This window comes from Lepus europaeus, unplaced genomic scaffold (genome assembly GCF_033115175.1).
Source record: "Lepus europaeus isolate LE1 unplaced genomic scaffold, mLepTim1.pri SCAFFOLD_37, whole genome shotgun sequence".
Taxonomy (NCBI): Eukaryota; Metazoa; Chordata; class Mammalia; order Lagomorpha; family Leporidae; genus Lepus; species Lepus europaeus.
In genome coordinates, this window is record NW_026909243.1 from 191,796 (window position 1) to 335,974 (window position 144,179).

General features: G+C 38.4%; 2 protein-coding genes across 2 annotated transcripts; both read left to right on the forward strand.

Annotated features, from left to right (window-relative positions):
• Positions 1 to 13,552: 13,552 nt before the first annotated feature.
• On the forward strand, positions 13,553 to 90,465 carry LOC133754984 (uncharacterized; the record flags this gene model as incomplete). Its single annotated transcript, XM_062185311.1, is given in 6 exon segments — positions 13,553 to 13,774; positions 13,776 to 14,258; positions 84,734 to 84,817; positions 88,643 to 88,773; positions 89,311 to 89,483; positions 90,329 to 90,465. Coding segments are annotated over 6 exon segments (1,230 nt in total), but the record flags the coding sequence as incomplete, so codon positions are not given.
• Positions 90,466 to 90,559: 94 nt separating this feature from the next.
• Positions 90,560 to 92,508, forward strand: LOC133754985 (MLV-related proviral Env polyprotein-like). Its single transcript, XM_062185312.1, has 2 exons — positions 90,560 to 91,180; positions 91,292 to 92,508. Exons 1-2 carry the CDS (start codon positions 90,560 to 90,562, stop codon positions 92,477 to 92,479), a joined length of 1,809 nt encoding a protein of 602 aa, XP_062041296.1. The 3' UTR covers positions 92,480 to 92,508.
• Positions 92,509 to 144,179: the final 51,671 nt, after the last annotated feature.

The window sequence follows — 144,179 nt, forward strand, 5'->3', positions numbered from 1 at the left end:
AAACTATTTGATTCCACATGGAGACACCAGTTCTACACATTTTATGCACTTGCCTAACGAAAAGACTTTCCTTTTCTCCAAAACCATTTTTACTCTGATTTTCTCGGTCCATTGCATACGCAATCCACACCACTTTGTCCAGATCTGACTGGATGAAACCAGAAATATCTGGTTGTGTTTAGGTTACCTAAATCCGAAATATTGTGAAAGCCTCTGTGTTTGTGTTTTCTGGATATTACCAATGAACTTAATGGTTTTGAATGTTTTTATCAGGGAAATTTAATTTTTTGCTGGGAAACACTAATTGGTTCCACATGGAGACACCAGCTCTACACATTTGTATTTTCTAGGGAGAAATCTAGAGGAACTGCGGTAAACAAACATGATATATTTGTTTGTCCAGATGATATTTTATGCACTTGCCTGAAGAAAAGACATTGCTTTTCTCCAAATTAGTTTTTAATGTGATTTTCTCAGTTCATTCCATAAGAATTCCACACCACTTTTAGAAGATATGACTTGAGAAAATCAGAAATATCCGGTTTTGTTTTGGCTAACTGAATCCCAGATATTGCCGCAGGCTCTGTGTTTCTGTTTTCTGGATATTATCAATGGACCTAATAGTTTTGAATGTTTTTTTATCAGGGAACATTTATTTTTTGCTGGGAAACACTAAATGGTTCCACAAAGAGACATCACTGCTACATATTCATATTCTCTAGGAAGAAAGCCAGAGGAACTGCGGCAAACAAACATAATATTTCTGTCTGTTTAGATGATATTTTATGCACTTGCCTAAGAAAAATACTTTGCTTTTCTCCAAAACAATTTTACTGTGATTGTCTGTGTCCATTGTATACGAATTCCACACCACATTGTCCAGATATGCCTGGATGAAACCAGAAATATCTGGTTGTTTTGGCTAACTCAGTCCCAGATATTGCTACAGGCTCTGTGCTAATGTTTCCAGATATTATCGACAGACTTTATTATTTTGAATGTTTCTTATGAGAGAACATTTAATTTTGGGCTGGGAAACACTAATTGACTCCACATGGAGACACCAGCTCTACACATTCGTATTTTCTAGGGAGAAAGCCACAAGAACTGCGGCAAACAAAAATGATATTTCTGTTTGTATAGATGACATTTTATGCACTTTCCTAAAGAAAAGAATTTGCTTTTTCCCAAAAGCATTTTTACTGTGATTTTCTCGGTCCATTGCATATGAATTCCACACCACATGATATTTCTCTTTGCATAGATGACATTATATGCACTTGCTTAAAGAGAAGAATTTGCTTTTCTCCAAAACCATTTTTTTACTGTGATTTTCTCAGTCCAATGCGTACGAATTCCACACCACTTTGTCCGCATATGACTGGATGAAACTAGAAATATCCGGTTGTGATTTGGCTAACTCAATCCCAGATATTGCTACAGGCTCTGTGTTTCTGTTTTCAGGATCTTTTCGATAGACTTTATTGTTTTCAATGTTTTTATTAGGGAACATTTAATTTTGTACCATAGAAACACTAGTTACTCCACATGGTGACACCAGCTCTACACATTCGTATTTTCTAGAGGAACTGCGGCAAACAAACATGATATTTCTGTTTGTATAGATGACATTTTATGCACTTGCCTTACTAAAAGACTTTGCTTTTCTCCAAAACCATTTTTACGGTGATTTTCCCAGTGCATTGCATGCGAATTCCATCCCACTTTGTCTGGATATGACTGGATGAAACTAGGATTATCCGGTTGTGTTTTAGCTAACTCAATCCAAGATATTGCTACATGCTCTGTGTTTCTGTTTCCCGGAATTTATCCACAGATTTATTGTTTTGAATTTTTTTCATCAGGGAACATTTAATTTTGTGCTGGGAAACACTAATTAGTTCCACATGGAGACACCAGCTCTACACTTTCGTATTTTCTTGGGAGAAAGCTAGAGGAACTTTGGCAAACAAACATGATATTTCTGTTTGTATAGATGGCATTTAATGCACTTGCCTAAATAAAGACTTTGCTTTCTCCAAATCCATTTTTATTGTGATTTTCTCGGTCCATTGCATACGAATTACACACGACTTTTTCCTGATATGACTTGATGAAACCAGAAATATCCGGTTGTGTTTTGGCTAACTCCGTCTCAGATATTTCCACAGGCTCTGTGTTTGTGTTTTCTGGATATTATCAACGGACCTAATTGTTTTGAATGTTTTTTATCAGGGAACATTTAATTTTGTGCTGGGAAACACTAATTGGTTCCACATGGAGACACCACCTCTACATATTCGTATTTTCTAGGAAGAAAGCTAGAGGAACTTTGGCAAACAAAGGTGATATTTCTGTCTGTATAGATGACATTTTATGCACTTGCCTAACGAAAAGAGTTTGCTTTTCTCCAAAACCATTTTTACTGTGATTTTTTCGGTCCATTGCATATGAATTCCACACCACATGATATTTCTGTTTGTATAGATGACTTTTATGCACTTGCCTAAAGAAAAGAATTTGATTTTCTCAAAAACCATTTTTACTGTGATTTTCTCAGTCCAATGAATACGAACTCCACACCACTTTGTCCGCATATGACAGGATGAAAGTAGAAATATCCCGTTGTGTTTTGGCTAACTCTATCCCAGATATTGCTACAGCCTCTGTGTTTGTGTGTTCTGGATATTATCAACGGACTTTATTGTTTTGAATGTTTTTTATCAGGCAACATTTAATTTTGTGCTGGGAAACACTAGTTGACTCCACATGGAGTCACCAGCTCTACACATTCGTATTTTCTAGGGAGAAAGCTAGAGGAACTGCGGCAAACAAACATGATATTTCTGTTTGTGTAGATGACATTTTATGCACTGGCAGAAGGAAAAGACTTTGCATTTCTCCAAAACCATTTTTACTGTGATTTTCTGTGTCCATTGCATACGAATTCCACACCAGTTTTTCCGGATCTGACTGAATGAAACCAGAAATGTCCTTTTGAGTTTTGGCTAACTCAATCCCAGATATTGCTAAAGACTCTGTGTTTGTGTTTTCTGGATATTATCGAAGGACTTTATTGTTTTGAATGTTTTTTATGAGGGAACATTTATTTTTGTGCTGGGATACACTAGTTGACTCCACATGCAGACATAAGCTCTACACATTCGTATTTTCAAGGGAGAAAGCCAGAGGAACTGTGGCAAACAAACCTGATATTTCTGTTTGTATACATGACATTTTATGCACTGGCCGAAGGAAAAGACTTTGGTTTTCTCCAAAACCATTTTTACTGTGATTTTCTCGGTTAATTGCATACGAATTCCACACTAGTTTGCTCAGATTTGACAGGATGAAACGAAAAATATCCTGTTGTGTTTGGTTAACTCAATCCCATTTACTGCTATAGCGTCTGTGTTTGTGTTTTCTGGATATTATCAACGAACTTTATGGTTTTGAATGTTTTTTTATCATGGAACATTTAATTTTGTACCGTAGAAACACGAGTTGGTTCCACATGGAGACACCAGCTTTACATATTCGTATTTTCAAGGCAGAATGCTAGAGGTACTGCGGCAAACAAACATATTTCTGTTTGTATAGATGACATTTTATGCACTTGCCTAACGAAAAGATTTTGCTTTTCTCCAAAAGCATTTTTACTGTGATTTTCTCAGTCAATTGCATACGAATTCCACACCACTTTCTACGGATATGATTGGATGACAGCAGAAATATCCGGTTGTGTTTTGGCTAACCCAATCCCAGATATTGCTACTGCCTCTGTGTTTGTGATTTCCGGATATTATCAACGGACTTCATTATTTTGAATGTTTTTTATTAGGGAACATTTAATTTTGTGCTGGTAAACACTAGTTGACTCCACGTGGAGACACCAGCTCTACACATTCGTATTTTCTAGGGAGAAAGCTAGAGGAAGTGCGGCAAACAAACATTTCTGTTTGTATACATGACATTTTATGCACTCGCTGAAGGAAAAGACTTTGGTTTTCTCCAAAACCATTTGTACTGTGATTTTCTCGGTCCATTGCATACGAATTCCACACCAATTTTTCCGCATATGACTGGATGGCACCAGAAATATCCAGTTGTGTTTTGCCTAACTCAATCCGAAATATTGTGAAAGCCTCTGTGTTTGTGTTTTTAGGATATTATCCAAAGACTTTATATTTTGAATGTTTTTTATCAGGGAACATTTAATTTTGTGCTGGGAAACACTAGGTGATTCCACATGGAGACACCAGCTCTACACATTCGTATATTCTAGGGAGAAAGCTAGAGGAAGTGCAGCAAACAAACGTGATATTTCTGTCTGTATACATGATATTTTATGCACTTCCCTAACTAAAAGACTTTGCTTTCTCCAAAACAATTTTTACCTTGATTTTCTCGGTCCATTGCAAACGAATTCCACACTACTTTGTCCAGAAATGACTGGATGAAACCAGAAATATCCGGTTGTGTTTTGGCTAACTATATCCCAGATATTGCTACAGCCTCTGTGTTTGTGTTTTCTGGATATTATCGACAGACTTTTTTGATTTGAATGTTTTTATCAAGGTACATTTAATTTTGTACCATATAAACACTAATTGACTCCACATGGAGACACCAACTCTACCCATTCGTATTTTCTAGGGAGGAAGCTAGAGGAACTGCGGCAAAAAATCATGATATTTCTGTTTGTTTAGATGACGTTTTATGCACTTTCCTAAAGAAAAGACTTTGCTTTTCTCCAAAACCATTTTTACTGTGATTTTCTCGGTTCATTGCATGCGAATTCCACACCACTTTCTCTGGATATGAGTGAATGAAACCAGAAATATCCGGTTGTGTATCGGCTAACTCAAACCGGAATATTGTGAAAGAATCTCTGTTAGTGTTTTCCAGATATTATCGATGTACTTTATTGTTTTGAATTTTTTTTATCAGTTAACATTTAATTTTGTACCATAGAAACACTAATTGTTTCCACATGGAGACACCAGCTCTGAAATTCTATTTTCTAGGGAGAAACTAAAGGAACTGAAGTAAACAAACATGATATTTCTGTTTGAATAGATAGATGACATTTTATACACTTGCCTAATGAAAATACTTTGCTTTTTTCAAAACCATTTTTTTACTGTGATTGTCTCGGTCCATTGTACATGAATTCCACACCATTTTGTCCGGCTCTGCCTGGATGAAACCAGAATTATCCGGTTCTGTTTCGGCTAACTCAATCCCAGATATTGCTACAGGCTCTGTGATAATGTTTTCTGGATATTATTGACAGGCTTTATTGTTTTGAATGTTTTTTATCAGGGAACATTTAATTTTTTGCTGGGAAACAGTCGTTGACTCCACATGGAGACACCAGCTCTACACATTCATATTTTCTAGGGAGAAATCTACAGGAACTGCGGCAAACAAACATGATATTTCTGTTTCAATAGATGACATTTTATACACTTGCCTAATGAAAAGATTTGCTTTTCTCCAAAACCATTTTTTCTGTGATTTACTCGATCCATTGCATACGAATTCCACACCACTTTCTCCGGATATGACTGGATGAAACCAGAAATATCCGGTTGTGTTTTGCCTAACTCAATCCGAAATATTGTGAAAGACTCTGTGTTTGTGTTTTCAGGATATTATCGAAAGACTATATTTTGAATGCACTTGCCTAAGAAAATATTTTGCTATTCTCCAAAAACAGTTTGACTGTGATTATCTGATTCCACTGCATACCAGTTCCACAGCACTTTGTCCGGATATGCCTGGATGAAACCAGAAAACTCCTCTTGTGTTATGGCTAACTCAATCCCAGATCTTGCTACAACCTGTGTGTTTGTGTTTCCTGTATATTATCAACAGACTTTACGTTTTAGAATGAATTTCAGTAGAGGAAATTTTGTTTTGTGCTGGAAATGCTAAGTGCTTCCATATGCAGGCAAAACGTGTTCACATTTGTGTATTTTATGCAGAAAGCTAGAGCAATCGTTGCAAACAAACAGGACATTGATATTTGCAAACAAGAATTTTTATCCACTTGGCCAAGAAAAAGAGTTTGCTTTTCTCCACAACCAGTTTGAGGGTGATTTTCTGAGTCCATTGTATACCAGTTCCACAACACTTTGTCCGGATATGACTGGATGAAACCAGAAATATCATCTGTGTTATGGCTAACTCAATCCTAGATCTTGCTACAGGCTCTGTGTTTGTGTTTTCTTGATATTATCAATGGAATTTATGGTTTTGAATGAATTTAAGCAGGGAATATTTTCTTTGGTGCTGGGAAACACTAATGAGTTCCACAGGGAGACACAAACTCAACACATTCGTGCTGTCAAGCATTATACTACAGCAATTGCTGCAAACAAACATGAAATTTGTACTTGTGTAGATGACATTTTATGCACTTGCCTAAGAAAATACTTTGCTAGTCTCCAAAACCAGTTTGACTGTGATTATCTGAGTCCATTGCATACCAGTTCCACAACACTTTGTCTTGATATGACTGCATGAAACCTGAAATCTCCTCTTGTGTTATGGCTAACTCAATCCCAGAACTTGCTACAGGCTCTGCTTTGTGTTTTTTGATATTATGAAAGGACTTTATGGTTTTTAGTGAATTTAAGCAGGGAATATTTTCTTTGGTGCTGGGAAACAATAATTAGTTCCGCATGGAGACACAAACTCATTCATTTGTGTTTTCTAGGCAGAAAACTACAACAATTGCTGCAAACAAACATGAAATTTGTGTTTGTGTAGATGACATTTTATGCACTTGCCTAAGAAAATACTTTGCTATTCTCCAAAACCAGTTTGACTGTGATTATCTGAGTCCATTACATACCAGTTCCACAGCACTTTGTCCGGAATGCCTGGATGAAACCAGAAATTTCCTCTTGTGTTATGGCTAACTCAATCCCAGATCTTGCTACAACATCTGTGTTTGTATTTTCTGGATATTATCAATTGACTTTACGTTTTAGAATGAATTTCAGTAGAAGAAATTCTGTTTTGTGCTGGAAATGCTAAGTGCTTCCATATGCAGGCCAAACATGTTCACATTCCTGTTTTCTATGCAGTAAGCTAAAGCTATCATTGCAAACAACCAGGTTATTTATATTTGCACACATGTGTTTTTATCCACTTGGCCTAGAAAAAGAGTTTGCTTTTCTCCAAAACCAGTTTGAGGGTGATTTTCTGAGTACACTGCATACCAGTTCCACAACCCTTTGTCCGGATATGACTGGATGAAACCAGAAATATCCACTGTGTTATGGCTAACTCAATCCTAGATCTTGCTACAGGCTCTGCTTTGTGTTTTTTGATATTACCAATGGACTTTATGGTTTTGAATGAATTTAAGCAGGGAATATTTTCTTTGGTGCTTGGAAGCACTAATTAGTTCCACATGGAGACACAAAATCATTCATTTGTGATTTCTAGGCAGAAGACTACAGCAATTGCTGTAAACAAACATGATATTTGTGTTGGTGTAGATGACATTTTATGCACTTGCCTAAGAAAATACTTTACTATTCTCCAAAACCAGTTTGACTGTGATTATCTGAGTCCATTTCATACCAGTTCCACAGCACTTTGTCTGGATTTGACTGGATGAGACCAGAAATCTCCTCTTGTGTTATGGCTAACTCAATCCCAGATCTTGCTACCAACACTTTGTTTGTGTATTCTGGATATTATCAATGAACTTTACGTTTTAGAATGAATTTAGGCAGGGAATATTTTCTTTGGTGCTGGGAAGCACTAATTATTTCCACATGAAGACACAAACTCAACACATTCGTGCAGTTTAGGCAGTAAACTACAGCAATTGCTGCAAAAAAACATGATGTTTGTGTTTGTGTAGATGACATTTTATGCACTTGCCTAAGAAAATACTTTGCTGTTCTACAAAACAAGTTTGAGGGTGATTTTCTGAGTCCATTGCATACCAGTTCCACATGCACTTTGTCCGGATATGACTGGATGAAACCAGAAGTATACTCTTGTGTTATGGCTAACTCAATCCCAGATCTTGCTACAACCTCTGTGTTTGTGTTTTCTGGATATTATCAATGGACTTTACATTTTAGAATGAATTTCAGTAGAGGAAATTTTGTTTTGAGCTGGAAGTGCTAAGTGCTTCCATATGCAGGCCAAACATGTTCTCATTTGTGTTTTCTGTGCAGAAAGCTATAGCAAATGTTGCAAACAAACAGGATATTGATATTTGCACACATGAGTTTTTATCCACTTGGCCAAGAAAAAGAGTTTGCTTTTCTCCAAAACCAGTTTGAGGGTGATTTTCTGAGTCCATTGTATACCAGTTCCACAACACTTTGTCCGGATATGACTGGATGAAACCAGAAATATCCTCTTTGTTATGGCTAACTCAATCCCAGATCTTGCTACAGGCTCTGCATTGTGTTTTTTGATATTAACAATGGACTTTATGGTTTTGAATGAATTTAAGCAGGGGATGTTTTCTTTGGTGTTGAGAAACACTAATTAGTTCCACATGGAGACACAAACTCAACACATTCGTGCTGTCTAGGCAGAAAACTACAGCAATTGCTGCAAAGAAACATGATATTTGTGTTGGTGTAGATGACATTTTATGCACTTGCCTAAGAAAATATTTTGGTATTTTCCAAAACCAGTTTGACTGTGATTATCTGAGTCCATTGCATACCAGTTCCACAGCACTTTGTCCGGATATGCCTGGATGAAACCAGAAATTACCTCTAGAGTTATGGCTAACTCAATCCCAGATCTTGCTACAACCTCTGAGTTTGTGTTTTTTGATATTATCTTTGGACTTTAAGGTTTAGAATGAATTTCAGTAGAGGAAATTTTGTTCTGTGCTGGAAATACTAAGTGCTTCCATATGCAGGCAAAACGTGTTCACATTTGTGTTTTTTATGCAGAAAGCTAGAGCAATCGTTGCAAACAAAAAGGACATTGATATTTGCAAACAAGAATTTTTATCCACTTGGCCAAGAAAAAGAGTTTGCTTTTCTCCGAAACCAGTTTGAGGGTGATTTTCTGGGCCCATTGCAAACAAGTTCCACAACACTTTGTCCGGATATGACTGGATGAAACCAGAAATATCCTCTGTGTTATGGCTAACTCAATCCTAGATCTTGCTACAGGCTCTGTGTTTGTGTTTTCTTGATATATTCAATGGAATTTATGGTTTTGAATGAATTTAAGCAGGGAATATTTTCTTTGGTGCTGGGAAACACTAATGAGTTCCACAGGGAGACACAAACTCAACACATTCGTGCTGTCAAGCATTATACTACAGCAATTGCTGCAAACAAACATGAAATTTGTATTTGTGTAGATGACATTTTATGCACTTCCTAAGAAAATACTTTGCTAGTCTCCAAAACCAGTTTGACTGTGATTATCTGAGTCCATTGCATACCAGTTCCACAGCACTTTGTCTGGATATGAATGGATGAGAGCAGAAATCTCCTCTTGTGTTATGGCTAACTCAATCCCAGATCTTACTACAACCTCTGTGTTTGTGTTTTCTGGATATTATCAATGGACTTTACATTTTAGAATGAATTTCAGTAGAAGAAATTCTGTTTTGTGCTGGAAATGCTAAGTGCTTCCAAATGCAGGCCAAACATGTTCACATTTGTGTTTTATACGCAGAAAGCTAGAGGAATCGTTGCAAACAAACAGGATATTGATATTTGCAAACATGACTTTTTATCCACTTGGCGAACAAAAAGAGTTTGCTTTTCTCCAAAACCAGTTTGAGGGTGATTTCTGAGTCCATTGCATACCAGTTCCACAACCCTTTGTCCGGATATGACTGGATGAAACCAGAAATCTCCTCTTGTGTTATGGCTAACTCAATCCCAGATCTTGCTACAACCTCTGTGTTTGTGTTTTCTGGATATTATCAATGGACTTTAAGTTTTAGAATGAATTTCAGTAGAGGAAATTTTCTTTTGAGCTTGAAATTCTTAATGCTTCCATATGCAGGCCAAATGTGTTCACATTCGTGTTTTCTGTGCAGAAAGCTATAGCAATGGTTGCAAACAAACAGAATATTTATATTTGCAAACATGATTTTTATCCACGTGCCTTGAAATAGAGTTTGATTTTCCCAAAGCCAGTTTGAGGGTGATTTTCTGAGTCCATTGCATACCACTTCCACAACACTTTGTCTGGATATGACTGGATGAAACCAGAAATATCCTCTTTGTTATGGCTAACTGAATCCCAGATCTTGCTACAGGCTCCGCTTTTTTTTTTGATATTATCAATGGACTTTATGGTTTTGAATGAATTTAAGAAGAGAATACTTTCTTTACTTCTGGGTATTTTAATTAGTTCCAAATGGAGACACAAACTCAACACATTAGTGCTGTCTAGGCAGAATACTACAGCAATTGCTGCATACAAGCATGATATTTGTGTTTGTGTAGATGACATTTTATGCACTTGCCTAAGAAAATATTTTGCTACTCTCCAAAACCAGTTTGACTGTGATTATCTGAGTCCATTGCATACCAGTTCCACATGCACTTTGTCCAGCTATGACTGGATGAAACCAGAAATATCCTCTTGTGTTATGGCTAACGCAATCCCAGATCTTACTACAACCTCTGTGTTTGTGTTTTCTGGATATTATCAATGGACTTTCCGTTTTAGAATGAATTTCAGTAGAGGAAATTTTGTTTTCTGCTGGAAATGCTAAGTGCTTCCATATGCAGGCCAAATGTGTTCACATTCGTGTTTTCTACGCAGAAAGCTTGAGCAATCGTTGCAAACAAACAGGACATTGATATTTGTAAACATGAGATTTTTTCCACTTGGCCAAGAAAATGAGTTTGCTTTTCTCCAAAACCAGTTTGACTTTGATTATGAGTCCGTTGCATACCAGTTCCACAACACTTTGTCTTGATATGACTGGATGAAACCAGAAATATCCTCTGTGTTATGGCTAACTCAATCCTAGATCTTGCTACAGGCTCTGCTTTGTGTTTTTTGATATTATCAATGGAATTTATGGTTTTGAATGAATTTAAGCAGGGAATATTTTCTTTGGTGCTTAGAAGCACTAATTAGTTCCACATGGAGACTCAAAATCATTCATTTGTGATTTCTAGGCAGAAGACTACAGCAATTGCTGCAAACAAACATGATATTTGTGTTGGTGTAGATGACATTTTATGCACTTGCCTAAGAAAATGCTTTGCTATTCTCCAAAACAAGTTTGACTGTGATTATCTGAGTCCATTTCATACCATTTCCACAGCACTTTGTCTGGATTTGACTGGATGAGACCAGAAATCCCCTCTTGTGTTATGTCTAACTCAATCCCAGATCTTGCTACCAACACTTTGTGTTTTCTGGATATTATCAATGAACTTTACGTTTTAGAATGAATTTAGGCAGGGAATATTTTCTTTGGTGCTGGGAAGCACTAATTATTTCCACATGAAGACACAAACTCAACACATTCGTGCAGTTTAGGCAGTAAACTACAGCAATTGCTGCAAAAAAACATGATATTTGTGTTTGTGTAGATGACATTTTATGCACTTGCCTAAGAAAATACTTTGCTGTTCTACAAAACAAGTTTGAGGGTGATTTTCTGAGTCCATTGCATACCAGTTCCACATGCACTTTGTCCGGATATGACTGGATGAAACCAGAAGTATACTCTTGTGTTATGGCTAACTCAATCCCAGATCTTGCTACAACCTCTGTGTTTGTGTTTTCTGGATATTATCAATGGACTTTACATTTTAGAATGAATTTCAGTAGAGGAAATTTTGTTTTGAGCTGGAAGTGCTAAGTGCTTCTGAAGGACCCTTATGGGGGAGAGGGACAAGAAACTAGGCCTGGGCAGATATCAGGGGCTTCTTAAGAGGTTAGATGTTCCCCAGAGTCCAGCGGGCAGGACGTTCTCTGGGAAGGAAAAGTCAATCCCCTTCAGAGAACCTCTAGGCATGCCCAGAGCAGAGCTGCCACTCCCCTTCGGAGAATCTCAGCACTCTCCTTAGCACTCTCCTCAGCTGGTTCCCTCAGCACTCTCCTCAGCACTCTCCTCAGCTGGTTCCCTCAGCACTCTCCTCAGCACTCTCCTCAGCTGGTTCCCTCAGCACTCTCCTCAGCACTCTCCCTCAGCACTCTCCTCAGCACTCTCCTCAGCATTCTCCTCAGCATTCTCCTCAGCACTCTCCTCAGCATTCTCCGGTATGCTAATTGTCCCTCCGAACCAGCCAATCCCGTGTTGCCACTGCATTCCATATGCTAATGGTCCCTCTGAACTGACCAATCCTATGCATGCGCATTAGGAATATGCTAATTCGTTGCCTATATAACCTGTGTGAAACTGCCGCTCGGGGCTCCTCACCGCCTTAGGTGGGGGCCCGTTTGCGCAAACGTACAATAAATACCTCATGCTTTTTGCATCAACTGGTCTGGAGTCTGGATTTTTGGGCGTCCTCTCGAGCAAGTGGGCATCTCTACAACTGAGAGGTCCAACATTTTGGCGCCCAACGTGGGGCTCGAGGTCGCCCTCAGACCCATTCTCTGCAGGACCAGTTGGAGGTATAATTAAGTGTTTTCTGTTTGTTGTTCTTCGTCTTGAGTATTCTGACTGGATTCTGACTGGAGTATTCTGACTGGCCAGTATCTGACCTGACTCTGTGGGACCAGTGGGGGAGGCAGGCGTGCCCAGCAACCCCTGGTCCGTTCCCCGGAGGACGCTCCGGGTTATGAGGGGAAACCCTCGGTCCGTTCCCCCGGAAGACGCTCCCGGGGTGGTCTGGAGGTGGGTCGGAGACCAAGTCTCCCTCCTTCCCGGGGAGGGCTGGTCAGGCAGCCGCTCCCAAAACTAGCGCAAGCCATGTGGTTTGTCTTGCTTATTGTATATGTTTGTGCATTGGCTGTTCTTTTTGTTTGGGTTGAAATCCTTGCACACATGGGTCAACAAATAACCACCCCTTTAAGTCTCACTCTAGATCACTGGAAGGACGTTCGAGAACGCGCGCGCCACCTCTCAGTGGAGGTTAAAAGGAAACAATGGGCAAAATTCTGTTCCTCAGAGTGGCCGGCCTTCGAGGTCGGCTGGCCAAGGAACAGCACTTTTAACCTCGATATTATTTTACAGATTAAGGCGCGAGTCTTTCAGCCAGGATCCAATGGACACCCTGATCAGGTGCCCTACATTACCACGTGGGAGGATCTTACACGTAACCCCCCTCCCTGGATAGAACCCTTCTCCTTCCCGACGGAGCCCATACGGACCCCGTTACCCCCTCCTCCTATCCCGGTTGTGCCAACCTCCTCCCTATACCCTCTGAAGGAGATTCGAGATCCAAAACCTGACAAGCCACCGGTTCTTCCGGCTGATCAGGACTTTCTGCTCTTTGACTCTCCCCCACCCTATCTTCCCGGCCAGCCTGCTCCCCCACAGGAATCCCCACAACAACCAGAGCGGGATGTGCAACCTTCTGCACCATCCCCTGATTCCACGAGGGCAGGGGAAGAAGTCTCAGCGCCTTCCCCACCCTCCAGCCGCCTGCGCCTCCGTCGGGTGCAGGCAGGGGGCCCGGGAAGCGTCTGGACTTCACAGACCTTTCCTCTTCGTTCGGTGGCTGGCCAGATGCAGTACTGGCCATTTTCTGCTTCCGATCTTTACAATTGGAAAACCCATAACCCCTCTTTCTCTCAGGACCCCCAGGCTCTGACTGGGCTGATCGAGTCAATTTTATTGACTCGATCAGCCCACCTGGGATGATTGTCAGCAGCTTCTGCAGACCCTCCTCACTACTGAGGAAAAGCAGCGTGTCTACCTTGAGGCACGGAAAAACGTCCCTGGAGCAGATGGCCGACCGACCCTACTGCCAAACGAAATCGAGGAGGCGTTTCCCTTAACCCGTCCTGATTGGGACTACACCACCGTTGCTGGTAGGGAGCGACTTCGTCTTTATCGCCAGATTCTCCTTGCGGGTCTCAGAGGGGCTGGAAAGCGCCCCACCAATTTGGCCAAGGTACGTGCAGTAGTACAGGGGGCTGAGGAAACGCCGGCAGGCTTCCTAGAAAGATTAATGGAAGCCTACCGTATGTATACCCCGTTTGACCCCCTGGCAGAGGACCGGCAGGGAGATGTAATCATGTCCTTTATAGGACAGTCAGCGCCGGACATCCGCAATAAATTGCAGCGGCTAGAGGGGCTTCAGGGGTATACTATACAAGATTTAATGAAGGAGGCAGAAAAGATTTACAACAAAAGGGAGACCCGAGAGGAGAAGGAGGAAAGGATCCGCAAGGAGCAGGAGGAAAGGGAAGACAAAAGAGACAAAAGACGTAATCGAGAGCTTAGTAGAATTTTGGCCACCGTAGTGCAGGATACAGAAAGGAGTAGACCAGGACAGAATAGGGACTTGGGAGACAAACGAAAGCCTCGGGTGGAAAGAGATCAATGTGCCTATTGTAAAGAAAGAGGACACTGGGTCAAAGACTGCCCGAAGAAAACACAGGGACCAAAGAGGAGACCAGTTCCAATCCTGTCCCTGGAAGAAGACGACTAGGTGAGTCAGGGCCAGGAGCCCCCCCCCTGAGCCCAGGATAACCCTTGAAGTGGGGGGCAGACCGGTAACCTTCCTGATTGACACGGGAGCCCAGCACTCGGTACTGACTTCAGAAAAAGGGCCTTTAAGCTCCAAGACTTCCTGGGTTCAGGGGGCAACTGGAGGGAAGTTATATCGCTGGACAACCAATCGAGAGGTCCAGTTAAGTACAGGACTTGTGACACACTCGTTCTTACTAGTGCCAGACTGCCCCTACCCCCTCCTGGGCAGGGACCTACTCTCGAAGGTAGGAGCCCAAATTCACTTCCATGAGAAAGGAGCTACCATCACAGACTCAGGAGGGCGGCCCCTCCAGGTATTAACACTACGCTTGGAGGACGAACACTGATTATTCGAGAGGCCCTCGTCCACCATGGCTCCCCTGGACCCCAAGTGGCTCACAGATTTTCCTCAGGCCTGGGCAGAGACTGCGGGAATAGGGCTGGCCGTCAACCGGCCTCCCTTGATCATAGATCTGAAGCCCACGGCCATTCCCGTGTCAGTTCGTCAATATCCGATGGGCAAGGAAGCTAAGGAAGGTATCCGGCCACATATCCAGAGACTGTTACACCTAGGCATTTTAAAACCTTGTCGTTCACCTTGGAACACCCCCCTACTACCAGTAAAGAAGCCTGGTACGGGTGACTACCGCCCGGTACAGGACTTGCGGGAGGTTAATAGGAGAATGGAGGATATGCATCCCACAGTGCCCAACCCCTACAATCTGCTAAGTACCTTGCCTCCGACCCACGTATGGTACACTGTGTTAGATCTAAAAGATGCATTCTTTTGTTTAAGACTGAGCCCTCAGAGCCAATCCATCTTTGCTTTTGAGTGGAAAGACCCAGAGACCGGGTTTTCAGGACAACTCACCTGGACAAGATTGCCCCAAGGATTTAAAAACTCGCCTACCTTGTTTGACGAAGCTCTGCACCTAGATTTGGCCGACTTCCGAGCCAACCATCCGGACCTGGTCCTCCTGCAATATGTGGACGACCTCCTCCTTGCCGTTGAAACTGAGCAGGACTGCCTAAAAGGTACCGGGGCCCTGCTACAGAGACTGGGGGAATTGGGCTATCGAGCCTCCACGAAAAAGGCCCAAATATGTCAGAAACAGGTGGCCTACCTAGGCTACCTCCTAGAAGGAGGGCAACGGTGGCAGACAGAGAGCCGAAAAAGGGTGGTTGCTCTAATTCCACCCCCCACCGATGCCAGAAAGATGCGGGAATTCCTCGGGAGTGCGGGATTCTGCCGCCTTTGGATTCCTGGGTTTGCGGAGCTGGCAGCCCCATTGTACCCCCTCACGAAGTCCAATGCTCCCTTTCAATGGAGAGAAGAGCAACAGCGGGCGTTTGACAACATGAAAAAGGCCCTATTGTCAGCCCCAGCCCTGAGCCTCCCTGATATGACCAAGCCCTTCACATTATACGTGGATGAGAATAAGGGAGTGGCGAAGGGAGTGCTAACACAAATGCTTGGACCCTGGAAAAAGCCGGTGGCATACTTTTCAAAAAAGCTAGACAATGTAGCGGCCGGCTGGCCTCCGTGCCTCCGCATGATAGCGGCCGTGGCAGTTCTGGTGAAAGACTCGGATAAATTGACTCTAGGCCAACCTCTCACCATAGTGGCACCTCATGCTGTGGAGACAGTTATCCGCCAGCCACCAGACCGGTGGCTCTCAAATGCTCGGATAACTCATTACCAGACTATGTTATTAAACTCAGAGCGGGTCCGGTTTGGGACTGCCACCTCTTTAAACCCGGCCACCCTGCTCCCGGAACTGGGGCCCCAGGCCCAGGTAATCCATAACTGTCACCAAATCCTGGCTGAGGCCCACGGCACCCGAAAAGACCTAACCGACCAGCCTCTGCCGGATGCCGAAATGACCTGGTTCACGGATGGGAGCAGCTTTCTACAGAACGGTGAGCGGAGGGCTGGGGCAGCGGTGATGGATGGAAAAACTGTTATCTGGTCAAGTGCCTTAAAGCCTGGAACTTCTGCTCAAAAAGCCGAGCTCATAGCCTTAACTCAAGCTTTAAAACTGGCACAAGACAAAAAGGTCAACATTTACACAGACAGTCGGTATGCTTTCGCCACTGCCCATGTACATGGGGAGATATACCGGCTAAGGGGCCTCTTAACCTCAGCAGGCAAGGACATTAAAAATAAGCAGGAAATCCTAGATCTTCTACAGGCCCTGTTCCTGCCCAAAATGTTGAGTATAATTCATTGCCCCGGGCACCAACGAGGAGACGACCCTGTAGCAAGGGGAAACAGGATGGCAGACGAGGCCGCTAGGGCGGCAGCCCTGAGCCAACAGGTGCTCCCGTTAAAGACAATTGAGCCCACCCAAGTATCGAGGGAACCACCTTTCCTCTATTCGGACCAAGACTTAGATACGATCCAGCGGCTCGGTGCAGAGTATGATGAACAAATAAGGGTTTGGAGGCTCGGAGAGAAAATAGTCCTGCCACACCAATTGGCTAAAGAAATAATTACCAGCCTCCATCAATGGACTCATTTGGGACACAAAAAGCTAAAAGCAGCCTTACAGGAAGATAGGCAGTCTTATTACATCCCCGGACTTGACTCTTTAGTCCAGCAGGTGACTGAATCCTGTGTTCCGTGTGCCAAGGTAAATGCCAGACACCTCAAGCTCCCGGAGGGAGCTAGGGTAAGAGGAGACCGACCAGGAATCAACTGGGAGGTCGATTTCACTGAGATAAGGCCGGGCAGTTATGGGAATAAGTATCTTCTAGTTTTTGTAGACACCTTCTCCGGATGGACTGAGGCATTCCCCACAAAACGGGAAACCGCCCAGGTGGTCGTCAAGAAGATCATAGAGGAGATCTTCCCCCGGTTCGGCTTGCCTAAGGTAATCGGGTCCGACAATGGCCCAGCGTTTGTCTCCCAGGTAAGTCAGTTGGTGGCCAAAGCATTAGGCATAAATTGGAAATTGCACTGTGCCTATAGACCCCAAAGTTCAGGACAGGTAGAAAGAATGAACAGAACAATTAAAGAGACCTTGACCAAATTAGCGTTGGAGACTGGTGTTAAAGACTGGGTCCAACTCCTCCCTATGGTGTTGTTCCGGGTCCGAAACACGCCCTCTCATTGCGGGCTGACACCATACGAAATCCTTTATGGAGGGCCCCCACCAGTAGCAGGCTTGCTTGACCTTGCCAGTGACTCCGTTGCCGATGCCCCTAAGTTACAGGCCCGGTTGAGAGCACTCCAGATCATCCAGAACCAGGTCTGGAAACCTCTTGCAGCAGCCTACCAACCCAAGACGACAACCATTCCACATCCTTTCCAAATCGGTGATGCTGTGTATGTCCGAAGGCACCAATCTAAGACTCTAGAGCCCCGGTGGAAAGGCCCCTTCACTGTGCTGTTGACAACTCCCACCGCTCTCAAGGTCGACGGAATCGCTGCTTGGGTCCACGCCTCACACGTGAAGCGAGCACCACCTCCCCAGGGCCCCGAGGATCCGGATAGACCAGCCAAATGGAAGCTCCAGCGCACTCAGAACCCACTCAAGCTAAGACTTTCAAAAACTGTTTAATATTTATGATGTTCCTGGCCTTTCCCCATAGTTTTTCCAATCCCCATGCTCCGCAATTGTTAACGTGGAACCTAACCCAGTCCAGCAAGAACAGAGTTTCCTCCCTCCAGTGAGGCAGGTTCTCCTCAGGCCGGTCCAATAGATTTTAGGATTAAAATCTTTGCAAAAAGAAAAGGAGGGAATGAAGGACCCTTATGGGGGAGAGGGACAAGAAACTAGGCCTGGGCAGATATCAGGGGCTTCTTAAGAGGTTAGATGTTCCCCAGAGTCCAGCGGGCAGGACGTTCTCTGGGAAGGAAAAGTCAATCCCCTTCAGAGAACCTCTAGGCATGCCCAGAGCAGAGCTTCCACTCCCCTTCGGAGAATCTCAGCACTCTCCTTAGCACTCTCCTCAGCTGGTTCCCTCAGCACTCTCCTCAGCACTCTCCTCAGCTGGTTCCCTCAGCACTCTCCTCAGCACTCTCCTCAGCTGGTTCCCTCAGCACTCTCCTCAGCACTCTCCCTCAGCACTCTCCTCAGCACTCTCCTCAGCATTCTCCTCAGCATTCTCCTCAGCACTCTCCTCAGCATTCTCCGGTATGCTAATTGTCCCTCCGAACCAGCCAATCCCGTGTTGCCACTGCATTCCATATGCTAATGGTCCCTCTGAACTGACCAATCCTATGCATGCGCATTAGGAATATGCTAATTCGTTGCCTATATAACCTGTGTGAAACTGCCGCTCGGGGCTCCTCACCGCCTTAGGTGGGGGCCCGTTTGCGCAAACGTACAATAAATACCTCATGCTTTTTGCATCAACTGGTCTGGAGTCTGGATTTTTGGGCGTCCTCTCGAGCAAGTGGGCATCTCTACAACTGAGAGGTCCAACACTTCCATATGCAGGCAAAACATGTTCTCATTTGTGTTTTCTGTGCAGAAAGCTATAGCAAATGTTGCAAACAAACAGGATATTGAAATTTGCACACATGAGTTTTTATCCACTTGGCCAAGAAAAAGAGTTTGCTTTTCTCCAAAACCAGTTTGAGGGTGATTTTCTGAGTCCATTGTATACCAGTTCCACAACACTTTGTCCGGATATGACTGGATGAAACCAGAAATAGCCTCTTTGTTATGGCTAACTGAATCCCAGATCTTGCTACAGGCTCTGCTTTGTGTTTTTTGATATTATCAATGGACTTTATGGTTTTGAATGAATTTAAGCAGGGGATGTTTTCTTTGGTGCTGAGAAACACTAATTACTTCCACATGGAGACACAAACTCAACACATTCGTGCTGTCTAGGCAGAAAACTACAGCAATTGCTGCAAACAAACATGAAATTTGTGTTTGTGTAGATGACATTTTATGCACTTGCCTAAGAAAATACTTTGCTATTCTCCAAAACCAGTTTGACTGTGATTATCTGAGTCCATTGCATAGCAGTTCCACAGCACTTTCTCTTGCTATGCCTGGATGAACCCTGAAATATCCTTTTATGTTATGGCTAACTCAATCCCAGATCTTGCTACAACTTCTGTGTTTGTGTTTTCTGGATATTATCAATGGAATTTATGTTTTAGAATAAATTTCAGTAGAGGAAATTTTGTTTTGTGCTGGAAAAGCTAAGTGCTTCCATATGCAGACCAAACATGTTCACATTTGCGTTTTCTACACAGAAAGCTAGAGGAATCGTTGCAAACAAACAGGATATTGACATTTGCAAACATGACTTTTGATTTGTCCACTTGGCCAAGACAAATTGTTTGCTTTTCTCCAAAACCAGTTTGACTCTGATTATGATTCCGTTGCATACCAGTTCCACAACACTTTTCGGATATGACTGGATGAAACCAGAAATATCCTCTTGTGTTGTGGCTAACTCAATCCCAGATCTTGCTACAGGCTCTGCTTTGTGTTTTTTGGTATCAGCATTGGACTTTATGGTATTGAATGTATTTAAGAAGGGAATATTTTCTTTGGTGCTGGGAAACACTAATTAGTTCCACATGGAGACACAAACTCAACACATTCGTGCTGTCTAGGCAGAAAACTACAGCAATTGCTGCAAACAAACATGATATTTGTGTTTGTGTAGATGAAATTTTATGCACTTGCCTAAGAAAATACTTTACTATTCTCCAAAACCAGTTTGACTGTGATTATCTGAGTCCATTGCATACCAGTTGCACAGAACTCTGTCCGGATATGCCTGGATGGAACCTCAAATCTCCTCTTGTGTTATGGCTAACTCAATCCCAGATCTTGCTACAACCTCTGTGTTTTTGTTTTCTGGATATTATCAATGAAATTTACGTTTTAGAATGAATTTCAGTATAGGAAATTTTGTTTGGTCCTGGAAAAGCTAAATGCTTCCATATGCAGGACAAACGTCTTCACATGCCTGTTTTCTACGCAGAAAGCTAGAGGAATCGATGCAAGCAAACAGGATATTGATATTTGCAAACATGACTTTTGATTTATCCACTTGGCCAAGACAAATTGTTTGCTTTTCTCCAAAACCAGTTTGACTCTGATTATGATTCCGTTGCATACCAGTTCCACAACACTTTTCAGATATGACTGGATCAAACCAGAAATATCCTCCTGTGTTGTGGCTAACTCAATCCCAGATCTTGCTACAGGCTCTGCTTTGTGTTTTTTGGTATCAGCAATGGACTTTATGGTATTGAATGTATTTAAGAAGGGAATATTTTCTTTGGTGCTGGGAAACACTAATTAGTTCCACATGGAGACACAAACTCAACACATTCATTCTGTCTAGGCAGAAAACTACAGCAATTGCTGCAAACAAACATGATATTTGTGTTGGTGTAGATGACATTTTATGCACTTGCCTAAGAAAATATTTTGCTATTCTCCAAAACCAGTTTGACTGTGATTATCTGAGTCCATTGCATACCAGTTCCACAGCACTTTGTCCGGATATGCCTGGATGAAACCAGAAATTACCTCTTGAGTTATGGCTAACTCAATCCCAGATCTTGCTACAACCTCTGAGTTTGTGTTTTTTGATATTATCTTTGGACTTTACGTTTTAGAATGAATTTCAGTAGAGGAAATTTTGTTTTGTGCTGGAAATGCTAAGTGCTTCCATATGCAGGCAAAACGTGTTCACATTTGTGTTTTTTATGCAGAAAGCTAGAGCAATCGTTGCAAACAAACAGGACATTGATATTTGCAAACAAGAATTTTTATCCACTTGGCCAAGAAAAAGAGTTTGCTTTTCTCCAAAACCAGTTTGGGGGTGATTTTCTGGGTCCATTGCAAACAAGTTCCACAACACTTTGTCCGGATATGACTGGATGAAACCAGAAATATCCTCTGTGTTATGGCTAACTCAATCCTAGATCTTGCTACAGGCTCTGTGTTTGTGTTTTCATGATATTATCAATGGAATTTATGGTTTTGAATGAATTTAAGCAGGGAATGTTTTCTTTGGTGCTGGGAAACACTAATGAGTTTATTATTTATTTTATGCACTTGCCTAAGAAAATACTTTGCTATTCTCCAAAACCAGTTTGACTGTGATTATCTGAGTCCATTGCACACCAGTTCCACAGCACTTTGTCTGGATATGAATGGATGAGAGCAGAAATCTCCTCTTGTGTTATGGCTAACTCAATCCCAGATCTTGCTACAGGCTCTGCTTTGTGTTTTTTGATATTATCAATGGACTTTATGGTTTTGAATGAATTTAAGCAGGGGATATTTTCTTTGGTGCTGGGAAACACTAATGAGTTCCACAGGGGGACACAAACTCAACACATTCGTGCTTTCTAAAAGAAAACTATAGCAATTGCTGCAAACAAACATGAAATTTGTATTTGTGTAGATGACATTTTATGCACTTGCCTAAGAAAATACTTTGCTATTCTCCAAAACCAGTTTGACTGTGATTATCTGAGTCCATTGCATAGCAGTTCCACAGCACTTTCTCTTGCTATGCCTGGATGAACCCTGAAATATCCTTTTATGTTATGGCTAACTCAATCCCAGATCTTGCTACAACTTCTGTGTTTGTGTTTTCTGGATATTAGCAATGGAATTTACCTTTTAGAATGAATTTCAGTAGAGGAAATTTTGTTTTGTGCTGGAAAAGCTAAGTGCTTCCATATGCAGACCAAACATGTTCACCTTTGCGTTTTCTACACAGAAAGCTAGAGGAATCGTTGCAAACAAACAGGATATTGATATTTGCAAACATGACTTTTTATCCACTTGGCCAAGAAAAAGAGTTTGCTTTTCTCCTAAATCAGTATGAGGGTGATTTTCTGAGTCTATTGCAAACCAGTTCCACAGCACTTTGTCCGCATATGCCTGGATAAAACCAGAAATATCCTCTTGTGATATGGCTAACTCAATCCCAGATCTTGCTACAACCTTTGTGTTTGTATTTTCTGGATATTATCAATGGACTTTACGTTTTAGAATGAATTTCAGTAGAGGAAATTTTGTTTTGAGTTGGAAGTGCTAAGTGCTTCCATATGCAGGCAAAACGTGTTCACATTTGTGTTTTCTGTGCAGAAAGCTATAGCAATCGTTGAAAAACAAAAAGGATATTTATATTTACAAACATGATTTTTATCCACTTGGTCAAGAAAAAGAGTTTGCTTTTCTCCAAAACCAGTTTGAGGGTGATTTTCTGAGTACACTGCATACCAGTTCCACAACACTTTGTCCAGATATGACTGGATGAAACCAGAAATATCACCTTGTGTTATGGCAAACTCAATCCCAGATCTTGCTACAGGCTCTGCTTTGTGTTTTTGATATTATCAATGGACTTTATGGTTTTGAATGAATTTAAGCAGGGAATGTTTTCTTTGGTGCTGGGAAACACTAATTAGTTCCGCATGGAGACACAAACTCAACACATTCGTGCTGTCTAGGCAGAAAACTACAGCAATTGCTGCAAACAAACATGATATTTGTGTTTGTGTAGATGACATTTTATGCACTTGCCTAAGAAAATACTTTGCTATTCTCCAAAACCAGTTTGACTGTGATTATCTGAGTCCATTGCATAGCAGTTCCACAGCACTTTGTCTTGCTATGCCTGGATGAACCCTGAAATATCCTTTTATGTTATGGCTAACTCAATCCCAGATCTTGCTACAACTTCTGTGTTTGTGTTTTCTGGATATTATCAATGGAATTTATGTTTTAGAATAAATTTCAGTAGAGGAAATTTTGTTTTGTGCTGGAAAAGCTAAGTGCTTCCATATGCAGACCAAACATGTTCACATTTGCGTTTTCTACACAGAAAGCTAGAGGAATCGTTGCAAACAAACAGGATATTTTTATTTGCAAACATGACTTTTGATTTATCCACTTGGCCAAGACAAATTGTTTGCTTTTCTCCAAAACCAGTTTGACTCTGATTATGATTCCGTTGCATACCAGTTCCACAACACTTTTCGGATATGACTGGATGAAACCAGAAATATCCTCTTGTGTTGTGGCTAACTCAATCCCAGATCTTGCTACAGGCTCTGCTTTGTGTTTTTTGGTATCAGCATTGGACTTTATGGTTTTGAATGAATTTAAGCAGGGGATATTTTCTTTGGTGCTGGGAAACACTAATGAGTTCCACAGGGGGACACAAACTCAACACATTCGTGCTTTCTAAAAGAAAACTATAGCAATTGCTGCAAACAAACATGAAATTTGTATTTGTGTAGATGACATTTTATGCACTTGCCTAAGAAAATACTTTGCTATTCTCCAAAACCAGTTTGACTGTGATTATCTGAGTCCATTGCATAGCAGTTCCACAGCACTTTCTCTTGCTATGCCTGGATGAACCCTGAAATATCCTTTTATGTTATGGCTAACTCAATCCCAGATCTTGCTACAACTTCTGTGTTTGTGTTTTCTGGATATTAGCAATGGAATTTACCTTTTAGAATGAATTTCAGTAGAGGAAATTTTGTTTTGTGCTGGAAAAGCTAAGTGCTTCCATATGCAGACCAAACATGTTCACCTTTGCGTTTTCTACACAGAAAGCTAGAGGAATCGTTGCAAACAAACAGGATATTGATATTTGCAAACATGACTTTTTATCCACTTGGCCAAGAAAAAGAGTTTGCTTTTCTCCTAAATCAGTATGAGGGTGATTTTCTGAGTCTATTGCAAACCAGTTCCACAGCACTTTGTCCGCATATGCCTGGATAAAACCAGAAATATCCTCTTGTGATATGGCTAACTCAATCCCAGATCTTGCTACAACCTTTGTGTTTGTATTTTCTGGATATTATCAATGGACTTTACGTTTTAGAATGAATTTCAGTAGAGGAAATTTTGTTTTGAGTTGGAAGTGCTAAGTGCTTCCATATGCAGGCAAAACGTGTTCACATTTGTGTTTTCTGTGCAGAAAGCTATAGCAATCGTTGAAAAACAAAAAGGATATTTATATTTACAAACATGATTTTTATCCACTTGGTCAAGAAAAAGAGTTTGCTTTTCTCCAAAACCAGTTTGAGGGTGATTTTCTGAGTACACTGCATACCAGTTCCACAACACTTTGTCCAGATATGACTGGATGAAACCAGAAATATCACCTTGTGTTATGGCAAACTCAATCCCAGATCTTGCTACAGGCTCTGCTTTGTGTTTTTGATATTATCAATGGACTTTATGGTTTTGAATGAATTTAAGCAGGGAATGTTTTCTTTGGTGCTGGGAAACACTAATTAGTTCCGCATGGAGACACAAACTCAACACATTCGTGCTGTCTAGGCAGAAAACTACAGCAATTGCTGCAAACAAACATGATATTTGTGTTTGTGTAGATGACATTTTATGCACTTGCCTAAGAAAATACTTTGCTATTCTCCAAAACCAGTTTGACTGTGATTATCTGAGTCCATTGCATAGCAGTTCCACAGCACTTTGTCTTGCTATGCCTGGATGAACCCTGAAATATCCTTTTATGTTATGGCTAACTCAATCCCAGATCTTGCTACAACTTCTGTGTTTGTGTTTTCTGGATATTATCAATGGAATTTATGTTTTAGAATAAATTTCAGTAGAGGAAATTTTGTTTTGTGCTGGAAAAGCTAAGTGCTTCCATATGCAGACCAAACATGTTCACATTTGCGTTTTCTACACAGAAAGCTAGAGGAATCGTTGCAAACAAACAGGATATTTTTATTTGCAAACATGACTTTTGATTTATCCACTTGGCCAAGACAAATTGTTTGCTTTTCTCCAAAACCAGTTTGACTCTGATTATGATTCCGTTGCATACCAGTTCCACAACACTTTTCGGATATGACTGGATGAAACCAGAAATATCCTCTTGTGTTGTGGCTAACTCAATCCCAGATCTTGCTACAGGCTCTGCTTTGTGTTTTTTGGTATCAGCATTGGACTTTATGGTTTTGAATGAATTTAAGCAGGGGATATTTTCTTTGGTGCTGGGAAACACTAATGAGTTCCACAGGGGGACACAAACTCAACACATTCGTGCTTTCTAAAAGAAAACTATAGCAATTGCTGCAAACAAACATGAAATTTGTATTTGTGTAGATGACATTTTATGCACTTGCCTAAGAAAATACTTTGCTATTCTCCAAAACCAGTTTGACTGTGATTATCTGAGTCCATTGCATAGCAGTTCCACAGCACTTTGTCTTGCTATGCCTGGATGAACCCTGAAATATCCTTTTATGTTATGGCTAACTCAATCCCAGATCTTGCTACAACTTCTGTGTTTGTGTTTTCTGGATATTATCAATGGAATTTATGTTTTAGAATAAATTTCAGTAGAGGAAATTTTGTTTTGTGCTGGAAAAGCTAAGTGCTTCCATATGCAGACCAAACATGTTCACATTTGCGTTTTCTACACAGAAAGCTAGAGGAATCGTTGCAAACAAACAGGATATTTTTATTTGCAAACATGACTTTTGATTTATCCACTTGGCCAAGACAAATTGTTTGCTTTTCTCCAAAACCAGTTTGACTCTGATTATGATTCCGTTGCATACCAGTTCCACAACACTTTTCGGATATGACTGGATGAAACCAGAAATATCCTCTTGTGTTGTGGCTAACTCAATCCCAGATCTTGCTACAGGCTCTGCTTTGTGTTTTTTGGTATCAGCATTGGACTTTATGGTTTTGAATGAATTTAAGCAGGGGATATTTTCTTTGGTGCTGGGAAACACTAATGAGTTCCACAGGGGGACACAAACTCAACACATTCGTGCTTTCTAAAAGAAAACTATAGCAATTGCTGCAAACAAACATGAAATTTGTATTTGTGTAGATGACATTTTATGCACTTGCCTAAGAAAATACTTTGCTATTCTCCAAAACCAGTTTGACTGTGATTATCTGAGTCCATTGCATAGCAGTTCCACAGCACTTTCTCTTGCTATGCCTGGATGAACCCTGAAATATCCTTTTATGTTATGGCTAACTCAATCCCAGATCTTGCTACAACTTCTGTGTTTGTGTTTTCTGGATATTAGCAATGGAATTTACCTTTTAGAATGAATTTCAGTAGAGGAAATTTTGTTTTGTGCTGGAAAAGCTAAGTGCTTCCATATGCAGACCAAACATGTTCACCTTTGCGTTTTCTACACAGAAAGCTAGAGGAATCGTTGCAAACAAACAGGATATTGATATTTGCAAACATGACTTTTTATCCACTTGGCCAAGAAAAAGAGTTTGCTTTTCTCCTAAATCAGTATGAGGGTGATTTTCTGAGTCTATTGCAAACCAGTTCCACAGCACTTTGTCCGCATATGCCTGGATAAAACCAGAAATATCCTCTTGTGATATGGCTAACTCAATCCCAGATCTTGCTACAACCTTTGTGTTTGTATTTTCTGGATATTATCAATGGACTTTACGTTTTAGAATGAATTTCAGTAGAGGAAATTTTGTTTTGAGTTGGAAGTGCTAAGTGCTTCCATATGCAGGCAAAACGTGTTCACATTTGTGTTTTCTGTGCAGAAAGCTATAGCAATCGTTGAAAAACAAAAAGGATATTTATATTTACAAACATGATTTTTATCCACTTGGTCAAGAAAAAGAGTTTGCTTTTCTCCAAAACCAGTTTGAGGGTGATTTTCTGAGTACACTGCATACCAGTTCCACAACACTTTGTCCAGATATGACTGGATGAAACCAGAAATATCACCTTGTGTTATGGCAAACTCAATCCCAGATCTTGCTACAGGCTCTGCTTTGTGTTTTTGATATTATCAATGGACTTTATGGTTTTGAATGAATTTAAGCAGGGAATGTTTTCTTTGGTGCTGGGAAACACTAATTAGTTCCGCATGGAGACACAAACTCAACACATTCGTGCTGTCTAGGCAGAAAACTACAGCAATTGCTGCAAACAAACATGATATTTGTGTTTGTGTAGATGACATTTTATGCACTTGCCTAAGAAAATACTTTGCTATTCTCCAAAACCAGTTTGACTGTGATTATCTGAGTCCATTGCATAGCAGTTCCACAGCACTTTGTCTTGCTATGCCTGGATGAACCCTGAAATATCCTTTTATGTTATGGCTAACTCAATCCCAGATCTTGCTACAACTTCTGTGTTTGTGTTTTCTGGATATTATCAATGGAATTTATGTTTTAGAATAAATTTCAGTAGAGGAAATTTTGTTTTGTGCTGGAAAAGCTAAGTGCTTCCATATGCAGACCAAACATGTTCACATTTGCGTTTTCTACACAGAAAGCTAGAGGAATCGTTGCAAACAAACAGGATATTTTTATTTGCAAACATGACTTTTGATTTATCCACTTGGCCAAGACAAATTGTTTGCTTTTCTCCAAAACCAGTTTGACTCTGATTATGATTCCGTTGCATACCAGTTCCACAACACTTTTCGGATATGACTGGATGAAACCAGAAATATCCTCTTGTGTTGTGGCTAACTCAATCCCAGATCTTGCTACAGGCTCTGCTTTGTGTTTTTTGGTATCAGCATTGGACTTTATGGTATTGAATGTATTTAAGAAGGGAATATTATCTTTGGTGCTGGGAAACACTAATTAGTTCCACATGGAGACACAAACTCAACACATTCGTGCTGTCTAGGCAGAAAACTACAGCAATTGCTGCAAACAAACATGATATTTGTGTTTGTGTAGATGAAATTTTATGCACTTGCCTAAGAAAATACTTTACTATTCTCCAAAACCAGTTTGACTGTGATTATCTGAGTCCATTGCATACCAGTTGCACAGAACTCTGTCCGGATATGCCTGGATGAAACCTCAAATCTCCTCTTGTGTTATGGCTAACTCAATCCCAGATCTTGCTACAACCTCTGTGTTTTTGTTTTCTGGATATTATCAATGGAATTTACGTTTTAGAATGAATTTCAGTATAGGAAATTTTGTTTGGTCCTGGAAAAGCTAAATGCTTCCATATGCAGGACAAACGTCTTCACATGCCTGTTTTCTACGCAGAAAGCTAGAGGAATCGATGCAAGCAAACAGGATATTGATATTTGCAAACATGACTTTTGATTTATCCACTTGGCCAAGACAAATTGTTTGCTTTTCTCCAAAACCAGTTTGACTCTGATTATGATTCCGTTGCATACCAGTTCCACAACACTTTTCGGATATGACTGGATCAAACCAGAAATATCCTCCTGTGTTGTGGCTAACTCAATCCCAGATCTTGCTACAGGCTCTGCTTTGTGTTTTTTGGTATCAGCAATGGACTTTATGGTATTGAATGTATTTAAGAAGGGAATATTTTCTTTGGTGCTGGGAAACACTAATTAGTTCCACATGGAGACACAAACTCAACACATTCATTCTGTCTAGGCAGAAAACTACAGCAATTGCTGCAAACAAACATGATATTTGTGTTGGTGTAGATGACATTTTATGCACTTGCCTAAGAAAATATTTTGCTATTCTCCAAAACCAGTTTGACTGTGATTATCTGAGTCCATTGCATACCAGTTCCACAGCACTTTGTCCGGATATGCCTGGATGAAACCAGAAATTACCTCTTGAGTTATGGCTAACTCAATCCCAGATCTTGCTACAACCTCTGAGTTTGTGTTTTTTGATATTATCTTTGGACTTTACGTTTTAGAATGAATTTCAGTAGAGGAAATTTTGTTTTGTGCTGGAAATGCTAAGTGCTTCCATATGCAGGCAAAACGTGTTCACATTTGTGTATTTTATGCAGAAAGCTAGAGGAATCGTTGCAAACAAACAGGACATTGATATTTGCAAACAAGAATTTTTATCCACTTGGCCAAGAAAAAGAGTTTGCTTTTCTCCGAAACCAGTTTGAGGGTGATTTTCTGGGTCCATTGCAAACAAGTTCCACAACACTTTGTCCGGATATGACTGGATGAAACCAGAAATATCCTCTGTGTTATGGCTAACTCAATCCTAGATCTTGCTACAGGCTCTGCGTTTGTGTTTTCTTGATATATTCAATGGACTTTATGGTTTTGAATGAATTTAAGCAGGGAATATTTTCTTTGGTGCTGGGAAACACTAATGAGTTCCACAGGGAGATACAAACTCAACACATTCGTGCTGTCAAGCATTATACTACAGCAATTGCTGCAAACAAACATGAAATTTGTACTTGTGTAGATGACATTTTATGCACTTGCCAAAGAAAATACTTTGCTATTCTCCAAAACCAGTTTGACTGTGATTATCTGAGTCCATTGCACACCAGTGCCACAGCACTTTGTCTGGATATGAATGGATGAGAGCAGAAATCTCCTCTTGTGTTATGGCTAACTCAATCCCAGATCTTGCTACAGGCTCTGCTTTGTGTTTTTTGATATTATCAATGGACTTTATGGTTTTGAATGAATTTAAGCAGGGAATGTTTTCTTTGGTGCTGGGAAACACTAATTAGTTCCGCATGGAGACACAAACTCAACACATTCGTGCTGTCTAGGCAGAAAACTACAGCAATTGCTGCAAACAAACATGATATTTGTGTTTGTGTAGATGACATTTTATGCACTTGCCTAAGAAAATACTTTGCTATTCTCCAAAACCAGTTTGACTGTGATTATCTGAGTCCATTGCATAGCAGTTCCACAGCACTTTGTCTTGCTATGCCTGGATGAACCCTGAAATATCCTTTTATGTTATGGCTAACTCAATCCCAGATCTTGCTACAACTTCTGTGTTTGTGTTTTCTGGATATTATCAATGGAATTTATGTTTTAGAATAAATTTCAGTAGAGGAAATTTTGTTTTGTGCTGGAAAAGCTAAGTGCTTCCATATGCAGACCAAACATGTTCACATTTGCGTTTTCTACACAGAAAGCTAGAGGAATCGTTGCAAACAAACAGGATATTTTTATTTGCAAACATGACTTTTGATTTATCCACTTGGCCAAGACAAATTGTTTGCTTTTCTCCAAAACCAGTTTGACTCTGATTATGATTCCGTTGCATACCAGTTCCACAACACTTTTCGGATATGACTGGATGAAACCAGAAATATCCTCTTGTGTTGTGGCTAACTCAATCCCAGATCTTGCTACAGGCTCTGCTTTGTGTTTTTTGGTATCAGCATTGGACTTTATGGTTTTGAATGAATTTAAGCAGGGGATATTTTCTTTGGTGCTGGGAAACACTAATGAGTTCCACAGGGGGACACAAACTCAACACATTCGTGCTTTCTAAAAGAAAACTATAGCAATTGCTGCAAACAAACATGAAATTTGTATTTGTGTAGATGACATTTTATGCACTTGCCTAAGAAAATACTTTGCTATTCTCCAAAACCAGTTTGACTGTGATTATCTGAGTCCATTGCATAGCAGTTCCACAGCACTTTCTCTTGCTATGCCTGGATGAACCCTGAAATATCCTTTTATGTTATGGCTAACTCAATCCCAGATCTTGCTACAACTTCTGTGTTTGTGTTTTCTGGATATTAGCAATGGAATTTACCTTTTAGAATGAATTTCAGTAGAGGAAATTTTGTTTTGTGCTGGAAAAGCTAAGTGCTTCCATATGCAGACCAAACATGTTCACCTTTGCGTTTTCTACACAGAAAGCTAGAGGAATCGTTGCAAACAAACAGGATATTGATATTTGCAAACATGACTTTTTATCCACTTGGCCAAGAAAAAGAGTTTGCTTTTCTCCTAAATCAGTATGAGGGTGATTTTCTGAGTCTATTGCAAACCAGTTCCACAGCACTTTGTCCGCATATGCCTGGATAAAACCAGAAATATCCTCTTGTGATATGGCTAACTCAATCCCAGATCTTGCTACAACCTTTGTGTTTGTATTTTCTGGATATTATCAATGGACTTTACGTTTTAGAATGAATTTCAGTAGAGGAAATTTTGTTTTGAGTTGGAAGTGCTAAGTGCTTCCATATGCAGGCAAAACGTGTTCACATTTGTGTTTTCTGTGCAGAAAGCTATAGCAATCGTTGAAAAACAAAAAGGATATTTATATTTACAAACATGATTTTTATCCACTTGGTCAAGAAAAAGAGTTTGCTTTTCTCCAAAACCAGTTTGAGGGTGATTTTCTGAGTACACTGCATACCAGTTCCACAACACTTTGTCCAGATATGACTGGATGAAACCAGAAATATCACCTTGTGTTATGGCAAACTCAATCCCAGATCTTGCTACAGGCTCTGCTTTGTGTTTTTGATATTATCAATGGACTTTATGGTTTTGAATGAATTTAAGCAGGGAATGTTTTCTTTGGTGCTGGGAAACACTAATTAGTTCCGCATGGAGACACAAACTCAACACATTCGTGCTGTCTAGGCAGAAAACTACAGCAATTGCTGCAAACAAACATGATATTTGTGTTTGTGTAGATGACATTTTATGCACTTGCCTAAGAAAATACTTTGCTATTCTCCAAAACCAGTTTGACTGTGATTATCTGAGTCCATTGCATAGCAGTTCCACAGCACTTTGTCTTGCTATGCCTGGATGAACCCTGAAATATCCTTTTATGTTATGGCTAACTCAATCCCAGATCTTGCTACAACTTCTGTGTTTGTGTTTTCTGGATATTATCAATGGAATTTATGTTTTAGAATAAATTTCAGTAGAGGAAATTTTGTTTTGTGCTGGAAAAGCTAAGTGCTTCCATATGCAGACCAAACATGTTCACATTTGCGTTTTCTACACAGAAAGCTAGAGGAATCGTTGCAAACAAACAGGATATTGACATTTGCAAACATGACTTTTGATTTATCCACTTGGCCAAGACAAATTGTTTGCTTTTCTCCAAAACCAGTTTGACTCTGATTATGATTCCGTTGCATACCAGTTCCACAACACTTTTCGGATATGACTGGATGAAACCAGAAATATCCTCTTGTGTTGTGGCTAACTCAATCCCAGATCTTGCTACAGGCTCTGCTTTGTGTTTTTTGGTATCAGCATTGGACTTTATGGTTTTGAATGAATTTAAGCAGGGGATATTTTCTTTGGTGCTGGGAAACACTAATGAGTTCCACAGGGGGACACAAACTCAACACATTCGTGCTTTCTAAAAGAAAACTATAGCAATTGCTGCAAACAAACATGAAATTTGTATTTGTGTAGATGACATTTTATGCACTTGCCTAAGAAAATACTTTGCTATTCTCCAAAACCAGTTTGACTGTGATTATCTGAGTCCATTGCATAGCAGTTCCACAGCACTTTCTCTTGCTATGCCTGGATGAACCCTGAAATATCCTTTTATGTTATGGCTAACTCAATCCCAGATCTTGCTACAACTTCTGTGTTTGTGTTTTCTGGATATTAGCAATGGAATTTACCTTTTAGAATGAATTTCAGTAGAGGAAATTTTGTTTTGTGCTGGAAAAGCTAAGTGCTTCCATATGCAGACCAAACATGTTCACCTTTGCGTTTTCTACACAGAAAGCTAGAGGAATCGTTGCAAACAAACAGGATATTGATATTTGCAAACATGACTTTTTATCCACTTGGCCAAGAAAAAGAGTTTGCTTTTCTCCTAAATCAGTATGAGGGTGATTTTCTGAGTCTATTGCAAACCAGTTCCACAGCACTTTGTCCGCATATGCCTGGATAAAACCAGAAATATCCTCTTGTGATATGGCTAACTCAATCCCAGATCTTGCTACAACCTTTGTGTTTGTATTTTCTGGATATTATCAATGGACTTTACGTTTTAGAATGAATTTCAGTAGAGGAAATTTTGTTTTGAGTTGGAAGTGCTAAGTGCTTCCATATGCAGGCAAAACGTGTTCACATTTGTGTTTTCTGTGCAGAAAGCTATAGCAATCGTTGAAAAACAAAAAGGATATTTATATTTACAAACATGATTTTTATCCACTTGGTCAAGAAAAAGAGTTTGCTTTTCTCCAAAACCAGTTTGAGGGTGATTTTCTGAGTACACTGCATACCAGTTCCACAACACTTTGTCCAGATATGACTGGATGAAACCAGAAATATCACCTTGTGTTATGGCAAACTCAATCCCAGATCTTGCTACAGGCTCTGCTTTGTGTTTTTGATATTATCAATGGACTTTATGGTTTTGAATGAATTTAAGCAGGGAATGTTTTCTTTGGTGCTGGGAAACACTAATTAGTTCCGCATGGAGACACAAACTCAACACATTCGTGCTGTCTAGGCAGAAAACTACAGCAATTGCTGCAAACAAACATGATATTTGTGTTTGTGTAGATGACATTTTATGCACTTGCCTAAGAAAATACTTTGCTATTCTCCAAAACCAGTTTGACTGTGATTATCTGAGTCCATTGCATAGCAGTTCCACAGCACTTTGTCTTGCTATGCCTGGATGAACCCTGAAATATCCTTTTATGTTATGGCTAACTCAATCCCAGATCTTGCTACAACTTCTGTGTTTGTGTTTTCTGGATATTATCAATGGAATTTATGTTTTAGAATAAATTTCAGTAGAGGAAATTTTGTTTTGTGCTGGAAAAGCTAAGTGCTTCCATATGCAGACCAAACATGTTCACATTTGCGTTTTCTACACAGAAAGCTAGAGGAATCGTTGCAAACAAACAGGATATTTTTATTTGCAAACATGACTTTTGATTTATCCACTTGGCCAAGACAAATTGTTTGCTTTTCTCCAAAACCAGTTTGACTCTGATTATGATTCCGTTGCATACCAGTTCCACAACACTTTTCGGATATGACTGGATGAAACCAGAAATATCCTCTTGTGTTGTGGCTAACTCAATCCCAGATCTTGCTACAGGCTCTGCTTTGTGTTTTTTGGTATCAGCATTGGACTTTATGGTATTGAATGTATTTAAGAAGGGAATATTATCTTTGGTGCTGGGAAACACTAATTAGTTCCACATGGAGACACAAACTCAACACATTCGTGCTGTCTAGGCAGAAAACTACAGCAATTGCTGCAAACAAACATGATATTTGTGTTTGTGTAGATGAAATTTTATGCACTTGCCTAAGAAAATACTTTACTATTCTCCAAAACCAGTTTGACTGTGATTATCTGAGTCCATTGCATACCAGTTGCACAGAACTCTGTCCGGATATGCCTGGATGAAACCTCAAATCTCCTCTTGTGTTATGGCTAACTCAATCCCAGATCTTGCTACAACCTCTGTGTTTTTGTTTTCTGGATATTATCAATGGAATTTACGTTTTAGAATGAATTTCAGTATAGGAAATTTTGTTTGGTCCTGGAAAAGCTAAATGCTTCCATATGCAGGACAAACGTCTTCACATGCCTGTTTTCTACGCAGAAAGCTAGAGGAATCGATGCAAGCAAACAGGATATTGATATTTGCAAACATGACTTTTGATTTATCCACTTGGCCAAGACAAATTGTTTGCTTTTCTCCAAAACCAGTTTGACTCTGATTATGATTCCGTTGCATACCAGTTCCACAACACTTTTCGGATATGACTGGATCAAACCAGAAATATCCTCCTGTGTTGTGGCTAACTCAATCCCAGATCTTGCTACAGGCTCTGCTTTGTGTTTTTTGGTATCAGCAATGGACTTTATGGTATTGAATGTATTTAAGAAGGGAATATTTTCTTTGGTGCTGGGAAACACTAATTAGTTCCACATGGAGACACAAACTCAACACATTCATTCTGTCTAGGCAGAAAACTACAGCAATTGCTGCAAACAAACATGATATTTGTGTTGGTGTAGATGACATTTTATGCACTTGCCTAAGAAAATATTTTGCTATTCTCCAAAACCAGTTTGACTGTGATTATCTGAGTCCATTGCATACCAGTTCCACAGCACTTTGTCCGGATATGCCTGGATGAAACCAGAAATTACCTCTTGAGTTATGGCTAACTCAATCCCAGATCTTGCTACAACCTCTGAGTTTGTGTTTTTTGATATTATCTTTGGACTTTACGTTTTAGAATGAATTTCAGTAGAGGAAATTTTGTTTTGTGCTGGAAATGCTAAGTGCTTCCATATGCAGGCAAAACGTGTTCACATTTGTGTATTTTATGCAGAAAGCTAGAGGAATCGTTGCAAACAAACAGGACATTGATATTTGCAAACAAGAATTTTTATCCACTTGGCCAACAAAAAGAGTTTGCTTTTCTCCGAAACCAGTTTGAGGGTGATTTTCTGGGTCCATTGCAAACAAGTTCCACAACACTTTGTCCGGATATGACTGGATGAAACCAGAAATATCCTCTGTGTTATGGCTAACTCAATCCTAGATCTTGCTACAGGCTCTGCGTTTGTGTTTTCTTGATATATTCAATGGACTTTATGGTTTTGAATGAATTTAAGCAGGGAATATTTTCTTTGGTGCTGGGAAACACTAATGAGTTCCACAGGGAGATACAAACTCAACACATTCGTGCTGTCAAGCATTATACTACAGCAATTGCTGCAAACAAACATGAAATTTGTACTTGTGTAGATGACATTTTATGCACTTGCCAAAGAAAATACTTTGCTATTCTCCAAAACCAGTTTGACTGTGATTATCTGAGTCCATTGCACACCAGTGCCACAGCACTTTGTCTGGATATGAATGGATGAGAGCAGAAATCTCCTCTTGTGTTATGGCTAACTCAATCCCAGATCTTGCTACAGGCTCTGCTTTGTGTTTTTTGATATTATCAATGGACTTTATGGTTTTGAATGAATTTAAGCAGGGGATATTTTCTTTGGTGCTGGGAAACACTAATGAGTTCCACAGGGGGACACAAACTCAACACATTCGTGCTTTCTAAAAGAAAACTATAGCAATTGCTGCAAACAAACATGAAATTTGTATTTGTGTAGATGACATTTTATGCACTTGCCTAAGAAAATACTTTGCTATTCTCCAAAACCAGTTTGACTGTGATTATCTGAGTCCATTGCATAGCAGTTCCACAGCACTTTCTCTTGCTATGCCTGGATGAACCCTGAAATATCCTTTTATGTTATGGCTAACTCAATCCCAGATCTTGCTACAACTTCTGTGTTTGTGTTTTCTGGATATTAGCAATGGAATTTACCTTTTAGAATGAATTTCAGTAGAGGAAATTTTGTTTTGTGCTGGAAAAGCTAAGTGCTTCCATATGCAGGCCAAACATGTTCACCTTTGCGTTTTCTACACAGAAAGCTAGAGGAATCGTTGCAAACAAACAGGATATTGATATTTGCAAACATGACTTTTTATCCACTTGGCCAAGAAAAAGAGTTTGCTTTTCTCCTAAATCAGTATGAGGGTGATTTTCTGAGTCTATTGCAAACCAGTTCCACAGCACTTTGTCCGCATATGCCTGGATAAAACCAGAAATATCCTCTTGTGATATGGCTAACTCAATCCCAGATCTTGCTACAACCTTTGTGTTTGTATTTTCTGGATATTATCAATGGACTTTACGTTTTAGAATGAATTTCAGTAGAGGAAATTTTGTTTTGAGTTGGAAGTGCTAAGTGCTTCCATATGCAGGCAAAACGTGTTCACATTTGTGTTTTCTGTGCAGAAAGCTATAGCAATCGTTGAAAAACAAAAAGGATATTTATATTTACAAACATGATTTTTATCCACTTGGTCAAGAAAAAGAGTTTGCTTTTCTCCAAAACCAGTTTGAGGATGATTTTCTGAGTACACTGCATACCAGTTCCACAACACTTTGTCTGGAAATGACTGGATGAAACCAGAAATACCACCTTGTGTTATGGCAAACTCAATCCTAGATCTTGCTACAGGCTCTGCTTTGTGTTTTTTGATATTACCAATGGACTTTATGGTTTTGAATGAATTTAAGCAGGGAATATTTTCTTTGGTGCTTGGAAGCACTAATTAGTTCCACGTGGAGACTCAAAATCATTCATTTGTGATTTCTAGGCAGAAGACTACAGCAAGTGCTGCAAACAAACATGATATTTGTGTTGGTGTAGATGACATTTTATGCACTTGCCTAAGAAAATGCTTTGCTATTCTCCAAAACAAGTTTGACTGTGATTATCTGAGTCCATTTCATACCATTTCCACAGCACTTTGTCTGGATTTGACTGGATGAGACCAGAAATCTCCTCTTGTGTTATGGCTAACTCAATCCCAGATGTTGCTACCAACACTTTGTTTGTGTTTTCTGGATATTATCAATGAACTTTACGTTTTAGAATGAATTTAGGCAGGGAATATTTTCTTTGGTGCTGGGAAGCACTAATTATTTCCACATGAAGACACAAACTCAACACATTCGTGCAGTTTAGGCAGTAAACTACAGCAATTGCTGCAAAAAAACATGATATTTGTGTTTGTGTAGATGACATTTTATGCACTTGCCTAAGAAAATAGTTTGCTGTTCTACAAAACAAGTTTGAGGGTGATTTTCTGAGTCCATTGCATACCAGTTCCACATGCACTTTGTCCGGATATGACTGGATGAAACCAGAAGTATACTCTTGTGTTATGGCTAACTCAATCCCAGATCTTGCTACAACCTCTGTGTTTGTGTTTTCTGGATATTATCAATGGACTTTACATTTTAGAATGAATTTCAGTAGAGGAAATTTTGTTTTGAGCTGGAAGTGCTAAGTGCTTCCATATGCAGGCCAAACATGTTCACCTTTGCGTTTTCTACACAGAAAGCTCTAGCAAATGTTGCAAACAAACAGGATATTGAAATTTGCACACATGAGTTTTTATCCACTTGGCCAAGAAAAATAATTTGCTTTTCTCCAAAACCAGTTTGACGGTGATTTTCTGAGTCCATTGTGTACCAGTTCCACAACACTTTGTCCGGATATAACTGGATGAAACCAGAAATATCCTCTTTGTTATGGCTAACTGAATCCCAGATCTTGCTACAGGCTCTGCTTTGTGTTTTTTGATATTATCAATGGACTTTATGGTTTTGAATGAATTTAAGAAGGGGATGTTTTCTTTGGTGCTGAGAAACACTAATTAGTTCCACATGGAGACACAAACTCAACACATTCGTGCTGTCTAAGCAGAAAACAACAGCAATTGCTGCAAAGAAACATGATATTTGTGTTGGTGTAGATGACATTTTATGCACTTACCTAAGAAAATATTTTGGTATTCTCCAAAACCAGTTTGACTGTGATTATCTGAGTCCATTGCACACCAGTTCCACAGCACTTTGTCCGGATATGCCTGGATGAAACCAGAAATTACCTCTTGAGTTATGGCTAGCTCAATCCCAGATCTTGCTACAACCTCTGAGTTTGTGTTTTTTGATATTATCTTTGGACTTTAAGGTTTAGAATGAATTTCAGTAGAGGAAATTTTGTTTTGTGCTGGAAATGCTAAGTGCTTCCATATGCAGGCAAAACGTGTTCACATTTGTGTAATTTATGCAGAAAGCTAGAGGAATCATTGCAAACAAACAGGACATTGATATTTGCAAACAAGAATTTTTATCCACTTGGCCAAGAAAAAGAGTTTGCTTTTCTCCGAAACCAGTTTGAGGGTGATTTTCTGGGTCCATTGCAAACAAGTTCCACAACACTTTGTCCGGATATGACTGGATGAAACCAGAAATATCCTCTGTGTTATGGCTAACTCAATCCTAGATCTTGCTACAGGCTCTGCGTTTGTGTTTTCTTGATATATTCAATGGACTTTATGGTTTTGAATGAATTTAAGCAGGGAATATTTTCTTTGGTGCTGGGAAACACTAATGAGTTCCACAGGGAGATACAAACTCAACACATTCGTGCTGTCAAGCATTATACTACAGCAATTGCTGCAAACAAACATGAAATTTGTACTTGTGTAGATGACATTTTATGCACTTGCCAAAGAAAATACTTTGCTATTCTCCAAAACCAGTTTGACTGTGATTATCTGAGTCCATTGCACACCAGTGCCACAGCACTTTGTCTGGATATGAATGGATGAGAGCAGAAATCTCCTCTTGTGTTATGGCTAACTCAATCCCAGATCTTGCTACAGGCTCTGCTTTGTGTTTTTTGATATTATCAATGGACTTTATGGTTTTGAATGAATTTAAGCAGGGGATATTTTCTTTGGTGCTGGGAAACACTAATGAGTTCCACAGGGGGACACAAACTCAACACATTCGTGCTTTCTAAAAGAAAACTATAGCAATTGCTGCAAACAAACATGAAATTTGTATTTGTGTAGATGACATTTTATGCACTTGCCTAAGAAAATACTTTGCTATTCTCCAAAACCAGTTTGACTGTGATTATCTGAGTCCATTGCATAGCAGTTCCACAGCACTTTCTCTTGCTATGCCTGGATGAACCCTGAAATATCCTTTTATGTTATGGCTAACTCAATCCCAGATCTTGCTACAACTTCTGTGTTTGTGTTTTCTGGATATTAGCAATGGAATTTACCTTTTAGAATGAATTTCAGTAGAGGAAATTTTGTTTTGTGCTGGAAAAGCTAAGTGCTTCCATATGCAGGCCAAACATGTTCACCTTTGCGTTTTCTACACAGAAAGCTAGAGGAATCGTTGCAAACAAACAGGATATTGATATTTGCAAACATGACTTTTTATCCACTTGGCCAAGAAAAAGAGTTTGCTTTTCTCCTAAATCAGTATGAGGGTGATTTTCTGAGTCTATTGCAAACCAGTTCCACAGCACTTTGTCCGCATATGCCTGGATAAAACCAGAAATATCCTCTTGTGATATGGCTAACTCAATCCCAGATCTTGCTACAACCTTTGTGTTTGTATTTTCTGGATATTATCAATGGACTTTACGTTTTAGAATGAATTTCAGTAGAGGAAATTTTGTTTTGAGTTGGAAGTGCTAAGTGCTTCCATATGCAGGCAAAACGTGTTCACATTTGTGTTTTCTGTGCAGAAAGCTATAGCAATCGTTGAAAAACAAAAAGGATATTTATATTTACAAACATGATTTTTATCCACTTGGTCAAGAAAAAGAGTTTGCTTTTCTCCAAAACCAGTTTGAGGGTGATTTTCTGAGTACACTGCATACCAGTTCCACAACACTTTGTCCAGATATGACTGGATGAAACCAGAAATATCACCTTGTGTTATGGCAAACTCAATCCCAGATCTTGCTACAGGCTCTGCTTTGTGTTTTTGATATTATCAATGGACTTTATGGTTTTGAATGAATTTAAGCAGGGAATGTTTTCTTTGGTGCTGGGAAACACTAATTAGTTCCGCATGGAGACACAAACTCAACACATTCGTGCTGTCTAGGCAGAAAACTACAGCAATTGCTGCAAACAAACATGATATTTGTGTTTGTGTAGATGACATTTTATGCACTTGCCTAAGAAAATACTTTGCTATTCTCCAAAACCAGTTTGACTGTGATTATCTGAGTCCATTGCATAGCAGTTCCACAGCACTTTGTCTTGCTATGCCTGGATGAACCCTGAAATATCCTTTTATGTTATGGCTAACTCAATCCCAGATCTTGCTACAACTTCTGTGTTTGTGTTTTCTGGATATTATCAATGGAATTTATGTTTTAGAATAAATTTCAGTAGAGGAAATTTTGTTTTGTGCTGGAAAAGCTAAGTGCTTCCATATGCAGACCAAACATGTTCACATTTGCGTTTTCTACACAGAAAGCTAGAGGAATCGTTGCAAGCAAACGGGATATTGATATTTGCAAACATGACTTTTGATTTATCCACTTGGCCAAGACAAATTGTTTGCTTTTCTCCAAAACCAGTTTGACTCTGATTATGATTCCGTTGCATACCAGTTCCACAACACTTTTCGGATATGACTGGATCAAACCAGAAATATCCTCCTGTGTTGTGGCTAACTCAATCCCAGATCTTGCTACAGGCTCTGCTTTGTGTTTTTTGGTATCAGCAATGGACTTTATGGTATTGAATGTATTTAAGAAGGGAATATTTTCTTTGGTGCTGGGAAACACTAATTAGTTCCACATGGAGACACAAACTCAACACATTCATTCTGTCTAGGCAGAAAACTACAGCAATTGCTGCAAACAAACATGATATTTGTGCTTGTGTAGATGACATTTTATGCACTTGCCTAAGAAAATACTTTGCTATTCTCCAAAACCAGTTTGACTGTGATTATCTGAGTCCATTGCACACCAGTTACACAGCACTTTGTCCAGATATGCATGGATGAGAGCAGAAATTTCCTCTTGTGTTGTGGCTAACTCAATCCCAGATCTGGCTACAGGCTCTGCTTTGTGTTTTTTGATATTATGAAAAGACTTTATGGTTTTGAATGAATTTAAGCAGGGAATATTTTCTTTGGTGCTGGGAAGCACTAATTAGTTCCACGTGGAGACTCAAAATCATTCATTTGTGATTTCTAGGCAGAAGACTACAGCAATTGCTGCAAACAAACATGATATTTGTGTTGGTGTAGATGACATTTTATGCACTTGCCTAAGAAAATGCTTTGCTATTCTCCAAAACCAGTTTGACTGTGATTATCTGAGTCCATTGCATAGCAGTTCCACAGCACTTTGTCTTGCTATGCCTGGATGAACCCTGAAATATCCTTTTATGTTATGGCTAACTCAATCCCAGATCTTGCTACAAAATGTGTGTTTGTGTTTTCTTGATATTATCAATGGACTTTACGTTTTAGAATGGATTTCAGTAGAGGAAATTATGTTTTGTGCTGGAAATGCTAAGTGCTTCCATATGCAGGCAAAACGTGTTCACATTTGTGTTTTTTATGCAGAAAGCTAGAGCAATCGTTGCAAACAAACAGGACATTGATATTTGCAAACAAGAATTTTTATCCACTTGGCCAAGAAAAAGAGTTTGCTTTTCTCCAAAACCAGTTTGAGGGTGATTTTCTGGGTCCATTGCAAACAAGTTCCACAACACTTTGTCCGGATATGACTGGATGAAACCAGAAATATCCTCTGTGTTATGGCTAACTCAATCCTAGATCTTGCTACAGGCTCTGTGTTTGTGTTTTCTTGATATTATCAATGGAATTTATGGTTTTGAATGAATTTAAGCGGGGAATATTTTCTTTGGTGCTGGGAAACACTAATGAGTTCCACAGGGAGACACAAACTCAACACATTCGTGCTGTCAAGCATTATACTACAGCAATTGCTGCAAACAAACATGAAATTTGTACTTGTGTAGATGACATTTTATGCACTTGCCTAAGAAAATACTTTGCTATTCTCCAAAACCAGTTTGACTGTGATTATCTGAGTCCATTGCATAGCAGTTCCACAGCACTTTGTCTTGCTATGCCTGGATGAACCCTGAAATATCCTTTTATGTTATGGCTAACTCAATCTCAGATCTTGCTACAACCTCTGTGTTTGTGTTTTCTGGATATTATCAATGGAATTTATGTTTTAGAATGAATTTCAGTAGAGGAAATTTTGTTTTGTGCTGGAAAAGCTAAGTGCTTCCATATGCAGACCAAACATGTTCACATTTGCGTTTTCTACACAGAAAGCTAGAGGAATCGTTGCAAACAAACATGATATTTTTATTTGCAAACATGACTTTTGATTTATCCACTTGGCCAAGACAAATTGTTTGCTTTTCTCCAAAACCAGTTTGACTCTGATTATGATTCCGTTGCATACCAGTTCCACAACACTTTTCGGATATGACTGGATGAAACCAGAAATATCCTCTTGTGTTGTGGCTAACTCAATCCCAGATCTTGCTACAGGCTCTGCTTTGTGTTTTTTGGTATCAGCATTGGACTTTATGGTATTGAATGTATTTAAGAAGGGAATATTTTCTTTGGTGCTGGGAAACACTAATTAGTTCCACATGGAGACACAAACTCAACACATTCGTGCTGTCTAGGCAGAAAACTACAGCAATTGCTGCAAACAAACATGATATTTGTGCTTGTGTAGATGACATTTTATGCACTTGCCTAAGAAAATACTTTGCTATTCTCCAAAACCAGTTTGACTGTGATTGTCTGAGTCCATTGCATACCAGTTACACAGCACTTTGTCCAGATATGCATGGATGAGAGCAGAAATCTCCTCTTGTGTTGTGGCTAACTCAATCCCAGATCTGGCTACAGGCTCTGCTTTGTGTTTTTTGATATTATCAACGGACTTTATGGTTTTGAATGAATTTAAGCAGGGAATATTTTCTTTGGTGCTGGGAAACACTAATTAGTTCACAGGGAGACACAAAATCAACACATTCGTGCTGTCTAGGCAGAAGACTACAGCAATTGCTGCAAACAAACATGATATTTGTGTTTGTGTAGATGACATTTTATGCACTTGCCTAAGAAAATACTTTGCTATTCTCCAAAACCAGTTTGACTGTGATTATCTGAGTCCATTGCATAGCAGTTCCACAGCACATTGTCTTGCTATGCCTGGATGAACCCTGAAATATCCTTTTATGTTATGGCTAACTCAATCCCAGATCTTGCTACAACCTGTGTGTTTGTGTTTTCTTGATATTATCAATGGACTTTACGTTTTAGAATGGATTTCAGTAGAGGAAATTTTGTTTTGTGCTGGAAATGCTAAGTGCTTCCATATGCAGGCCAAACATGTTCACATTTGTGTTTTCTACGCAGCAAGCTTTAGCAATCGTTGCAAACAAACATGATATTTATATTTGTAAACATGAGTTTTTATCCACTTGGCCAAGAAAAAGAGTTTGCTTTTCTCCAAAACCAGTTTGAGGGTGATTTTCTGAGTCCATTGCATACTAGTTCCACAAAACTTTGTCCGGATATGACTGGATGAAACCAGAAGTATCCTCTTGTGTTATGGCTAACTCAATCCCAGATCATGCTAAAGGCTCTGTGTTTGTGTTTTCTGCATATTATAAATGGACTTTATGGTTTTGAATGAATTTAAGCAGGGAATATTTTCTTTGGTGCTTGGAAACACTAATTAGCTCCACAAGGAGACACAATCTCAACACATTCTTGCTGTCTAGGCAGAAAACTACAGCAATTGCTGCAAAGAAACATGATATTTGTGTTTGTGTAGATGACATTTTATGCACTTGCCTAAGAAAATACTTTGCTATTCTCCAAAACCAGTTTGACTGTGATTATCTGAGTTCACTGCATACCAGTTCCACAGCACTTTCTCCGGATATGCCTGGATGAAACCAGAAATATCCTGTTGTGTTATGGCTCACTCAATCCCAGATCTTGCTGCCACATCTGTGTTTGTGTTTTCTGGATATTATCAATCCACTTAATTGTTTTGCATGTTTTTTATCAGGGAATATTTTATTTTATACTGGGAAACTCTAATTGGTTCCACATGGAAACACCAGCTCTACACATTCGTATTTTCTAGGAGAATGCTAGATGAACTGTGGGAAACAAACATGATATTTCTGATTGTATACATGATATTTTATGCACTTGGCTAACGAAAAGACTTTGCTTTCTTCCAAAACCATTTTCACTCTGATTTTCTCAGTCTATTGCACAAAAATTCCACACAACTTTGTCCGGATATGACTGGATGAAATCGGAAATATCCGGTTTTGCTTTGGCTAACCCAATCCCAGATATTGCGACAGCCTCTGTGTTTGTTTTTCCAGATATTATCGATGGACTTTATTGTTTTGAAGTTTTTTTTATTATCAGGGAACATTTAATTTTGTGCTATGAAACACTAACTGGTTCTACATGGGGACACCAGCTCTACACATTCGTATTTTCTAGGGAGAAAGCAAGAGGAACTTTGGCAAACAAACATGATATTTCTGTTTCTATAGATGACATTTTATGCACTTGCCTAACGAAAAGACTTTGCTTTTCTCCAAAACCATTTTTACTGTGATTTTCTCGGTCCATTGCATACGAATTCTACACCACTTTGTCCGGATATGAGTGGATGAAACCAGAAATATCCGGTTGTGTTTTGGCTAACTGAATCCCAGATATTGCGACAGCATCTGTGTTTGTGTTTTCCTGATATTATCGATGGACTTTATAGTTTTGAATATTTTTATCAGGGAACATTAAATTTTGTACTGGGAAACTCTAATTGGTTCCACATGGAGACACAAGCTCTACACATTCGTATTTTCTAGGAGAAAGCTAGAGGAACTGTGGCAAACAAACATGATATTTCTGTTTGTTTACATGCTATTTCATTGTCTTGCCTAACGTAAAAACTGTGCTTTTCTCCAAAATAATTTTCACTGTGATTTTCTTGTTCCATTTCATATGAATTCCACACCACTTTGTCCGGATATGCCTGGATGAAAACGGAAATATCCGGTTGTGTTTTGGCTAACTCAATCCCAGATATTGCTACAGCCCCTGTGTTCGTGTTTTCTGGATATTATCAATGGAGTTTATTGTTTTGCAAGATTTTTTTTATCAGGGAACATTTAATTTTGTGCTATGAAATACTAACTGGTTCTACATGGAGACACCAGCTCTACACATTCGTATATTCTAGGGAGAAAGCGAGAGGAACAGTGGCAAACAAACATGGTATTTCTGTTTGATTACATGACATTTTATGCACTTGCCTAACTTAAAAACTTTGCTTTTCTCCAAAGCCATTTTTACTGTGATTTTCTCGGACCATTGCATACGAATTCCACACCACTTTGTCCGGATATGACTGGATGAAACCGGAAATGCTCGGTTGTGTTTTGGCTAACTTAATCCCATATATTGCGACAGTCTCTGTGTTTTTGTTTTCTGGATATTATCGATACACTTTATTGTTGTGAATGTTTTTTATCTAGGAATATTTTATTTTGTACTGGGAAACTCTAATTGGTTCCACATGGAGACGCCAGCTCTACACATTCTTATTTTCTAGGGAGAAAGCAAGAGGAACTGTTGCAAACAAACATGATATTTCTGATTGTATACATGACATTTTATGCACTTGCCTAACTAAAAAATTTGCTTTTCTCCAAAGCCATTTTTACTGTGATTTTCTCGGCCCATTGCATAGGAATTCTGCACCACTTTGTCCGGATATGACTGGATGAAACCGGAAATATCCAGTTTTGCTTTGGCTAACCCAATCGCAGATATTGTGACAGCTCCCGTGTGTGTTTTTTCTGGATATTATCGATGAACTTTATTGTTTTGAATGTTTTTATCAGGGAACATTTAATTTTGTACTTGGAAACACACGCATTCCTATTTCCTAAGGAGAAAGCTAGAAGAACAATGGCAAATAAACATTATATTTCGGTTTGTATAGGTGACATTTTATGCACTTGCCTAATGAAAAGACTCGCTTTTCTCCAAAACCATTTTTATTGTGATGTTCCCGGTCTGTTGCATATGAACTCCACACCACTTTGTTCGTATATGACTGGATGAAACCAGAAATATCCGGTTGTGTTTTGGCTAACTCAATCCCACATATTGCGACAGCCTCTGCATTTGTGTTTTCTGGATATTATCGATGGTCTTTAACGTTTTGAATGTTTTCTATCAGAGAACATTTAATTTTCAGCTGGGAAACAATAGTTGGTTCAACATAGAGAAACCAGCTCTACACATTCGTATTTTCTAGGGAGAAAGCAAGAGGAACTGCGGCAAACAAACTTGATATTTCTGTTTGTATAGATGACATTTTAAGCACTTTCCTAATGAAAAGACTTTCCTTTTCTCAAAACCATTTTTACAGTGATTTTCTCTGTCGATTGCATACGAATTCCACACCACTTTGTCCGGATATGACTGGATGAAAGCAGCTATATCTGGTTGTGTTTTGGCTAACTCAATCCCAGATATTGCGACAGCCACTGTGTTTGTGTTTTATTGATATTATCATTGGAATTTATTGTTTTGAATGTTTTTTATCAGAGAACATGTAATTTTTTGCTTGAAACACTAATTGGTTCCACATGGAGACACCAGCTCTACACATTCGTGTTTTCTAGGGAGAAAGCTAGAGGAACTGTCCAAACAAACATGATATTTCTGTATGTATAGATGACATTTTATTCACTTGCCTAAAGAAAAGACTTTGCTTTTCTCCAAAATCATTTTTAATTTGATTGTCTGTGTCCATTGTATACGAATTTCACAACACTTTGTCAGGATACGACTGGATGAAACCAGAAATATCCAGTTGTGTTTTGGCTAACTATATTCCAGATTTTGCAACAGCCTCTGTGTTTGTGTTTTCTGGATATTATCGATGGACTTTATTATTTTAAATGTTTTTTATCAGGGAACATTTAATTGTGCACTTGGAAACAGTAATTGTTTCCACATGGAGACACCAGCTGTACACATTCATATTTTCTAGGGAGGAAGCTAGAGGAACTGCTGCAAAGAAACATGATATTTCTGTTTGTATAGATGACATTTTATGCACTAGCCAAAGGAAAAGACTTTGCTTTTCTCCATCACCATTCTTATTGTGATTTTCTTGGTCCATTGCATATGAATTCCACACCACATTGTACAGATATGCCTGGATGAAACCAGAAATATCCGGTTGTGTTTTGGCTAACTCAATCTCAGATATTGCTACAGCCTCTGTGTTTGTGTTTTCCGGATATTATCAACAGACTTTATTGTTTTGAATGTTTTTATCAGGGAACATACAATTTTGTACCATAGAAACCCTAACTGGTTCCACATGGAGACACCAGCTCTACACATTCGTATTTTCTAGGGAGAAAGCTAGAGGAACTGCGGCAAACAAACAGGATATTTCTGTTTGAATAGATGACTTTTTATACTCTTCCCTAACGATAAGACTGCTTTTCTACAAAACCATTTTATTGTGATTTTCTCGGTATATTAAACACGAATTCCACAAATGTTTGTCCAGATATGACGGGATGAAACCAGAATTATCCGGTTGTGTTTTGGCTAACTGAATTCCAGATATTGCTACAGCATCTATGTTTGTGTTTGCCAGATATTATCGACACACTTCATTGTTTTGACAGTTTTTTAACAGGGAACATTTAATTTTGTGCTGGGAAACACTAATTGACTCCACATGGAGACACCAGCTCTACACATTCGTATTTTCTAGGGAGAAAGCTAGAGGAACTGCGCCAAACAAACATGATATTTCTGTTTGTATAGATGACATTTTATGCACTTGCCTAAAGAAAACACTTTGTTTTCCTCCAAATCCATTTTTATTGTGATTTTCTCGATCCAATGCATACAAATTCCACACCAGTTTGTCCCAGTATGACTTTATGAAATCAGAAATATCCGGTTGTGTTTTGGCTAACTCAATCCCAGATATTGCTACAGCCTCTGTGGTTGTGTTTTCTGAATTCTATCAACGGACCTTTTGTGTGGAATGTTTTTTTATCATGGAACATTTAATTTTGAACCGTAGAAACAGTAATTGGTTCCACATGGAGGCACCAGTCTACGCATTTGTATATTCTAGGGAGAAATCTAGAGGAACTGCGGCAAGCAAACATGATATTTCTGTTTGTATAGATGACATTTTAAGCACTTGCTTAACGAAAAGACTTTGCTTTTCTCCAAAATCATTTGTACTGTGATTTTCTCGGTCCATTGCATACGAATTCCACACCACTTTGTCCAGATATGATTGGAGGACTTCAGAAATATCTGGTTGTGTTTTCGCTAACTCCATCCCAGATATTGCTACAGCCTCTGTGTTTGCGTTTTCTGGATATTATCGACGGACTTTATTGTTTTGAATGTTTTTATCAGGGAACATTTAATTTTGTGTTTGGAAACACTAATTGGTTCCACATGGAGACACCAGTTCTACACATTCATATTTTCTAAGGAGGATGCTAGAGGGAGTGCGGCAAACAAACATGATATTTCTGTTTGTATAGTTGAATGTTATGCACTTGCCGAAGGAAAACACTTTTCTTTTCTCCAAAAGCATTTTTACTGTCATTTTCTAAGTCTAATGCATACGAATTCCACACCACTCTTTCCAGACTTGACTTGAAGAAACCAGAAATATCTGGTTGTGTTTTGGCTAACTCAATCCCAGATATTGCTACAGGTTCTGTGTTAAAGTTTTCCGGATATTCTCGACAGTCTTTATTGTTTTGAATGTTTTTTTATCACGGAAAATTTAATTTTGTACCGTGTAAACACTAGTTGACTCCACATGGAGACACCAGCTCTACACATTCATATTTTCTAGGGGAAAACTAGTGGAACTGCGGCAAAGAAACATGATATTTCTGTTTGAATGGAAGACATTTTATACACTTGCCTAAGAAAAGACTTTGCTTTACTCCAAAAGCATTTTTACTGTGATTTTCTCGTTCCATTGGATACGATTTCCACACCACGTTGTCCGGATATGACTGGATGAAACCAGAAATATCCGGTACTGTTTTGGAAAAGTCATTCTGAAATATTGTGAAAGACTCTGTGTTTGTGTTTTCTGGATATTATGGATGGAGTTTATTGCTTTGAATATTTTTATCAAGGAACATTTAATTGTATACTGCAGAAAAATTAATTGGTTTCACCTTTAGAGACTAGCTCTACACTTTCATATTTTCTAGGGAGAAAGCTAGAAGAACTGAGGCAAAGAAACATATTTCGGTTTGTATAGATGACATTTTATTCACTTCCTAACGAAAAGACTTTGCTTTTCTCCAAAACCATTTCTACTGTGATTCTCTCGGTCCATTGCATACGAATTCCACACCACGTTGTCCGGATATGACTGGATTAAACTAGATATATCTGGATGTGTTTTGGCTAACTCAATCCCAGATATTGGTACAGCCTCTGTGTTTGTGTTTCCTGGATATTATCTACGGACTTTATTGTTTTGAATGTTTTTTATCAGGGAACATTTAATTTTGTGCTGGGAAACACTGTTGACTCTACATGTAGACACCAGCTCTACACATTCGTATTTTCGAGGGAGAAAGCTAGAGGAACTGCGTCAAATAAACATGACATTTCTGTTTGGATAGATGACATTTTATGCACTTGCCTAAGGAAAAGACTTTGCTTTTCTCCAAAAACATTTTTATTGTGATTTTCTCGGTCCATTTAATACGAATTCATCCCCTCTTTGTCCGGATATGACTGGATGAAACCAGAAATATCTGGTTCTGTTTTGGCTAGCTCAATCCCAGATATTGTGACAGCCTCTGTGTTTGTGATTTCCGGATATTATCAATGGACTTTATGGTATTGAATGTTTTTATCAGGGAGCATTTAATTTTGTACCGTAGAAACACTAACTGGTTCCACATGGAGAATCCAGCTATACACATTCGTATTTTCTAGGGAGAAACCTAGAGGAACTGCGGCAAACAAACATGATATTTCTGTTTGTATAGATGACATTTTATGCATGTGCCTAACAAAAAGATTTTGATTTTCTCCAAAACCATTTTTACTGTGATTCTCTCGGTCCATTGCATACGAATTCCACACCACGTTGTCCGGATATGACTGGATGAAACCAGAAATATCTGGTTGTGTTTTGGCTAAATCAATCCAAAATATTGTGAAAACTGCTGTGTTTTTTTTTTTCTGGATATTATCGATGGATTTTATTGATTTGAATGTTTTTATCAGGGAATATTTAATTTTGTACTGTTGCAACTCTAATTGGTTCAACATGGAGAGACCAGCTCTACACATTCATATTTTTTAGGGAGAAAGCTAGAGGAACTGCAGCAAACAAACAGGATATTTCTGTTTGAATAGATGACTTTTTATACACTTCCCTAACGAAAAGACTTTGCTTTTCTCCAAAACCATTTTATTGTGATTTTCTCGGTATATTAAACACGAATTGCACAAAGGTTTGCCCAGATATGATGGGATGAAACCAGAATTATCCGGTTGTGTTTTGGCTAACTGAATTCCAGATATTGCTACAGCATCTATGTTTGTGTTTCCCAGATATTATCGACAGACTTCATTGTTTTGAATGTTTTTTATCAGGGAGCATTTAATTTTGTGCTGGGAAACACTAATTGACTCCACATGGAGACACCAGCTTTACACATTCGTATTTTCAAGGGAGAAAGCTAGAGGAACTGCGGCAAACAAACATGATATTTCTGTTGGTATAGATGACATTTTATGCACTTGCCTAAAGAAAACACTTTGTTTTCCTCCAAATCCATTTTTATTGTGATTTTCTCGATCCAATGCATACAAATTCCACACCAGTTTGTCCAGGTATGACTTTATGAAACCAGAAATATCTGGTTGTGTTTTGGCTAACTCAATCCCAGATATTGGTACAGCCTCTGTGTTTGTGTTTCCTGGATATTATCTACGGACTTTATTGTTTTGAATGTTTTTTTATCAGGGAACATTTAATTTTGTGCTGGGAAACACTGTTGACTCTACATGTAGACACCAGCTCTACACATTCGTATTTTCGAGGGAGAAAGCTAGAGGAACTGCGTCAAATAAACATGACATTTCTGTTTGGATAGATGACATTTTATGCACTTGCCTAAGGAAAAGACTTTGCTTTTCTCCAAAAACATTTTTATTGTGATTTTCTCGGTCCATTTAATACGAATTCATCCCCTCTTTGTCCGGATATGACTGGATGAAACCAGAAATTCTGGTTCTGTTTTGGCTAGCTCAATCCCAGATATTGTGACAGCCTCTGTGTTTGTGATTTCCGGATATTATCAACGGACTTTATGGTATTGAATGTTTTTATCAGGGAGCATTTAATTTTGTACCGTAGAAACACTAACTGGTTCCACATGGAGAATCCAGCTATACACATTCGTATTTTCTAGGGAGAAACCTAGAGGAACTGCGGCAAACAAACATGATATTTCTGTTTGTGTAGATGACATTTTTTGCACTTGCCTAACAAAAAGACTTTGCTTTTCTCCAATAGCCTTTTTACTGCGATTATTTCGGTCCATTGCATACGAATCCCACACCACATTATTCGGATATGCCTGGATTTGACCCAAAATTTCCAGTTGAGTTTTGGCTAATTGAATCCCAGATATTGCGACAGCCTCTCTGTTTGTGTTTTCTGGATTTTATCGATGGACTTTATTGTTTTGAATGTTTTTATCAGGGAACATTTAATTTTGTACTGTAGAAACACTAATTGGTTCAACATGGAGACACCAGCTCTACACATTCTTATTTTCTAGGGAGAAAGCTAGAGGAACTGAGGCAAACAAACATGATATTTCTGTTTGAATAGGTGACATTTTATAGAGTTCCCAACGAAAAGACGATGCTTTTCTCCAAAACCATTTTACTTGATTTTCTTGGTTCATTTCATATGAATTCCACACCACTTTGTCCGGATATGACTGGATGAAACCAGAAATATCCGGTTGTGTTTTGGCGAATTCAATCCCAGATATTGCTACAGCATCTGTGTTTGTGTTTTCTGGATATTATCTACGGACTTTTCGTTTTGAATATTTTTATCTGGGAACGTTTAATTTTGCACCATAGAAACACTAACTGGTTCAATATGTAGATACCAGCACTGCACATTCGTATTTTCTAGGAAGAAAGCTAGAGGAACTGCGGTAAAGAAACATGATATTTCTGTTTGTATAGATGACATTTTATGCACTTGCCTAACAAAAAGACTTTCCTTTTCTCCAATAGCCTTTTTACTGTGATTTTCTCAGTCCATTGCATACGAATTCCACACCACTTTGTTCAGATATGACTGGATTTGACCAGAAATATCCAGTTGAGTTTTAGCTAACTCAATCCCAGATATTGCGACAACGTCTCTGTTTGGGTTTTCTGGATTTTATCGATGGACTTTATTGTTTTGAATGTTTTCATCAGGGAACATTTCATTTTATACTGTAGAAAAACTAATTGGTTTCACCTTTAGTGACTAGCTCTACACTTTCATAATTTCTAGGGAGAAAGCTAGAGGAACTGCGGCAAACAAACATGATATTTCTGTTTGTGTAGATGACATTTTATGCACTTGCCTAAAGAAATAACTTTGCTATTCTCCAAAGCCATTTTTACTGTTATTTTATCGGTGCATTGCATGCGAATTCCTCGCCAGTTTGTCCGTATATGACTGGAAGAAAGCAAAAATATCCAGTTGTGTTTTGGCTAACTCAATCCCAGATAAGGCGACAACTACTGTGTTTGTGTTTTCCGGATATTATCCACGGACTTTATGGTTTTGAATGTTTTTATCAGGGAACATTTAACTTTGAGCTTCGAAACAATCATTGGTTCCACATGGAGACACCAGCTCTACACATTCGTATTTTCTAGGGAGAAACCTAGAGGAACTGCGGCAAACAACCATGATATTTCTGTTTGTAGAGATGACATTTTATGCACGTGCCTAATGAATATACTTTGCTTTTCTCCCAAACCATTTTTCGTGTGATTTTCTTGGTCCATTTTATACGAATTGCACACCTCTTTGTCCAGATACCACTGGATGAAACCAGAAATATCCGGTTGTGTTTTGGCTAACTCAATTTCAGATATTGCGAAAGCCTCTGTGTTTGTGTTTTCTGGATATTATCGAGGGACTTTATTGTTTGTAATATTTTTATAAGGGAACATTTAGTTTTGTGCTTGGAAACAATAGTTGGTTCCACATGGGGCCACCAGCTCTACAAATTCATATTTTCTAGGGAGAAATCTAGAGGAACTGTGGCAAACAAACATGATATTTCTGTTGGTAAAGATGGACATTTTATGCACTTGCCTAAAGTAAAGACTTTGCTTTTCTCCAAAACCATTTTACTGTGATTTTTCGGTCCGTTGTATACGAATGCCACAACACTTTCTCCGGATAAGACTGGATGCAATCAGAAATATCCGGTTGTGTTTTTACTAACTCAATCCCAGATATTGCTACAGACTCTGTGTTTGTGTTTTCTGCATATTATCAACGGACTTTATGGTTTTGAATGTTTTTATCAGGGAACATTTAATGTTCTGCTGGTAAACATTAATTGGTTCCACATGGAGACACCAGCTCTACACATTCGTATTTCCTAGGGACAAAGCTCGAGGAACTGCGGCAAACAAACATGATATTTCTATTTGTACAGATGACATTTTATACACTTGCATAAAGTAACGACTTTGCATTTCTCCAAAACCTTTTTTACTGTGATTTTCTCGGTCCATTGCATATGAATTCCACACCAGTTTGTCCAGATACGACTGGATGAAACCGGAAATATCCAGTTCAATTTTGGCTAACTCAATCAGAAATATTGTAAAAGATTCTGTGTTTGTGTTTTCCGGATATTATCGACGGACTTTATGGTTTTGAATTTTTTTTTATCAGGGAGCATTTAATTTTGTTCTGAGAAACACTAGTTGATTCCACATGGAGACAGCAGCTCTACACATTCGTATTTTCTAGGGAGAAAACTAGAGGAACTGCGGCAAACAAACATGATATTTCTGTTAGTATAGATGACATATTATGCACTTGACGAAGGAAAAGACTTTGCTTTCCTCTAAAACCATTTTTACTCTGATTTTCTCGGTCCATTGCGTATGAATTCCTCACCAGTTTCTCCGGGTATGACTCAATGAAACCAGAAATATCCGGTTGTGTTTTGGCTAACTCAATCCCAGATATTGCTACAGCCTCTGTGTTTGTGTTTTCTGGATATTATTGATGGACTTTATTGCTTTGATTGCTTGTTTTTTTATCAGGGAACATTTAATTTTGTGCTTGGAAACACATTAATGCTTCCACATGGAGACACCAGCTCTACACATTTGTATTTTTGAGGGAGAAAGCTAAAGCAACTGCGGGAAACAAACATGATATTTCTGTTTGTATAGATGGACATTTTATGCACTTACCTAACGAAAAACTTTGCTTTTCTCCAAAGCCATTTTTACTGTGATTTTTTTGGTCAATTGCATATGAATGCCAAACCACTTTGTCCGGATATGACTGGATGAAACCTGAAATATCCGGTTGTGTTTTTGCTAATCCATCCCAGATTTTGTGACAGCCTCTGTGTTTGTGTTTTCTGGATATTATCAAAGGACTATATTGTTTTCAATGTTTTTTATCAGGGAACATTTAATTTTGTGCTTGGAAACACTAATTGGTTCTACATGGAGACACCAGATCTACAAATATTTATTTTCTAGGGAGAAAGCTAGAGGAACTGCGGCAAACAAACATGATATTTCTGTTTGTATACATTACATTTCATGCACTTGCGTAACAGAAAGACTATGCTTTTCTCCAAAACCTTTTTTTCCTGTGATTTTCTTGGTCCATCTTATATGAATTCCACTCCACTTTTTCCGGATATGACTGGATGAAACCAGAAATATCCGGTTGTGTTTTGGCTAACTCAATCCCAGATGTTGGGAAAGCCTCTGTGTGTGTGTTTTCTGGATATTATCGATCGATTTTATTGTTTTGAATGTTTTTCATTAGGGAACATTCAGTTTTGTGCTGGGAATCAATAGTTGACTCCACATGGAGACACCAGCTCTACACATTCATATTTTCTTTGGAGAAATATACAGGAACTGTGACAAAGAAACATGATATTTCTGTTTGTATAGATGGACATTTTATGCTCTTGACCAAGAAAAATACTTAGCTTTTCCCCAAACCATTTTTCCTTTGATTGTCTATGTCCATTTTATATGAATGTCACACCTCTTTGTCCGGATATGACTGGATGAAACCAGAAATATCCGGTTGTGTTTTGGCTATCTCAACCGTAGATACTTCTACTGACTCTGTGTTTGTGTTTTCCGGTTATTGTCAACGGACTTTTTGCTTTGAATGTGCTCATCAGGGAACATTTAATTTTATTGCGTAGAAACACTAATCGGTTCCACATGAGACACCAGCTCTACACATTCAAATTTGCTAGGGAGAATGCTAGAGGAACTGCGGTAAACAAACATGATATTTCTGTTTTTATATATGACATTTTATGCATTTGCCCAATGAAAAGACTTTGCTTTTCTCCAAAACCATTTTTACTGCGGATTTCTAGTTCCATTGCATATGAATTCCACACCACTTTGTCCGGATATGACTGGATGAAACCAGAAATATCCGGTCGTCTTTTGGCTAACTGAATCCGAAATATTGTGAAAGTCTCTGTTTGTGTTTTCTGGACATTATGGATGTACTTTATTGTTTTGAATGTTTTTTATCAGGGAACAGTTAATATTGTACCGTAGAAACACTAATTCGTTCCACATAGAGACACCAGCTGTACACATTTGTATTTTCTAGGGAGAAAGCTAGAGGAACTGCAGCAAACAAACATAATATTTCTGTTTGTATAGATGACATTTTATGCACATGCCTAACAAAAAGAATTTGCTTTTCTCCAAAACCATTTTAATGTGATATTCTTGGTTCATTGCATAGGAATTCCACACCAATTTGTCCGGATATGACTGGAGGAAACCAGAAATATCTGGTCGTGTTTTGGCTAACTGTATTCCAGATTTTGCAACAGCCTCTGTGTTTGTGTTTTCCGAATATTATCCAAGTACGTTATTGTTTAAATGCTTTTTATCAAGTAACATTTAATTTTGTGCTTGGAAACACTAATTGGTTCCATATGGAGAAACCAGCTCTACACATTTGTATTTTCTAGGGAGAAAGCTAGAGGAACACCGGCAAACAAACATGATATTTCTCTTTGTATAGATGACATTTTATGCACTTGCCTAACGAAAAGACTTTGCTTTTCTCCAAACCATTTTTACTGTGATCTTCTCGGTCCATTGCATACGAATTCCACAGCATTTTGTCAGGATATGACTGGATGAAACCAGAAATATCCGGTTGTGTTTTGGTTAACTCAATGCCAGATATTGCGACAGCCTCTCTATTTGGGTTTTCTGGATATTATCGACGGACTTTACTGTTTTAAATATTTTTTATCAGGGAACATTTAATTTTGTGCTTGCAAGCACTAATTGGCTCCACATGGAGACACCAGCTCTAACATTCATATTTTCTATGGAGAGAGCTAGAGAAACTGGGGCAAACATACATTATATTTCTGTTTGTATATATGACATTTTAAGCACTTGCCCATGGAAAACACTTTGCTTTTCTCCAAAACCTTTTTTACTGTAATTTTCTTGGTCCATTGCCTACGAATTCCACCATGCTTTGTCCGGATATGACTGGATGAAACCAGAAATATCCCATTGTGTTTTGGCTAACTCAATGCCAGAGATTGCGACAACCTCTCTGTTTGTGTTTTCTGGATATAATCGATGGACTTTATTGTTTTGAATGTTTTTTATCAGGGAACATTTAATTTTGTGCTGGGAAACAATAGTTGACTCCACATGGAGACAGCAGCTCTACACATTCGTATTTTCTAGGGAGAAAGCTAGAGGAACTGCGGCAAACAAACATGATATGTCTGTTTGTATAGATGACATTTTATGCACTTGTGTAACAAAAAGACTTTGCTTTTCTCCAAAAACATCTTAACTATGATTTTCTTTGTCCATTGCATACGAATTCCCCTATACTTTGTCCGGATATGACTGGATGAAACCAGAAATATCCGGTTGTGTTTTGGCTAACTAAATCCAGATATTGCGACAGCCTCTCTATTTGGGTTTTCTGGATATTATCGACGGACTTTACTGTTTTAAATATTTTTTTATCAGGGAACATTTAATTTTGTGCTTGCAAGCACTAATTGGTTCCACATGGAGACACCAGCTCTAACATTCATATTTTCTATGGAGAGAGCTAGAGGAACTGGGGCAAACATACATGATATTTCTGTTTGTATAGATGACTTTTTATGCACTTGCCTAACAAAAAGACATTGCTTTCCTCCAAAAACATCTTAACTATGATTTTCTTTGTCCATTGCATACGAATTCCCCTATACTTTGTCCGGATATGACTGGATGAAAGCAGCTATATCTGGTTGTGTTTTGGCTAACTCAATCCCAGATATTGCTACAGCCTCTGTGTTTGTGTTTTCCGGATATTATCAAAGGACTTTATTGTTTTGAATGTTTTTTATCATGGAACATTTAATTTTGTGCTTGGAAACACTAATTGGTTCCACATGGAGACACCAGCTCTATACATTCTTATTTTCTATGGAGAAATCAAGAGGAACTGCGGCAAACAAACATGATATTTATGTTTGTATAGATGACATTTTATGCACTTGTGTAACGAAAAGACTTTGCTTTTCTCTAAAACCATTTTTACTGTGATTTTCTCAGTCCATTACATATGAATTCCGCACCACTTTGTCCGGATATGACTGGATGAAAGCAGATATATCTGGTTGTGTTTTGGCTAACTCAATCCCAGATATTGCAACAGCCTCTGTTTTTTTTTTATTATATTATAGATGGATTTTAATGTTTTGAATGTTTTTTATCAGGGAGCATTTAATTTTGTGCTTGGAAACACTAACTGGTTCCACATGGAGACACCAGCTCTGCACATTCATATTTTCTAGGGAGAAAGTAGAGGAACTGCGGCAAACAAACCTGATATTTCTGTTTGTATACATGACTTTTTTTCATTTATTAAACTTTCATTTAATGAATATAAATTTGTAAAGTACAGCTTATAGGTTACAATTGCTTCCCCCCTCCCATAACTTCCCTCTCACCTGCAACCCTTCTCTGTTCTGCCCCCTCTCCCCTTCCATTCAAATCAAGATTCATTTTCAATTCTCTTTATATACAGAAGATCAGTTTAGTACATATTAGGTAAAGATTTCAACAGTTTGCCCATATAGCAACACAAAGCGAAAAAACTACCGTTGGAGTACTAGTTATAGCATTAAGTAACAGTGTACAGCACATTAAAGACAGAGATCCTACATAATATTTTTAAATTAATTAATTTTCTATGCCATTTCCAATTTAACACCAGGTTGTTTTTTTCATTTCCAATCATCTTTACATACAGAAGATCAATTCAGTATATAATTAGTAAAGACCTCATCAGTTTGTACCCACGCAGATACACAAAGTGTAAAAATACTGTTTCAGTACTAGTTATAGCATCACTTCAAATTAGACGACACATTAGGGACAGATCCCACATGGGGTCTAAGTACACAGTGACTCCTGTTGCTGACTTAACAATTTGACACTCCTGTTCATGGCGTCAGTAATCTCCCTAGGCTCTAGTCATGAGTTGCCAGGGCCATGGAAGCCTTTAGTGTTTGCTGACTTTGATCTTATTCCGATAGGGTCATAGTCAAAGTGGAAGTTCTCTCCTCCCTTCAGAGAAAGGTACCTCCTTCTTTGATGGCCCCGTTCTTTCCACTGGGATCTCACTCACAGAGATCTTTCATTTAGGTCTTTTTTTTTCCCATGGTGTCTTGGCTTTCCATGCCTACAATACTCTCATGGGCTCTTGAGCCAGATCCGAATGCCTTGAGGGCTGATTCTGAGGCCAGAGTGTTGTTTAGGACATCTGCCATTCTATGAGTCTGCTGTGTATCCCGCTTCCCATGTTGGATCCTTCTCTCCCTTTTTGATTCTATCAGTTAGTATTAGCAGATACTTGTCTTGTTTGTGTGATCCCTTTGACTCTTAGACCTATCAGAGCCATCAATTGTGAGCTGAAATTGATCACTTGGACTAGTGAGATGGCATTGGTACATGCCACCTTGATGGGATTGTATTGGAATCCCCTGGCACATTTCTAACTCCACCATTTGCGGCAAGTCCGATTGAGCATGTCCCAAATTGTACATCTCCTCCCTCTCTTTTTCCACCCTTAAATTTAACAGGGATCACTTTTCAGTTAAAATTTAAACACCTAAGAATAATTGTGTGTTAATTACAGAGCTCAACCACTAGTGCTAGAACAACAACAACAACAACAACAAATACTAAAAAGGATAAAGTATTACATTGTACATCTAGAGTCAGGACAAGAGCTGATCAGGTCATTGTTTCTTATACTGTCCATTTCACTTCAACAGGTTTCCCCTTTGGTGCTCAGTCGTCCCTGATGAGGGAAAACAAATGATATTTGTCTCTTTGGGACTGCCTTAATTCACTCAGCATGATATTTTCCAGATTGCTCCATCTTGTTGCAAATGACCGGGTTTCGTTGTTTCTTACTGCTGTATAGTATTCTATGGAGTACATGTCCCATAATTTCTTTATCCAGTCTACTGTTGATGGGCATTTGGGTTGGTTCCAGGTCTTAGCTATTGTGAATTCAGCTGCAATAAACATTAATGTGCAGATCACATTCAGAAATCTACCAACAGCAGATGCTGGAGAGGATGTGGGGAAAAAGGGACACTAACCCACTGTTGGTGGGAAAGCAAACTGGTTAAGCCACTATGCAACTCAGTCTGGAGATTCCTCAGAAACCTGAACATAACCCTACCATACAACCAGGCCATCCCACTCCTTGGAATTTACCCAAAGGAAATTATTTTGGCAAATACATGACATTTTTTGCACTTGCCTAACAAAAATAATTTATTTTTCTCCAAAAAAATTTTTACTGTGATTTTCTCGGTCCTTTGCATAAATATTCCACACCACTTTGTGCGGATATGACTGGATGAAAGCAGAAATATCCGGTTTTGTTTTGACAAACTCAATCCCAGATATTGCGACAGCCTCTCTATTTGTGTTTTCTGGATATTATCGATGGACTTTATTGTTTTGAATGTTTCATATCAGGGAACATTTAGTTTTGTACTTGGAAACATTGATTGGTACCACGTGGAGACTCCAGCTCTACACATTTGTATTTTCTAGGGAGAGAGCTAGAGGAACTGCGGAAAGCAAACATGATATTTCGGTTTCTATATATGTCATTTTATGCACTTGCCTAATGAAAAGACTTTGCTTGTCTCCAAATCCATTTTTAATGTGATTTTTTCAGTCCATTGCATATGAATTCCACACCACTTTGTTCCGATATGACTGGATGAAAACAGAAATATCTATTTGTGTTTTGGCTAACTCAATCCCAGATATTGGGAGAGCCTCTGTGTTTGTGTTTTCTGGATATTATCGATGGACTTTATTGTTTGAATGTTACTTATCAGGGAACATTTTATTTTGTGCTAGGATCACTGATTGGTTCCACATGGAGACACCAGTTCTACACATTCGTATTTTCTAGGGAGAAAGCTAGAGGAACTGCGGCAAACAAACATGATATTTCTGTTTGCATAGATGGCATTTTATGCACTTACCTAACAAAAGGCTTTGCTTTCATCCAAAACGAGTTTTACAGTGATTTTCTCAGTCCATTGCATATGATTTCCACACCACTTTGTCCGGATAGGACTGGATGAAACCAGAAATATCCAGTTGTGTTTTGGCTAACTCAATCCCAGATACTGCAACAGCCTCTCTGTGTTTTACGGATATTATCGATGGATTTTATTGTTTTGAATGTTTTTTTTTTATCAGGGAACATTTAATTTTGTGATTGGAAACACTAATGGGTTCCACATGGAACACCAGCTCTACACATTCATATTTTCTAGGGAGAAAGCTAGAGGAACTGCGCCAAACAAACATGATATTTGTGTTTGTATAGATGACATTTTATGCACTTGCTGAAGGAAAAGACTTTGCTTTTCTCCAAAACCATTTTTACTGTGAATTTCTCGGTCCATTACATACGAATTTCAGACCACTTTGTCCCGATATGTCTAGATGAAACCAGAAATATTCGGTTGTGTTTTGGAAACACAATCCCAGATATTGCGATAGCTTCTGTGTTTGTGGTTTCTGGATATTATCGAAGGACTTTACTAATTTAATTGTTTTTTTATCGGGGAATATTTAATTTTGTGCTTGGAAAAACTGATGGGTTCCACATGGAGACTCCAGCTCTACACATTCGTATTTTCTAGGGAGAAAGCTAGAGGAACTGCGGCAAACAAACATGATATTTCTGTTTGTATAGATGACATTTTATGCATTTGCCTAATGAAAAGAATTTGCTTTCCTCCAAAACCATCTTTACTGTGATTTTCTCAGTCCATTCCATATGAATTCCACACTACTTTGTCCAGATATGACTGGATGAAACCAGAAATATCCAGTTGTGTTTTGGCAAACTCAATCCCAGACATTGCGACAGCGTCTGTGTTTCTGTTTTCCGGATATTATCCACGGACATTATTGTTTAAATATTTTTTATCAGGGAACATTTAATTTAGGGCTTGGAAACACTAATTGGTTCCACATGGAGACACCAGCTCTACACATTCGTATTTTCTAGGGGGAATGCTAGAGGAACTGCGGCAAACAAACATGATATTTCTGTTTGTATAGATGACTTTTTATACACTTCCCTAACGAAAAGTTTGCTTTCCTTCAAAACCATCTTTAATGTGATTTTCTCTGTCCATTGCATACGAATTCCACACCACTTTTTCTGGATATGACTGGATGAAAGCAGACATATCTGGTTCTGTTTTGGCTAACTGAATCCCAGATACTGCAACAACCACTGTGTTTATGTTTTCTGGATATTATCAATGGACTTTATTGTTTTGAATGCTTTTTTTTATCAGGGAACCTTTAATTTTGTGCTTGGAATCACTAATGTGTTCCACATGGATACACCAGCTCTACACATTCGTATTTTCGAGGGAGAAAGCTAGAGGAACTGGGGCAAACAAGCATGATATTTCTGTTTGTATAGATGACATTTTATGAACTTGCCTATCGAAAAGACTTTGCTTTCCTCCAAAACCATCTTTACTTGATTTTCTCAGCCCATTGCATACGAATTCCACACTACTTTGTTGGATATGACTGGATGAAACCAGAAATATCCTGTTGTGTATTGTCTAACTCAATCCCAGATATTGCGACAGCCTCTGTGTTTCTGTTTTCTGGATATTATCGACGGACTTTATTGTTTTGATTGTTTTTTATCAGGTAATACTTAATTTTCTGCTTGGAAACACTGATTGGCTCCACATGGAGACCCCAGCTCTACACATTCGTATTTTCTAGGGAGAAAGCTAGAAGAACTGTGGCAAACAAACATGATATTTCTGTTTTTATAGATGACATTTTATGCACTTGCCTCAGGAAAACACTTTGCTGTCCTCCAAAACCATCTTTACTGTGATTTTCTAGGCCCATTGCACACGAATTCCACACTACTTTGTCCGGATATGACTGGATGAAACCAGAAATATCCGATTTTGTTTGGCTATATTAATCCCAGAGATTACGACAGCATCTATGTTTGTGTTTTCCGGATATTATCAAAGGACTATATTGCTTTGAATGTTTTTTATAAGAGAACATTTAATTTTGTGCATGGAAACACTAATTGGCTTCACATGGAGACACCAGCTCTACACATTCGTACTTTCTAGGGAGAAAGCTAGAGGAACTGCGGCAAACAAACATGATATTTCTGTTTGCATACATGACATTTTATGCACTTACCTAACAAAAGGCTTTGCTTTCCTCCAAAACGAGTTTTACAGTGATTTTCGCTGTCCATTGCATATGAATTCCACACCACTTTTTCCGGATATGACTGGATGAAACCAGAAATATCCGGTTGTGTTTTGGCTAACTCAATCCCAGATACTGCAACAGCCTCTCTGTGTTTTACGGATATTATCGATGGATTTTATTGTTTTGAATGTTTTTTTTATCAGGGAACATTTAATTTTGTGATTGGAAACACTAATTGGTTCCACAAGGAGACACCAGCTCTACACATTCGTATTTTCTAGGGAGAAAGCTAGAGGAACTGCGGCAAACAAACATGATATTTGTGTTTGTATAGATGACATTTTATGCACTTGCTGAAGGAAAAGACTTTGCTTTTTTCCAAAACCATTTTTACTGTGAATTTCTCGGTCCATTGCATATGAATTTCAGACCACTTTGTCCCGATATGTCTAGATGAAACCAGAAATATTCGGTTGTGTTTTGGAAACACAATCCCAGATATTGCGATTGCTTCTATGTTTGTGGTTTCTGGATATTATCGAAGGACTTTACTAATTTAATTGTTTTTTATCGGGGAATATTTAATTTTGTGCTTGGAAAAACTGATGGGTTCCACATGGAGACACCAGCTCTACACATTCGTATTTTCTAGGGAGAAAGCTAGAGGAACTGCGGCAAACAAACATGATATTTCTGTTTGTATAGATGACATTTTATGCATTTGAATAATGAAAAGAATTTGCTTTCCTCCAAAACCATCTTTACTGTGATTTTCTCAGTCCAATCCATACGAATTCCACACTACTTTGTCCAGATATGACTGGATGAAACCAGAAATATCCAGTTGTGTTTTGGCAAACTCAATCCCAGACATTGCGACAGTGTCTGTGTTTCTGTTTTCCGGATATTATCCACGGACATTATTGTTTAAATATTTTTTATCAGGGAACATTTAATTTAGGGCTTGGAAACACTAATTGGTTCCACATGGAGACACCAGCTCTACACATTCGTATTTTCTAGGGGGAATGCTAGAGGAACTGCGGCAAACAAACATGATATTTCTGTTTGTATAAATGACTTTTTCTGCACTTCCCTAATGAAAAGAGTTTGCTTTCCTTCAAAACCATCTTTACTGTGATTTTCTCTGTCCATTGCATACGAATTCCACACCACTTTTTCTGGATATGACTGGATGAAAGCAGACATATCTGGTTCTGTTTTGGCTAACTGAATCCCAGATACTGCAACAACCACTGTGTTTATGTTTTCTGGATATTATCAATGGACTTTATTGTTTTGAATGCTTTTTTTTAATCAGGGAACCTTTAATTTTGTGCTTGGAATCACTAATGTGTTCCACATGGATACACCAGCTCTACACATTCGTATTTTCGAGGGAGAAAGCTAGAGGAACTGGGGCAAACAAGCATGATATTTCTGTTTGTATAGATGACATTTTATGAACTTGCCTATCGAAAAGACTTTGCTTTCCTCCAAAACCATCTTTACTGTGATTTTCTCAGCCCATTGCATACGAATTCCACACTACTTTGTCGGATATGACTGGATGAAACCAGAAATATCCTGTTGTGTATTGGCTAACTCAATCCCAGATTTTGGGACAGACTCTGTGTTTCTGTTTTCTGGATATTATCGACGGACTTTATTGTTTTGAATGTTTTTTATCAGGTAATATTTAATTTTCTGCTTGGAAACACTGATTGGCTCCACATGGAGACCCCAGCTCTACACATTCGTATTTTCTAGGGAGAAAGCTAGAAGAACTGTGGCAAACAAACATGATATTTCTGTTTTTATAGATGACATTTTATGCACTTGCCTTAGGAAAACACTTTGCTGTCCTCCAAAACCATCTTTACTGTGATTTCTAGGCCCATTGCACACGAATTCCACACTACTTTGTCCGGATATGACTGGATGAAACCAGAAATATCCGGTTTTGTTTGGCTATATTAATCCCAGAGATTACGACAGCATCTGTGTTTGTGTTTTCCGGATATTATCAAAGGACTATATTGCTTTGAATGTTTTTTATAAGAGAACATTTAATTTTGTGCATGGAAACACTAATTGGCTTCACATGGAGACACCAGCTCTACACATTCGTACTTTCTAGGGAGAAAGCTAGAGGAACTGCGGCAAACAAACATGATATTTCTGTTTGCATACATGACATTTTATGCACTTACCTAACAAAAGGCTTTGCTTTCCTCCAAAACGAGTTTTACAGTGATTTTCGCTGTCCATTGCATATGAATTCCACACCACTTTTTCCGGATATGACTGGATGAAACCAGAAATATCCAGTTGTGTTTTGGCAAACTCAATCCCAGACATTGCGACAGCGTCTGTGTTTCTGTTTTCCGGATATTATCCACGGACATTATTGTTTAAATATTTTTTATCAGGGAACATTTAATTTTGTGATTGGAAACACTAATTGGTTCCACATGGAGACACCAGCTCTACACATTCGTATTTTCTAGGGGGAATGCTAGAGGAACTGCGGCAAACAAACATGATATTTCTGTTTGTATAAATGACTTTTTCTGCACTTCCCTAATGAAAAGAGTTTGCTTTCCTTCAAAACCGTCTTTAATGTGATTTTCTCTGTCCATTGCATATGAATTCCACACCACTTTTTCCGGATATGACTGGATGAAAGCAGACATATCTGGTTCTGTTTTGGCTAACTGAATCTCAGATACTGCGACAACCACTGTGTTTATGTTTTCTGGATATTATCAATGGACTTTATTGTTTTGAATGTTTTTTTTTTATCAGGGAACCTTTAATTTTGTGCTTGGAATCACTAATGTGTTCCACATGGATACACCAGCTCTACACATTTGTATTTTCGAGGGAGAAACCTAGAGGAACTGCGGCAAACAAGCATGATATTTCTGTTTGTATAGATGACATTTTATGAACTTGCCTATCGAAAAGACTTTGCTTTCCTCCAAAACTATCTTTACTGTGATTTTCTCGGCCCATTGCATACGAATTCCACACTACTTTGTCGGATATGACTGGATGAATCCAGAAATATCCTGTTGTGTATTGGCTAACTCAATCCCAGATTTTGGGACAGCCTCTGTGTTTCTGTTTTCTGGATATTATCGACGGACTTAATTTTTTTGAATTTTTTTTATAAGAGAACATTTAATTTTGTGCATGGAAACACTAATTGGCTTCACATGGAGACACCAGCTCTACACATTCGTATTTTCGAGGGAGAAAGCTAGAGGAACTCCGGCAAACAAACATGATATTTCTGTTTGTATAGATGACATTTTATGCACTTGCCGAAGGAAAAGACTTTGCTTTTCTCCAAAACCATTTTTACTGTGAATTTCTCGGTCCATTGCATACGAATTTCAGACCACTTTGTCCCGATATGTCTGGATGAAACCAGAAATATTCGGTTGTGTTTTGGAAACACAATCCCAGATATTGTGATAGCTTCTGTGTTTGTGGTTTCTGGATATTATCGAAGGTCTTTACTAATTTAATTGTTTTTTATCGGGGAATATTTAATTTTGTGCTTGGAAAAACTGATTGGTTCCACATGGAGACACCAGCTCTACACATTCGTATTTTCTAGGGAGAAAGCTAGAGGAACTGCGGCAAACAAACATGATATTTCTGTTGGTATAGATGACATTTTATGCACTTGCCTAATGAAAACAATTTGCTTTCCTCCAAAACCATCTTTATTGTGATTTTCTCAGTCCATTCCATACGAATTCCACACTACTTTGTCCAGATATGACTGGATGAAACCAGAAATATCTAGTTGTGTTTTGGCAAACTCAATCCCAGACATTGCGACAGCGTCTGTGTGTCTGTTTTCCGGATATTATCCACGGACATTATTGTTTAAATATTTTTTATCAGGGAACATTTAATTTAGGGCTTGGAAACACTAATTGGTTCAACATGGAGACAGCAGCTCTACACATTCGTGCTTTCTAGGGAGAAAGCTAGAGGAACTGCGGCAAACAAACATGATATTTCTGCTTGCATACATGACATTTTATGCACTTGCCTAACAAAAACGCTTTGCTTTCCTCCAAAACGAGTTTTACAGTGATTTTCTCAGTCCATTGCATATGAATTCCACACCACTTTTTCCGGATATGACTGGATGAAACCAGAAATATCCAGTTGTATTTTGGCTAACTCAATCCCAGATACTGCAACAGCCTCTCTGTGTTTTACGGATATTATCGATGGACTTTATTGTTTTGAATGTTTTTTTATCAGGGAACATTTAATTTTGTGATTGGAAACACTAATTGTTTCCACAAGGAGACACCAGCTCTACACATTCGTATTTTCTAGGGAGAAAGCTAGAGGAACTGCGGCAAACAAACATGATATTTCTGTTTTTATAGATGACATTTTATGCACTTGCTGAAGGAAAAGTCTTTGCTTTTCTCCAAAACCATTTTTACTGTGAATTTCTCGGTCCATTGCATACGAATTTCACACCACTTTGTCCTGATATGTCTGGATGAAACCAGAAATATTCGGTTGTGTTTTGGAAACACAATCCCAGATATTGTGATAGCTTCTGTGTTTGTGGTTTCTGGATATTATCGAAGAAATTTACTAATTTAATTGTATTTTATTGGGGAATATTTAATTTAGGGCTTGGAAACACTAATTGGTTCCACATGGAGACACCAGCTCTACACATTCGTATTTTCTACGGAGAAAGCTAGAGGAACTGTGGCAAACAAACATGATATTTCTGTTTGTATAAATGACATTTTATGCACTTGCCTCAGGAAAACACTTTGCTGTCCTCCAAAACCATCTTTACTGTGATTTTCACGGCCCTTTGCATACGAATTCCACACTACTTTGTCCGGATATGAGTGTATGAAACCGGAAATATCCGGTTTTGTTTGGCTATATCAATCCCAGAGATTTCGACAGCATCTATGTTTGTGTTTTCCGGATATTAAAAACAGACTTTATTGTTTTGAATGTTTTTTTATAAGAGAACATTTAATTTTGTGCATGGAAACACTAATTGGTTCCACATGGATACACCAGCTCTACACATTCGTATTTTCTAGGGGGAAAGATAAAGGAACTGCGGCAAACAAACATATTTCTCTTTGTGATGATGAGATTTATGAACTTGCCTAACAAAAAGACTTGCTTTCCTCCAAAAATTTTTTACTGTGATTTTCTTTGTCCATTGCATACGAATTCCACACCACTTTGTCCGGATATGCCTGGAAGAAACCAGAAATATCCGGTTTTGTTTGGGCTAACTCAATCCCAGATATTGTTACAGCCTCTCTGTTTGGGTTTTCTGGATATTATCCACTGACTTTACTGTTTTAAATATTTTTTATCTGGTAACATATAATTTTGTGCTTGGAAACACTAATCGGTTCCACATGGAGTCACCAGCTCTACTCATTCGTATTTTGTAGGTAGAAAGCTAGAGGAACATCTGCAAACAAACATGATATTTCTGTTTGTATCGTTGACATTTTATGCACTTGCCTAACGAAAAGACTTTACTTTCCTCCAAAACCATTTTTACTGTGATTTTTTCGGTCCATTGCTTACGAATTCCACACCACTTTGTCCAGATATGACTGGATGAAACCAGAAATATCCAGTTGTGTTTTGGCTAACTCAATCCCAGATATTTCAAAAGCCACTGAGTTTGTGTTTTCTGCATATTATCGATGGACTTTATTGTTTTGGATGTTTTTATCAGAGAACATTTAATTTTGTGCTTGGAATCAATCATTGGTTCCAAATGGAGAAATCAGCTCTATACAGTCGTATTTTCTAGGGAGAGAGCTAGAGGAACTGCGGCAAGCAAACATAATATTTCTGTTTTTATAGATGACATTTTATGCATTTGCCTAAAGAAGAGTCTTTGCTTTTCTCCAAAACCATTTTTCTGTGATTTTCTCAGTCAATTTCATACGAATTCCACAACACTTTGTGCGGATATGACTGGATGAAACCAGAAATATCTGGATGTGTTTTGGCTAACTCAATCCCAGATTTTGCGACAGCCTCTCTGTTTGTGTTTTCTGGATATTATCGATCACTTTATTGTTTCGAATATTTTTATCAGGGAACATTTAATTTTGTGCGGGGAAACACTAATTGTTTCCACATGGTGACACCAGCTTTACACATTCTTAATTTCTGGGCAGAAAGCTAGAGGAACTGCAGTAAACAATCATGATATTTCTGTATATGTGACCTTTTATGCACTTGCCTAACAAAAAGACTTTGCTTTTATCCAAAACCATTTTTACTGTGATTGTCTGTGTCCACTGTATCTGAATTCCACACCACTTTGTCCGGATATGTCTGGATGAAACTAGAAATATACGTTGTGTTTTGGTTAACTGAATACCAAATATTGAAAAAGCATCTCTGTTTGCATTTTCTGGATATTTTCGATGGACTTTCTTGTTTTGAATGTTTTTTATCAGGGAACATATAATTTTGTGCTTGGAAACACTAATGGTTTCCACATGGAGATAACAGCTCTGCACATTCGTATTTTCCAGGGAGAAAGCTAGAGGAACTGGGGCAATCCAACCTGATATTTCTGTATGTATAGATGACTTTTCATGCCCTTGCCTAATTGAAAGACTTTGATTCAGTTCAAAACCATATTTACTGTGATGTTTCTGGTCCTTTGCATATGAATTCCACACTACTTTATCCCGATATGACTGGATGAAAGTAGAAATATCCAGTTGTGTTTTGGAGAACTCAATCCAGCATATTTGTACAGCCTCTGTGTTTGTGTTTTCTGGATATTATCGACGGACTTTATTGTTTTAAATGTTTTTTCTCAGGGAGCATTTAATTTTGTGCTGGAAAACATTAATTGTTTGAACATATAGACCAGCTCTACACATTCGTATTTTCTAGGGAGAAACCTAGAGGAACTGCGGCAAACAAATATGATATTTCTGTTTGTGTAGATGACATTTTATGCACTTGCCTAACAAAAAGAATTTGCTCTTCTCCAAAACCATTTTTACTGTGATGTTTCCAGTCCATTGCATACGAATTCCACACCACTTTCTCTGGATATGACTGGATGAAACCATAAATTTGCAGATGTGTTTTGGCTAACTCAATCGCAGATATTGCGACAGCCTCTGTGTTTGTGTTTTCTAGATATTATCTATGGACTTTATTTCTTTGAATGTTGTTTACACGGAACATTTAATTTTGTGATTGGAAACACTAATTGTTTCAACATGGAGACACCAGCTCTTCACATTCGTATTTTCTAGCCAGAATGCTAGAGGAACAGGGGCAATCAAACATTATATTTCTGTTTGTGCAGATGATATTTTTTGCACTTGCCTAACGAAAAGACTTTGCTTTTCTCCAAAACCATTTTTACTGTAATTTTCTCAGTCCATTGCATACGAATTTCACATTACTTTGTCAGGTTATGAATGAATGAAACCCGAAATATATGGTTGTTTTGGCTAACTAAATCCCAGAATTTGCGACAGCTTCTGTGTTAGTGTTTTCCGGATATTATAAACGGACTTTATTGTTTTGAATGTTTTTATCAGGGAACGTTTAATTTTGTACTGGGAAACACTAATGAGTTCCACATGGAGACACCAGCTCTACACATGCGTATTTTCTAGGGAGAATGCTAGAGGAACTGGGGCAAACAAACATGATATTTCTGTTTGTACAGATGACATTTTATGCATTTGCCTAATGAAAAGCCTTTGCTTTTCTCCAAAACCATTTTACTGCGATTTTCTCAGACAATTTCATACGAATTCCACACCACTTTGTCAGGATATGAGTGGATGAAACTAGAAATATCCGGTTGTGTGCTGGAAACTCAATCCCAGATATTGCGACAGACTCTGTGTTTGTGTTTTCGGGATATATCGAAGAATTTTATTATTTTGAATATTTTTATCAGGGAACATTTAATTTTGTGCTTGGAAACATTAATTCGTTCCACATGGAATCACCAGTTCTACATATTCGTATTTTCTAGGGAGAAAGCTAGAGGAACTGCTGCAAACAAACATGATATTTCTGGTTGTGGAGATGACATTTTATGCACTTTCCTAAGGAAAAAAGATTTTGCTTTTCTCCAAAACATGTTTACTGTGATTGTCTGTGTCCATTGTATCCGAATTCCACACCACTTCGTTCAGGATATGACTGGATGAAACCAGAAATATCCCGTTGTGTTTTGGCTAACTCAATCCCAGATATTGCTACAGCCTCTGTGTTTGAGTTTTCTGGATATTATCGATGGGCTTTATGGTTTTGAATTTTTTTCATCAGGGAAAATTTAATTTTCTGCTGGGAAACACTAGTTGACTGCACTTGGAGACACCAGCTCTACAATTCGTCTTTTCTAGGGAGAAAGCTAGAAGAACTGTGGCAAACAAACATGATATTTCTGTTTCTATACATGATATTTTATGCACTTGCCTAACAAAAAGACTTTGCTTTTCTCCAAAACCAATTTTACTGTGATTTTCTCGGTCCATTCCAGGTGAATTCCACACCACTTTGTGGGGATAGGAGTGGATGAAACCAGAAATATCTGTTTGTGTTTTGGTTAACTGGATACCAAATATTGTGAAAGTATCTCTGTTTGTGTTTTCTGGATATCATGGATGGACTTTATTTTTTGGAATGTTTTTTATCAGGGAACATTTAATTTTGTACTGGGAAACACTAATTGGTACCACATAGAGAAAACAGCTCTACACATTCATATTTTCTATGAAGAAAGCTAGAGGAACTGTGGCAAACAAACATGATATTTCTGTTTGTATACATGACATTTTATGCACTTGCCTAAAGAAAAGTCTTTGCTTTTCTCCCATTTTTTTGTACTGTGATTTTCTCGGTCCATTGCATACAAATTCCACACCACCTTGTCCAGATATGACTGGATGAAAACAGAAATATACGGTTGTGTTTTGGCTAACTCAATTCCAGTTATTGCGACCGTCTCTGTTTGTGTTTTCCAGATATTATTGATGGACTTCATTGTTTTGAATGTTTTTTATCAGGGAACATTTAATTTTGTGCTTGGAAGCACTAATGTGTTCCACATGGAGACACCAGCTCTACACATTCGTATTTTCTAGGGAGAAAGCTAGAGGAACTGCGGCAAACATGATATTTCTGTTGGTATAGGTGACATTTTATTCACTTGCCTGACTAAAAGATTTCTTTTCTCCAAAATTTTTTTACCGTGATTTTCTCAGTGCATTGCGTACGAATTGCACACCACTTTGTCCAGATATGACTGGATGAAACCAGAAATATCCGGTTGTTTTTTTGGTAACTCAATCCCAAATATTGTGACAGCATCTCTGTTTGTGTTTTCTGGATATTATCAGTGGACTTTATTGTTTTGAATGTTTTTATCAGGGAACATTTAATTTTGTGCTTGGAAACACTAATTCATTCCACATGGAATCACCAGCTCTACATATTCATATTTTCTAGGGAGAAAGCTAGAGGAACTGCTGCCAACAAACATGATATTTCTGGGTGTGCAGATGACATTTTATGCACTTGCCTAACGGAAATACTTTGCTTTTCTCCAAAACCATTTTTACTGTGATTTCTGTGTCCATTGTATAAGAATTCCACACCACTTTGTTCAGGATATGACTGGATGAATCCAGAAATATCTGGTTGTGTTTTGGCTAACTCAATCCCAGATATTGCTACAGCCTCTGTGTTTGAGTTTTCTGGATATTATCGATGGACTTTATGGTTTTGAATTTTTTTCATCAGGGAAATTTTAATTTTGTGCTGGGAAACAGTAGTTGATTCCACATGGAGGCACCAGCTCCACACTTTTGTATTTTCTAGGGAGAAAGCTAGAGGAGCTGCTGCAAACAAACATGATATGTCTGTTTGTATAGATAACATTTTATGCACTTGCCTAACAAAAAGACTTTGCTTTTCTCCAAAACCAATTTTACTGTGATTTTCTCAGTCCATTCCATGTGAATTCCACACCACTTGTGGGTTTGTGAGTAGATGAAACCAGAAATATCTGGTTGTGTTTTGGTTAACTGAATACCAAATATTGTGAAAGCATCTCTGTTTGTGTTTTCTAGATATTATCGACGGACTTTATTTTTTGGAATGTTTTTTATCAGGGAACATTTAATTTTTTTTTTAACTTTTATTTAATGAATACAAATTTCCAGTGTACAGCTTATGGATTACAATGGCTTCCCCCTCCCATAACTTCCCTCCCACCCGCAACCCTCCGCTCTCCCGCTCCCTCTACCCTTCCATTTGCATCAAGATTCATTTTCAATTCTCTTTATATACAGAAGATCAATTTAGTATAAAGGTTTCAACAGTTTGCACCCACATAGACACACAAAGTAAACATACTGTTTGAGTACTAGTTATAGCATTCAATCACAATGTACAGCACATTAAGGACAGAGATCCCACATGAGGAGCAAGTGCACAGTGGCTCATGTTGTTGACCCAACAAATTGACACTCTAGTTTATGGCGCCAGTAACCACCCTAGGCTGTCGTCATGAGTTGCCAAGGCTATGGAAGCCTTCCAAGTTTGCTGACTCTGATCATATTTAGACAAGGTCATAAAAGAGAGAGTGAGGATAGTAACCAATGATCCTAAGAGTGGCATTTACCAGGTTTGAACAATTATACAGCATTAAGTGGGGAAGAGGACCATCAGTACACACAGGTTGGGAGTAGAGCCATTGGTGGTAGAGTAGAGGTTATGATTACAAAGGAATGAGGCCTAAGTATGCTAGACAGGGTCTAGAACAAAGGACAGAGTCATTATTAGAGGAGCTAAGAAAGGTGCTGTCTAAGCTACAATTAAGTTTTCTGATTGAGAGGCAAATAGAACCTGCTAGAAGGGGCTTGATAATAATCTGGTGGGCTTTAGGCCTTGTAAATTCAGAGGCCCAGACCTATCTATCTCTTCGCATGGGGTATATCCTAAGGGAGGTGTGAACCTCCTAGGGGAAGGCACTCTGTTGACTTTCATTACTTGGCTGGCCTGGGAGGAGAGCTGGCCAGGTAAAGGCAGGGGTCATCTCTAACAAGAAATTTACAGTTCTGCCTGCAATGTTGCTGACCCTACTTGACCATCCCCTCAGCTGCAGTGGTCACTTTGGAAGTTGGGCTGAGTGAAGGGCTTTTCAGCTTAGAGCCAATAAGATCTGTGGCTCTGACCTGGGCATCCTTCAACTCCAGGGCAGGTGCATTTCCAGTGATCCAACTCTTGGCAGAGCTGCCAGGGCTCTTCACAAGCTGACTTCTGCTGAAGCCCAGGCTTACCACATTGAAAGCCACTGCAGTGGACTGGCCTGTTGGGTCTCGTTGAGGGCAGATTACTGTACAGATCAGCCATTAATAGGCCTGCCACCCATTGCTTCTGATGCCGAGCTTTCTTTTCCTCCTGGTTTGTGTTAAAGCAGACCAGAGGATGCAAGTCAAGGGAGTGCCCGTGTCCCATCTCTAATCTTCAGTGGCCTGAACTACAAGTCTATAGTCACAGGCATGTTCTGAAATAGTTTTTCTAAGGTAGACAATGCCCATGAGAAAAATTATTTTCTCACTTTAAAACTTTCTTTCCCTTTGGTCTGAAAGGGAGGTTTTTTCTACTTACTGTATACTTGGCTGATGGCGAAGTGAATCTAGCTATGAGATTATTATTTAAGTTCTTATTTTGGCTATGCTATTACAGAAAAATGTTAGCCATCTCTTTTATAAGGTCTAAAGATTAAATTGTGCTTCTTACAGATTCCTTCATAATAGAATTAGTTTTCTACCTTGAAGAGAATAGAGAAATGAAAGAACAAGTTAGGCTTAGAATAGAGAAATGAGGGAGCAAGTCCTAGATCGCTTGCTGACAATAGCAATATCACATGAATACTTAGCAAACAGTTTCAACCATTAGATAACAACTTAAGAAAACATTTACCAGAAGGTCCAATGCCTTCTATAATTTTTAAGAATCATGTATTTGAAAACACCTCTTAAATATCTAACATGGTGTAGTTTGTTTAACCAGTAAACTTAAGCACAACCATATAAAATGTTTTTAGTTTTTTTTCTACCAACAAGTTTAAAACATATGATACACAGATTCAGGTCACACAAATTAAAATGTATCTTTGATTGATTTTAGCAGCTTAAATTTATGAACAATCTTATCTATAAGCCATTTAAAATAAAACTCTTAATAAAATTTCCCCACGTGGACATACAATATGTACACACATATCATCTTCATAATCTTGCATTTGGGTATCTTTTTCATTTGGGGGTGTCATAGTGTCTTCCTTGTTCTTGTTACCTCGATTTTTGCATTTGTTGTTTGGCATGTTGGAGATATTTGGTTTCTTCACTGTGGTGTTTTTTCTTGTTACACTTTGGCTCTATATTAAGTGGACTGTCTGCTTTCAGTGGAGCCTTAGAGGCTTGAGATGAGTGTGGCCTGAGAGCTGTGTTTGGTTCCTCAGGGCTGAGGGTGTGTCAAAGATGACACTCCCAGGTTAGTTGTGGTAAATCTCTCTTTCTTTCTTTCTTTTTTTGATTCAAAAGGGAAGTAATTCCGCACAGCTGAATGTAATTGGAGGTAGTTAGCAGGCAAATGATATACCCACAGGAGCCAGAGATTGGAAGCTCTTTCCCAAGGACCACACAAGGAATCTGTGCTGCCCTCAGTGTGGGCTCCAATTCTCCTGCAATCTCCCACTGGGTTGCCAAGTTAGATGCTAATCTCCTGTTATTTCACCCCTCCCCCCAGAGTCAGGTTTTTTCTGCTAGGCTCAGGGCCGGTGCAGACCTGAGGTCGCCCTGCTTATGATGTATCTCCAAAATGGCGCCTGCTCTTTGAGAGAAAAACTCGTGTCCGTATTGGTCACTTTTTTTTTTTCCTCTCTCTCTTCTAGTTAGCCTGGTGAACTTTTCCCCACGGAGTTTCAAGCCTCGTTCCCTCTAGTCTCCTCTTTCCGCTTGCCCGCTGGTGTCTCGGGCTATTGAGGTTCGGCTCACCTCGCGTTCCAGCGCTGGTGCGTTGAGTCTGCCGCTGGTGTCCTGAACTTGGGCTCCCACGCTCTCCACGCAGGTCCACTGTGAATCACTAGTTCCGGAAGAGTTTCCTCTGCTGTTTCTTCCCCTACTCTTCCTTGACCCTGCAGTATCTCCACTTTTATAAATGTGTGTCTTGACGAACTATCAATGTGCTCCTGTCCTATTCCGCCATCTTGCTGCTCTCCTCAGGGAACATTTAATTTTGTACTGGGAAACACTAATTGGTTCCACATAGAGAAAACAGCACTACACATTCATATTTTCTATGAAGAAATCTCGAGGAACTGGGGCAAACAAACATGATATTTCTGTTTGTATAGGTGACATTTTATGCACTTGCCAAACGAAAAGACTTTGCTTTTCTCCAAAACCATTTTTACTGTGATTTTCTAGGTCCATTTCATACGAATTCCACACCATTTTGTTTGGATATGACTGGATGAAACCAGAAATATCCGGTTGTGTTTTGGCTAACTCAATCCCAGATATTGCGACAGCTTCTGTGTTTGTGTTTTCCAGATAATATGGATGGACTTTATTGTTTTGATTATTTTTTATCAGGGAATATTTAATTTTGTGATTGGAAACACATGGAGACATTAGCTCTACACAATTGTGTTTTCTAGGGAGAAAGCTAGAGGAACTGCGGCAAACAAACATGATATTTTTGTTTGTATAGATGACATTTTATGCACTTGCCTAATTAAAGGACTGTGCTTTTCTACATAACCAATTTTCCTGTGATTATCTGGGTCCATTGCTTACAAATTCCACATGACTTTGTGGGGATATGAGTGGATGAAACCAGAAATATCCGGTTTTGATTTGGTTAACTGAATACCAAATATTGTGAAAGCATTTCTGTTTGTGTTTTCTGGATATCATCGATGGACTTTATTTTTTTGGAATGTTTTTTATCAGGGAACATTATTTCTATGGTGGGAAACACTAATTGATTCCACATGGAGACTCCATCTGTAAACATTCGTATTTTCTAGGGAGAAAGCTAGAGGAACTGCGGCAAACAAACATGATATTTCTGTTTGTATACATGGTATTTTATGCACTTGCCTAACGAAAAGATTTTGCTTTTCTCCCAAACCATTTTACTATGATTTTCTCAGTAAATTTCCTACGAATACCACACCATTTTGTTTGGATATGACTGGATGAAACCAGAAATATCCGGTTGTGTTTTGGCTAACTCAATCGCAGATATTGTGATAGCCTCTGTGATTGTGTTTTCTAGATATTATCTATGGACTTTATTGCTTTGAATGTTTTTACAGGGAACATTTAATTTTGTGATTGGAACACTAATTGTTTCAACATGTAGACACCAGCTCTTCACATTCGTATTTTCTAGCCAGAATGCTAGAGGAACTGGGGCAATCAAACATTATATTTCTGTTTGTTTAGATGACATTTTTTGCACTTGCCTAACGAAAAGACTTTGCTTTTCTCCAAAACCATTTTTACTGTTATTTTCTCGATCCATTGCATATAAATTCCAGACCACTTTGCAGAGATATGAGTGGATGAGACCAGAAATATCTGGTTGTGTTTTCGTTAACTGAATCCCAAATATTGTGTAAGCATCTGAGTTTGTGTTTTCTGGATATTATCGATGGACTTTATTGTTTTGAATCTTTTTTATCAGGGAACATAGAATTTTGTGGTTGGAAACACTAATTGTTTCCACATGGAGACACAAGCTCTGCACATTCGTATTTTCTAGGGAGAAAGCTAGAGGAACTGGGGCAAACAAACATGATATTTCTGTTTGTACAGATGACATTTTATGCATTTGCCTAATGAAAAGCCTTTGCTTTTCTCCAAAACCATTTTTACTGCGATTTTCTCAGACAATTTCATACGAATTCCACACCACTTTGTCAGGATATGAGTGGATGAAACTAGAAATATGCGGTTGTGTTCTGGAAACTCAATCCCAGATACTGCGACAGACTCTGTGTTTGTGTTTTCGGGATATATCTAAGAATTTTATTATTTTGAATATTTTTATCAGGGAACATTTAATTTTCTGCTTGGAAACACTAATTCGTTCCACATGGAATCACCAGCTCTACATATTCGTATTTTCTAGGGAGAAAGCTAGAGGAACTGCTGCAAACAAACATGATATTTCTGGTTATGGAGAAGACATTTTATGCACTTTCTAATGAAAAGATTTTGCTTTTCTCCAAAACATGTTTACTGTGATTGTCTGTGTCCATTGTATCTGAATTCCACACCACTTTGTTCAGGATATGACTGGATGAAACCAGAAATATCCGGTTGTGTTTTGGCTAACTCAATCCCAGATATTGCTACAGCCTCTGTGTTTGAGTTTTCTGGATATTATTGATGGACTTAATGGTTTTGAATTTTTTTCATCAGGGAAAATTTAATTTTGCGCTGGGAAACACTAGTTGACTGCACTTGGAGACACCAGCTCTACACATTCATCTTATCTAGGGAGAAAGCTAGAGGAACTTCGGCAAACAAACATGATATTTCTGTTTCTATACATGACATTTTATGCACTTGCCTAACAAAAAGACTTTGCTTTTCTCCAAAACCAATTTTACTGTGATTTTCTCGGTCCATTCCAGGTGAATCCTATCACCACTTTGTGGTGATAGGAGTGGATGAAACCAGAAATATCTGTTTGTGTTTTCGTTAACTGGATACCAAAAATTGTGAAAGCATCTCTGTTTGTGTTTTCTGGATATCATGGATGGACTTTATTTTTTGGAATGTTTTTTATCAGGGAACATTTAATTTTGTACTGGGAAACACTAATTGGTACCACATAGAGAAAACAGCTCTACACATTCATATTTTCTATGAAGAAAGCTAGAGGAACTGTGGCAAACAAACATGATATTTCTGTTTGTATACATGACATTTTATGCACTTGCCTAAAGAAAAGTCTTTGCTTTTCTCCCATTTTTTTGTACTGTGATTTTCTCGGTCCATTGCATACAAATTCCACACCACCTTGTCCAGATATGACTGGATGAAAACAGAAATATACGGTTGTGTTTTGGCTAACTCAATTCCAGTTATTGCGACCGTCTCTGTTTGTGTTTTCCAGATATTATTGATGGACTTCATTGTTTTGAATGTTTTTTATCAGGGAACATTTAATTTTGTGCTTGGAAGCACTAATGTGTTCCACATGGAGACACCAGCTCTACACATTCATATTTTCTAGGGAGAAAGCTAGAGGAACTGTGGCAAACAAACATGATATTTCTGTTTGTATAGGTGAAATTATATGCAGTTTTCTAACCAAAATGAAGGACCCCAAATCTGGGAATCCAATGCGCTCGGGTGGTTGCCCAATGACCCAAAACTCCAGCCCAGTAGATGCAAAAGCAAGAGTATATTTATTAATACGTTTGCTTAAATGGGCTCCCCAGCACCTCAGGCAGTAGAGAGTCAAGAGAGCCCTGAGCAGGGGTAACAGCAGTTTTTAAAGACAATAGCCACCTGATTGACATATGTATGCGGGGCGTTTGGTGATTGGCTATTTTGAAGGGCAAACTCTTGTTGCGATTTTAGTGAGGGAAGGGGTAAATTTATACAATGGTCACAGAACCTTATTGCAACTCTTTTCCGGACTCCTGCAAGTGTTATCACATGAGACAGTTACACAGAGCAGTTTCACAAGGCAGTTTCCCAAGGTTATTCTGCAGGCAGGTGGAGACACAGTTATCTTAAGGAAGAGTAACTGCCAGCAGCCAAACTTTTTAACCATTGTTAAAATTATTTTAATATTTACTTTTAGCAGGGGTCTTACATTCCCTCATCTTCTTTTTGTACTGATTTTAATCTTAAAATTTTAAGGGGTTTTTCTTAGTTTAGCCATAGAGTCCCTGATGATCCCTGAATGATCAGTGTAGAAGTAGCACTTTTTTTAGAGCAGCACATAAACCCTTTTTTTAAAAAAAACAATAAGACCATCCTCCTTCTGTTCTGCAACACTACTTTTGAACGTGATGTTAAAGACTGTTCTAGCTTACCGATGGTCTGCTCTAGGTCTTCTACTGCCCTATGGAGTGCCTCATATTTCTGGCGTTGAATATTATTTTTTTTTTGCAAGGGCAGCGTTGCTCTTTCCACACCTGCCGCAACCCCCTTTTTATTTAATTGAGAATGGCCTCTGTCTTAGGTTGCCCTCAGTCATTCCTGTCCTTACCCGTCATCGGTAACTCTGGCAGCTTGGCCTAGAGCCCTGTCTTAGGTTGGTACAGGATGCTGAGTGTCTTACCCGTCTTTGAGTACCATTCCAGCCTGACATTAGGTGAGAGATGAAACATACAGCCAAATATCAATTATTTTTGATTACAAAGGAGGTTTGGTAGCAAACTTGAACCAATTCTTCAGCTATATTGGACAGTCCACTAGCAGTAAGATTGTTTTGGTCACTAAACATGCAAGCCTTCGCAGTCCACGGTTATTTCCAAAGGCCAGTCCAGGAACACTTACTACTGATACAGCCATGGTAATGGCAGTGTCCTCTCCTATTAGGATGACGTTGCCATTACAGTCTTCAGGTGAAGCATGCTGCCGACGCGCTCTATCCGCCGCTGTAAATACAGATGTCAGCATTGGGGCCACATGGCCCAGGGAGCAATTGCAGAATTTATCAGAGGCTAATGATGTAAAGGCATATTGGCTGCATAGAAAAACCCATCCCTTAGGAGTCCGCGTCCCATTCCAGTACCAGATCAGGTCCATTCCATTGCTTGGTGATAGGATCCCTCCATTTCACCATTGCTCTTTTCGCAGCTATTTTTAAACAGTTAGAATTTAACAGAGACATCAAGACTTGAACATAATAGATTACTTTAACTCATTGCTTTAACAGAGGATCAGACTTTGATTTTATGTCAAAGAAAATAGACTAATAGTTTTATAACTGAAAATATCTTCTTTCCATAACATTTTGTAACTTTCTCACACCTTCTGTAACATACTCGAACCTTTTGTAACTTACTCAAACCTTCTGTAATCCAAAGTCATTTTCCAGGTTTTACCTGATTTCTTAACATGCCAAATTAGATAATTTTTTTATTACCACCTAGCGGTTTGACTCCAAAGGGCAGCATTTTTTAATTTATATTTATTTTGTACCCTTTTTTTTAATTGCTTACACATGCATCAGTATGCAGATAACAAAATCCATCCTCACCTCCCCAAAGCCTATAGTTTATTTCCCTTTTTTACTGGCACTGATTGCAAACCTCAATAACTTGTGGAGGCTGTGCACTCCGTAACTTGTCATTTTAATTTTTACTCAATCCTGAGCAGAGAGCCCGTTTTTTTTTTTTTGTTTTTTTTTTTTTGTCAAAGAGGCCAACTGAGGGTCTTTCCAGCCAGGAGCATCACAGGTTACACATGCAACTTCAGTTTTCTTTTTAAAGAAAGGCATTGCTTTGTATACTTGCAGATCCTGTCGACTATGCCAATTTGTGACAGCAAATTATTTTTCTGCTGTCTGCTGTGCACAGACTTAGTTACTTTTAGTTTAATCTGCAAGAAATACGCTGCAAGCCTTGTAGTGCACACTAAAATTATTTAGAGGAAAGACAATAAAGGAGCATAGATTAACAGAATGTTGCAATAAACATGGCTCCATTGCTATAATGATATTATAGCAAGAGGGTCCACTGATCCCTGTAGGGAGGGCCTGAGGCTTGCCCCGCTTCCAGTTTTCCTGAACTCTGTTTTTTAGTGAATTACCTTTTTTTATCAGTTTTGGGGTGACATTAATTGGCCCAATGCCTTTCCTTTAGCACCAGGGGAAAATCCCAGGAGGAGCCTTATTTTGATTTTTGACTTTTGGACAATTTTTGTACATGTCCCTGCAGAGCGGCAGGTCCTGAATGTCCTGTTTTTAAGTGAATCCATTTTGTTAATCCCTTATCAAAGGGACTGTTACAGAACACCTCAGCCACAGTAGCCAATCGATCCATGTTTACATTGTACTTATGGTTAGCAGAATTTATAGTACTGTGGGCATCACTAGGCAATCTTCACAAAGCACCAGAAAAGGATCCATACTGAGAATCAGACATTATCAGTAATCATTACAGGCATGTTTAACATTTAGCTTGACTGTGTGTTCCCCTGGGATGAAACAGCAGCAGCAGAGGCTTGCTCCGGCTCCCTCTTAAAGCCCCCAAGGACACGGGTGGCTCATTGCTAAGATTTTAGGCAAGCAGTGCGTCCCGTCTTGGATCTTGGCCAGAGAGCCGAGACACAAAGCATGCCCACCTGTTTATCAGAAACATTCCTTTATCCTCCTCCTCGGGAACTGGCCAGGCTCCCAAGGAGCAGGGGAAGGTCATCTGACAGCAAAGTTACTTGTCTACCAGAGCTGAACCTAGATACAAGCCTCTCTATCCCAAAAATCTGTCCTTACATTTGGCCCTAGGGTTGCATTGAGAGGTAGACATAATTAACACATTATAAGAATGCAATACAAAATTTTTATACAAGTATGCATTTAGCAAACACAATAATATTTAAGGCATTTTAAGGATAACTTGAAACATATCTGAGGGGGAATTAGCTTCTTGGGCACCCATGTCAAGGACATAAAAAACAGTACCATTTCAATACAACAACTCAAGCTGCTGCAGACAGCCTAAGAACTGGCTAGACAATCCCATGGCATGGAGATCTGACGCATTGTTACTTCGTAAACAGACATGTTGAGGCGCACACAGTCCAATTAACAAATGCGCTAACATTTTGCATTACTCTGAAATTAGTGATTCGGGTTTCATTAAATATTTGTAACATCTCTTTTTGATAAGACAACAAATTTTTTAGCGGATGGAACACGGTGGGTAACCATTTAGCCATAATGATAGTAGCCTCTTACTATCTGTAACTGTTACATTCTTGTAGGTTTGTGCAATCTTAACTATTTGCAGCATATTTTGATTTACAATTTTTTGTAAAGCAAACCAAGCATAATCTGTTCAAGCATTCCTATTAATAATAGGGTAGAGTTAACACATAATACAAAAATAGAATGGGTAGTCCGGACACTTTGTTACCACAATTTCTCATTTTACATAGTAATATTAATTTTACAACAGGTAACATTTACTTTAAGTAAAATATTTAAATACAGGGTGAGGGCTGTCCAGTGTACACTGATTTATATTTTTTTACTCCCAGTGTTTCTTATTTACAACACCCTCTTCAGCAAACCAAGGACAAAACTTTTTTTAACAGCGCTGATAAATTGCTCTACGGTTTGTTTCTTTAACCCTATCCTCTATATCTGCAATAAAGTTTTTCCAGCCTTTGTTATGGCTTGTTTTGTTTCTTTAAATGCACATTTAAATCTTTTTTGAGTACATTTTAATGTTGCTCATCCACGACTCCTTCTGCGAACCAAGGACTGACTATTCCTATGGCATCAATGAATTGTTCTATGGCTCACCTTTTTTAACCCTATTTCCTGCATCTGTAATGGAGTCTTTATAGCCTTTATAATGGGAGGGTCTTGGGTCAGGTCTTCCCACACGGTGATATAGGGAACCTGGTCAGGGTGTCCATGGGGTCCTGGTTGAAAGACTCATACCTTGACCTGTGAGATAATATCAGCATTAAAGGTCCTATCCCTAGGCCAGGCCAACCAACCTCAAAGGTCGACCATTCCGAGGAACAGAAAGTCACCCACTTTTTACTTTTGACGTCGATCGACTGATTGTGCGCGCAGTTTTGAACTTCTTTTCAGTGGCCTAAAGTAAGGTTTAAAGGGGTGGTTAGTTGTTGCCCCATGGGTACAGAGAGAGTAAAACGAACCAGGAGGGGAACAAGAAAACAGATGCACACAACACACAAGACGAGCCGTGGCACCAAATCGGTAGCAAACCGAAAGTACAAGTTCAAATGGGAGCGGCCAGATGGCCAGACTCTCCCTGGGAAGGAGAGAGGCACTTTCTCTCTTGTTTCCCCCAAACCACCGCTGGAGCATCCCCCAGGGTGGGACCAGGGGTCTCAGGGCACATCTGCCTCCCCCACTGGTCCGATACAAATTCAAGTCCTGTACGGGCACCAAGTGCAGACTTAAACACTGACCAGATGACGAGAAGTATGGAACCAATAAAACAAGTAGCTTACCTCCAACTGGTCACAGAATTGGGTCTGGGGGCGTCCAAATCCCGGACGAGCCCCCAATGAAGGACCCCAAATCTGGAATCCAACGCGCTCGGGTGGTTGCCCAAAGACCCAAAACTCCAGCCCAGTAGATGCAAAAGCAAGAGGATATTTATTAATACGTTTGCGCAAATGGGCTCCCCAGCACCTCAGGCAGTCGAGAGAGCAAGAGAGCCCTGAGCAGGGGTTACAGCAGTTTTTAAAGACAATAGCCACCTGATTGACATATGTATGCAGGGCGTTTGGTGATTGGCTATTTTGAAGGGCAAACTCTTGTTGCGATTTTAGTGAGGGAAGGGGTAAGTTTATACAATGGTCACAGAACCTTATTGCAACTCTTTTCCGGACTCCTGCAAGTGTTATCGCATGAGACAGTTACACAGAGCAGTTTCACAAGGCAGTTTCCCAAGGTTATTCTGCAGGCAGGTGGAGACACAGTTATCTTAAGGAAGAGTAACTGCCAGCAGCCAAACTTTTTAACCATTGTTAAAATTATTTTAATATTTACTTTCAGCAAGGGTCTTACAAAAAGATTTTGCTTTTCTCCAAAACCATTTTTACTGTGATTGACTGTGTGCATTGTATACGAATTCCACACCATTTTGTCCGGATATGACTGGATGAAACCAGAAATATCTGATTGTGTTTTGGCTAACTCAATCCCATATGTTGCGACAGCCTCTGTGTTTGTGTTTTCAGGATATTATCTATGGACTTAATTGTTTTAAATGTTTTTAATCAGGCAATATTTAATTTTGGGCTTGGAAACACTAATTGGTTCCACATGGAGACACCAGCTCTACAAATACGTATTTTCTAGGGAGAAAGCTAGATGAACTGGGGAAAACAAACATGATATTTCTGTTTGTATAGGTGACATTTTATGCACTTGCGTAACGAAAAGACTTTGCTTTTCTCCAAAACCATTTTTATTGTGATGTTCCCGGTCCATTGCATATGAATTCCACACCACTTTGTCAGGATATGATAGGATGAAACCCAAAATATCCGGTTGTGTTTTGGCTAACTCAATCCCACATATTGCGACAGTGTCTGTGTTTGTGTTTTCTGGATATTACCCAGGAACTTTATTATTTTAAGTGTTTTTTATCAGGGAACATTTAATTTTGTGCTGTAAACACTAATTGGTTCCACATGGAGAGACCAGCTCTACACATTCGTATTTTGCTGGAGAAATCTAGATGAACTGCGGCAAACAAACATGATATTTCTGTTTGTATAGATGACATTTTATGCACTTGCCTAACGAAAAGACTTTACTTTTCTCCAAAATCATTTTTACTGTGATGTTCGCGGTCCATTGCATACGAATTCCACACCAATTTGTCCAGATATGACTGGATAAAACTGGAAATATCTGGTTGTGTTTTGGCTAACTCAATCCCACATGTTGCGACAGCCTCTGTGTTTGTGTTTTCTGGATATTATCAACGGAATTTATTATTTGCAATGTTTTTTATAAGGGAACATTTAATTTGTGCTTGGAAACACTAAGCGGTTCCACATGGATTCACCAGCTCTACACTTTCGTATTTTCTAGGGAGAAAACTAGAAGAACTGAGTCAAACAAACATGATATTTCTGTTTGTATAGGTGACATTTTATGCACTTGCCTAATGGAAACACTTTGCTTTTCTCCAATACGATTTTTACTGTGACTGTCTGTGTCCATTGCATACGAGTTCCACACCACTTTGTCAGGATATGACTGGATAAAACCAGAAATATGCAGTAGTGTTTTGGCTAACTCACTCCCATATGTTGCGACAGCTTTGTCCGGATATGACTGGATGACACCAGCAATATCCGGTTATGTTTTGGCTAACTCAACCCCAGATATTGCTACAGCATCTTTGGTTCTGTTTTCCGAATATTATCAACGGACTTTTTGTTTTTAATATTTTTTATCAGCGAACATTTAATTTTGTGCTGGGAAACACTAGTTGACTCCACATGGAGACACCAGCTCTGCACATTCGTATTATCTAGGGAGAAACCTAGAGGAACTGCGGCAAACAAACATGATATTTCTATTTCTATAGATGACATTTTATGCACTTGCCTAAAGATGAGAAAATAAGGCAGGATGGGGTTAAAATGGAGTTGCTTGAGCTAACTGCATATTGTTCTGCTTCTGTGCAAATTAGCTGGGCTTGCAAAATGCTTTTATGAGCTAATTGAACTTTAGTTGAACCTGTAGCATGTGATAATTATTTTAGGAGCTGTGTTAAGTTTTTGGTCACGATGACCCCGTATTTGTGCTTGCTCATGTACTTTGTTCCTTTACCCTGGAAAAACCCTTTACCTTGTGATTATTTGTCATGCTGTGGTTTATCTTGTGATCTTTTGTAATGTTGTGGAGATATGCTAATGTTGTGGTTTTAAGCCTTAAATACTCTGTGCGGTTGATGGTCGGGGTCGTTCTCTCTGCACTGCTTTGTAGTGTTACTGAGACGGCCCATCTGCGCAGATGTAATAAACTTCCTCATGCTCTTTGCATCGATTGGAGTGGAATTCGTGCTTCTGGGGCTAGGCTTCTGGCGGCTAGGCGTCCGGGCGCTAGGCGCCGAAAGAATTGAGCCAGTAGTAGGTAAGGACAGACGTGTCCGCGACCCCTGGCTCGGGCCCTGGGGGACGCTCCAGTGGCGGTGTCTCGGGGGAGGCTGGCCAGGCAGCTCTCCCACCAGGTAAAAGGTTTTCTTCCCCGGGAGAAGGGCTGGTGGCAGCAGCCACTCCCGTCGGAAGTTTTGGTTTCAGTTTTGTCTTGGTGTTGCGCGCAGTGTCTTTGTGAGTTTTGTGATTGTCTTCTGTGTTCTAATATACTTTCCTTATTTGCCTTTCCCCTCCAACATGGGACAGGAATTAACTACACCTTTGAGTCTTACTCTAGGTCATTGGAGAGAGGTCCGGGAGCGGGCCCAAAACTTGTCTATAAGAGTGCAGAAGAAGAACTGGACAAGTTTCTGTACGTCCGAGTGGCCAGCCTTAAACATCGGGTGGCCATGGGATGGGACTTTTGACTCTCGAATTATCTTACAGGTGAAGAGCCAGGTCTGCAGGGGAGGTAAAGAAGTGCGCCTGAATCAAGTGCCCTACATCTTTGTGTGGGAGGACCTGGCGAAAAACCCCCCAGACTGGGTAAAACCTTTCCTCCTTTCCAACAGGGCGGTGGCAGAGCTCGATCCTACTATACCCAGCACCGCCCTGAGGATGAAGCCCAGTTCTGGGTTGTCAGCAGTTGCCCTGGGGGTGGCGTCGAGCCCCAAACCCCCTCCGATCCTACCCGCAACACCCCTAGTATCGGAAATTGCAGACCAGGGCAAATACCCTACCTCAACCCTCTATCCATTACAGGAATTGGACACCCTCAAACCTGAAAAACCCTTAGCTCCTCCAGGCGAGCAGGAAGACCTTTTTGATATTTCACCACCTTATTCCCCCCGCCTCCTTAGAAGGGCACCTTATATCCCCCGCTTTCCAAGAAGGCCCGCGGTGCCCTTTTTGGAAACCAGAAGAGAAATGGAGGAGGAAGAATCCGATGAAATAGAGGAGGAAGGACCCCCGGCCCGTTCTAGCTGGCCATCCTCCTCCTCCATATAACTGGGATCACAAGCCCTGATAGGACTTGCAGGGCCTGTTTTACTAACATTAATTTTACTACACTTAAATGGAACTCTGTAGGAGACTCAGACTCTACTGCCAGACTCTCCTGAGAGGCTTAGCTAAAGGGGTTACAGGGGTAAAAATTGACATTGTTTAGCTTAAAAGTTTTTTAGTTAAAAACAAAAGGGGAAGTTTAAGATGAGCTAAGAAAAAGGAACTAACTAGGATCCTGGCCACCACAGTTAAAAGGATGTAGAGTAAGGGAGAATCAAGATAGGCAGGGACCCCGGGAGACCGACAAAAGCACAGAGAAGTGCCCAAAGGACAAGTCTGCTTAAGATCCGACTAACAACGGAAATCCAGTGGTGCACGTCTGCCACACGGGAGTGAACTGACCGAAAACGGCCTCTGCAAGACAGCGAGAGAAAAGACGGCAGCAGCGGAGTGGTGAGGCTGGGCGACAGCGGCCCCTCCCTCGCTGGGATACATGTGGTCCGTCACACGGTTGGGGACAGTGTTGGGGATGCAGGCCCTGCCCAGGTTCCCGTGGATAATGCTCCATCACCTCCTGCGGTGTCCGGGACGGGCCCACGTGAGCCGACATATCCCCCTAGCTTCCAGAGTACAACGGAGATAACAGTGGGAGACGGCCGAATGAGGACAGTGGTTTGGGTTTCCACCTTCAACCCCCCGAGGACTCTGCTCGGCAGGCAGGGCTGATCGCTATGGACCATGCACTCCGTGCAGCTAAGAAAAAGGAGCGGATGGCAATGCACAAGAACAGCAGGTATGCTCTCGCCACTACCCACGGGGAACTCAAAATGGACAAAGGCTTTATCGACCAGGAAGAAGAATTGCGCCAATGTTTCCCTGATTTGGACTACCAAAGGTACTGGGGTCAGACACCGGGCCGGCCTTCGTCTCCAGGGTAAGTCAGATGGTGGCACAGGTGTTGGAAATAGAAAGTTACATTGTGTCTATAGGGTAAGTCAGATGGTGGTAGCGGTAGCCAGGGTGCTGGGGATGTAGTCAGGTAAAAACGTATAAATGGAACAATTAGAGAGACCTTAATTAGATTAATAATTAAGACTGGCACTAGTCTCTTTAATTGCTTTGTTCGTGCGGCTAGGGGAGGCTTTGGCCAAGTAAATAACGGAGAGCTGGCACTAGGGACTGGGTCGAGATGTCGCCGACGGCTTTATTTGGGGGTTCCTAATACCACGGGTGCCGGGTGTTAAATTATGTCTGTTTTCCTAATTGATCTGGTTTGGGCTGGATGCGGAGGCGTGGATGAGCGACAGGCACAGCACTATGACAAACTGGGCAGTGCTGGCTTGCGCTGCGTTCAAGCTTCTGTATATAAACTGCGTATGGAAACCCACACCCGCGGTGGATCGGTTGGGGCCAAGTATTGATTCTTTTGCACCTTCCCTTCAGACTCGTACCCGGACCTTGCAGCTGGTCCACAACCACATAGAGAAGCAGTTGATTGCCGTATACTAATCCAAGTGCCCTGCGCCCCCGCATTCATACTCGATTGTGACTGTCGTCTGCGCCCGCAAGTACCAGACTAAGTCTTGCTAAAGGAAGCCTTAGGACGACAGCTGAACGAAGTCAAGGGACCGGTGACCTCGCCGACAAGCAGACATCATCAAAGACATCATCAAAATGAAAACTACAACGCACTCAAGACCCCCTCAAGATAAGATCCTTCTACTCTTGGTACTCTCTTTTAGCGTGGTAGCAGTAAGATCAAGCCCCCATATCCCTCATCAAATTACCTGGCAAATTATCAATTTAAGAACCGGAGCAACTGTCAACAGCTCCACTGCTTTTGATGTTCTTAGTAATTTCTTTCCAGATATGTATTTTGACCTCTGTCAACTTTTTGATGCTGAGGATGTATGTGTAGGGAGGGGAGGGACCTATGTTTGTCCCGGGGGGAAGAATGGAAAACCTCTCCCAGGTTGCGGGGGCCCCGAGGTGGGGTACTGTGGAGCATGGGGATGTGAAACCACTGGAAGCGCATACTGGAGCCCCTCCTCTTCATGGGACATGATTACTATCAGGGCGGCTCCAGGTATAACGTTCAGCGAATGTGGGGGAAGGGACTGTAGTACTTGTTTGGATGGGACGTTGGGTAGGTGCCACCTCCAGATCCTTCGCTTCACAGATAAGGGAAAACAGGACAAATGGGTGGGGCCTAAATCATGGGGCATCTACTTGCATAGACCGGCTAAAGATCCCTTTGCTTTATTCGCCTTGAGCCAGACGATTACTGTCGCATCCGTATCAATTGGGCCAAACAAACTATTAACAAAACAAAAAAGGCCACCCGCTTTACCTTTTAAAAAGAAAAAATCCCGTGGGCAAGTGCTTGTTAGGAATCGGCCCACTCAGACGCCTGCCGACAATCGGTCCAGTCTGACTCCCTTAACACCCACCTTTTCAAATAAGCCTGTGGTAACCACGCCTCCTCTGCCCGGTTCTGCATCTACCCCTTTACCCAGGGCAGAGAATAGGCTCCTCAGCCTAATAGATGGGGCCTACCATGCACTAAATAGTTCTGACCCCAATAGAACCCAGGATTGCTGGATGTGCCTTGCCTCACCTCCCCCTTATTATGAGGGAGTGGCCGTCATTGGAAATTGGACCAACCATACTACTGTCCCTCCCCGGTGCTCTAGTTTGCCATCCCACCAGCTGACTCTTACGGAAGTAACAGGACGGGGGCTTTGTGTAGGTTCCATTCCCCCTCGATACCAGGGCCTCTGTAACAAAACCATGACCCTCAAACCAGGCGCCTATTATTTAACAGGGCCAGATGGGTTATATTGGGCATGTAATACTGGCCTGACCCCCTGCTTGGCAGGACAAGCTCATAATCAAACTCATGAATGGTGCGTCATGGTTGAAATATGGCCTCGGGTCACGTTGCATAGCTCTGAAGAAGTCTACCAACACTATGAAGGAAATCTCCGGTTCCGTAGGGAACCCGTATCCATAACGCTAGCTCTTATATTAGGAGGACTCACAGTTGGGGGTATTGGGGCAGGCATAGGTACCGGAGTTACTGCTCTACAAAAGACAAATCAATTTCACCTGCTACAGCAAGCTATGCATTCAGATTTACGAGCCTTAGAAGAATCTGTTAGTGCCTTGGAAAAATCCTTAACTTCACTTTCTGAGGTAGTATTACAAAATAGAAGGGGGCTGGATTTGGTATTTCTAAGGGAGGGGGGACTTTGTGCAGCCTTAAAGGAAGAGTGTTGTTTCTATGTGGATCACACTGGAGTGGTCAGAGATAACATGGCAAAATTAAGGGAAAGATTAAAACAGCGGGAGAGCTATTTTAAGACAGGACAGTCATGGTTCCAGGGCTGGTTTAATTCATCCCCTTGGCTCACAACTTTAATCTCCTCTATCACAGGGCCCTTAGTAATATTACTCTTAATTTTAACCATTGGACCCTGCATAATAAATAGGCTTCTTCAGTTTGTTAAAGATAGACTGTCTGTCACCCACGCCTTGATCCTAACCCAACAGTACCAAAGTTTAAAACCGGAGGACATAGAAGAAGGATTTTAAAATACAGCTATCCCTTAAATTTTAAGATTAAAATTTGACAAAAAGAAAAGGGGGGAATGAGAAAATAAGGCAGGATGGGGTTAAAATGGAGTTGCTTGAGCTAACTGCATATTGTTCTGCTTCTGTGCAAATTAGCTGGGCTTGCAAAATGCTTTTATGAGCTAATTGAACTTTAGTTGAACCTGTAGCATGTGATAATTATTTTAGGAGCTGTGTTAAGTTTTTGGTCACGATGACCCCGTATTTGTGCTTGCTCAAGTACTTTGTTCCTTTACCCTGGAAAAACCCTTTACCTTGTGATTATTTGTCATGCTGTGGTTTATCTTGTGATCTTTTGTAATGTTGTGGAGATATGCTAATGTTGTGGTTTTAAGCCTTAAATACTCTGTGCGGTTGATGGTCGGGGTCATTCTCTCTGCACTGCTTTGTAGTGTTACTGAGAAGGCCCATCTGCGCAGATGTAATAAACTTCCTCATGCTCTTTGCATCGATTGGAGTGGAATTCGTGCTTCTGGGGTCGGTAGAATTGTGAGACACCTTTCTGGGGTCTTACAAAGAAAAGACATTGCTTTTCTCCAAAACCATTTTTGCTGCGATTTTCTTGGTCCATTGCATACGCATTCCACTCGAGTTAGTCCGGATAAGACTGGATAAAACCTGAAACTAACTATATCGCAGATATTGCTACAGCCTCTGTGTTTGTGTTTTCCGTATATTATCAATGGACTTTATGGTTTGGCATGTTATTTATCAGGAAACATTTAATTTTGTGCTGGGAAACTCTAGTTGGTTCCATATGGAGACACCAGCTCTACACATTCATATTTTCTAGGGAGGAAGCTAGAGGAACTGCGGCAAACCAACATGATATTTCTGTTTGTATACATGACATTTTATGCACTTGCCTAAAGAAAAGATTTTGCTTTTCTCAAAAACCATTTTTACTGTGATTTTTTGGTCCATCGTATATGAATTCCACACCACTTTGTCCGGATATGACTGGATGAAACCAGAAATATTTGGTTGTGTTTTGGCTAACTCAATCCCACATGTTGCGACAGCCTCTGTGTTTGTGAATTCCAGATATTATCGATGGACTTTATTGTTTTGAATGTTTTTTATCAGGAAACATTGAATTTCGTGCTTGGAAACACTAGTTGACTCCACATGGAGACACCAGCTCTGCACATTCGTATTATCTAGGGAGAAACCTAGAGGAACTGCGGCAAACACACATGATATTTCCATTTCTATAGATGACATTTTATGCACTTGCCTAAAGAAAAGACATTGCTTTTCTCCAAAACCATTTTTAATGTGATCTTCTCGGTCCATTGCATACGAATCCCACACCACTTTGTCTGGATATGACTGGATGAAACCAGAAATATCTGGTTTTTTTTGGTCTAACCCAATCCCAGATATTGCGACAGACTCTGTGTTTGTGTTTTCTGGATACTGTCGATGGACTTTATTGTTTTGAATGTTTTTATCAGGGAACATTTAATTTTGTAACATAGAAACACTAACTGGTTCCACATGGAGACACCAGCTCTACACATTCGTATTTTGTAGGGGAAAGCTAGAGGAACTGAGTCAAACAAACATGATATTTCTGTTTGAATAGATGACATTTTATACACTTGCCTAACGAAAATACTTTGCTTTTCTCCAAAACAATTTTTACTGTGATTTTCTCGGTCCATTGCATATGCATTCCACACGAGTTAGTCCGGATATGACTGCATGAACCCAGAAATATCCGGTTGTGTTTTGGCTAACTCAATCCCCGATATTATTACAGGTTCTGTGTTCAATGTTTTTCAGATGTTATCGACAGACTTTATTGTTTGAATGTTTCTTATCAGGGAACATTTAATTTTGTGCTGGGATTTACTAATTGGTTCCACATGGAGACACCAGCTCTACACATTCGTATTTTCTAGCAAGAAATCTAGAGGAACAGTGGCAAACAAACATGATATTTCTGTTTGTATACATGACATTTTAAGCACTTGCCTACCATAAATACTTTGCTTTTCTCCAAACCATTTTTACCGTGATTTTCTCTGTCCATTGCATATGAATTCCAGAGCACTTTGTCCGGATATGACTGGATGAAAGTAGAAATATCCGGTTTTGTTTTGGCTAACTCAATCCCAGATATTGCTACAGCCTCTGTGTTTCTGTTTCCCAGATATTATCAATGGACTTATTTTTTTGAATGTTTTTTTATCAGGGAGCATTTAATTTTGTGCTTGGTAACCCTAATTGGTTCCACATGGAGACACCAGCTCTACACATTCTTATTTTCTATGGAGAAAGCAGAGGAACTTCGGTAAACAAACATGATATTTCTGTTTGTATAGATGACATTTTATGCATTTACCTAACAAAAAGACTATGCTTTTCTCCAAAACCATTTTTAATCTGATGTCCTCGGTGCATTGCATACGATTCTACACCAGTTTGTCCGGATATGACTGGATGAAACCAGAAATATCCGGTTGTGTTTAGGCTAACTCAATCCAAAATATTGTGAATGCCTCTGTGTTTGTGTTTTCTGGATATTATCGATGGACTTTATGGTTTTGAATATTTTTATCAGGGAACATTTAATTTTGAGCTGGGAAACAATAATTGATTCCACATGCAGACACCAGCTCTACACATTCGTATTTTGTAGGGGAAAGCTAGAGGAACTTCGGCAAACAAACATGATATTTCTGTTTGAGTAGATGACATTTTATACACTTGCCTAAAGAAAAGACTTTGCATTTCTCCAAAACCATTTTTACTCTGATTTCCTCGGTCCATTGCATAGGAATCCCACACCACTTTTTCCGGATATCACTGGATGAAACCAGAAATATCAGTTGTGTTTTGGCTAACTGAATCCCACATATTGCTGCCGCCTCTGTGATTCTGTTTCTGGATATTATCGACAGACTTTATTGTTTTGAATGTTTTTTATCAGGGAACATTTAATTTTGTGCTGGGAAATGGAGACACCAGCTCTGCACATTCGCATTTTCTAGGGAGAAAACTAGAGGAACTGCCGCAAACAAACCTGATATTTCTGAATCAATTGAAGACATTTTATACACTTGCTTAACGAAAAGACTTTGCTTTTCTCCAAAACCATTTTTAGTGTGATTTTCTCAGTTTATTGCATACGAATTCCACCCCACTTTGTCCGGATATGACTGGATGACACCAGCAATATCCGGTTGTGTTTTGGCTAACTCAACCCCAGATATTGCTACAGCATCTTTGGTTCTGTTTTCCGAATATTATCAACGGACTTTTTGTTTTGAATATTTTTTATCAGGGAACATTTAATTTTCTGCTGTGAAACACTAGTTGACTCCACATGGAGACACCAGCTCTGCACATTCATATTATCTAGGGATAAACCTAGAGGAACTGCGGCAAACCAACATGATATTTCTATTTCTATAGATGACATTTTATGCACTTGCCTAAAGAAAAGACATTGCTTTTCTCCAAAAAAATTTTTACTGTGATCTTCTCGTTCCATTGCATACGAATCCCACACCACTTTGTCTGGATATGACTGGATGAAACCAGAAATATCCGGTTTTTTTGGTCTAACTCAATCCCAGATATTGCGACAGATTCTGTGTTTTTGTTTTCTGGATATTATCAATGGATTTTATTGTTTTGAATGTTTTTATCAGGGAACATTTAATTTTGTACCATAGTAACACTAACTGGTTCCACATGGAGACACCAACTCTACACATTCGTATTTTCTAGGGAGAAAGCTAGAGGAACTGTGGCAAACAAACATGATATTTCTGTTTCTATACATGACATTTTATGCACTGGCCTAACAAAAAGAATTTGCTTTTCTCTAAATCCATTTTTAATGTGATCTACTCGGTCCATTGCATACGAATTCCACACGACTTTGTCAGGATATGACTGGATGAAACCAGAAATATCCAGTTGTGTTTAGGCTAACTAAATCCGAAATATTGTGAATGCCTCTGTATTTGTGTTTTCTGGATAAAATCGATGGACTTTATGGTTTTGAATGTTTTTATCACGGAACATTTAATTTTGTGGTGGGGTTCACTAATGGGTTCCACATGGAGACACCAGCACTACACATTCATATTTTGTAGGGGAAAGCTAGAGGAACTGAGTCAAACAAACATGATATTTCTGTTTGAATAGATGACATTTTATACACTTGCCTAACGAAAATACTTTGCTTTTCTCCAAAACAATTTTTACTGTGATTTTCTCGGTCCATTGCATACGCATTCCACACGAGTTAGTCCGGATATGACTGCATGAACCCAGAAATATCCGCTTGTGTTTTGGCTAACTCAATCCCCGATATTATTACAGGTTCTGTGTTCAATGTTTTCCGGATGTTATCGACAGACTTTATTGTTTGAATGTTTCTTATCAGGGAACATTTAATTTTGTGCTGGGATATACTAATTGGTTCCACATGGAGACACCAGCTCTACACATTCGTATTTTCTAGCAAGAAATCTAGAGGAACTGTGGCAAACAAACATGATATTTCTGTTTGCATACATGACATTTTAAGCACTTGCCTACCATAAATACTTTGCTTTTCTCCAAACCATTTTTACCGTGATTTTCTCTGTCCATTGCATACGAATTCCAGAGCACTTTGTCCGGATATGACTGGACGAAACCAGAAATATCCGGTTGTTTTTTGGAAAACTCAATCCTAGATTTGCTACAGCCTCTATATTTCTGTTTCACGTATATTATCCACCCATTTATAGTTTTGAATGTTTTTTATCAGGGAACATTTAATTTTGTGTTGGGAAACACTAATTTGTTACACATGGAGACACCAGCTCTACACATTCGTATTTTCTAGGGAGAAAGCTAGAGGAACTGCAGCAAACAAACATGATATTTCTGTTTGAATAGATGACATTTTATGCACTGGCCGAAGGAAATGATTTTGCTTTTCTCCAAAACCATTTTGCATGTGATTTTCTCGGTTCATTGCATACGAATTCCACCCCACTTTGTCCAGATATGACTGGATGACACCAGCAATATCCGGTTGTGTTTTGGCTAACTCAATCCCAGATATTGCTACAGCCTCTGTGTTTGTGTTTTCCAGATATTATCAATGGACTTTACTGTTTGGAATGTTTTTATCAGGGAACATTTATTTTTGTGCTGGTAACACTAATTGGTTCTACATGGAGACACCAGCTCTACGTATCATTATTTTCTAGGTAGAAAGCTAGAGGAACTGCGGCAAACAAACATGATATTTCTGTTTGTATAGATGACATTTTATGCACTTGCCTAAAGAAAAGACTTTGCTTTTCTCCAAAGACATTTTTACTTTGATTTTCTCAGTGCATTGCATACCAGTTTCTCCATATGTGACTAGATGTAACCAGAAATATCCGGTTGTGTTTTGGCTAACTCAACTCCGGTTATTGTTACAGCCTCTGTGTTTGTGTTTTCTGGGTATTATCAACAGACTTTATTGTTTTGAATGTTTTTTATCAGAGAACATTTAATTTTGTGCTGGGAATCACTAATTGGTTCCACATGGAGACACCAGCTCTACACATTCATATTTTCTACGGAGAAAGCTAGAGGACCTGAGGGAAACAAATATGATATTTCTGTTTGTATAGATGACATTTTAAGTACTTTCCTAACTAAAAGTATTTGCTTTTCTCCAAAACAATTTTTATTATGATTTTCCCAGTCATTGCATACGAATTCCACACCACTTTGTCTGATATGACTGGATGAAACCAGAAACATCAGATTGTGTTTTGGCTAACTCAATCCCACATATTTCGACAGTGTCTGTGTTTGTGTATTCTGGATTTTATCGATGGACTTTATTGTTTTGAATGTTTTTTATCAGGAAACATTTAATTTTGTGCTTGGAAAACCTACTTGGTTCCACATGGAGACACCAGTTCTACATATTCGTATTTTCTAGGGAGAAAGCTAGAGGAACTGTGGCAAACAAACATGATATCTCTGTTTGTATACATGACATTTTATGCACTGGCAGAACAAAAAGGAGTTGCTTTTCTCTAAAACCATTTTTATTGTGATTTTCTCGGTCCATTGCATATGAATTCCACACCACTTTTTCCGGATATGACTGGATGAAACCGGAAATATCCGGTTCTCTTTAGGCTAACTCAATCCGAAATATTGTGAATGCCTCTGTGTTTCTGTTTTCTGGATATTATCGATGGACTTTATTGTTTTGAATGTTTTTATCAGGGAACATTTAATTTGTTTTGGGAAACCCTAATTGGTTCCACATGGAGACACCAGCTCTACACATTCGTATTTTCTAGGGAGAAATCTAGAAGAACTGTGCAAAAAAACATGATATGTCTATTTCTATAGATGACATTTTATGCAATGGCCTAACAAAAACTCTTTGCTTTTCTGCAAAACCATTTTTACTCTGATTTTCTTGGTCCTTTGCATACGAATTCCACCACACTTTGTGCGGATATTTCTGGGTTAAACCAGAAATATCCGGTTGTGTTTAGGCTAACTCTAACCGAAATATTGTGAAAACCTCTATGTGTTTTCTAGAGCTTATCGATTGACTTTATTATTTTGAATGTTTTTTTATCATGAAACATTTAATTTTGTGATTGGAAACACTAATTGGTTCCACATGGAGACACCAGCTCTACACATTCGTATTTTCTAGGGAGAAAGCTAGAGGAACTGTGGCAAACAAACATGACATTTCTGTTTGTGTAGATGGCATTTTATGCACTTGCCTGATGCAAACACTTTGCTTTTCTCCAAACCATTTTTACTATGATTATCTGTTTCCATTGTATACGAATTCCACACCACTTTGTCTGGATATGACTGGATGAAACCAGAAATATCCTGTTGTGTTTTGGCTAACTCAATCCCAGATATTTCTAGACTCTGTGTTTGTGTTCTCTGGATATTATCATCGGACTTTATTGTTTTGAATGTTTTTTATCTGGGAACATTTAACTTTGTGCTGGGAAACACTAATTGGTTCCACATGGAGACAACAGCTCTACACATTTGTATTTTCTAGGGAGAAAGCTAGAGGAACTGCGGCAAACAATCATGATATTTCTGTTTGTATAGATGACATTTTATGCATTGGCCTAACAAAAAGACTTTCCTTTCTCCAAAACCATTTTTACTGTGAATTTCTCGGTCCATTGCATATGAATCCCACACCACTTTGTCTGGATATGACTGGATGAAACCAGAAATATCTGGTTTTTTTGGTCTAACTCAATCCCAGATATTGCGACAGACTCTGTGTTTGTGTTTTCTGGATATTGTCGATTGACTTTATTGTTTTGAATGTTTTTATCAGGGAACATTTAATTTTGTACCATAAAAACACCTACTGGTTCCATATGGAGACACCAGCTCTACACATTCGTATTTTCTAGGGAGAAAACTAGAGGAACTGCCGCAAACAAACATGATATTTCTGTTTCTATACATGACATTTTATGCACTGGCCTAACAAAAAGAATTTGCTTTTCTCTATAACCATTTTTACTGTGATCTACTCTGCCCATTGCATACGAATTCCACACCACTTTGTCTGGATATGACTGAATGAAACCAGAAATATCCAGTTGCGTTTAGGCTAACTCAATCTGAAATATTGTGAATGCCTCTGTATTTGTGTTTTCTGGATAAAATCGATGGACTTTATGGTTTTGAATGTTTTTATCACGGAACATTTAATTTTGTGGTGGGGTTCACTAATGGGTTCCACATGGAGACACCAGCTCTACACATTCGTATTTTGTAGGGGAAAGCTAGAGGAACTGAGTCAAACATGATATTTCTGTTTGAATAGATGAGATTTTATACACTTGCCTAACGAAAATACTTTGCTTTTCTCCAAAACAATTTTTACTGTGATTTTCTCAGTCCATTACATACGCATTCCACACGAGTTAGTCCGGATATGACTGCATGAACCCAGAAATATCCGGTTGTGTTTTGGCTAACTCAATCCCCGATATTATTACAGGTTCAGTGTTCAATGTTTTGTGGATGTTATCGACAGACTTTATTTTTGAATGTTTCTTATCAGGGAACATTTAATTTTGTGCTGGGATATACTAATTGGTTCCACATGGAGACACCAGCTCTACACATTCTTATTTTCTATGGAGAAAGCAGAGGAACTTCGGTAAACAAACATGATATTTCTGTTTGTATAGATGACCTTTTATGCATTTACCTAACAAAAAGACTATGCTTTTCTCCAAAACCATTTTTAATCTGATTTCCTCGGTGCATTGCATAGGAATTCTACACCACTTTGTCCAGAAATGACTGGATGAAACCAGAAATATCCGGTTGTGTTTTGGCTAACTCAATCCCAGATATTGCTACAGCCTCTGTGTTTGTGTTTTCTGGATATTATCGATGGACTTTATGGTTTTGAGTGTTTTTGTCTCAGGAAACATTTAATTTTGTTCTTGAAACACTAATTGGTTCCACATGGAGACACCAGCTCTACACATTCGTATTTTCTAAGGAGAAAGCTAGAAGAACTGCGGCAAACAAACAAGATATTTCTGTTTGTATACATGACATTTTATGCACTGACCCAACAAAATGATTTTGCTTTTCCGCAAAACCATTTTTACTGTGATTTTCTCAGTCCATTGCATACGAATTCCACACCACCTAGTCCGGATATGACTGGATGAAACCAGAAATATCCGGTTGTGTTTAGGCTAACTCATTCTGAAATGTTGTGAAAGCATCTGTCTATGTGTTTTCTGGATATTATGGATGGACTTTATTGTTTTGAATGTTTTTATCAGGAAACTTTTAATTTTTTGCTGGGAAACAATAATTGGTTCCACATGGAGACACCAGCTCTACACATTCGTATTTTCTAGAGGAAAGCTAGAGGAACTGCAGCAAACAAACATGATATTTCTGTTTGTATACATTACATTTTATGCAATTGCCTAAAGAAAAGACTTTGCTTTTCTCCAAAATCATTTTTACTGTGATTTTCTTGGCCCATTGCATACGAATTCCACACCACTTTGTCCGTAATTGACTGGATGAAACCAGAAATATCCGGTTGTGTTTTGGCTAACTCAATCCCAGATATTGGGATAGCCTCTGTGTTTGTGTTTCAGGATATTATCTACGATCTTTACAGTTTGAATGTTTTTTATCAGGGAACATTTAATTTTGTGCTTGTAAACACCAATTGGTTCCACATGGAGACACCAGCTCTACACATTCGTATTTTGTAGGGAGAAAGCTAGAGGAACTGTGGCAAACAAACATGATATTTCTGTTTGTGTACATGACATTTTATGCAATTGCCTAATGAAAAGACTTTGCTTTTCTCCAAAACCATTTTTACTGTGATTTTCTCGGTGCATTACATATGAATTCCGCACCACTTTGTCCGGATATGACTGGATGAAAGCAGCTATATCTGGTTGTGTTTTGGCTAACTCAATCCCAGATATTGCAACAGTCTCTGTTTTTTTTTTTTATATTATCGATGGATTTTAATGTTTTGAATGTTTTTTATCAGGGAGCATTTAATTTTGTAGTTGGAAACACTAACTGGTTCCACATGGAGACACCAGCTCTACACATTCATATTTTCTAGGGAGAAAGTAGAGGAACTGCGGCAAACAAACCTGATATTTCTGTTTGTATACATGACTTTTTTTCATTTATTAAACTTTTATTTAATGAATATAAATTTGTAAAGTACAGCTTATAGGTTACAATTGCTTCCCCCCTCCCATAACTTCCCTCTCGCCTGCAACCCTCCTCTGTCCTGCTCCCTCTCCCCTTCCATTCAAATCAAGATTCATTTTCAATTCTCTTTATATACAGAAGATCAGTTTAGTATATAATAGGTAAAGATTTCAACAGTTTGCATCTTTTGCAGGGCAGGATGAGTGGAAAAAAAAATTCTTTCAGTTTCTGTTTGCTATGAAAAGTCTTAATTTCACCTTCAATCACAAATGAGAGCTTTGCAGGATATAATATTCTGGGCTGGCAGTTTTTCTCTCTTAGTACCTGGGCTATATCTCCCCATTCCCTTCTAGCTTGTAGGGTTTCTGATGAGAAGTCTGCTGTGAGTCTAATTGGAGATCCTCTGAGAGTAATCTGACGTTTCTCTCTTGCACCTTTTAGAATCTTTTCTTTATGTTTCACTGTGGTGAGTTTGATTACAATGTGTCGTGGTGAGGATCTCTTTTGGTCATGTTTATTAGGGGTTCTATAAGCTTCCTGTACTAAGATGCCTCTGTCCTTCTCCAAACCTGGGAAATTTTCTGCTAGTATCTCACTGAAAATGCCTTCTAATCCTTTCTTCCTCTCCATGCCTTCAGGAACTCCTAGAACCCGAATATTAGGTTTTTTAATAGTATCCTGTAGATTCCCGACAATATTTTTTAGATTTCTAATTTCTTCTTCTTTTCTTTGGTTTGCCTGTTTCCTTTCCTGTTCTCTGTCTTCTGATATTCTCTCTTCTGCTTCGCCCATTCTGTTTTTAAGGCTCTCTAATGTGTTTGTCATTTGATCTATTGAGTTCTTCATTTCATTGTGGATTTTTGTCACTATCATAGTTTTATGTTCTATTAGTTGTTTCATTTCATTTTGATTCCTCCTTAATATTTCCTTTTCACGAGAGAGATTTTCTATCTTGTCCATTAAGGATTTCTGTAGTTCAAGAATTTGTTTTTGAGAACTTATTAATGTTCTTATCAATTTTTTGAGACCCACTTCTTGCATTTCTTCTATCTCATCATCTTCATAATCTTGAATTGGGGTGTCTTTTTCATTTGGGGGCGTCATAGTGTCTTCCTTGTTCTTGTTACCTCGGTTTTTGCGTTTGTTGTATGGCATGTTGGAGATATTTGGTTTCTTCACTGTGGTGTTTTTTCTTGTTACACTATGGCTCTATATTAAGAGGACTGTCTGCTTTCGGTGGAGCCTTAGAGGCTTGAGATAAGTGTGGACTGAGAGCTGTGTTTGGTTCCTCAGGGTTGAGGGTGTGTCAAAGATGACACTCCCAGGTTAGGCGTGGTAAATCTCTCTTTCTTTTTTTGATTCAAAAGGGAAGTAATTCCGCACAGCTGAATGTAATTGGAGGTAGTTAGCAGGCAAATGATATACCCACAGGAGCCAGAGATCGGAAGCTCTTTCCCAAGGACCACACAGGGAATCTCTGCTGCCCTCGGTGTGTGCTCCAATTCTCCTGCAGTCTCCCACTGGATTGCCAAGTTAGATGCTAATCTCCTGTTATTTCACCCCTCCCCCCAGAGTCAGGTTTTTCTGCTAGGCTCAGGGCCAGTGCAGACCTGAGGTCGCCCTGCTTATGACGTATGTCCAAAATGGCGCCTGCTCTTTGTCTTGCTCGCCTTTGAGAGGTGAGCGGAGAGAGAGAAACTCGTGTCCCTATCGGTCACTTTTTTTTTTTTCCCTCTCTCTCTTCTAGTTAGCCTGGTGAACTTTTCCCCACGGAGTTTCAAGCCTCGTTCCCTCTAGTCTCCTCTTTCCACTTGCCCGCTGGTGTCTCGGGCTATTGAGGTTCGGCTCACCTCGCGTTCCAGCGCTGGTGTGTTGAGTCTGCCGCTGGTGTCCCGAACTTGGGCTCCCACGCTCTCCACGCAGGTCCACTGTGAATCACTAGTTCCGGAAGAGTTCCGGAAGAGTTTCAGTTTGCCCCATATAGCAACACAAAGTGAAAAAAACTACCGTTGGAGTACTAGTTATAGCATTAAATAACAGTGTACAGCACATTAAAGACAGAGATCCTACATAATATTTTTTTAAATTAATTAATTTTCTATGCCATTTCCAATTTAACACCAGGTTGTTTTTTTTTTTCATTTCCAATCATCTTTACATACAGAAGATCAATTCAGTATATAGTTAGTAAAGACCTCATCAGTTTGTACCCACACAGATACACAAAGTGTAAAAATACTGTTTCAGTACTAGTTATAGCATCACTTCACATTAGACGACACATTAGGGACAGATCCCACATGGGGTCTAAGTACACAGTGACTCCTGTTGCTGACTTAACAATTTGACACTCCTGTTCATGGCGTCAGTAATCTCCCTAGGCTCTAGTCATGAGTTGCCAGGGCCATGGAAGCCTTTAGTGTTCGCTGACTTTGATCTTATTCCGATATGGTCATAGTCAAAGTGGAAGTTCTCTCCTCCCTTCAGAGAAAGGTACCTCCTTCTTTGATGGCCCCATTCTTTCCACTGGGATCTCACTCACAGAGATCTTTCATTTAGGTCTTTTTTTTCCCATGGTGTCTTGGCTTTCCATGCCTACAATACTCTCATGGGCTCTTGAGCCAGATCCGAATGCCTTGAGGGCTGATTCTGAGGCCAGAGTGTTGTTTAGGACATCTGCCATTCTATGAGTCTGCTGTGTATCCCGCTTCCCACGTTGGATCCTTCTCTCCCTTTTTGATTCTATCAGTTAGTATTAGCAGATACTTGTCTTGTTTGTGTGATCCCTTTGACTCTTAGACCTATCAGAGCCATCAATTGTGAGCTGAAATTGATCACTTGGACTAGTGAGATGGCATTGGTACATGCCACCTTGATGGGATTGTATTGGAATCCCCTGGCACATTTCTAACTCCACCATTTGCGGCAAGTCCGATTGAGCATGTCCCAAATTGTACATCTCCTCCCTCTCTTTTTCCACCCTTAAATTTAACAGGGATCACTTTTCAGTTAAAATTTAAACACCTAAGAATAATTGTGTGTTAATTACAGAGCTCAACCACTAGTGCTAGAACAACAACAACAACAACAACAACAACAAATACTAAAAATGATAAAGTATTACATTGTACATCTAGAGTCAGGACAAGAGCTGATCAGGTCATTGTTTCTTATACTGTCCATTTCACTTCAACAGGTTTCCCCTTTGGTGCTCAGTCGTCCCTGATGAGGGAAAACAAATGATATTTGTCTCTTTGGGACTGCCTTAATTCACTCAGCATGATATTTTCCAGATTGCTCCATCTTGTTGCAAATGACCGGGTTTCGTTGTTTCTTACTGCTGTATAGTATTCTATGGAGTACATGTCCCATAATTTCTTTATCCAGTCTACTGTTGATGGGCATTTGGGTTGGTTCCAGGTCTTAGCTATTGTGAATTCAGCTGCAATAAACATTAATGTGCAGATCACATTCAGAAATCTACCAACAGCAGATGCTGGAGAGGATGTGGGGAAAAAGGGACACTAACCCACTGTTGGTGGGAAAGCAAACTGGTTAAGCCACTATGCAACTCAGTCTGGAGATTCCTCAGAAACCTGAACATAACCCTACCATACAACCAGGCCATCCCACTCCTTGGAATTTACCCAAAGGAAATTATTTTGGCAAATACATGACATTTTTTGCACTTGCCTAACAAAAATAATTTATTTTTCTCCAAAAAAATTTTTACTGTGATTTTCTCGGTCCTTTGCATAAATATTCCACACCACTTTGTGCGGATATGACTGGATGAAAGCAGAAATATCCGGTTTTGTTTTGACTAACTCAATCCCAGATATTGCGACAGCCTCTCTATTTGTGTTTTCTGGATATTATCGATGGACTGTATTGTTTTGAATGTTTCATATCAGGGAACATTTAATTTTGTACTTGGAAACACTGATTGGTACCACGTGGAGACTCCAGCTCTACACATTTGTATTTTCTAGGGAGAAAGCTAGAGGAACTGCGGCAAGCAAACATGATATTTCGGTTTCTATATATGTCATTTTATGCACTTGCCTAATGAAAAGACTTTGCTTTTCTCCAAATCCATTTTTAATGTGATTTTTTCAGTCCATTGCATATGAATTCCACACCACTTTGTCCGCATATGACTGCATGAAAACAGAAATATCTAGTTGTGTTTTGGCTAACTCAATCCCAGATATTGGGATAGCCTCTGTGTTTGTGTTTTCTGGATATTATCGATGGACTTTATTGTTTTGAATGTTTTTTATCAGGTAATATTTAATTTTCTGCTTGGAAACACTGATTGGCTCCACATGGAGACCCCAGCTCTACACATTCGTATTTTCTAGGGAGAAAGCTAGAAGAACTGTGGCAAACAAACATGATATTTCTGTTTTTATAGATGACATTTTATGCACTTGCCTCAGGAAAACACTTTGCTGTCCTCCAAAACCATCTTTGCCGTGATTTTCTAGGCCCATTCCATACGAATTCCACACTACTTTGTCCAGATATGACTGGATGAAACCAGAAATATCCGGTTTTGTTTGGCTATATCAATTCCAGAGATTATGACAGCATCTATGTTTGTGTTTTCCGGATATTATCAACAGACTTTATTGTTTTGAATGTTTTTTATAAGAGAACATTTAATTTTGTGCATGGAAACACTAATTGGCTTCACATGGAGACACCAGCTCTAAACATTCATACTTTCTAGGGAGAAAGCTAGAGGAACTACGGTAAACAAACATGATATTTCTGTTTGCATACATGACATTTTATGCACTTGCCTAACAAAAAGTCTTTACTTTCCTCCAAAACGAGTTTTACAGTGATTTACTCAGTCCATTGCATATGAATTCCACACCACTTTGTCCAGATATGACTGGATGAAACCAGAAATATCTGGATGTGTTTTGGCTAACTCAATCCCAGATACTGCAACAGCCTCTCTATTTTTTACGGATATTATCAATGGACTTTATTGTTTTGAATGTTTTTTTTTTAATCAGGGAACATTTAATTTTGTGATTGGAAACATTAATTGGTTCCACATGGAGACACCAGCTCTACACATTCGTATTTTCTAGGGAGAAAGCTAGAGGAACTGCGCCAAACAAACATGATATTTCTGTTTGTACAGATGACATTTAATGCACTTGCCGAAGGAAAAGACTTTGCTTTTCTCCTAAACCATTTTTACTGTGAATTTCTCGGTCCATTGCATACGAATTTCACACCACTTTGTCCCGATATGTCTGGATGAAACCAGAAATAGTCGGTTGTGTTTTGGAAACACAATCCCAGATATTGCGATAGATTCTGTGTTTGTGGTTTCTGGATATTATCGAAGGACTTTACTAATTTAATTTTTTTTATCGGGGAATATTTAATTTTGTGCTTGAAAAACTGATTGGTTCCACATGGAGACACCAGCTCTACACATTCGTATTTTCTAGGGAGAAAGCTAGAGGAACTGCGGGAAACAAACATGATATTTCTGTTTTTATAGATGACATTTTATGCACTTGCCTCAGGAAAACACTTTGCTGTCCTCGAAAACCATCTTTACTGTGATTTTCACGGCCCTTTGCATATGAATTCCACACTACTTTGTCCGGAAATGACTGGATGAAACCAGAAATATCCGGTTTTGTTTGGCTATATCAATCCCAGAGATTTCGACAGCATCTATGTTTGTGTTTTCCGGATATTATAAACAGACTTTATTGTTTTGAATGTTTTTTTATAAGAGAACATTTAATTTTGTGCATGGAAACACTAATTGGTTCCACATGGATACAACAGCTCTACACATTCGTATTTTCTAGGGGGAAATATAGAGGAACTGCGGCAAACAAACATATTTCTCTTTGTGATGATGAGATTTATGAACTTGCCTAACGAAAAGACTTGCTTTCCTCCAAAAAAGTTTTGCTGTGATTTTCTTTGTCCACTGCATACGAATTCCACACCACTTTGTCCGGATATGCCTGCAAGAAACCAGAAATATCCGGTTTTGTTTGGGCTAACTCAATCCCAGATATTTCTACAGCCTCTCTGTTTGGGTTTTCTGGATATTATCCAATGACTTTACTATTTTAAATGTTTTTTATCAGGTAACATATAATTTTGTGCTTGGAAACACTAATTGGTTCCACATGGAGACACCAGCTCTACATATTTTTATTTTCTAGGGAGAAAGCTAGAGGAACTGCAGCAAACAACCATATTTCTGTTTGTATCAATGACATTTTATGCACTTGCCGAAGGAAAAGACTTTGCTTTTGTCCAAAACCATTTTTACTGTGATTTTCTCGATCCATTGCATTCGAATTCCACACGAGTTTTTCAAGATATGACTGGATGAAACCAGAAATATCCGGTTGTGTTTTGGCTAACTCAATCCGAATATTGTGAAAGCCTCTGTGTTTGTGTTTTCTGGATATTATCGATGGACTTCATGGTTTTGAACTTTTTATCAGGGAACATTTCAATTAGTACCGTTGAAATACTAATTGGTTCATCATGGGGACACCAGCTCTACACATTCGTATTTCTAGGGAGAAAGCTAGAGGAACTGCTGCAATCAAACTTGATATTTCTGTTTTTTATAGATGACATTTTATACACTTGCCTAACGAAAAGACTTTGCTTTTCTCCAAAACCATTTGTACTGTGATTTTCTCGTTCCATTACATACGAATTCCACACGAGTTTTTCTGGATATGACTGGATGAAACCAGAAATATCCGCTTGTGTTTTGGCTAACTCAATCCGAATATTGTGAAAGACTCTGTGTTTGTGTTTTCTGGATATTATCGATGGACTTTTTGGTTTTGAATTTTTTATCAGGGAACATTTCAATTTGTACCGTTGAAATACTAATTGGTTCATCATGGGGACACCAGCTCTACACATTCGTATTTCTAGGGAGAAAGCTAGAGGAACTGCTGCAAACAAACATGATATTTCTGTTTATATAGATGACATTTTATGCAATTTCCTAAGGAAAAGACCTTGCTTTTATCCAAAACCATTTGTACTGTGATTTCTCAGTCCATTGCATATGAATTCCACACCACTTTGTCCGGATATGACTGGATGAAACCGGAAATATCCGGTTGTGTTTTGGCTAACTCAATGAGAAATATTGTGAAATTCTCTGTGTTTGTGTTTTCTGGATATTATCAATGGACTTTATGGTTTTGAATGTTTTTTTTTTATCAGGGAACATTTGATTTTGTGCTTGGAAACACTAATTGGTTCCACATGGAGACTCCAGCTCTACACATTTGTATATTCTAGGGATAAAACTAGAGGAACAGTGGGAAACAAACATGATATTTCTGTTTGTATAGATGAAATTTTAAGCACTTGACTAAGAAAAAGTCTTTGCTTTTCTCCAAAACCATTTTTACTGTGCTTTTCTTAATCCATTGCATACAAATTCCACCACACTTTGCCCAGATATGACTGGATGAAACCAGAAATATCAGGTTGTGTTTAGGTTAACTCTATCCGATATATTGTGAAAACGACTGTCTTTGTGTTTTCTAGAGATTATAGATTGACTTTATTGTTTTGAATGTTTTTTATCAGGAAACATTTAATTTTGTGCTTGGAAACACTAATTGGTTCCACATGGAGACACCAGCTCTACACATTGGTATTTCTAGGGAGAAAGCTAGAGGAACTGTGGTAAACAAACATGATATTTCTGTTTGTATTTATGTAATTTTATGCACTTGCCTAACGAAAAGACTTTACTGTTCTCCAAAACCATTTTACTGTGATTTTCTCTGTCCATTGTATCTGAATTTTACACAAGTTTGTCCGGATATGAGTGGATGAAACCAGAAATATCCGGTTGTTTTTAGGCTAACTCAATCCCAGATATTGCTACAGCCTCTGTGTTTGTGTTTTCTGGATATTCTCAACGGACTTTATTGTTTTGAATGGTTTTTATCAGGGAACATTTAATTTTGTACCATAGAAACACTAATTGGTTCCACATGGAGACACCAGCTCTACACATTCATATTTTCTAGGGAGAAAGCTAGAGGAACTGTGGAAAACAAACATGATATTTCTGTTTGAATAGATGTCAATTTATACACTTGCCTAAAAAAAGTCTTTGCTTTTCTCCAAAACCATTTTTCCTATCAATTTCACGGCCCATTACATACGAATTCAACTACACTTTGTCCGGATATGACTGGATGAAACCAGAAATATCCGGTTGTGTTTTGGCTAACTCAATCCCAGATATTGCGACAGTGTCTGTGTTTGTGTTTTCCGGATATTATCAACATACTTTATGGTTTTGAATGTTTTTTATCAGGAAACATTTAATTTTGTGCTTGGAAACACTAATTGGTTCCACATGGAGACACCAGCTCTACACATTCGTATTTTCTAGGTAGAAACCTAGAGGAACTGCGGCAAACAAACATGATATTTCTGTTTGTATAGATGACATTTTATGCACTTGCCTAATGTAAAGACTTTGCTTTTCTCCAAAACCATTTGTACTGTGATTTTCTCGGTCCATTGCATACGAATCCACACCAGTTTGTGCGGATATGACTGGATGTATCCGGAAATATCCATTTTTTTTTTAGCTAACTCAATCGCAGATATTGCTACAGCCTCTGTGTTTGTGTTTTCTGGATATTATCCACAGACTTTATTGTTTTGAATGTTTTTTATCGGGGAACATTTTATTTTGAGCTTGGATACAGTAATTGGTTCCACATGGAGACAAAGCTCCACATATTCGTATTTTGTAGGTAGAAAGCTAGAGGATCTGCAGCAAACAAACATGATATTTCTGTTTGTATAGATGACATTTTATGCACTTGCCTAACGAAAAGACCTTGCTTTTCTTGAAAACCATTTTAACTGTGATTTTGTCGGTCCATTTCATACGAATTCTACATGACTTTGTCCGGATATGACTGGATGAAACCAGAAATATCCGGTTGTGTTTTGGCTAACACAATGCGAAATATTGTGTAAGCCTCTGTGTTTGTGTTTTCTGGATATTATCAATAGACTATATTGCTTTGAATGTTTTCTTCAGGAAACATTTTATTTTGAGCTTGGATGCAGTAATTGGTTCCACATGGCGACACCAGCTCTATGTATTATTTTCTTGGTAGAAAGCTAGAGGAACTGTGGCAAACAAACATGATATTTCTGTTTGTATAGATGACATTTATGCAGTTGCCTAACGAAAAGACTTTGCTTTCCTCCAAAACCATTTTTATTCTGATTTTCACAGCCCATTGCATACGAATTCCACACCACTTTGTCCGGATATGACTGGATGAAACCATAAATATCCGGCTGTGTTTTGGCTAACTCAATCCCAGATATTGTGAAAGCCTCCGTGTTTCTCTTTACTGCATATCATCAATGGACTTTATTGTTTTGAAAGTTTTTTTATCGGGGAACATTTTATTTTGAGCTTGGATACAGTATTTGGTTCCACATGGAGACTCCAGCTCTACATATTCGTATTTTCTAGGTAGAAAGTTAGAGGAACTGTGACAAACAAACATGATATTTCTGTTTGTATAGATGATATTTAATGCACTTGCCTAAGGAAAAGACTTTTGCTTTTCTCCAAAACCATTTTTATTGTGATTTTGTCGGTCCATTTCATATGAATTCCACAGGAGTTTGTCCGGATATGACTGGATGAAACCGGAAATATCAGGTTTTGTTTTGACTAACTTAATCCCAGATATTGCTACAACCTCTGTGTTTGTGATTTCCAGATATTATCGATGGACCTTATTGTTTTGAATGTATTTTATCAGGGAACATTTAATTTTGTGCTGGAAACACTAATTGTTTCCTCATGGAGACACCAGCTCTACACATTCCTATTTGCTAGGGAGAAAGCTGGATGAACTATGACAAACAAACATGATATTTCGGTTTGTATAGATGGCATTTTATCTACTTGCCTAAAGAAAAGACTTTGCTTTCTCCAAAACCATATTTACTGTGATTTTCTCGGTCCATTGCATAAGAATTCCACACCAGTTTGTCCGGATATGACTGGATTTAACCAGAAATATCCAGTTGCGTTTTGGCTTACTTAACCCCAGATATTGCTACAGCCTCTGTGTTTGTGTTTTCCGGGTATTATCGATGGACCTTATTGTTTTGAATGTATTTTATCAGGGGACATTTAATTTGTGCTTGGAATCACTAAGTGTTTCCAAATTGAGACTCTAGCTCTACACATTCGTATTTTCTGCGGAGAAAGCTAGAGGAACTGCAGCAAACAAACATGATATTTCTGTTTGTATAGATGATATTTTATGCACTTGCCTAAAGAAAAGACCAGTTTGTCCGGATATGACTGGATGAAACCAGAAATGTCTGGTTGTGTTTTGGCTAACTCAATCCGAAATATTGTGAAAGCCTCTGTGTTTGTATTTTCTGGATATTAACGCTGGAGTTTATGGTTTTGAATGTTTTTATCAGGGAACATTTCATTTTGTACCGTTGAAACACTAATTGGTTCATCATGGGAACACCACCTCTACACATTCATATCTTCTAGGGAGAAAGCTAGAGGAACTGAAGCAAACAAACATGATATTTTGTTTGTATCGATGACATTTTATGCACTTGCCTAACAAAAAGACTTTGCTTTTCTCCAAAATCATTTTTACTGTGATTTTCTCGATCCATTGCATATGATCTCCAGACCAGTTTGTCCGGATATGACAGGAAGAAACCGGAAATATTCGGTTTTGTTTTGGCTAACTCAATCCCAGTTATTGCTACAGCCTCTGTGTTTGTGTTTTCTGGATATTATCAACGGACTTTATTGTTTTGAATGTTTTTTATCGGGGAACATTTTATTTTGAGCTCGGATACAATAACTGGTTTCACATGGAGACACCAGCTCTATATATTCGTATTCTCTAGGGAGAAAGCCAGAGTAACTGTGGCAAAGAAACAAGATATTACTGTTTGTATCGATGATATTTTATGCACTTGCCTAACGAAAAGACTTTGCTTTTCTCCGAAACAATTTTTACTGTGATTTTCTTGATCCATTGCATACAAATTCCACATGACTTTGTCCGGATATGACTGGATTAAACCAGAAACAATGGTTGAGTTTTCACAAACTGAATCAGAAATATTGCTACAGCCTCTCTGTTTGTGTATTCCTGATATTATCCACAGACTTTATTTTTTTCAATGTTTTTTTTCAGGGAACATTTAATTTTTTGCTCGGAAACACTAATTGGTTCCACATGGAGACACCAGCTTTACATATTTTTATTTTCTAGGGAGAAAGCTAGAGGAACTGTGGCGAACAAACATGATATTTCTGTTTCTATCGATGATATTTTATGCACTTGCCAAATGAAAAGACTTTGCTTTTCTCCAAAATGATTTTTACTCTGATTTTCTCAGTCCATTGCATACAAATTCCATACAACTTTGTCCGGATATGACTGGATGAAACCAGAAATTTCCGGTTGTGTTTTGTCTAACTCAATCCGAAATATTGTGAAAGCCTCTGTGTTTGTGTATTCCTGTTATTATCCGCGGACTTTATTTTTTTGAATGTTTTTTTTTTCAGGGAACTTTTAATTTTGTGCTTGGAAACACTAATTGGTTCCACATGGAGAAACCAGCTCTACACATTCGGTGTTTCTAGGGAGATAGCTATTGGAACTGCGGCAAACAAACATGATATTTCTGTTTGTATTGATGATAATTTATCTACTTGCCTAATGAAAAGTCTTTGCTTTTCTCCAACACCATTTTTATTGTGATTTTCTCAGTCAATTTCATACGAATTCCTCACAACTTTGTCCAGATATGACTGGATGAAACCAGAAATCTATGGTTTTTTTTGGCTAACTCAATCCGAAATATTGTGAAAGCCTCTGTGTTTGTGTTTTCTGGATAATATCAAGGTACTTATTGTTTTGAATGTTTTTAACAGGGAATATTTATTTTTGTGCTGCGAAACACTAATTGGTTCATCATTGGAACACCAGCTCTACATATTCGTATTTTCTAGGGAGAAAGCTAGAGGAACTGCGGCAAACAAACATGATATTTCTGTGTGTATAGATGACATTTTATGCACTTGCCTAATGAAAAGACTTTTCTTTTCTCCAAAACCATTTTTACTGTGATTTTCTCGGTCCATTGCATACGAATTCCACACCAGTTTGTCCGGATATGACTGCATGAAACCGGAAATATCCGGTTTTGTTTTGGCTATCTCAATCATAGATATTCCTACAGCCTCTGTGTTTGTGTATTCCTGATATTATCCACAGACTTTATTGTTTTGAATGTTATTTATCAGTGAATATTTAATTTTGTGCTGCGAAACACACAATTGCTTCCACATGGAAACACCAGCTCTACATATTCGTATTTTCTACGGAAAATCTAGAGGAATTGTGGCAAACAAACATGCTATTTCTGCCTGTCTAGATGACATTTTATGCACTTGCCTAACGAAAAGACTTTGCGGTTCTCCAAAACCATTTTTACTGTGATTTTCTCGGTCCATTGCATACGAATTCCACACCTCTGTGTCCGGATATGACTGGATGAAACCAGAAATATCTGGTTGTGTTTTTGCTAACTCAATCTGAAATATTGCTACAGCCTCTGTGTTTGTGTATTCCTGACATTAACCACAGACTTTATATTTTTCAATATTTTTTTTAATGGGAACATTTAATTTTTTGCTTGGAAATACTAATTGGTTACACATGGAGACACCAGCTCTGCACATTCGTATTTTCTAGGGAGAAAGCTAGAGGAACTGCGGCAAACAAACATGGTAATTCTGTTTGTATATATGACATTTTATGTACTTGCCTAACGAAAAGACTTTGCTTTTCTCCAAAACCATTTTTACTGTGATTTTCTCAGTCCACTGCATACGAATTGCACACCACTTTGTCCTGATATGACTGGATGAAACCAGAAATTTCCGGTTGTGTTTTGGCTAACTCAATCTGAAATATTGCTACAGCCTCTGTGTTGGTGTTTTCTGGATATTATTGATGGAATTATTGTTTTGAATGTTTTTATAAGGGAACATTTCATTTTGTACCTTTTAAACACTAATTAGTTCATAATGGGAACACCAGCACTACACACTCGTATTTTCTAGGGAGAAAGCTAGAGGAACTGCGGCAACAAACATGATATTTCTGTTTGTATAGATGACATTTTATGCACTTGCCTAACGTAAAGACTTTGCATTTCTCCAAAACCATTTTTATTGTTAATTTCTTGGTCTATTGCATATGAATTCCACACCAGTTTGTCCGGATATGCCTGGATGAAACCGGAAATATCCGGCTTTGTTTTGGCTATCTCAATCCCAGATATTGCTACAGCCTCTGTGATTGTTTTTTCTGGATATTATCAATGGACTTTATTGTTTTGAATGTTTTTTATCGGGTAACATATTATTTTGAGCTTGTATACATTACTTGCTTCCACATGGAGACACAAGCTCCACATATTCGTATTTTTTAGGAAGAAAGCTACAGGATCCGCGACAAACAAACATGATATTTCTGTTTGTTTAGCTGACATATTATGCACTTGCCTAACAAAAATACTTTGCTTTTCTGCAAAACCATTTTGACTGTGATTTTCTCAGTCCATTGCATACGAATTACAAACCACTTTGTCTGGATATTACTGAAAGAAACCAGAAATATCCGGTTGTGTTTTGGATAATTCAATCCCAGATATTGCTGTAGCCTCGGTGTTTGTGTTTTCTGGATATTATCGATGGACTTTATTGATTTGAATGTTTTTTATCAGGGAACATTTAATTTTTTGCTTGGAAATAATAATTGGTTCCACATAAGACACCAGCTCTATACATTCCTTATTTCTAGGGAGATAGCTAGAGGAACTGCGGTAAACAAACATGATATTTCTGTTTTTATTGATGATAATTTATCTACTTGCCTAATGAAAAGACTTTGCTATTCTCCATGCCATTTTTACTGTGATTTTCTTAGTCCATTGCCTACGAATTACACACCAGTTTGTCCGGATATGACTGGATGAAACCGGAAATATCCGGTCGTGTTTTGCTTAACTCAATCCCAGATAGTGATACAGCCTCTGTGTTTGTGTTTTCTGGATATTATCGATGGACTTTATTGTTTTGAATATTTTTATAAGGGAACATTTATTTTTGTACTGAAGAAACACTAATTGGTTCATCGTGGGGACACCAGCTCTACACATTCGTACTTTCTAGTGAGAAAGCTAGAGGAACTGCTGCACATATGATATTTATGTTTTGTAGATGACATTTTATGCACTTGTCTAAGGAAAAGACTTTGCTGTTCTCCAAAACCATTTTTTACTGTGATTATCTCTGTCCATTGCATACGAATTCCACACTAGTTTGTCCGGATATGACTGGATGAATCCGGAAATATCCGGTTTTGTTTTGGCTTACTTAATCCCAGATATTGCTACAGCCTCTGTTTTTGTGTATTCCTGATATTTTCCACAGACTTTATTGTTTTTAATATTTTTATTAGGAACATTTAATTTTGTGCCGCGAAACACTAATTGTTTCCACATGGAGACACCAGCTTTGCACATTGTTATTTACTAGGGTGAAAGCTAGAGGAACTGCGGCAAACAAACATGATAATTCTGTTTGTATAGATGACATTTTATGCACTTGCCTAATGAAAAGCCTTTGCTTTTCTCCAAAATCTTTTTTCCTGTGATTTTCTCGATCAATTGCATACAAATTCCACACCAGTTTGTCCGGATATGACTGGATGAAAACGGAAATATCCGGTTGCCTTTTGGCTAACTCAATCTGAAATATTGGTACAGCCTCTGTTTTTGTGTATTCCTGATATTATCCACGGACTTTATTATTTTGATTTTTTTTTCAGGGAACATTTCATTTTGGGCTTGGAAACACTAATTGGTTCCACATGGAGACACCAGCTCTATATATTTGTATTTTCTAGGGCGAAAGCTCAAGGAACTACGGCAAAGAAACATGATATTTCTGTTTGTAGAGATGACATTTTATGCACTTGCCTAACGAAAAGACTTTGCTTTTCTCCAAAACCATTTTTACTGTGATTTTCTCGGTCCATTGCATACGAATTCCACAGCAGTTTGTCCGGATATGACTGGATGTAACTGGAAATATCCGCTTTTGTTTTGGCTAACTCAAACCCAGATATTTCTACAGCCTCTGTGTTTGTGTTTTCTGGATATTATCCATGGACTTTATTGTTTTGAATGTTTTTTATCAGTGAACATTTAATTTTGTGCATGGAAACACTAATTAGTTCCACATGGAGACACCAGCTCTACACATTCGTAATTTCTAGGGATATAGCTACAGGAACTGCTGCAAACAAACATGATATTTCTGTTTGTATCGATGACATTTTATGCACTTTCCTAACGAAAAGACTTTGCTTTTCTCCAAAACCATTTTTACTGTGATTTTCTCGGTCCATGGCATACGAATTCCACACCACTTTGTTCGGATATGACTGGATGAAACCGGAAATATCCGGTTTTGTTTTGGCTAACTCAATCCGAAATATTACTAAAGCCTCTGTGTTTGTGTATTCCTGATATTATCCACGGACTTTTTATTTTTTGAATTTTTTTTTTCTGGGAAAATTTAATTTTCTGCTTGGAAACACTAATTGGTTCCACATGGAGACACCAGCTCTGCACATTCCTATTTTCTACGGAGAAATCTAGAGGAACTGCGGCAAACAAACATGATATTTCTGTGTGTATACATGACATTTTATGCACTTGCCTAATAAAAAGACTTTTCTTTTCTACAAAACCAGTTGTACTGTGATTTTCTTGGGCCATTGCATACAAATTCCACACGAATTTGTCCGGATATGACTGGATGAAACCAGAAATATCCGGTTTTGTTTTGGCTAACTCAATCCTAAATATTGCTAAAGCCTCTGTGTTTGTGTTTTCTGGATATTATCGATGGACTTATTGTTTTGAATGTTTTTATCAGGGAACATTTCATTTTGTACCGTTGAAACAGGAATTGGTTCATCATGGTAACATCAGCTTTACATATTCATATTTTCTAGGGAGAAAGCGCGAGGAACTCCTGCAAACAAACATGATATTTCTGTTTGTATAGAAGATATTTTATTCACTTGCCTAACGATAAGAATTTGCTTTTATCCAAAACCATTTTTACTGTGATTTTCTCGTTCCATTGCATACGAAGTCCACACGAGTTTGTCCGGATATGACTGGATGAAACCGGAAATATCCAGTTTGTTTTGGCTAACTCAATCCCAGATATTGCTACAGACTCTGTGTTTGTGTTTTCCGGATATTATCCATGGACTTTATTGTTTTGAATGTTTTTTATCAGGGAACATTTAATTTTTTGCTTGGAAACACTAATTGGTTCCAAATGGCAACACCAGCTCTACACATTCGTAATTTTTAGGGAGATACCTAGAGGAACTGCGGCAAACAAACATGTTATTTCTGTTTGTCTAGAAAAGTAGAGGAACTGACAAACAAACATGATATTTCTGTTTCTATATTGACATTTTATCTACTTGCCTAACGAAAAGTCTTTGCTTTTCTCAAAAAACATTTTCACTGTGATTTTTCGGTCCATTGTATATGAATTCCACACCACTTTGTCCGGATATGACTGGATGAAACCAGAAATATCCAGTTGCGTTTTGGCTACCTCAATCTGAAATATTGCTACAGCCTCTGTGTTTGTGTTTTCTGGATATTATCGATGGAATTGGTTGTTTTGAATGTTTTTTTCATGGAACATTTCATTTTGTACCGTTGAAACACTAATTGGTTCATCATGGAGACACCAGCTCTACACATTTGTATTTTATAGGGAGAAAGCGCAAGGAACTGCGGTAAACAAAAATGGTATTTCTGTTTGTATCGGTGACATTTTATGCACTTGCCTAACGAAAAGACTTTGCTTTTCTCCAAAATCATTTCTACTGTGAATTCTCGGTCCATTGCATAGGAATTCCACAGGAGTTTGTCCGGATATGACTGGATGAAACCAGAAATATCCGGTTTTGTTTTTGCTAACTCAATCCCAGATATTGATACAGCCTCTGTGTTTGTGTATTCCTGATATTATCCACAGACTTTATTGTTTAGAATATTTTTTATTAGGGAACATTGAATTTTGTGCTGCAAAATTCTAATTGTTTCCACATGGAGACACCAGTTCTACACATTCGTATTTTCTGGGGAGAAAGCTAGATTAACTGCGGCAAACAAACATGATAATTCTGTTTGTATAGATGACATTTTATACACTTGCCTAACGAAAAGACTTTGCTTTTCTCCATAACCGTTTTTCCTGTATTTTTCTCGATCAATTGCATACAACTTCCACACCAGTTTGTCCGGATATGACTGGATGAAAATGGAAATATCTGGTTGTGTTTTGGCTAACTCAATCTGAAATATTGCTACAGCATCTGTGTTTGTGTATTCCTGATATTATCCACGGACTTTATTGTTTTGAATGTTGTTTTTATGGAACATTTCATTTTGTGCTTGTAAACACTAATTGGTTCCACATGGAGACACCAGCTCTACACATTCGTATTTTCTAGGGAGAAAGCTAGAGGAACTGCGGCAAACAAACATGATATTGCAGTTTGTATAGATGATATTTTATGCACTGGACAAAGGAAGAGCCTTTGAATTTCTCCAAAACCATTTGTACTGTATTTTTCTTGGTCCATTGCATACGAATTCCATCAAACTTTCTCAGGATATGACTTGATGAAACTGGAAATATCCGGTTGTGTTTTGGCTAACTCAATCCCAGATATTGCCACAGGCTCTGTGTTTGTGTTTTCTGGATATTATCTACAGACCTAATTGTTTTGAATGTTTTTATCAGGGAACATTTAATTTTTGCTGGGAAACACTAATTGGTTCCACATGGAGACACCAGCTCTACATATTCTTATTTTCTAGGAAGAAAGCTAGAGGAATTGTAGCAAACAAACATGATATTTTTGTCTGTATTGATGATATTTTATGCACTTCCCTAACGAAATGACTTTGCTTTACTCCAAAACCATTTTTACTGTGATTTTCTCGGTCCATTGTATACGAATTCCACACCTCTTTGTCCAGATATGCTTGGAAGAAACCAGAAATATCCGGTTTTGTTTTGGCTAACTCAATCCCAGATATTGCTACAGTTTCTTTGTTAATGTTTCGGATATTATCCACAGACTTTTTTATTTTGAATGTTTCTTATGAGAGAACATTTAATTTTGGGCTGGTAAACACTAGTTGACTCCACATGGAGACACCAGCTCTACAAATTCGTATTTTCTAGGGAGAAAGCTAGAGGAACTGTGGCAAACAAACATGATATTTGTGTTTGTATAGATGACATTTTATGCACTTGCCGAAGGAAAAGACTTTGCTTTTCTCCAAAACCATTTGTACTGTGATTTTCTCGGTCCATTGCATACGAATTCCACACCGGTTTTTCTGGAACTGACTGAATTAAACCAGAAATATCCGGTTGTGTTTTGGCTAACTCAACCCGAAATATTGTGAAAGTCTCTGTGTTTGTGATTTCTGCATATTATAAATGGACTTTATTATTTTAAATGTTTTTTATTAGGGAACATATAATTTTGTGCTGGGAAACACTAGTTGACTCCACGTGGAGACACCAGCTCTACACATTCGTATTTTCTAGGGAGATAGCTAGAGGAACTGTGGCAAACAAACATGAGATTTCTGTTTGTATACATATCATTTTATGCACTGACTGAAGGAAAAAACAGCTTTTCTCCAAAACCATTTTTACTGTGATTTTCTCAGTCCATTGCATACGAATTCCACACCACATGATATTTGTCTTTGTATAGATGATATTTTATGCACTTGCCTAAAGAAATGAATTTGCTTTTCTCCAAAACCATTTGTACTGTGAATTTTTCGGTCCATTGCATTGAATTCCACACCACTTTGTCCAGATATGACTGGATGAAATCAGAAATATCTGGTTGTGTTTTGGCTAACTCAACCAGAAATATTGTGAAAGACTCTGTGTTTGTGTTTTCAGGATTATTGATGTACTTTATTGTTTTGAATGTTTTTATCAGGGAACATTTAATTTTGTACCGTAGAAACACTGGTTCCTCCACATGGAGACACCAGCTCTACATATTCGTATTTTCTAGGGTGAAAGCTAAAGGAACTGCGGCAAACAAATATGATATTTCTGTTTGAATAGATGACATTTTATACTTTTGCCTAACGAAAAGACTTTGCTTTTCTCCAAAACAATTTTTACTGTGATAGTCTCGGTTTAATGATAGAAATTCCACACCACTTTGTCCGGCTCTACCTGGATGAAACCAGAATTATCCGGTTGTGTTTTGGCTAACTCAATCCCCGATATTGCTACAGGCACTGTGATAATATTTTCTGGATATTTTCGACAGGCTTTATTGTTTTGAATGTGTTTTATCAGAGATCATTTAATTTTGTGCTGGGAAGCAGTAGTTGACTACACATGGAGACACCAGTTCTACACATTCATATTTTCTAGTGAGAAACTAGAGGAACTGCAGCAAACAAACATGATATTTCTGTTTGTATAGATGACATTTTATACACTTGCCTAACGAAAAGACTTTGCTTTTCTCCAAAACAATTTTTACTGTGATTTTCTCGATCCATTGCATACGAATTCCACACCATTTTGTCCGGATATGCCTGGATGAAACCAGAAATATCCGGTTTTGTTTTGGTTAACTCAATCCAAAATATTGTGAAAGCCTCTGTGTTTGTGTTTTCTGGATATTAGCGATGGACTTTATTGTTTTCAGTGTTTTTAATAGGGAACATTTCATTTTGTACCGTAGAAACCCTAATTGGTTCCACATGGAGACACCAGCTCTGCACATTCTTATTTTCTAGGGAGAAATCTAGAGGAACTGCGGCAAACAAACATGATACTCTGTTTGAATAGATGACATTTTATACACTTGCCTAATGAAAAGATTTGCTTTTCTCCAAAACCATTTTTACTGTGATTTACTCTATCCATTGCATACGAATTCCAAACCACTTTGTCCGGATATGACTGGATGAAACCACAAATATGCTCTGTGTTATGGCTAACTCAATCCCAGATCTTGCTACAGGCTCTGCTTTGTGTTTTTTGATATTATCAATGGACTTTATGGTTTTGAATGAATTTAAGCAGGGAATATTTTCTTTGATGCTGGGAAACTCTATTTCCACATGGAGACTCAAACTCATTCATTTGTGTTTTCTAGGCAGAAAACTACAGCAATTGCTGCAAAGAAACATGATATTTGTGTTTGTGTAGATGACAGTTTATGCACATGCCTAAGAAAATACTTTGCTATTACCAAAAGCAGTTTGACTGTGGTTATCTGAGTCCATTGCATACCAATTCCAGTGCACTTTGTGTGGATATGCCTGATGAAACCAGAAATATATCCTCTTGTGTTATGGCTAACTCAATCCCAGATATTGCTACAACTTCTGTGTTTGTGTTTTCTGGATATTGTCAATGGACTTTACGTTTTAGAATGAATTTCAGTAGAGGAAATTTTGTTTTATGCTGGAAATGCTAGTGCTTCCATATGTAGGCCAAATGTGTTCACATTCGTGTTTTCTATGCAGAAAGCTTGAGCAATCGTTGCAAACAAAAATGAGAATTATATTTGTAAACATGACTTTTTATCCACTTGGCGAATTAAAAGATTTTGCTTTTCTCCAAAACCAGTTTGAGGGTGATTTTCTAGTCCATTGCATACCAGTTCCACAACACTTTGTCTGGATATGCCTGGATGAAACCCGAAATATCCTCTTTTGTTATGGCTAACTCAATCCCAGATCTTGCTACAGGCTCTGCTTTGTGTTTTTTATATTATCAATGGACTTTATGGTTTTGAATGAATTTAAGCATGGAATATTTACTTTGGTGCTGGGAAACACTAATTAGTTCCACATGGAGACACAAACTGAACACATTCGTGCTGTCTAGGCAGAAAACTATAGCAATTGCTGCAAACAAGCATGATATTTGTGTTTGTGTAGATGACATTTTATGCACTTGCCTAAGAAAATACTTTGCTAGTCTCCAAAATCAGTTTGACTGTGGTTATCTGAGTCCATTGCATACCAATTCCGCAGCACTTTGTCTGGATATGCCTGGATGAAACCCGAAATATCCTCTGGTGTTATGGCTAACTCAATCCCAGATCTTGCTACAGTCTCTGCTTTGTATTTTTTGATATTATCAATGGACTTTATGGTTTTGAATGAATTTAAGCAGGGAATATTTTCTTTGGTGCTGGGAAACACTAATTAGCTCCACATGGAGACACAAATGCAACACATTCGTGCTGTCTAGGCAGAATATTTGTGTTTGTGTAGATGACATTTTATGCACTTGCCAAAGAAAATACTTTGCTATTCTCCAAAACCAGTTTGACTGTGCCCATTGCATACCAGTTCCACAGCACTTTGTCCGGATATGCCTGGATAAAACCAGAAGTATCCTCTTGTGTTATGGCTCACTCAATCCCAGACCTTGCTACCACCTCTGTGTTTGTGTTTTCTGGATATTATCGATGCACTTTATTATTTTGAATGTTTTTTATCAGGGAATATTTTATTTTGTACTGGGAAACTTTAATTGGTTCCACATGGAGACACCAGCTCTACACATTCGTATTTTTTAGGAGAATGCTGGAGGTACCGTGGGAAACAAACATGATATTTCTGATTGTATACATGATATTTTATGCACTTCCTAATGAAAAGACTTTGCTTTCGTCCAAAACCGTTATCACTGTGATTTTTTCGAACTATTGCATACGAATTCCACACCACTTTGTCCGGATATGACTGGATTAAACCAGATTCCACATGGAGACACCAGCTCTACACGTTCGTGTTTTCTAGGGAGAAAGCAAGAGGAACTTCGGCAAACAAACATGATATTTCTCTTTGTATAGATGACATTTTATGCACTTGCCTAACAAAAAGACTTTGCTTTTATCCAAAACCATTTTTACTGTGATTTTCTCAGTCCATTGCATATGAATTCTACAACATTTTGTCCGGATATGAGTGGATGAAACCAGAAATATGCGGTTTTGTTTTGGCTAACTCAATCCTAGATATTGCGACAGCCTCTGTGTTTGTGTTTTCTGGATATTATCGAAGGACTTTATAGTTTTGAATGGTTTTATCAGGGAACATTAAATTTTGTACCATAGTAACACTAATTCGTTCCACATGGAGACACAAGCTCTACACATTCCTATTTTCTAGGAGAAAGCTAGAGGAACTGCGGCAAACAAACATGATATTTCTGTTTGCTTACATGACATTTTATGCAATTGCCCAACGAAAAGACTTTGCTTTTCTCCAAAACATTTTTTCACTGTGATTTTCTCGGTCCATTGCATACGAATTCCACACCACTTTGTCCGGATATGATTGTATGAAACCAGAAATATCCGGTTTTGTTTTGGCTAACCCAATCCCAGATATTGCGAGAGATCCTGTGTTTGTGTTTTCAGGATATTATCGATGGACTTTATGGTTTTGACTGTTTTTATCAGAAAACATTTAATTTTGTTCTTGGAAACACTAATTGGTTCCACATGGAGACACCAGCTCTACACATTCGTATTTTCCAAGGAGAAAGCTAGAGGATCAGCGGCAAACAAACATGATATTTCTGTTTGTATAGGTGACATTTTATGCACTTGCCTAATGAAAAGACTAGCTTTTCTCCAAAACCATTTTTATTGTGATGTTACCGATCTGTTGCATATGAATTCCACACCACTTTGTCCAGATATGCCTGGATGTAACCAGAAATATCCGGTTGTGTTTTGTCTAACTCAATCCCAGATATTGCGACAGCCTCTGTGTTTGTGTTTTCTGGATATTATCGATGGTCTTTATCGTTTTGAATGTTTTTTTATCAGTGAACATTTAATTTTTTGCTTGAAACACTAATTGGTTCCACATGGAGATACAAGCTCTACACATTCGTGTTTTCTAGGGAGAAAGCTAGAGGAACTGTCCAAACAAACATGATATTTCTGTTTGTATAGAAGACATTTTATGCACTTGTCTAATGAAAAGACTTAGCTTTTCTCCAAAACCGTATTTACTGTGATATTTTGGTCTATTGTTTATGAATTCTACCCCAATTTGTCCGGATATGACTGGATGAACCCAGAAATATCCGGTTCTGTTTTGGCTAACTAAATCCCAATATTGCGACACCCTCTGTGTTTGTGTTTTCCGGATATTATTAATGGACTTTATTGTTTTGTTTGTTTTTTATCAGGGCACATTTATTTTTCCCTCATAGAAACACTAATTGGTACGACATGCAGACACCAGCTCTATACATTCATATTTTCTAGGAAGAAAGCTAGAGGAACTGCTGCAAACAAACATGATATTTCTCTTTGTATAGATGACATTCTATGCACTTGCCTAAAGAAAATAATTTGCTTTTCTCCAAAACCATTTTACTGTGTTTTTCTCGGTAAATTGCATACGAATTCCTCACCACGTTGTCCGGATATGCCTGGATGAAACCAGAAATATCCGGTTGTGTTTTGGCTAACTCAATCCCAGATATTGCTAAAGCCTCTGTGGTTGTGTTTTCCAGATATTATCAACGGACTTTTTGTGTTGAATGCTTTTTATCATGGAACATTTAATTTTGTACCATAGAAACAGTATTTGGTTCCACATGGAGACACCAGCTCTACACATTCATAGTTTCTAGGATAAAGCTAGAGGAACTGCGCCAAACAAACATGATATTTCTGTTTGAATAGATGACATTTTATGCACTTGCCCAACAAATAGACTTTGCTTTTCTCCAAAACCATTTTACTGTGATTTTCTCGGTCCATTGCATACGAATTCCACACCATGTTGTCCGGATATGATTGTATGAAACCAGAAATATCTGGTTTTGTTTTGGCTAACTCAATCTGAAATATTGTGAAAGCCTCTCTGCTTGTGTATTCTGGATATTATCGATGCACTTTATTGTTTTGAATGTTTTTTTCAGGGAACATTTAATTTTTTGCTGGGAAACAATAGTTGACTCCACATGGAGACACCAGCTTTGCACATTGTTATTTAGTAGGGTGAAAGCTAGAGGAACTGCGGCAAACAAACATGATATTCTGTTTGTATAGATGACATTTTATGCACTTGCCTAAGAAAAAGATTTTGCTTTTCTCCAAAACTGTTTTTGCTGTGATTTTCTCAGTCCTTTGCATACGAATTCCACACCACTTTGTTCAGATATGCCTGGATTTGATCAGAAATATCCAGTTGTGTTTTAGCTAACTCAATCCGAAATATTGTGAAAGCCTCTGTGATTTTGTTTTCTGGATATTATCGATGGAGTTTATTGTTTTCAATGCTTTTATCAGGGAATATTTAATTTTGTACCGTAGAAACACTCATTATTTCCACATGGAGAAACCAGCTATACACATTCATATTTTCTAGGGAGAAAGCTGGAGGAACTGCGGCAACAAACATGATATTTCTGTTTGTATCGATGACATTTTATGCACTTGCCTAACGCAAAGACTTTGCTTTTCTCCAAAACCATTTTTCCTGTGATTTTCTCAGTCCATTGCATATGTTTTATACACCACTTTGTCCGGATTTGACTGGAGGAAAGTAGAGGTATGCGGTTGTGTTTTGGCTAACTCAATACCAGATTTTGCTGCAGCCTCTGTGTTTCTGTTTTCCAGTTAATATCGAAAGACTTTATTTTTTTGAATGTTTTTTATCAGAGAACATTTAATTTTGTGCTAGGAAACACTAGTTGACTCCACATGGAGACACCAGCTCTACACATTCGTAAATTCTAAAGAGAAAGCTAGAGGAACTGCGGCAAACAAACATGATATTTCTGTTTATATAGAAGACATTTTATGCACTTGCCTAACGAAAAGACTTTACTTTTCTCCAAAACCATTTTTACTGTGATTCTCTCAGTCCATTGCGTACCAGTTCCACACAAGTTTATCTGGATATGCCTGGATGAAACCAGAAATATCCGGTTGTGTTTTCGATAACTCAATCCCAGATATTGCTACAGGCTCCGTGTTTGCGTTTTCTGGATATTATCAATGGATTTATTATTTTGAATGTTTTTTATCAGGAATATTTAATTTTGCGCATGGGAAACTCTAGTTGATTCCACATGGAGACACCAGCTCTACACATTCGTGTTTTCTAGGGAGAAAGCTAGAGGAACTACGGCAAACAAACATAATATTTCTTTTTTTATAGATTACATTTTATGCAGTTGCCTAACGAAAAGATTTTTCTTTTCTCCAAAACCATTTTTACTGTGACTTTCTCAGTCCAGTCCATTGCATATGAATTCCACAGCACTTTGTCCGGATATGACTGGATGAACCCAGAAATATCCGGTTGTGTTTTGGCTAACTCAATGCGAAATATTGTGAAAGCCTCTGTGTTTGTGTTTTCAGGATTTTAACAACGGACTTTATTGTTTTGAATATTTTTATCAGGGAACATTTAATTTTGTGCCGTAGAAACAATAGTTGATTCCACATGCAGACACCAGCTCTACACATTCATATTTTCTAGGGTGAAAGCTAGATGAACTACTGCAAACAATCATGACATTTCTGTTTGAATAGATGGCAATTTATACAATTGCCTAAAAAAAGACTTTGCTTTTCTCCAAAACCATTTTTACACTGATTTTATCAGTTCATTGCATAGGAATTCCACAACACTTTGTCCGGATCTGACTGGATTTAACGAGATATATCCGGTTGTGTTTTTGGTAACTCCACCTGAAATATTGTGAAAGCCTCTGTGTTTGTGTTTTCTGGATATTATGGATGTACTTTATTGTGTTGAAATTTATCAGGGAACATTTAGTTTTGTGCTGGGAAACACTAGTTGATTGCACATGGAGACACCAGCTCTACACATTCGTATTTTCTAGGGAGAAACCCAGAGGATCTGCAGGAAACAAACATGATATTTCTGTTTGTATCGATGACATTTTATGCACTTGCCTAACGAAAAGACTTTGCTTTTCTCCAAAACCATTTTTACTCTGATTTTCTCAGTCCATTGCATATGAATTCCACACCACTTTGTCCGGATATGAGTGGATGACACCAGAAATATCCGGTTGTGTTGTGGCTATCTCAATCCCAGATATTGCTACTGCCATTGTCTAGGTTTTTTCCGCATATTATCAACGGACTTTATTGTTTTGAATGTTTTTTATCAGAACATTTAATTTTGTGCTGGGAAACACTTGTTGATTCCACATGGAAACACCAGCTCTACACATTCGTATTTTCTAGGGAGGAAGCTAGAGGTACTGCGGCAAAGAAACATGATATTTCAGTTTGTATAGATGACATTTTATGCACTAGCCCAAGGAAAATACTTTGCTTTTCTCCAAAACCGTTTTTACTGTGAGTTTTTTTGTCCATTGCATACGAATTCTACACCACTTTGTCCGGATAAGATTGGAAGTCATGATAAATATTCAGTTATGTTTTCGCTAACTCCATCCCAGATATTGCTACAGCCTCTGTGTTTGCGTTTTCTGGATATTATCGAGGGACTTTATTGTTTTGAATGTTTTTATCAGTGAACATTTAATTTTGTGTTTGGAAACACTAATTGTTTCCACATGGAGACACCAGCTCTACACATTGACATTTTCTAGGGAGGAAGCTAGAGGAAGTGCGGCAAACAAACATGATGTTTCTATTTCTGTAGATGACATATTATCCCCTTGCCCAAGGAAAAGACTTTGCTTTTCTCCAAAACCATTTTGACTGTGATTTTCTAAGTCCAATGCATACGAATTCCACACCACTTTTTCAACATATGACTTATGAGAGCCTCTCTGTTTGTGTTTTCCGGATATTATTGACATACTGTCTTGTTTGAATGTTTTATATCAGGGAACATTTAATTTAATGCTGGGACACACTAATTGGTTCCATATGGAGACACCAGCTCTACACATTTGTATTTTCTAGGGAGAAAGTTAGAGGAACTGCTGCAAACAGATATCATATTTCTGTTTCTACAGATGACATTTTCTGCAGTTGGCTAACGAAAAGACTTTGCTTTTCTCCAAAACCATTTTTACTGTGATTTTCTCCATCCATTGCATATGAATTCCACACCACTTTGTCCGGATATGACTGGATGAAAGCAGAAATATCCGGTTGTGTTTTGGCTAACTCAATCGTAGATATTGCGACAGCCTCTGTGTTTCTATTTTCTAGATGTTATCCATGGACTTTATTGTTTTGAATGTTTTTTATCAGGGAACAATTAATTTTGTGCTTGTTAAAACAAAATGGTTTCAAATGCAGACACCACCTCTACACATTCGTATTTTCTAGGGAGAAAGCTAGAGGAACTGCGGCAAACAAACATGATATTTCTGTTTGTATAGATGACATTTTATGCACTTGCCTAAGGAAAAGACTTTCCTTTTCTCCAAAACCATTTGTCTTTTTATTTTCTTGCTCCTTTGCATACGAATGCCACACCCCTTTCCCCGGGTAAGACTGGTTGAAATCAGAAATATCTGGATGTGTTTTGGCTAACTCCACCCCACATATAGCTACAGCCTCTTTCTTTGTGTATTCCGGATATTATGAACGGACTTTATGGTTTTGAATGTATTTTATAAGGGAACATTTATTTTTGTGCTTGGAAACACTAATTGGTTCCATGTGCAGATACCAGATCTACACATTCGTATTTTCTATGGAGAAAGCTAGAGGATATGCAGCAAAGAAACATGATATTTCTGTTTGTATACATGACAATTTATGCACTTGCCTAAGGAAAAGACTTTCCTTTTCTCCAAAACCATTTTACTGTGATTTTTCTCAGTCCTTGCATACGAATGCCACATAACTTTGTCCGGATATGACTGGATGAAAGTAGAAAGATTCGTTTGTGTTTTGGCTAACCCCATCCCAGATATTGAGACAGCCTCTGTGTTTGTGTTTTCCGGATATTATCGATGGACTTTATTGTTTTGAATGTTTTTTTCGGGGAATATTTAATTTAGTGCTGGGAAACACAAATTGGTTCCACATGGAGACACCAGCTCTACTCATTCATATTTTTTAAGGATAAACCTAGAGCAACTGCGGCAAACAAACATGGTATTTCTGTTTGTGTAGTTGGCTTTTTATGCACTTGCCTAAGGAAAAGACTTTGCTTTTCTCCAAAACCATTTTTCCTGTGATTGTCTATGTCCATTTTATACGAATGTCACACCACTTTGTCCGGATATGACTGGATGAAACTGGAAATACCCCGTTGTGTTTTCCTAACTCAATTTGAGATATTGCGAAAGTCTCTGTGTTTGTGTTTTCGGGTATTATCGATAGAATTTACTGTTTGGAATGATTTTAATCAGGGAACATTTAATTTTCTGCTGGGAAACAATAGTACGTTCCACATGGAGACACCAGCTCTATACATTCGTATTTTCTAGGGAGAAAGCTAGGGGATCTGCGGCAAACAAACATGATATTTTTGATTGTATAGTTGACATTTTATGCACTTGCCTAAAGAAAAGACTTTGCTTTTCTCCAAAAATATTTCTGCTGTGATTTTTTCGGTCCATTGCATACGAATGCCACACCACTTTGCTTGGATATGACTGGATGAAACCAGAAATATCTGGTTGTGTTTTGGCTAACTCAATCTGAAATATTGTGAAGGCCTCTGTTTTTGTCATTTCTGGATATTATAGAGGGACTTTATTGTTTTGATTGTTTTTTATCAGGGAACATTTAACTTTGTGCTGGGAAACACTAATTGGTTCAACATGGAGACACAAACTCTACACATTTGTATTTTCTAGTTAGAAAGCTAGAGAAATTGTGGAAAACAAACATGGTATTTCTGTTTGTATAAATGACATTTTATGCACTTGCCTAATGAAAAGACTTTGCTTTTCTCCAAAACTAATTTTCCTGTGATTATCTCAGTCCATTGCATACAAATTCCACATGACATTGTGGGGATATGAGTGGATGAAACCAGAAATATCTGGTTGTGTTTTGGCTAACTCTATCACAGATATTGTGAAAGTATTTCTGTTTGTGTTTTCTGGATATCATCGATGGACTTTAATGTTTTGAATGTTTTTTATCAGTGAACATTATTTTTATGCTGGGAAACACTAATTGTTTCCACATGGAGACTCCAGCTGTAAACATTCGTATTTTCTAGGGAAAATCTAGAGGAACTGGGTCAAACAAACATGATATTTCTGTTTGTGTACATGGCATTTGATGCACTTGGCTAACGAAATGACTTTGCTTTTTTCCAAAACCATTTTTACTATGATTTTCTTGGTCCATTTCATACGAATTCCAAACCATTTTGTTTGGATATGACTGTTTGAAACCAGAAATATCCGGTTGTGTTTTGGCTAACTCAATCCCAGATATTGTGATAGCCTCTGTGTTTGTGTTTTCTAGATATTATCTATGGACTTTATTGCTTTGATTGTTTTTTACAGGGAACATTTAATTTTGTGCTTGGAAACACTAATTTTATCAACATGGAGACACCAGCTCTTAATATTCGTATTTTCTAGCCAGTCTGCTAGAGGAACTGCGGCAATCAAACATTATATTTCTGTTTGTGTAGATGACATTTTTTGCACTTGCCTAACAAAAAGACCTTGCTTTTCTCCAAAAGCATTATATGGTGATTTTCTTGGTCCATTGCATACGAATTCCACACCAGTTTCTCCGGATATGACTGGATGAAACCAGAAATATCCGGTTGTGTTTTGGCTAACTAAATCCTAGATATTGCTATAGACTCTGTGTTTGTGATTTCTGGATATTATCGATGGACGTTATTTTTTTGAATGTTTTTTATCAGGGGTTATTTAATTTTGTGCGGGGAAACACTAATTGTTTCCAAATGGAGAAACCAGCTCTAAACATTCGTATTTTCTAGCGAGAAATCTAGAGGAACTGATGCAAACATACATGATATTTCTGTTTGTTTAGATGTCATTTTATGCACTTGCCTAACGAAAAGACATTGCTTTTCTCCAAAACCATTTTTACTGTTATTTTCTCGATCCATTGCATACAAATTCCAGACCACTTTGCGGAGATACAAGTGGATGAGACCAGAAATATCTGGTTGTATTTTGGTTAACTGAATAGCAAATATTTTGTAAGCATCTGAGTTTGTGTTTTCTGGATATTATCGACGGACTTTATTGTTTTGAAAGTTTTTTATCAGGGAACATTCAATTTTGCGGTTGGAAACACCAATTGTTTCCACATGGAGACACCAGCTCCGCACATTCATGTTTTCTAGGGAGAAAGCTAGAGGAACTGCGGCAAACAAACATGATATTTCTGTTTGTACACATGACAGTTTATGCACTTGCCTAACAAAAAGACATTGCTTTCCTCCAAAACCCTATTTACGGTGATGTTCCAGGTCCATTGCATAGGAATTCCACACCACTTTGACCAGATATGACTGGGTGAAACCAGAAATATCCGGTTGTGTTTTGCCTAACTCAATCCCACATATTGCGACAGACTCTGTGTTTGTGTTTTTGGATATTATCGACGGAATTTATTGTTTTGAATGTTTTTTTATATGGGAACATTTTATTTGTGGTTGGAAACACTAATTGTTTCCACATTGAGTCACCAGCTCTACATATTCGTATTTTATAGGGAGAAGGCTAGAGAAACTGCTGCTAACAAACATGATATTTCTGTTTGTGTAGATGACATTTTATGCACTTGCCTAACGAAAAGACTTTGCTTTTCTCCAAAACCATTTTTACTGTGATTGTCTTTGTGTATTGTATACAAATTCCACACCACTTTCTCCGGAGATGATGGATGAAACCAGAAATATCCAGTTGTGTTTTGGCTAACTCAATCCCACATTTTGCGAGAGCCACTGTGTTTGTGTTTTCTGGATATTATCGACTGACTTCATTTTATTGAATGTTTATTATCAGGGAAAATTTAATTGTGTGCTCGGAAACAATAGTTAGTTCAACATGGAGTCACCAGCTTTACACATTTGTATTTTGTAGGGAGAAAGCTCAAGGAACTGCAGGAAACAAACATGATATTTCTGTTTGTATAAGTGACATTTATGCACTTGCCTAACAAAAAAACTTTGCTTTTCTCGAAAACCATTTTTACATTGATGTTCCCGGTCCATTGCATACAAATTCTGTACAACTTTGTCAGGATATGACTGGATGAAACCAGAAATATCCGGTTGTGTTTTGGCTAACTCAATCCCACATATTGCGACAGCTGCTGTGTTTGTGTTTTCTGGATATTATCGACGGACTTTATTTTATTGAAAGTTTATTATCAAGGAACATTTAATTTTGTGCTGGGAAACACTAGTTGACTCCACATGGAGACACCAGCTCCACTCATTCGTATTTTGTAGGGACAAAGCAAGAGGAACTGCGACAAACAACATGATATTTCTGTTTGTATAGGTGACATTTTATGCATTTGCCTAACGGAAATTCTTTGCTTTTCTTCAAAAACATTTTTACTGTGATGTTCCTGGTCCATTGCATACAAATTCCACATCACTTTGTCAGGATATGACTGGATGAAACCAGAAATATCCGGTTGTGTTTTGGATAACAAAATCCCACATGTTGCGACAGCCTCTGTGTTTGTATTTTCTGGATATTATCGACGGACTTTATTGTTTTAAAAGTTTTTTATCAGGGAACATTTAATTAGTGCTTGGAAACACTAATTGGTTCCACATGGAGACACCAGCTCCACACATTCGTATTGTCGAGGGAGAAATCTAGAGGAACTACAGCAAGCAAACCTGATATTTCTGTTTGTATCGGTGACATTTATGCACTTGCCTAACGAAAAACTTTGCTTTTCGTCAAAACCATTTTTACTGTGATTGTCTGTGTCCATTGCATATGAATTCCACACAACTTTGTCAGGATATGATAGGATGAAACCAGAAATATCCGGTTGTATTTTGGCTAACTGAATCCCACATATTGCGACAGCCTCTGTGTTTGTGTTTTCTGGATATTATCGAGGAACTTTATTATTTTAAGTGTTTTTTATAAGGAAACATTTAATTTTGTGCTTGGAAACACTAATTGGTTCATCATAGGGACACCAGCTCTACACATTCGTATTTTCTAGGGAGAAAACAAGAGGAACTGCGGCAAAGAAACATGATGTTTCTGTAGGTATAGGTGATATTTTATGCACTTGCCTAACAGAAACACTTTGCTTTTCTCCAATACCATTTTTACTGTGATTGTCTGTGTCCATTGCTTACGAATTTCACACCACTTTGTCCATATATGACTGGATGAAACCAGAAATATCCGGTTGTGTTTTGCCTACCTCAATCCCACATGTTGCGACAGCCTCTTTGTTTGTGTTTTCTGGATATTATCCACGGACTTCATTGATTCAAATATTTTTTATCAGGGAACATTGAATTTTGTGCTTGGAAACACTAATTGGTTCCACATGGATACACCAGCTCTATATATTCATATTTTCTAGGGAGAAAGCTAGAGGAACTGCGGCAAACAAACATCATATTTCTGTTTGTGTAGGTGACATTTTATGCACTTGCCTTACGAAAAGACTTTCCTTTTCTCCAAAACCATTTTTACTGTGATTTTCTTGGTCCATTGCATACCAATTCCACACCACTTTGTCCGGATATGACTGCATGAAACCAGAAATATCCAGTTGTATTTTGGCTAACTCAATCCCACATGTTGTGACAGCCTCTGTGTTTGTGTCTTCTGGATATTATGGATGGACTTTATTATTTTGAATGTTTTTTATCAGGGAACATTTAATTTTGTACATGCAAACACTAATTGGTTCCATATGGAGACACACCAGCTCTACACCTTCGAATTTTATAGGGAGAAACCTAGAGGAACTGGGGCAAACAAACATGATATTTCGGTTTGTATACATGATACTTTTTTAACTTGCTGACGAAATAAATTTACTTTTTCCAAAACCATTTCTACTGTGATTGTCTATATTCATTGTATACAAATTCCCCAACACTTTCACCAGATATGACTGGATGAAACCAGAAATATCTAGTTATGTTTTGGCTAACTCAATCCCACATATTGCTACAGCCTCTGTGTTTGTGTTTTCTGGATATTATCGACCGACTTTATTATTTTCAATGTTTTTCATAAGGGAACATTTAATTTGTGCTTGGAAACACTAATAGGTTCCACATGGAGAAACCAGCTCAACACATTCATATTTTGTTGGGAGAAAGCAAGAGGAACTGTGGCAAACAAACATGATATTTCTGTTTGCATAGATGTCATTTTCTGCACTCGCCTAACGAAAACACTTTGCTATTCTCCAAAGCCATTGTTCTCTGATTTTTCTAGGTCCATTGCATACGAATTCCACACCACTTTGTCTGCATATGACTGGATGAAACCATAAATATCCGGTTGTGTTTTGGCTAAATCAATAAGAAATATTGTGAAAGCCTCTGTGTTTGTGTTTTCTGCATATTATCGATGGACTTTATAGTTTTGAATGTTTTTTTTCAGGGAAGATTTAATTTTGTGCTGGGAAACACTAGTTGACTCCATATGGAGACACCAGCTCTACACATTCGTATTTTCTAGAGAGAAAGCTAGACGAACTGCGGCAAACAAACATGATATTTCTGTTTGTATAGATGACATTTTATGCACTTGCCTAACGTAAAGACTGCTTTTCTCCAAAATCATTTTTACTTCGATTTGCTCCGTCCATTGCACACGAATTCCACACCAGTTTACCAGAAATGACTGGATGAAACCAGAAATATCTGGTTGTGTTTTGGCTAACTCAATGCGAAATATGTGAAAGTTTTGTGTGTGTGTGTGTGTGTGTGTTTTCTGGATATTATCGATGGACTTTATTGTTTTGAATGTTTTCATCATGGAACATTTCATGTTGTACCGTAGAAACACTAATTGGTTCATCATGGGGACACCAGCTCTACACATTTGTATTTTCTAGGGAGAAAGCTAGAGGAACTGCGGCAAACACAAATGATATTTCTGTTTGTATAGATGGCATTTTATGCACTTGCCTAGCGAAAAGACATTGCTTTTCTGCAAAACCATTGTTACTGTGATTTTCTCGGTCCATTGCATATGAATTCCACACCAGTTTGTCCGGACATGACTGGATGAAACCGGAAATATCCGGATTTGTTTTGGCTAACTCAATCCCAAATATTGCTACAGCCTCTGTGTTTGTGCTTTCTGGATATTATGTACAGACTTTATTTTTTGGAATGTTTTTTATTGGGGAACATTTTATTTTAAGCTTGTTTACATTAACTGGTTCCACAGGGAGACACCAGCTCTACGTATTCGTATTTTCTAGGAAGAAAGCTAGAGGAACTGCGGCAAACAAACATATATTTCTGTTTGTCTAGATGAGATTTTATGCAGCTGCCTAACAAAAAGACTTTGCTTTTCTCCAAAACCATTGTTACTGAGATTTTCTCGGTCCATTGCATACGAATTCCAAAGCAGTTTCTCCGGATATGACTGGATGAAACCGGAAATATCCAGTTTTGTTTTGGCTAACTCAATCCCAGATATTGCTACAGCTTCTGTGTTTGTGTATTCCTGATATTATCCACGGACATTATTGTTTTGAAGGTTTTTTATCATGGAACATTTAATTTTGTACCATAGAAACACTAATTGTTTTATCATTGGGACAGCAGCTCTACACATTCGCATTTTCTAGAGAGAAAGCTAGAGGAACTGCGGCAAAAAAACATGATATTTCTGTTTGTATAGATGACATTTTACGCCCTTGCCTAACAAAAAGACTCTGCTTTTCTCCAAACTATTTTTACTGTTATTGTCGTGGTCAATTGCATACAAATTCCACACCATTGTCTGGATATCACTGGATAAAACCGGAAATATTGGGTTTTTGTTTGGCTAACCCAATCCCAGATATTGCTACAGCCTCTGTGTTTGTGTATTCCTGATATTATCAACAGACTTTATTGCTTTGAATTTTTTTTATCAGGAAACATTCAATTTCTTTTTTGGAAACACTAATGAGTTCCACATGGAGACACAAGCTCTACACATTCGTATTTTCTAGGGAGAAAGCTAGAGGAACTGCGACAAGCAAAAATGATATTTCTGTTTGTATCGATGACATTTTATGCAAATGACTAACGAAAAGACTTTGCTTTTCTCCAAAACCATTTTACTGTGATTTTCTCGGTCCGTTGCATACAAATTCCACACCACTTTGTCCGCATATGACTGGATGAAACCGGAAATATCCGGTTTTTTTTTTTTTGCTAACTCAATTCCAGATACTGCTACAGCCTCTGTGTTTGAATTTTCTGGATATTATCAATGGACTTTTTCATTTTGAATATTTTTTTTATCAGGGAACATTTAATTTTCTTCTTGGATACAGTAATTGGTTCCACATGGAGACACCAGATCTACACATTCCTATTTTATAGGGAGATGCTAGATGAACCGCGGCAAACAAACATGATATTTCTCTTTCTATAGATGACATTTTATGCACTTTCCTAACAAAAAGACTTTGCTTTTCTCCAAAACCATTTTTACTTTGACTTTCTCGGTCCGTTGCACACGAATTCCACACCACTTTGTCCAGATATGACTGGATGAAACCGGAAATATCCGGTTTTGTTTTGGCTAACTCAATCAAACATATTGCTACAGCCTCTGTGTTTGTGTTTTCTGGATATTATCCACAGACTTTATTGTTTTGAACATTTTTTATCTGGGAACATTTAATTTTGTACATGGAATCACTAATTGGTTCCTCATGGAGACAGCAGCTCTACACATTCGTATTTTCTAGGGAGAAAGCCAGAGGAACTGTGGCAAACAAACATGATATTTCTGTTTGTATAGATGACATTTTATGCATGTGCCTAACGAAAAGACATTGCTTTTCTGCAAAACCATTGTTACTGTGATTTTCTCTGTCCATTGCATACGAATTAAACACCACTTTGCCCGGATATGACGGGATGAAACCGCAAATTTCCGGATTTATTATGGCTAACTCAATCCCAGATATTGCTACAGCCTCTGTGTTTGTGTATTCCTGTTAATATCCACGGAGTTTTTGATTTTGAATATATTTCATCCGGGAACATTTCATTTTGTGCTTGGAATGACTAATTGGTTCCACATGGAGACACTAGCTCTGCACATTCGTATTTTCTAGAGAGAAAGCTAGAGGAACTGCCAGAAACAAACATGATATTTCTGTTTATATCGATGACATTCTATGCACTTGCCTAACGAAAAGACTTTGCTTTACTCCAAAACCATTTGTACTGTGATTTTCTCGGTTCATTGCATATGAATTCCACAACAGTTTGTCCGGATATGACTGGATGAAACTGGAAATATCCGGTTTTGATTTGGCTAACTCAATCCCAGATATTGCTACAGTCTCTGTGTTTGTGTTTTCTGGATATTATCAACGAACTTTATTGTTTTGAATATTTTTTATCAGGGAACATTTCATTATGTACCATAGAAACACTAATTGGTTCATCCTTGGGACACCAGCTCTACACATTAGTATTTTCTAGGGAGGAAGCTAGAGGAACTGCGGCAAACAAACATGATATTTCTGTTTGTATCAATGACATTTTATGCACTTGCCTAACGAAACGTCTTTGCTTTTCTCCAAAGCCTTTTGTACTGTGATTTTCTCAGTCCATTGCATACGAATTCCACACCACTTTGTCCAGATATGACTGGATGAAAAAAGAAATATCCGGATTTGTTTTGGGTAACTCAATCCCAAAAATTGTGAAAGTTTCTGTGTTTGTGTTTTGTGGATATTTTCGATGGACTTTATTGATTTCAATATTTTTATTAGGGCATATTTAATTTTGTACCTTAGAAACGCTAATTAGTTCATCATGGGGACACCAGCTCTACACATTCATATTTTCTAGGTAAAGCTCCAGGAACTGCGGCAAACAAACATGATATTTCTATTTGTATCGATGATATTTTATGCACTTGCCTAATCAAAAAACTTTGCTTTTCTCCAAAACCATTTTTAGTGTAATTTTCTCGGTCCGTTGCATACGAATTCGACACCAGTTTGTCCGGTTATGACTGGATGAAACCAGAAATATCCGGTTTTGTTTTGCCTAACTCAATCAGAAATATTGCTACAGCCTCTGTGTTTGTGTTTTCTGGATATTAACGATGGACTTTATTGTTTTCATTGTTTTTTATCAGGGAACATTTTATTTTGATCTTGGAAACACTAATTGGATCCACATGGAGACACGAGCTCTACACATTCGTATTTTCTAGGGAGAAATCTAGAGGAACTCCGGCAAACAAACATGATATTACTTTTTGTATCGATGACATTTATGCACTTGCCTAATCAAAAAACTTTGCTTTTCTCCAAAACCATTTTAATGTGATTTTCTCGGTCGATTGCATACGAATTCCACACCAGTTTTTTCGGATATGACTGGATGAAACCGGAAATATCCGGTTTTGATTTGGCTAACTCAATCCCAGATATTGCTACAGTCACTGTGTTTGTGTTTTCTGGATATTATCAACGAACTTTATTGTTTTGAATATTTTTTATCAGGGAACATTTCATTATGTACCATAGAAACACTAATTGGTTCATCCTTGGGACACCAGCTCTACACATTCGTATTTTCTAGGGGGAAAGCTCGAGGAACTGCGGCAAACAAACATGTTATTTCTGTTTGTATAGATGACATTTTATGCACTTGCCTAACGCAAAGACTTTGCTTTTCTCCAAAACCATTTTTACTCTGATTTTCTCAGCCCATTGCATATGAATTGCAAATCACTTTTTGCGGATATGACTGGATGAAACCAGAAATATCCGGTTGTGTTTTGGGTAACTCAATCCGAAATATTGTGAAATCCTCTGTGTTTGTGTTTTCTGGATATTATCCCCAGACTTTATTGTTTTGAAGATTTTGTATCAGGGAACATTTAATGTTGTGCTTGGAATCACTAATTGGTTCCACATGGAGATACCAGCTCTACATATTCGTATTTTCTAGGGAGAAAGCTAGGGGAACTGTGGCAAATAAACATGATATTTCTTTTGTATAGATTACATTGTATGCACTTGCGTAACGAAAAGACTTTGCTATTCCCCAAAACCATTTTTACTGTGATATTCTCGGTCCTTTGCATACGAATTCCACACCAGTTTTCCGGATATGACTGGATGACACCGGAAATACCTTTTTTTTTCTTTTGCTAACTCAATCCCAAATACTGCTACAGCCTCTGTGTTTGTGTTTTCTGGATATTACCAACTGGCTTTATTGTTTTGAATATCTTTTATCTGGAAACATTTTATTTTGAGCTTGGATACAGTAATTGGTTCCACATGGAGACACCAGCTGTATTTTTCATATTTTCTAGGGAGAAAGCTAGAGTAACTGCGGCTAACAAACATGATATTTCTGTTTGTATAGATGACATTTTATGCACTTGCCTAACGAAAAGACTTTGATTTTCTCCAAAACAATTTTTACTGTGATTTTCTCGGTCCATTGCATACGAATTCCACAACAGTTTGTCTGGATTTGACTGGATGTAATCAGAAATATCCGGTTGTGTTTGGGCTAACTCAATCCTAAAATATTGTGAAAGCCTCTGTGTTTGTGTTTTCTGGATATTATCGATGGACTTTATTGTTTAGAATATTTTTATCAGGGATCGTTTAATTTTGTGCTTGGAAACACTAATTGGTTCCACATGGAGACATTAGCTCTACACAATTGTGTTTTCTAGGGAGAAAGCTAGTTGAACTGCTTGCAAACAAACATGATATTTCTGTTTCTATCGATGACATTTTATGCATTTGCCTAATTAAAAGACTTTGCTTTTCTCCAAAACCATTGTTACTGTGACTTTCTCGGTCCATTGCTTACGAAATCCACACCATTTTTTCCGGATATGACTGGATTGAATCAGAAATATCCGGGTTTTTTTTGGCTAACTCAATCCCAAATATTGCTACAGCTTCTGTGTTTGTGTATTCCTAAACATTCCTCTAAACATTCCTATTTTCTAGGGAGAATGCTAGAGGAACTGCGGCAAACAAACATATTTCTGTTTGTTTATATGACATTTTATGCACTTGCCTAATGAAAAGACTTTGCTATACTCCATAACCATTTTTACTGTGAGTTTCTCGGTTCATGCATACAAATTCCACACCAGTTTGTCCGGATATGACTGGATGAAAACCGAAATATCCTTTTGTGTTTTTGCTAAGTCAATCCGAAATATTGTGAAAGCCTCTGTGTTTGTGTTTTCTGGATACTATCGATGGACTTTATTTTTTTGAATATTTTTATCAGGGAACATTTATTTTTGTACCGTAGAAACACTAAATTGGTTCATCATGAGGACCCCAGGTCTACCCATTCGTATTTTCTAGGGAGTTAAGCTAGAGGAACTGTGGCAAACAAACATGATATTTCTGTTTGTATAGATGGTGTTTTATGAACTTGCCTAACGAAAACACTTTGCTTTTCTCCAAAACCATTTTTACTGTGATTTTCTCCGTCCATTCCATATGAATTCCACACCAGTTTGTCCGGATATGCCTGGATGACACCGGAAATATCCAGTTCTATTTTGGCTAAGTCAATCCCACATATTTCTACAGCCTCTGTGTTTGTGTTTTCTGGATACTATCGATGGACTTTATTTTTTTGAATATTTTTATCAGGGAACATTTATTTTTGTACCGTAGAAACACTAATTGGTTCATCATGGGGACACCAGCTCTACACATTCGTATTTTCTAGGGAGAAAGCTGCAGGAACTGTGGCAAACAAACATGATATTTTTGTTTTTGTGGATGATGTTTTATGCACTTGCCTAACGAAAAGACTGTGCTTTTCTCCAAAACCATTTTTACGGTGATTTTCTCGGTCCGTTGCATAGAAATTCCACACGAGTTTGTCCGGATATGACTGGATGAAACCAGAAATATCTGGTTTTGTTTTGGCTAACTCAATCCCAGATATTGCTACAGCCTCTGTGTTTATTTTTTGAATGTTTTTATTGGGGAACATTTTATTTTGAGCTTGGATACAGTAATTGGTTAGACATGGAGACACCAGCTCTACATATTCGAATTATCTAGGGAGAAAGCTAGAGGAACTGCGAGAAACAAACATGATATTTCTGTTTGTATAGATTGCATTTTATGCACTAGCCTAAAGAAAAGACTTTGCTTTTCTCCAAAACCATTTTTCCTCTGATTTTCTCGGTCCATTGCATATGAATTCCAAACCACATTGTCCGAATATCACTGGATGAAATCAGAAATATCTGGTCCTGTTTTGGCTAACTCAATCCGAAATATTGTGAAAGCCTCTGTGTTTGTGTTTTCTGGATATTCTCGATGGACTTTATTGTTTTGAATGTTTTTTATCGGGGAATAATTTATTTTGAGCTTGGATTCAGTAATTGGTTCCACATAGAGACACCAGCTCTACACATTCGTATATTCTAGGGAGAAGGCTAGAGGAACTGCGGCAAACAAACATGATATTTCTGTTTGTCTAGATGACATTTTATGCACTTGCCTAATGAAAAGACTTTGCTTTTCTCCAATACCATTTTTACTGTGATTTTCTCGGTCCATTGCATACGAATTCCACACCAGTTTGTCCAGATATGACTGGATGAAAACAGAAATATCCGGTTGTGTTTTGGCTAACTCAATCCCAGATATTGGTACAGCCTCTGTGTTTGTGTATTCCTGATATTATCCACAGACTTTATTGTTTTCAATGTTTTTTTATCAGGGAACATTTGATTTTGTGCTACGAAACACTAATTGGTTCCACATGGAGACACCAGCTCTACACATTCCTATATTCTAGGGAGAAATCTAGAGGAACTGCAGCAAACAAACATGATATTTCTGTTTGTATAGATGACATTTTATGCACTAGCCTAATGAAAAGATTTTGCTTTTCTCCAATACCATTTTTACTCTGATTTTCTCCGTCCATTGCATAAGAAATCCATACCACTTTGTCCGGATGACTGAATCTAATCGGAAATATCCGGTTGGGTTTTGGCTAACTCAATCCGAAATATTGCTATAGCCCCTGTGTTTGTGTTTTCTGGATATTATCGATGCACTTTATTGTTTTGAATATTTTTATCAGGGAACATTTAATTTTGTACCGTAGAAACACTAAATTGGTTCATCATGGGAACACCAGCTCCACACATTCGTATTTTCTAGGGAGAAAGCTAGAGGAACTGCCGCAAAGATGATATTTCTGTTTGTTTAGATGACATTTTATGCACTTGCCTAATGAAAAGACTTTGCTATACTCCATAACCATTTTTACTGTGAGTTTCTCGGTTCATGCATACAAATTCCACACCAGTTTGTCCGGATATGACTGGAATAAAAACCGAAATATCCTTTTGTGTTTTTGCTAAGTCAATCCGAAATATTGTGAAAGCCTCTGTGTTTGTGTTTTCTGGATACTATCGATGGACTTTATTGTTTTGAATATTTTTATCAGGGAACATTTATTTTTGTACCGTAGAAACACTAAATTGGTTCATCATGAGGACCCCAGG

What these genes read in the sequence shown, in the direction of transcription:
- LOC133754985 (XM_062185312.1), top strand. Translation starts at nt 90,560, where the DNA reads ATGAAAACTACAACGCACTCAAGACCCCCTCAAGATAAGATCCTTCTA. An exon ending in AGACGATTACTGTCGCATCC is followed by an intron (nt 91,181 to 91,291) that starts GTATCAATTGGG and finishes CGGCCCACTCAG; the next exon opens with ACGCCTGCCGACAATCGGTC.